The sequence below is a fragment of the Sceloporus occidentalis genome, unplaced genomic scaffold, assembly GCF_023333645.1.
Source record: "Sceloporus occidentalis isolate IW3139 unplaced genomic scaffold, rSceOcc1.0.p SCAF_44, whole genome shotgun sequence".
Classification (NCBI taxonomy): Eukaryota; Metazoa; Chordata; class Lepidosauria; order Squamata; family Phrynosomatidae; genus Sceloporus; species Sceloporus occidentalis.
The window spans coordinates 3,459,431-3,603,609 of record NW_028317024.1 but is presented as its reverse complement, the minus strand read 5'-3'; the positions used below and the strand labels follow the sequence as shown (position 1 = coordinate 3,603,609).

The window sequence follows — 144,179 nt, the reverse complement described above, 5'->3', positions numbered from 1 at the left end:
TCTCTGGCAGCTGATTTTTCCATCACCCAGTTTAAAAACATCGGCAGGTTACTAATGGTACATGGACGGAACAGTTATAAAAGATCGGCAGCACTCGGTCAGTTTGTCATCCACAGGGGCCTTATTATTTCTACTATGCAGGTAATGTCATGTACACAAATAACAATAATAATACACGCTGCTCAAGAGCATAACACGTCTGTTAATTAGATGCTGTCAGTAGTATAGAAAACTGCTCTGTAGGGACTTAACAAGCAGTTACGACAGAAGAGAATGTTATTAAACAGGAAAAAATAGTGTGATTAATGAAAAAGCGCCAAATACCCTTTCATTTGATATCATTTTTTTTATAGCCTTAATGTTCCATGCTATATGGCACGGTTGATGGTTTATTATGCCCAAGGTCTCAGGAAGAATTTTAAACCAGAATAAGTATGAAGGGAGATATTAACAAAAAATTAACATCTTATTCCCAGATGAGGGGCGTTATTCTCTGCTACCACCGAACATATTTTACTCTCACTAACCTGATAGGGTTCCTCCTGCCACATACACCAAGTGGCAGATTGTTATTCTTGCCCTTCCTCCTGTATCATATGCTCGGTGCTAATCAGATTACAGATGCTGCTCGCATCGGCAACAATACCCATTCGTTATAGTGACAACATGCTTGCAGTGCAAAGAAACCTTGTTCTTTAACATAAATTAATGACATCAGCCAAAATTTTATAAAAGCTGTTCTAGGCTAAAGCAATATGACATACTATGTATATTTTGTGATTTTTTTTTTACGAGTAAAAGAATTCTGCTCAAGTGCATGATCAGGTTTTGTTAGCGGCTGCCATGTTGACATATCCACCTGCGCTGTGATGATGTGGTTGGATCTGTTACTGCAAATGTCCAGATTTTATGTGAATGTTCCGATCCATTACAGTCTGTTACCTTCATGTATATCGTCGGTTTTAATGTTGTTGGTAATTTTGTGTTCTCCTCTTCTTTTTTTTTGATAGCGCTTTGACATGTGTTGCCTCTCTATAAATAAAATAGAATTTATTGCTCGTAAGACTCGTAACATAATTATAAATATTTCATATTGTGTAAAATATTGTTTATTTGGTGATCCGTGACCTACCATTGATGATGTGAAAAGTATTTATTTGTCATTTCTTTTCTCTTTTTTAAGGCTGTTTTCTCCTCAGTCTTCTATTTTGCATCTGTTCCTTTGTACCAGGGATTCCTAATGGTAGGGTAAGTTAAAACTAGTATTTAGTTGTTGACAACTTGGTAACAAAACTATTTTTGTTTGATTACATCAGGGCCAAGATCAGTCGGTTGCCTTTTAATTATGTCTAAAGGAAAATGTTATAATTAGTTTTCCCCCATATTATTCACGCACTAATAGTTAACATGGCAAAGGGAGGGGGGGTAAATAAATAAATAAATGTCCTTCTAAAAAACAGATATTTTCAGGCAAATGAAAGTAATTGACACTGGAGGGGTTCCATTCAGCTGTGTTATCCACGCCAGGTACATGGTTGTTTTCTCATAGACAATAATGATGAAGCGGCCAAGTAAGACATGTGAAGTTGATGGAAGGGCCGTGAAATAACAATCTAGTGTACATGTTTGTGCCGTAATTGCATCTCATCAAGATTGTTGGAGAAATGCAGTAATTCATAAATTGTAACCTACCCCTTGCCATTCCGCTACAGCCTTCTCAGCAGGGCCTCTCTGTCATGACACTTGTATTCCTGCGGTGGCTTAAATTCTTAGCGCTAGCCGGTGATCGTCAATGTTAAGGGGCTGAGAGGACTGCCGTCTGAATTTATCCATCTCTTGTATCTGGCTTAGGCATTGCCAACCAAAGTATGGTTGCTACATGTCCCCAAAAGGTCATCTTATACTAATATTCTCGTGTCCTTTGTTCCCATCAGCTCTGCAATTAGTCATTTAAATCTTCGGTGATAAAAGTGGTTTAGCTATGTAGCTGTAGAGTCTGATTTAATTGAATAAGCAGGTGGTCTTCTGGTTTTTCACCATTTAAATTACACGTATGTTCCCTGTTAGATCATTTCATTTTCTTTTGTATTTTTTTTTGTAACTTACTACATGTTTATATTCTCTTTGTTCCTTTTTTAAAGGCTGCTATAAAGACCTAAGCAGCTGAAATTTGTTGCCAAACCCTTGAATCTTAGCTTGAATTCTCCCAACCACAGACAAAGCCGCCAGAATTATCCTTTATAAAAAAAAATGCAGTATATCATTCTTAAAAATTGCATTTGAAATGCAATATTTTGTTTTCCGACTTTACAAGGATTTTTTCCCCTCTAACTACAGTTTGGTTGTTTCCTTTGCTTTATTGTTTTTGTGTCTCAGTACATATTGTTAAATGATTAAATAATATTTCTTTTGAAGGTATGCCACCATTTACACAATGTTTCCAGTGTTCTCCTTAGTGCTAGATCAAGATGTGAAGCCGGAGACTGCACTCCTCTACCCAGAGCTGTATAAAGACCTTACAAAGGTAACTTGTAGTAGACAATCAGTGTCTTTCCCTTACTTAAAGTATACATCTCCAAACTACTAGCCTTTTGTGGAAACTTGGCCTTGTAGAATTGAAAATAAGAGTGAATATGAGTTTGCTGTTGACCCTCAGAGTAATTGGCACACATACATGAGAATTTACTGCCAACATATCAAAGCTAAGAGGTGCCCTTGAAATACACCCCATTATTAATAGGTTTATAGCTGTGTTGCCATCATTCCTTGGAAAGCCGTACTAGCCATGTAAGTGGTTTAATAAGGTTATATTAGCCATGGTCATAAGTTATTTTTTGGTAAACTGCTGGCTGGATGCCAACTCTAAGCAGTAATGATTTCTTATTGAACCATTTTAGAACTATTTCTTTCCATGTTATTTAATTGAAAAGTGACTGACAGAGCTGTGTATACATAATTATCCAAATAGGGATCTGTGCTGAAGAGAAAAGATTTGTGATTTTTCCAGCTGTCAAATGCCAGAAATAGTTCTAAGAAACAGATAGACCTGCATGAAAGCAATGCACGTATAATGGCAGAGAAAGAACATAGAACTTTCTAAAGGTGACATTGTGTTTACCAACTACAATGGCAAGAGAAAGTAAATGAACCCTTTGGCATGACCTGTTTTTTTATTTTGTGCATCAATTTGTAAAATGTGATCTGATCAACATATAAGTCACTAGGATCCACAAACAATGATAATAGTTCATGTCTTCATTGAACTCATTAAACACTTCGATTTTATGACTTGCAGCACTAATCTCAAACAAGTGCTTCTGTTAGCTGTGGATCAGACCTGCACAACATTCCAGAGAATTTTAGACCGTTCCTTATTGAAGCTCAGTCATATTCCTAGGATGTCTGGTGTGAATGGCTCTCTTACGGTCATTCCACAGCATCTGTAATGGGTTACGTTCTGTTCTCTGACAGTTCCACTCCAAAAGGCAGATTTTCTCTTTTTAAAGTCATTCTGTAGTACATTTACTTCAATATTTACGGTTATTGTCCTGCTACATCACCCAAATTTTAATGAGCGTAAGCTGGTGAGCAGCTATCATGACATTGTCCTGTATGATACCTTTATACATGCGGATGATGGCAAGCTGTCTAGGCCTTACGGCAGCAACACAGTCCTAAATCATGATGCTCTTTCAACCATACTTCACCATTGGGATGATGTTTTCAAGTGGTACCCTTTTTACGCCATCCATAGTACTGCCTTGTTTCATCATTTCACAAAACATTTTCTCATTAGCGTTGTGGTAAGCATCAGGCAAACAGCCATGTTAAATTGGAGAGCAGCAGCTTCCCCCATGGACACTCCATGCCTGTTCAGTGTTTAGAGTATGGTAAACTCATGAAGAGAGATGTTAACCTGTTCCAAAGATTCCTTCAAGTATTTAGCTGTTCTTCTAGGATTCTTTTTTACCTCATTGAGCATTCTGCATTGTGCCCTTGGAGTCATTTTGGCTGGGCGCCCACTTCTACGGAATAGCCACAGTACTAAATCGTCTACATTTATAAACAGTTTATCTAGCTGTGGGCTGATAAATATGTATGAGGTTATTTTGTAACTCTTTCCAGCATTATGCAAATCAACAATTCTTGATTGCAGGTCTAATGAAAATTATTTTTTGTAAACAGTGGTTCAAATGCTTCTTGAGAATAGCAAATTCAAAATGTTTGTGTTTTTCTTTTTTGTCAAAGTAACGCTAGAACACACCTCCAATCCCGTTTCATTGACTGGACTCCAGGTTTGCTGACTCCTGACACCAATTAGCTTTTGTTGAAGTGATTAGCCTAGGGTTTCACATACCTTTTCCAATTCATACTGTGAATCTTTGAACAATATGTTCAATGTGGACAAGAACAATACAATAAATTGTTAAAACAGATTGTGTTTGTTATTGTAACGTAAAGATCATATTGTGTTTTAAGACAAATGTATACATGAATGCTGGTAATTCCAAAGGGTCCACTTACTTTTTCTTGCCACTGTACATAATAGTTTTTCAATATGTTTAGTTTAAAAGGAAGTAGCGGGGATTCTAAAGGTTTTTGCAAAGGTTGGCAAAACTAGCATTGCTGCAAATGGCAGTTTCCCGTTTTGTAGTTCTCCTCCTTCTCCACTCCCACTGAAATGCTGCCTGAACCAATCAACAACAATCAGCAACTTAACAATAGGACAGAGATAACTTTAAAGGGGAGTAGTAATCATGCAAAATCCAGAAAAGTTACTAAGATACTTTTTACTTGTGGTATATGCATTTGATAAATATGTTTCATATTTTATTCTGAGAACACCGTTACATTGCGTCTAAAAAATGTAAAATTTAAATTGAATAGCATCCAATCCTACATACTTACACTAAATTAATTGTAATCAAAGTGGTAAATATTTAAAGTAGAATGTTTCTTGTTTTTTCTCTACCATCTTACTTTCTGGTGAATAGAATTGTCTTTAATGTTAACTTTCTTTGTTCACAGGGAAGATCCTTGTCTTTTAAAACCTTCCTCATCTGGGTCTTAATCAGCATATACCAAGGTAGGGAGAGACAAACATAGCTAGACGAAAAGGATTTTTTCCTACAATTATTGTTTTTGTTCAAGGTTTGCTTCCGCCAGCTTAAACTTTTTATCAACAGTCATATATTGCTTTCTTTTTATCAGGTAAATCGATAGCCAGAGAGAACAGCCAGCCAATCTGCAAAGCATTGTGGGTGACTGGTGTTTGTATCGATGCATGTCACTTAAAATCAGTGCCGATTTTAATTAAAAATTTTCCTAATCCCGGAAAAATATTAACTTTTGCTTCTCGAATTGCATGCATTCTTTGTGTAGAAGTTTTCTGGTAAAACGCAGCGTTACCCATACACATTGCACATTAATTTCATGTGATATGTTTTGCAAAGGTCATGCCCGTGACCACCCAAAATCTAGGCAAACACACTCTAGCTGCTTTATATGTACTGGAGTTATTATATCGCATCTGTCCATAACATTGCATTTTATTATAATTTTTAAAGTTTTTTCGTGCCGAAATAAAGCATGCGTAACTTTTAGAGTATGCAATGCACAATGTATACCTAAAGAGCTCACACCCAATATAGCATTTTTCCTAGATGTAAATATATTTCCAAAAATTTCGTGTTTTAAGCTACATTATTTTCCCCAAGCAAAGTCCATCCAGACACCTCTTTGAAAACAATGCCAGGAAAATACAAATAGATGTAGGTGTATCTGCATTTAGTGCCCATAATCAATGTGAAAAATATCTACTATATCTGTGAAATAACTACTATTAATTATTACTAGGAATTAGAAAACATTATACCTGTATGTTTGGCCGACATGTGATTTTCACTATTAATAGGTAACATACGTATGACATTGGTTGTATGCCAGCTTGGCAGTTGGCATTAGGACACCTAGGTCAGTTACAGATGCTGTTAGTTGATTTGTGAGTTGCGAGGAGCTAAAACATTTCAATTCACCAGCTTCAATATGTAAAAGTGAAGTGTTCAAACTCTTTAAATATATGTTTAAAGAAGGGGCCAGCTGCTTAGTGGCATTATCAAACAAACTCTCACTGTTTAAACTATACCTTCTAGAGAGCCAGCGTGGTTCTTCTTGCAAAAGAAGATAGTAGGGGGTTGGCTTTTCTTTATATGTATAGTGCAATCAGGGGCGTACCTAGAATATTTGGCACCTGGGGCGGATCCTGTACATGGCACCCCCCCCACACACACAAACACTTTAAAACTGCATAGCTTCTATCGTTATATACTGGCGCAGACATTGAAGGTGGTACAGCATTACTGTTATCATTATATCTTGAGGCAGACATTGACGGTGGTACAGCATTACACCTATCACTATATACTGAGGCAGACATTGACGGTGGTACAGCGTAATCCCTATCACTATACATTGAGCCAGACACTGATAATAGTGCAGCATAACGCCTATCACTATATACTAACCCAAACATTGATGTGGTGTAGGCCTACTGCTTCATTGTCTGGCTTAGGGATGCACCGAAACGGAAATTCTGGACTGAAACCGAAAATCCAGCATTTACCTGTCCGAAACCAAATATGACCCCCCACCATAAAAAAAATCTCACACTTTTATTTAAAGTAAGTAACAGCAAAATAGGACAAAAAAAATCAATAACAATATTAATATATTATATATATATATATATATATATATATGATTAACAGCAATCACACTCCTATCATGCCCAGGCATACCCAGATTCCAGCATGTACTAGCTGACTTGGCATGATAGGAGTGTGATTGCTGTTAGCAATTATATATATATATATATATATATATATATATATATATATATATATATATATATATATATATATATATATTGTTGTTGTTGTGAACTCAGCACTGGAGGCATATAATCAGACATACAAATCCCGTATTTGCAGGTATACAATAATAATGTATGGAAACATAGCTAGAGATAAAACTACAGGCATAGATGATAGGTTGCACAACCCAAAGCCAGCTCTGGCGTCCACACTGCCCACATAGAACCTGACCAGCACCCAGATTACACACACAGTATTTTCCATCTTTGTCCCCAAACAGCCCAGCATGAGTCAACTTTGTCCCCAAACAGCCCGGCCTGTGCCATCTTTGTCCCCAAGGCTCAAACATCCTGCTCTACATCAATTATACATCTATCATACACACAAACACTTTAACAGTCACTCACTAATCCACACTTTCATTCACATAATTAATTCACACAATAAAATTATTCTCTCTCATTCACACAAATTTACACATTCATTAATGCATTCTCACCCCTCCCTCCCTCCTCACTATCTACCCCTTCCCCCCCTCCCTCCTCACTATCTCCCCCTTCCCCCCCTCCCTCCTCACTTACCCCCCTCCCCCTTCCTCACTATCTACCACTCCCTCCTCACTATCTACCCCCTCCCTCCCCCCCCCTCACTCCCCCCCTCCTCACTATCTACCCCCTCCCTCCCATCCTCCCTCCCCCCCTCCTATCTACCCCCTCCCTCCTCACTATCTAACCCCCTCCCTTTCTCCCTCCTCACTATCTACCCCCTCCCTTTCTCCCTCCTCACTATCTACCCCCTCCCTCCTCACTATCTACCCCCTCCCCCCCCCCACTATCTAACCTCCCCCCTTTGTAGTTAAAGGTTTTGGACTTACCATTCAGAAGTCCTGCAGTGGGAGCGCGACGCCTCCGTCTTCCTGCTCTGCCGCTGCTTCACTGCTGAGCGCCGAAATATGACGTCATATTTCGGCCCTCAGCATGACATGCCGGGACCGCTCGGCACCTCTCTCTCTCCTCCGTGTAAAAAAAAAAAAGTGACGAGGCTTCCGGGGATCCGGGACATGTGGTCACCCTATCCCTTGGCACCCCCCTGACGAGCGGCACCCGGGGTGGACCGCCCGCCCCCCCGCTAGGTACGCTACTGAGTGCAATCAGTGTGAAGAATCTAACAGCTCATCTACAAACCCGCATTGCTGCTAAGGAAGTATACATTGGAAGAAGACAGCACGGTGGCTGTGGGTGCAGGAGCAGCAGACCTAACAGTGCTGCTTCCCAGGAGGTGGTAGCGGTGGTATCCTCCAGTAATGTCAATATGCTGGGTTTTTCTGATATGTTTAGCAGATCAGAGATGTGATGTCTGCTTTAGATATTTGCTTGCATATCAGTGATTTGAACAAAGTGCCAGTTCTGACTGTCTTGTTTTGTTTGTCTTTCAGGTGGAATTCTGATGTATGGAGCATTGCTTCTCTTTGAATCTGAATTTGTTCATGTGGTGGCCATTTCTTTCACTGCCTTGATTTTAACAGAGCTATTAATGGTTGCCCTAACCATTAGGACTTGGCATTGGCTAATGGTTGTAGCTGAATTCTTCAGCCTTGGCTGCTACGTGGCATCTCTTGCTTTTCTTAATGAATATTTTGGTAAGTGAGATATGAAGTTATTTTTTCTGTCATACATCTCAACTACACATTTTAATTTATAATAATCTAATTCAGTAAGATGAGGAACAATAACACACACAAGCATGCTGTCAAATGCATTACGTTAATGGACAAAATTAGCTTTTCTTTCAAAAACAAGGACATTTCAAAGTCACTGTATAAATGTGTGTGTGTGTGTGTGTTTTGATATTGGGAACATTCTTGTGGCTAAACACAGGGTTTTGCTCAAACAGCTGCTTTACGTCTCCACCAGTCCAGTATCTATGTCTGCTGGTGTACTTGACTCCTGTTACTTAGTAAGCAGCAGGGGGATCCGGTATGTTTCCTTTCCCTGGATTGTATCCACTCTTCCTATTTCCACGTTCTCTATATGTCCTCTTCCTTAACTGTACTGTAACTTCTTTATGCTTCTGCTTGTTTGTCTTCCTGTCTCAGGTCTTGGTAGAGTATCATTGGGAGCTTTCTTAGGTAGGTCTAATCTAAGTGTTCATAATTTGTGCCTCTTTATTGTTCATGAAAATGCATCACATTAGCAGCCGGATCTTTGTATGTTTTATGGCCAATGGAAATGTCAGCAGGACGCAGATACCCTTTATCTTTATTGCATATTTATTTATTGCTGCCAATATATATTAATATGCCCCCTGCTGACAATATATATATATATATATATATATATAATAAATATTAGCCCCTGCTGCCGATATATCAATATTTGCCACTGTTGCCAATATATATTATTTGCCCCTGCTGCCAATATATATTACTTATTAGCTTATATTACTTATTAGCCCCTGCCGACAAGATATATATAAATATTAGACTCTATGGCCAATATATTTGAAATTGAAAAAAAATTGGACCCCAGGATAGCATTTCCTTGGGCCCCGCTCCACGCTCCCTAGCATGCGATCACTTCCTCCGCTACCACACAAAAAAAAAATTGCCACACTGACGGTAGATTAGGGGAAGATTGAGAGTCAGTGCAGTCCACCCACATTCAGACCCTACCATGACATTGAGAGGTCCTCTCCCCCATAATCATCCCCAGAGTCCCTTTGTCCTCTCATTCACTAAGCCATACCTCTATTTTACTTACTCACTGTAGTTCAGGTATAGATCAGATAAACAAAACATGTAAACAGCACTTGCATGTATAAATCAACTGAATAAGACATAAAAACAATGTATTTGCAGGTATACATAAATAATGTATGGAAACATAGCATTGCAGGTATAGATCATCTGGAAATCACATGTAAACTCAGCACTGAGTGTATAGATCAAATAAACACATGGAAACAGCATTGCAGTTATTGATCAACTTAATAAGACATATAAACCCTGTATGCACAGGTATACATAAATAATGTATATTACTAAATAACAGGCATAGATCACAGATCACCCCAAAGGCCAGCACTGGCATCCACTTTGCCAACATAGAACCTGACCAGCACCCAAATTACACACATATGACTTGCCATCTTTGTCCCCAAACAGCCGAGCATGAGTCAACTTTGTCCCCCAAGAGCCCGCCCTGTGCCATCTTTGTCCCATAAACACCCTGCTTGTGCCATCTTTGCACAAATCAATTATTTATCTTTGATACACACAAACACTTTTACAGTCACTCACTTTCACTAATTCACACTTTCATTCACACAATTCATCCACACATTAATTCATACTGTCACTCATTCACAATTCATACACACATTAATTCATGTATTCTCTCACTTATTCACACAATGCATCCACACATTCATTCATTCATTCTCACTCATTTTTAATATAGTTTAATATATATTAGTACCCTTCTTTTCTCACCATCTACCCCCTCTCCCCCCTTCTCACTATCTACCCCTCCCCCCTTTGTAGTTCACTTACCTTGCTGTCCTGCAGTTGGAGAACAAGGCCTCTGTCCCGCTGCTCTGCCGCGGTGCGTGCTGCTTCACTGCTGAGCGCCGGTATATGACGTCATATTCCGGCGCTCAGCATTAAATGCCGGCACTGAAGACATAGGCCTCGTGGAGCGAGGGGCGCCGATCGGTTGCTGAAAACCTATTCCTGGCAGCCCTCTCTCCTCTGTGTCAAACAGTGCTTCCTCACCGTGGCTGGACACAAAAAAAAAGACGGGTCTTCAATTGGGGGCCACACGGAGGGGCACAGCATGCAGCATGCTCTGCCTCCCCACCCCCACCCCGCTGACGCCACTGATTGAATTGTATGGAAGTGGGAATGGGTAAAAGCCGCTCCCCTGCCCTGGAGAAAAGAGCAAAGTGATCTGGGGAAGCAGGTATGCTCACGTCATATAGTTAGGATGTTGATATACATATTTCTATATTTAAAATATGAAGTGTGTTTACATATACATATTTACCGTATTTGCTCGATTATAAGACGAGGTTTTTTTCAGAGCAAATGCTCAAATCGGTCTGACAATGAGACGACTAAGATCTAGATCCCCCGCAGCTGCAGGGGACCTGGATCCTCCTGTCTCCCCCCCCCAACCTAACCCCCCCCCCACTTACCGGTGCTTCTGAGTCCCCGGTGTGTAGCCGGGGCAGCGTGTAGATGTCTACGCGATTCGCGCAGACAACTTACGCTGCAGCCGGAAGGAGGTGTGGCTAGCAGCGGGGGTTGTCTTCGTCCATCGCGCAGACCTTCCCTGGCTGTCAGAGAGAACTCTGATCTCTGACAGCCGGGGAAGGTCTGCGCAATGGACGCAGACAACCCCCGCTGCTAGCCACACCTCCTTCCGGCTGCAGCGAATCGCGTAGACATCTACACGCTGCGCTGCCCCGGCTGCATGACAGGGGAGTCAGAAGCGCTGGTAAGTTGGGGGGGAGCGGGGGAGTGTTAAATGGGGGGCATAAGGCATTTCTGGAGGCAGAGTGTTCTATGAAATGCCTTTTAACCCCCTTAATGCCACTCTGCCTCCAGAAATGCCTTTTTAACTCTCTATACGCCACTCTGCCTCCTGAAATGCCTTAAACCTCCCTATATGCCACTCTGCCCCATAATATGCCTTTTAACCCCTTAATGCCAGAGTGACATATAGGGGTATAAGGTATTTCTGGAGGCAGAGTGGCACATAGGGGGTCAAAAGGCATATCATGGGGCACAGTGGCATATAAGGTTAAAAGGCATATCATGGGGCACAGTGGCATATAGGGGGTATAAGGCATTTCTGGGGCAGATGTGCATAACTGGGGGGGCAGGTTGGAAAATAGAAGGAAATAAAACCAAAATATTTTTCTCAATCATAGCTTTTATTAAAAAAAAAATAGTTTACATGAATTAACATTTACTGGTAAAACTTTTTTCCTATAGGGTCGTCTTATATTCAGGCTTTTTCTTTTTTTCCTAAATTAATATTCAGATTTGGGGGTCGTCTTATAATTAGGGTCGTCTTATAATCGAGCAAATATGGTAAATGAATGTCGCGTTTTATTGTCTGCAGAGCTGACCTACTGAATATATTTTTTTGTTCCCATTAAACAGATGTTGCCTTTATTACAACTGTAGCCTTCCTGTGGAAAGTGTCAGCAATCACCGTTGTAAGCTGTCTTCCTCTTTATATCATTAAGTACTTGAAGCGCAAATTCTCACCTCCAAGTTACTCCAAGCTTACCTCTTAGACATAGCTTTATCCTATGGGTATTCCCGCCTGCTAGTCTAGCTGGGAAATAGCGTTAGCTCCCCTGCTGTGTTCTAGTGTACTGCAGCCTTACCAATAAGCTACTCACATGAAGGTCCACAGAGGAACAGGGACTCAAGACGAAAGGCTGTCTCTAAGAGGCTGGAAGAAGGGAACATTTTAAAACCGATAGAAGTCGGTTAAAATGAAAACAAGAATTTTAATTATCGTTTGGCTTGCTTTAATTAAATTGAGTTTTTAATGTGCCATTAGCAACTTTTTTTGAAGAAGAAGAAGAAGAAGAATATATTTTTTCCTCGTGTCCTGACCTGATGAAGGGAAATACCAACTAATATTAATGCCGACTTGCATACTTCAGCAAACACACTGAACATTTGTGTTTCCTATGTGCTGCTATTATTTTCTGCATCAAAGCATTGCTTAACATGCGTTTAGCTGTTAATACAGTACAGTGATACCATTATATTTAAATTTATGGTCCAATTAAAACAAACTCCTAAGTGAATTTTTATGGCATCAACAATTCCAATCCTCATACACCTCATATTACAGGTGTCCAAATTGGGACACCTTTGTTGGTGGTATGAGGAGGGGCCAGAGATGTGGCCACCCACCCACCTTGCAGCGGTCAACTTCAGAGTGTCGCAAGGACATGTGTGAGCTACAGTGGATGTCTATCTACCCTTCCTCTCCCTGCCGCCCCCCCCCCATTATCTACTCTTCCTCGCCCCCATTATCTACTCCTCCCCCCCCCCCCCAGTACTTACCTTTCAGCAGTCCTGCTCGGTCTCGGTGCCGGCTTGTAATGTTGAGCGCCGTAAATGATGTCGCTTCCGGCGCTCAGCATTACAAGCCGGCACCGAGACTGAGCTAGAGGGCTCGCAGAGGAGAGAGAGAGAGATGGGCACCGAGCGGGTACTGACAACTTGGTAAGTGAAAACCACTCGGCGCCCCTCTCTCTCTCTTCTCGGTTTAAAAAAAACAACAAAAAAAAGGGCTTGGAGCTGCAAAGTGCCGCCTGGAGCAGTTGCCCCACTCGGCTCCATTGTCGGGCCGGCCTTGAGGACAGTTCCTGAATACTGGGACTGTTGGGATGTATGCATGATACATTTTGAAACCAAACTGGGTAAACACTGCATTAAGGCTGCTAATGCCATGACAGTAGATACTAAAAAAGTGCTTTTGCTGCAGTGTTTGAAATGCTTCTCTATTCTGGCCATGTATATATAAACTCCCAGCAAATACAAGGTATAAATTTCTCAAAATGATCTCTCTTCATTGTTTAGCCCCACTATGTTTATTTGCCTTGTACTCTACATACTTTGGTTACTCAGGTAAAGTAAAAATCTATACTATGTAATATTTATTATTGTTTATGTTTAAATGATCCTTTCTTCCATTGTGTAACAGGTTTAATTTCTTACAATGTCCTTTTCTAATTTGTTTCCTATAACTTTGATTAGATTTTTTAATCCAGCAGGGTATCATACCACATTCAAAAAGGACTGTGGTACTTGCATACACAAAGCTCTTAAACGTTTATTTTTTACTTTATTAAACATATATGTATATTTGGCAATGTAAGCTGAAGCAGGTGTTCATTACAAGTACTCCAGTGTTACTTTGCTGTTTGCAGACTGAAAAGCGGAGATAATATACCCCTAAATAGCACTAATGCAGGTCGCAGAATGCTGCATAATTTGCAGAAAATGATTTGACTACTTGACTTGTTTAATTTAAATGTAAATATGCAAAAGTAAGCATTTATTAATCTGAAGCCTGTTAAGATGTACTTCCACTTGTTCGATATGCTTTTATTTCAGATACTGTATATCTTTGTTACAAAAGCAATAAAGTCTAATTTCTACAAAAAAAAAACTTGCATCCATTGAGTTGTTTGCGGTAAATGTGAAAAGAGTAGTTTCCAAATAGCCTATGCTCTGGTAAACCCTCGGAGATAGTTCATTGGCGGAATCAGGACACTATGGAACCGTGCATGTGTACCAGTACCATGTTGTAGAGGAGCTGGAGACAGACACAGATGGCGAGGCAGAGGTAGTGGTACTACCTGCAAGATGAAAAGGCACACGTTGGTACACACTACTACACAAACACACAAGACTAGCAACAAAACAGATGGTTATGGCCATGAGATATTACCACCACAACTAGCAAGGATGTTTTAAAACAAAAACTGGGATAATGAAATGAGGAAAAAAAAGGAGCTCACCCACGACAGGCTGAAGCTAAACTCAATAAACAGGGCAAATTATATACAGGTCATCCTGGTGCCATAAGGTTTGCCAAGCTGCTTTCTGGACAGGTTGCATCTGGGGTGTGGTTATGGGTGTGGGTAACTACTGAAATGTTTGGATTAGGAGAGTAGAGAAATAAATCAAAAAAGGGAGGGAGATGAGAGTGAGGAGAGTTGTGAAGGCAAGGAAAAGGAAGATTAGAGAAAAGATACAGAAGACGGGAGAAAAATATAAAGTGAAGAAAGAGATACAAGGGAGAAAGGAGGGAAGAGAGATGGGAGAGGAAATAGGAGGAAAATGAGAGAAGAAAAGGAAGGAAATCCCTTTACTAGCTCACAGAATCTGCCCTGACATGACCTTTGGTCATCTCCACAGTTTACAAATGTCCAGCACATGCGCACCCCAATACTGTAGCTCAACCTACGTCCACGTGTCAGCAGAAGCATGCACGGCATTTCAACTCTTTCCCCCACCGACGCTGGACAAAATTATTTATTAATAATTTGCACTTAAAAAGTTTAAGGAGAGAAGAAAAGCTGGATATGTGTGCACTGGCGTAACTGCAGGGGTCACAGCTGCGGCGAGGCCTGTGCCTCTAGGGGCCCGGTGTGATCCCCGTGACCCCTTCTTACTGTCTTCCCGTACCGGTTCAAAATAGTTTAGAAAGTGCCCTTTCAACCTGGACTGCACCGATCCAGGTCGGAAGGGCTCTTTCTAAACTATTTTGAACCGGCACGGGAAGACAGGAACGTATAAGTGGTCATGTGACCCCGCAATGAAACCAAGGCTGTTCACACAGTGCACAAGCAGCCAGAGGGAAAGCTGCAGGATCAGTGAAAGGTAAGCAGGGATGGGAGGTGGGATATATGTATTTGTATATATGTATATGTGTGTGTATATAATATATATATATATACACACACACACACTGGCACACCTTGCTAGTTCCGGGTACCCCCTTTTGTCCTCAGAACTGCATCTATTAGGGGCCCAAAGTGTGCCAAGAAAATGTCCCCCACACCTTTACACCACCACCAGCAGCCTGAACTGTTGATACAAGGCAGGATGGATCCATGCTTTCATGTTGTTTACACCAAAGTCTTACCCTGCCCTCTGAATGTCGCAGCTGGAATTGAGACTCATCAGACCAGGCAATGTTCTTCCAGTCTTCCATTGTCCAATTTTGGTGAGCCTGTGCAAATTGTAGCCTCAGCTTCCTGTTCTTAGCTGATAGGAGTGGTACCCGGTGTGGTCTGCTGCTGCTATAGCCCATCTGCTTCAAGGTTCGGCATGTTGTGCGTTCAAAGATGGTATTCTGCATACCTTGGTTGTAACAAGTGGTTATTTGAGTTAGTTGCCTTTCTGTCATCTCAAACCAGTCTGCCAATTCTCCTCTGACATCAACAACGCATTTTCGTCCATACTATTGCCACTCACTGGATATTTTCTCTTTTTCAGACCATTCTCTGTAAACCCTAGAGATGGTTGTGCTTGAAAATCCCAGTAGGTCAGCAGTTTTTTAAATACTCAGACCAGCCTATTTGCCACCAACAACCATGCCGTGTTCAAAGTCACTTAAATCCCCTTTCTTCCCCATTCGGATGGTTTAAACTTCAGCACGTTGTCTTGACTACGTCTACATGCCTAAAGTTGCTGCCATGAGATTGGTTGATTAGCTATTTTTGTAATATTTTGTACAAAACTAAACGTGCTGTTTGCTTTATTTCTGTGGAAAATAAAATAGAAAGAGAATGTCCAGCTATATGGTGGAAATGATGCACTTAGGGTTAGAGTGGTCTAGAAGAATCACTGCACATGGTGGCCCTGTAAAATCATGGTGTAATACATTTGGCGACAATTATATCCAAAACACTTTATGCATTATAGTCTTAACTGTGTGTTTATATTATATACATATCTATATATATATATATATATATATATATATATATATATATATATATATAATGTGTGTGTGTTTTACATGCTTATATTTGCTGCTTCAAATGCTGTGGTGGTGTCACCATGTAAGCTCTTGTCTTTTTTGCCCTCTAATAGGACCCACTGTTACTACAGACAGGTTTTCATTCTGGTATTAATGTAATTTGTTTAGTTAGTGTACACTTTTTCCAGTTTCTCAACAACGTTCACCGTAGTACTGCATTGTACACACTAGATGGCGACATCCTCTTAAGAAAGACTTATAGAATACGTAGCCATCTTATTTGTTATGAATTACTGTTTTGGTGTTTTTTAGACTGAGATCACACAAATATTTTTGTGTGATCTCATTGTGGGCATTGTGCAAAAGTGCATTTTTTTCAATGCATAAAATCCGAGAACTAAAAAAAATTTAGTATTATTGTCGTACATCAGCAAAATACAGTTTTTAAGGAATATATAATATGTATTATTATGAAATATTGCTTCTTTTAAAAAGTAAAAAAAATACATTATTAAATTGGAAGCCTAGAAAATTCTGTGATTTATGTATTTTAGTGTTACAAAGTAATAGTGTAAATTCAATAATACTTGTTTTACTTTGGTCCCATGTGTTTACTTCCTATCCCTGCTGTGCTTCAAATGTTTACAACCATCTCCCCTCTTGGTGTCCAGAATAGAAAGCCTATTCCTGGGACTCAAATCTAGCGATAACTGGAGCATTCTTACACTTTATTGATTACTTAGGACTTTTAATTATTAACAGGGTCTGCATTTCATTACTTATTCTTCTGAGACGCAGGTCCCCTTTTTCCTACTATGAAAATGTCTATTCTTTAACCCATGTTTGTTTCCCTTCATTTAATACTTCTTGAAACTCTGTTCATTGTGTTTGAAATGAGCAATGCAAGAGACAAAAAAAATATTTTTCTGAGATTTTATTTCTGGTACCATATCCTTCTCATTCCCAGTCTCATGAGCTTGTGCAAGGACTTGCCTCAGAGTGTATCTGATCGCAGACCTCCTGTTATCAAGGTCTCCTCTTCCGCACGGCTTAATCTGACGGTATCAGGGCTTCTGTATAATTGTCACAGGATTTTGGCTACTGCTAAATTGTATACCAATGGACATCTACTTATCCACCCTGTCACACATACATAAGGTTTGTATGGTTTTGTTGGGTTCAAAAATGGTTGTGAGAAGAGACGAATGTCACAGTGAGTCTGGATCACGTCCGTTTATACACCTTCCTCTTCAGTCTTGTTTTTGGATGGATGAGGTTTTGATAATACTGGGTTATGTTATAAACTCATTCAACTCTTTGCAGTATTGTACACATTTGTTTGCAAAACACTGGAACTAGAACATAGGAGTTTTTCATAATGCCACTAAGATGTCATACATCATGGTATAATACAAAGTACAATATTAACCCCTTAATGACAAAGCCAGTACATGTACGGGCTCAAAATGCATTGTTTTCAATGGGTTTAGGGACTGTTCATTGTCCTTAAGGGGATAATTACAAATGTGTAAAGGAAGTTATTAAATGTGAGTCATTTTCCAAAAAAACAAATGTATAAAATGACAGGAATAATAAAAATGTCTCTTTCCACACACTTTTTAAATACATTGCGTTAATCACATTATGTGGTTGGGTGACACCATTCTGAACTCAAAGAATTATCTAATGTTTTCTGTCTCACCCTTTAAGGAGAAACATGCTCACCACCTGTTAAGAGTCAGTATATGCAGCTCTTACATTATATGTTTTATGGCAGGTGCAATGTTATTTTGAGTAAATATTTTTACTTTTGAAACTCTACAATGAGGATTACAGCAGCAGTAGCAAAGTCTTACAGGGAAACAATGGGATTTGGGTGAGAGGCAAACCATCATTCAACCATGCAATGTGTGCGTGGCCAAATCTGCCATGACGGAGGCTGAATTTACGTAACTTGTTCTAAAGGCCAATGTGATCCTCTTTCGTAGTTTAGAATTTAGTTAAATATGTATACTATATGTATTACATACACATGTGCGTTTGTGAAGAGAGAGAGATATGTCATTATTGGAGAAGCAATTTTTCTCTAACCAATAAACACAGGCTAGGTGACAACTATGATGGGCCCTCAGCAGGGAGGATGGCAGCCTCAAAGGTAGGTTGCAAGGGTTGGGTTCAGGGCTGCACACGTCCAGGCCATGGGCAGTAACCAACATCAGTTAATATTTTCTCACACTTTATGACCTTAACAGGTTCCCAGCGATTTGCGGGTAAGTACACAGAGCACAAGAAAGAGGATCCTGTAAGGTAGGTCTGGAGGTTCCCACCAGGGCCAGGTCTTGGCCAGCACACCACTTGAATACATCACTGCCTAACATGAAAGTATGCTTTTGGCCTTTTGAAAGGTTGGGAGATATGCCAATGAGCTCCCCATATATTGGAACAGAATTACACCATACAAGTTTATATATATACAGAAACACAATTTCCTGTTTCAACCAGGGTGCAGCCCAACACTTTCATATGTATTGCTGAAATTGGAAACACACAAATAACAAACCATACTTACCTTAGAGAGCAGCAGTCAATGAGTGGCAGGAAAGCATTTCTGTTGAAATTAATGGGAGTGCTTTTCATGCATGCACTTGGGGTCTGAACCCTCAGCATTCGCCAAGCCAGCACTGCAAGTGACTGGAGGTAAGCATATCATGTGCAGGGAGACACACTATATGTAAGTGGACTCCCCTCCTAATTACTTAGTTTAGGTGCTTCAGCCACAGCAATTGCTAACAGGTGTATAAAATCAAGCACATAGACAAACATTGGCAGAAGAAGGGGTCGTAGTGAAGAGCTCTGTAACATGGCACTGTCATAGTCAAGTCAGTGGCAAACATGGCCTATTTTTGACATGGCTTTGTTGCTTACCAAGAAGCTGAAGCACTGGGCCGCTGATGCAATTTAAAACCCTCTCTGGCCACCATTAATGAGACACTTTTATGTTCACCTGAATTTATTTTGCATATTTCCAGGTTCTGACCAAACCTCAGGGTAACGCACCTGACTTGGCACCCAAGTGCCTCATTAATGGTGTCCAGAGAAGGCTTTAAATTGTTTGAGTCTCTTTTGGGTTAAAATGAAGTGCAGTCCCACTGATTCAGCTCTGTGGTATAAAAATTAGATAGGACTCTCCAAACTTTGGGTACTTAGTACATTACATTACATTTATAAAGCGCCGGCCGATTCCGCAGCGCTGTTACATTCATTAGAACATTTTATAAACACATAACACATACAATAACAAACTGGTGCAAAGGAGAAGAGGGCCCTGCTCTTGCGAGCTTACAATCTAGTCGGTGGTTGACCGGAGTGAGACAATACGAGAGGACAGCTTGGATGGGGATGAGTTGATCTGCTTCTGATGTGTTGAAGCCGTTTGTTCCGATGGCTGTGATTAGGATGATGGTTGGGAGCACTGTAATGGAATGTTGTACGCTTCCCTGAGCAAGTGGGTTTTCAGAGAGGTTTTGAAAGTCGCGTACGAGGCAGAAAGTCTGACGGAACGGGGAAGGGAATTCCACAGGAGGGGAGCGGCGCGGGTGAAATCCTGAATACGGGAGCGGGAAGAGGTAACAACAGTAGAAGAAAGCCGCAGGTCGTGAGAGGAGGGCAGAGGGCGAGCAGGGGTGTATTTGGATAGGAGGATAGAGATGTAAGGGGGTGCCGAGTTGTTGAGGACTCTATAGGTCAGGGTTAGAAGTTTAAACGTGATTCTGAAGGGTGTGGGGAGCCAGTGAAGTGATTGGCATAGTGGAGCAGCGGATGAGGAGCGGCGGCAGAGAAAGATGAATCTAGCTGCAGTGTTGAGGATAGATTGAAGCGGTGAAAGGCGGAAGAGGGGGAGACCGGTTAGTAGGCAGTTGTAATAATCCAGGCGGGATATCACAAGGGAGTGTATTAGTAACTTTTGTGGTATCTTGTGTAAGGAAAGGGAGGATTCGGAAGATGTTTTTTAGGTGGAGGCAGCAGGATTTGGTGAGGGACTGGATGTGATGGATGAAGGAGAGAGCAGAGTCGAGGTTGAAACCAAGGCAGCGAACCTGGTCTGTTGGATGGATAGTGGATTTATCAACAGTAATAGAGATGTCAGGAAAAGTGGACATAGTAGATGGCGGGATTACCATGAGTTCGGTTTTAGAGATGTGGAGCTTTAGGTAAGGGGATGCCATCCATGATGCAATTCCTGATAGACAGTCAGTGAAGCGAGAAGAGAGGGGAAAGGTCAGGAGCAGAAATATAGAGTAGGGTGTCATCTGCATATAGGTGGTACTGGAAACCAAAGGAAGAAATAAGTTTTCTGAGGGAAGAAGTGTAGATGGAGAATAGCAGAGGCCCAAGAACCGAGCCTTGAGGAACACCAGTAGATAGTGGTAGGGAAGAGGAGCAAGTTCCAGTAAATGTAGTAGTGGCAGACCAAGTAATATATGGCCGTATAGTGTGAATAAATCCCCAGTATTTCTGCCTTAGTTAGGTGCGTTTAAATAGGATTTGCTGGGTATGTGTGCTGATTTCTTGCTTTGTTGTGTACTTTCTTATTTATTGTCTGGTTTACTCAAAGCACCTTGAAAGCATTGTACATAGGCAAACATGGAAAGTTACATATTGATCAAGACACACACAATGAAGAGCAGAATGATATGTCTGGGGTTAAGTGAACTTAAAGCTGTGTCTACTTTCAGTCTCTTTCTGCCCTTTCCCTATAATACAAATGGACTTGTAAATCTGAAAAATATATGCATATAGTCTAGAAAAAAAATTGTATCAAACCTTGAATGTTTCAAGAAAATTGATAAGCACTTGGGGGAGCCAGTCAAAACAGCCAAGGAATCAAGAACTGATGTAAGGGCTGCATGGAATGGTCATTCAATATGTAGCCTCCTTGGAGTGTAGCCGGTGAGTTTAATGTGTCAGGGTACATAGAGCTTGCTGTGTATTGTCCTTAACAGCCCATGAGTTAGCATTAACAGGTCTACTTAAGTGCATGGGAATTAATTAAGATATAGATATAATTATAGGTTCAGGATAGGTTGTTCCCATTTAGATAGCAACACATGATTTGGCATTAATGAAGGGGGTAGTTGACTGGATGTGGGATATAATTAAAATACACAGTGCCCAAGGTTTAGTTCAGAGACAGAGAAGGGGCCTGTGAGTAGGAATTATCGGAATTATCAGCTTCACTGACTTCAGATCTCTTTGGATGCATGTGCCACAAATATTCGCTTCCCTCTCCCCTTTTTATGTCATCTCAGGTCAAGCTATTCAGCGCTGGCGGGTGGTCTTTGCCAGCTGACATTGGACTGGCATCTAGCTGTATGAGGCTAATTCGGGTGGTACTAGCACAAGTAGCTAAGTGTAGAACTCGGTGCGGGCTAGGTCCCTTGTGAGGGGCAAGCATTGTGCCCACCATGTAAGAGATGTAACGCTGGTGCTATGTCTGTGCCAGCTCCCTCAGGAACCCCATCCGGTACTCAAGATCACATCAGTTAGCAAGTTTAAGCTAACAACTGTGAACAGTTTGCTTCATATATTTTATTTCAGTGTGTTTGCCTTCAAATAAATAAGTGGTTTTTCCCTCAGAAATCTCATGGTGCTGCCACAACCACAAGGGATTCTGGGTAGGCGCATGCAAATAAGGTCAACAATCTAAATAAATGTTGAACAGGGCTGGACGATTCTGGCATAATAAAGCAGATTCCAAAAACAGAAAATGGTGATTGTTTGGTTCCCTCATACAGTAACAGTTTTGCAAAAGGCAAACTAATGCATATGTCAAGGTCATAACGTTATTTCTCAACTTGTTCCACACATCGCATCTTTTTGGGTCCAGAAATGTTGCACAATTCATGTTGGGTTGAGTAGGGTGAACAGTAGTCAGGCCTTTCATCCCAGTAACTTTTAGACACATTGATACCCCACAATAAAGTTGTCTTCAACAGTACTTTAAAAAGGAGTATGCTACTTATATTAGGAGCAGTTAATAAAACATTTTGTTGGCCTTAAACACAACAATGATACATTACAAACTGTGATCATTAGATGTACCCTTTAAAATCTGCAAGGACCTCTTATTTACTAGACCACGACAACAAAACTTCAATGGAAGATGCTCAATAAACTTGGTATTTCCATATATTGCTGGCACATCATTTTATCACATAACTAGAATTCATGACTGGGTTAGTTTGATGTGTTTTGATACCAAATTGCACTAGAGGGCACTATAGATCAACAAATGATCAGTTTAGCTTCCGTTTCCTTTAGCTCTTTTTAGCTACTCTCCCTTTTAGTTTTATTTGACTGCATGAGCAGAAGAGAAGAAAGCAGTGCAACTTATACCAATCTGACTTATGTGCTATACAATTACCCAAGCTAAAACAATTAACGTGTGGCAAGCTTGTCGCTGCTACTTTTAAGCAACATTATAAAATCTGTCACATGAACAGAGGATGAGATGTTTAAGATCCTGAAAGTTTCCTGAAGACGCCACATCTTTGTCTTTTTATGGCCAGAAAGGGTATCACCTTCTACAAAAGACTCCCTCTTCTTTGGACTGAAACGGCTACATCTGTTTTCCTTATAATGGTAGTGACCCTTAATTCTAAGCTCAAAGTAGTCTTGGGACAGTTCTACCCTTTACCTATTCACCAGCCCTTTCCTTATCCCAAACTACTTCTTGGTCATAAAATAAAATGTTATCTCATATATCAACTTTACCTTCTTGACATAACATCATTGACTTACCATCTAATTCCTAAGAATAACACCCTACAAACACCTTCAAACCTTACCATCAAGGTTGGGTTGGTAGGTAGAGAGGGTAATGGATTACATTTTAGAAGTTTTGTCTAGTCACCTTTCTGATGCTGACTGTCTGATCTAGCCTGACTGTGTGCGTTGATTCTGATCCTTTACATTTACAACTGTATCATTTACTGGCCAATTAATTTTGGGCAAATCTGACACAGAGATACAAAATGTTGTGCCCAAGATCACACACAGAGCTGGCCTCGGGTTTGTGGCAAAACCAGTATGAGAAGCCTTTTGCATAAGATGCACTAATGTTGGATGAGAAGACCTGGCTTGTAATTAGACTTGGGCGCCAGCCAACTCTTTCTTAGTTTAGGGGTTAATATGGGGTTAACACTGTACGCACTACGCAGCAGCTTTGGCGCCAGGATTTCAAAGGTCCGTACGAGCAGCTCTATTGGTCACTGGCAGGTGCCTCCTCTGCCATCAACCAATGAAGTGAACCTGCACTTCATTGGTTGATGGCAGAACAGCCCCCTGCTGGCGACCAATAGAGTCGCTTGTACAGACTTAAAATCCTGGTACTGAAACTCGGCCAGGGGTTAGCCGGCGCTGTCCTCCTCTAGCATCAACGAGTTGTCGGGGTAGATAAGGTAGGCTAGATGGGGAAGGGACCAGGGAGATTAGTAAACGAAGACGAACACGAAGATTCTTCGTGTTGTGTGTCTTCGTCTTTGTATATGATTTGCAGCCATGTTAATTTCTTCGGTATTCGGGCTGAACAACGAAAACACACCCTTCATATTCCCGAATACGAATGCACAAGTCTACTTGTAATCAGTGTTCCAATTCATCCCGAATGTGCAGGGCATTCGAGTTCCTCCGTACCAAATTAATAAAACCATGTCTTCATGGACTCCCTGGCGTGTAGCCGTTGCAGCCGGAAGGAGGTGCGGTTAGCAACAGGGGTTGTCTGCGTCCATCGTGCATAAACCCTCCGGCTGTCAGAGAGAATTCCCCGCACCGGTGCGTGAAACTCTGATCTCTGACAGCTGGGGAAGGTCTGCTAACCACACCTCCTTCCGGGTGCAGCGGAAGTTGTCTACGCAAATCGTGTAGACGTCTACCTGCTGCCTGGACAACACACCAGGGACTCAGAAGCACCGGGAAGTGGGGGGGCATAAGACAGGAGGATGCAGGTCCTCCGCAGCGCTGCGGGGGATCTGGATCTTAGTCTCATAGTCAGACCTGTTTGAGGTCTGATTATAAGACGACCCTGATTATAAGACGAGGGGTATTTTTCAGAGCATTTGCAATCACAATTCACTAATCACAATTTGTAAATTTAAGTAAAAAAATTACAGCCTCTGCTAGGGATCTAGCATATTTCTTGATAGTGTCTTCATGTCTCAAATGTATGAATCTCTCATTCATTTGGCATGCAAAGAGTTAAAGGGTGTCAGTTATATATTAAGAACTCTCTGTTGTCTGGAATAAACTTACTCTGCTCAAGAAATTTTAGCTCTGTCCTGGATCCGGCCTCAGTTTGACATCAGTGATGTTGTCACCACAGCTGCAAACAGCTAGGTCACAATAGGTCTCAATGCCGTTAATGTAAACACTGCAGGGATTTTCATCGTATACACACAACGCCATTTCTGGATGACTTGTTTAGTTTGCCGTAACCTAGTCATCGAAGACAGAAATCTTAATGAAGGATATGTATGCTAAAGTAAGCCTCTTTTTCTTTTCTGCTAGCCATGCTTAAATGGTTTGAATAAAAAAGTTTTTTTTAGCTTGGACTGTACCTTTTAACCCCTTCAGTGCAACTATGTGAAATTCTCCATGGACTCACTGAATTTCCATGGTGGCCTTTTTATTGGACTTTATGTAAAACATAATAAAATGCTTCTTTCAGAAAGAATATTTTTTTGATATAGTACAGGCAATATTCTGCTTGTACATATAGGTATGTGAGCGACAAGTTGTGCAAAAGCCAAGCTGGATGTTCCGGAAACAGGCAGATACAAGAAGTCCAAAAAAACAGATTATGGCTTTAAGCCGGCTCAGCTAAAGCTCCTACTTCTCATCTTCAAGCCAAGGTGAGAAGTACCTGATTTAAGCCAATATCAGATCATGTCCATATATACGAATATATGAAGACCTAACTAAATTTGTCTGTTTTTTTATCAATTACTAGAGATTGTATGGAAGAGTTTTGGTTTGTATAGAGCCCATGCAACCAACAGAGCACCTTTAAAATCAGAGACAGAAAACAGATTCCTGATGAAAATAAGAAATGAGCAATTCTTGTACAAGCATTCTAGCTTGGAATCATCATTTAGAACATTATTGAAAGCTCTTCAATAACCTCTCACATGAAGATATGTTTTTGTTTTACTTGGGAGCCTAGTGTAATAATCTGGGACAGTTCCACCCTGCCCTGGCTTTATATTTGCGGAGATTTGTCCCCAAAAGAAGACCAATAGTATTTAATGATGGAACCAAGCAATGTGTCCGTACAACATGCACAAATCTTATAAATGTTTTCTGGAATTCAAGAACAAATGCATTTCTTCTCTGTGGAATGTGCACCAGAACCATGATACTGTTTTAAGGAGCTATAGCATTCTGATTGCATAAGGGTCAATGGCAAGCTTTAGAAATTAAATATTTTACTGCTGAACTTGTTCATTTCACGTATCTTGTCGCTAGGTTTCTTCTGTATAGATTGGACTCGTAGCTGCAGTTCAGCAGGGAACATCTGTTGGCCTTCCGGGAGTTTAAAATCATCTACCAAAGCAGACATACATGTGTTTGGTTTTAAAGATGTCCTCCTGTATTTCCTGTTCTAGCAGCATCTTCACAAACCACCTGGAAGAGGCCATAGGAAATGGGCAGGAACATGGCTACTTGAGGCCCAGACAGTTCTTCCTGCTGTTTTGTATCCGCTCAGACATATTAACCCTTTCATTCTTGTGGAAGTCTGCAATAAGCTACTCACCAAATTAATAATAAAATAGTTAAAAGTAAATAAATTAACATGTACTACAAAGGCACCCACCACAAGTGTATTGGAATACTATGGAACAGACGGTTAGTATAAGAGGCAGGCTGGATTATGCTGGCCACGACTGAATGACAACAGTGTTTATGGCTCATCTAGAATAAACTTGTTCAAGAATAATGAGTCTGGGAGGAGGCTCCTAACCTACTGTGTAGTGTTGATTGACTGTAAATTTCTTTATAACCCACCTGTATTGTCCTGTGGGATATACTAACATAAGTATATGCTACAAGGTTACAGAAACCAGCACACACCCAATGCTTACATGTGCTGCCGGCACCTAAGCACATTTCTAGCTGATCAACTACACCTGACAAGTGACTTTTGGTAGATTCATCACATATTATGAATCTACTACATTTATATAACAACCAACATTTTTAAACCATAAGGGTTCATTGATCTCTTTTATGTTCTAACCTGAGGGACCAATGATGGGTTTACACTAGCTAATCAGCAGATTTTCCTAAAACTCAAAAGAAGAAATGATCTAACCCCTGCTTATGAGCAGCAACGAGTGTATGGAACCAGCAGATTTGTATAGCTCAAAGGCAATGTGTTGGCACTGCTTCATGCGGCAGCTGATCTATAGACATCATGCATTCAAATTACCAGATCCCTGCTTACATGAAGCAGTTTGATATCGCGACAATACAAACGTCCCTGTCAAAAGTCGCTATAAATAGACACACATTCGGAGTAATCAGAGTAGTAACTTACACAAGTGAGTGAACTAGAGGTACAAAAACTGTGTAGTATGAATGGCTAGATTGTGTTTCTTTAGTATAATTATTATATATAAAACTTTCATGTGTCTCCCACTCATGATACATGGCCTTCATGTGCAACCTTTGTATTTGTACAACTACGTAATGTACATTTGAGTGGAATGAGCTTTTAAAGAAAATAATATTTGTTTTTTCTTACTTTATTTGATTTAGCATATTTAGCAATAATAATAAGGGAAAATATTTTATTTTCGCACAGGTCTCCTTAGACCCTCTGGCAAATGCATCTTCTGGAAGGCAAGGAGCTCAGGGCAGGGAAAAGTGCCAAATGTATAGAGAGGATTCTACCGAATCCCTTTATGCCCTTAAAAGTAAACATTTATTATGATTTAAGACGACACTCCGCTATAATATGAATTAAAAACCATATGATAGCTAGAATGTCCCTTTAAACTTGGACGCTGCAGGTGTTTAATCTCACTGTAAACAGGTGCAGGGAAGAGTTTTACCCCTGATCTGCCAATGTCTAAATTACTTAAACTGATTCTTCTGTGTAACACCCAATCACCAGGACTACCAGAGCCTGTGTAGCTGTTTATTCTGGCAACCCCCAAATTCATAAATTATTCAGAGCAGAAAGTAATGTGAAGATAGATCTAATATAAAAAAAAATACATTATTTTATTTTATTTTATTTTTTTTTTTTAAAGTGTATAGAATACTTAAGAAAACAGTATACTTTAAAGGGGCTGTTCCACCTACTTTGTTGGACATAATACTTTTGTAACTAAATGTGTCATTAGAAACATAATTTTTCATCTTATACAAAGGCATGAACTAAAAAGCTTCTTTAAAAGTTTCCTTATTGTCTTTGTGTGATTTAAATTTCAGAGAAAAAAAAGGACGATGACAGGTCTGCTAAAGGCTTATTTGCTTAGCATGCTAGAGTGCAATTAATATTTTGTCTGGGGAACAGCACCTTTAATGGAGCTGCGCACTCGTGAAAATAGAGTGTCGTAGTCTGAAAGTAATGCTTGTTGCTCTGGTTCGTGACACATGGCTTATGACAAACTGTGTGCACATTATATTTTGTTATTCCCCATCCAGCTGTTCCTCTTTTTAGAATGCTGGAACACTGGGGGTTTTGTAATCTGCATTTTTCTCCCAGTATGTACATTAAGGCAAACTTCATTACAAGTAATCCCCCTCATGGTGCAGAATAGTATAATACACTTGTTTAGCATTCCTGAAAAGTAATAGTTAATATGTCAACACAATAAACCGTGTCGTATATCATTAATGGTTTTTTTCTCTCTTCATTTTAAGGCGCTATTCTGCACAGACAAAGAATAGCTGAGTGTTCTATATAGTAAAGGGGCGGCCATATTTTCTTCCTTTTTTATTTGAAAGTATAAAGCAATCAGCTGTGTATATACATGTTACAGACATGCAGAACCAAGTCTGAAGTAGCCATCAGGGAAATCCATGGACAAGTGCCATTTGGTACCTCTCACTTACCTTTATTGCCACTCGTATAGCAGATGATGGCTTTATTTAGGCCATATTTTAATCCCCCGTCTTCCCCTGTGCACAGGCGATTATATTAATTTTATGTCCCTTTTTTCTTAGTTTAGCCTTTGTTCCACCATTTTTTTCTGCAAATGGCTAGACTTTAACACTTAATAAAATTAATACAACTTACCATTGGTTATTATGCCCAAATTCCTGATGCAGACTATGTCAGAACCAGTATTGAATTAGTGGAATATGTTAATCTCTGATAAAAGAATCTAGCCCAGCATCTCTGTTGGTCCTGGCTGGCATTTGCCATCATCTGGAGAAGTTCACCTTCATCTTCCCATAGGTCTGGTAGCTCCTATCTGTGACCAGTTTAGTCATATCTGGACAGATCAGTGTTCTTCTGCCTTAGTCCTGAGCAGGTCTTTTCTGAAATGTAGATTTCATGTAGGAATTTACTTCAGTTATTTTTAAGTTTGTTATTGAACTATATAGGCAATGCTTCCTTCACGTCACAAGATTTCAGAAAGCCACAATGCTAGCGATTTTCTGTGTTGGTTGTAAGTTGGTGAGCTAAGAATCCATTACTGTACATCTCTCCCCAGGTTTCCATCACAAGGAACTTGCGGCTAGCATTCTGATTCTTACCATTGAGCGGTTTGTGGAAAATATTGCTGTTTTAACTTCCAGTAGACATAAATGCATAGATCACAGAAATAGCCAGGCATATGAGAAGGGATATTTTTTTATGAATAACTAAAATGATGAGTATAGATGAGCTAGTCATCCGCACGATGGTGAAAATGACTATGAAAGCCACAAAATCTTTATAGGCTTGGCCTCCTTTAAAAATACATAGTGCAAAAGCAATTATTCATTTATTTGGTTCTTAATAGATAGAAAGGTTCGATATAATGCATAAATGCTTATTTTTCTTTCTTTTTTTTTTTCATTGTAGATTCTGTGACAATGAGTATAAACTTTTACCCATATAGAAGATTTACATTTAAATCCTGATCCCTGAATGTATGGAAGATATTTCTATGGTAAACAGTGAAGAAACATATCAACCTTACTATGATGGCAGCTGATCTTTTGTTAGATCAACTTGTCAGAATGGAGGAACAATTGCATGTAACCTAAGGATCAAGCACTGTGATATAACAAAACACAGGGCAAAGCATCCTAAAATTAAATAAATACATAAATATAATATATTGTGACGGAAAGACTGGTACAGTAGTGGATGGGGAGTATATACAACCTACTTTGGCTAATTTTGTTTGCCCTTAAACGTAAAATTGAAGCCCCAGGGAAAGATAAGCACAATAAATAATGAGAAATGAGTGGGAGGCTTATAAATTGTGTTATGGGTCCCTGGGGTGGAGTATCCAGAAGAGCAGGGTGGGCTGGTGCCCGACCAGGATTTACGGGTGACCAGCTACAGCTCACCTGATCTAATTCGGAGGTTTTAAAAAGACCAGCTGCTGGGCAAAAACCTTGCTGGATTTATTTCGTTTGGTTGGAGTGTTTTGTTGGGAGGTGGGGAAGCCAGCTCAACCTAGAGAGAGTAAAGCCTGTGTTTAGTTAGTGCTCAGAAGAGCAAGGATTTATTTTGTTAAAATTGTAGTTTGGTTTTGCTGCTGATTTTAAGAAAATACATACTTCAATTTTAGCTGGATCTGGAATTGGCTTTTATATTATAAGACTAGTGGTTCTGAAATACCTACTGATACTGTTGTTCCATTGGCAGATCAGGTCCAGTAGTGTGTGACTGCCACACATATGTAATTTGTCGACCACCGGCCCAAAAAGGGGCCACCTACTTATCCCCAGTCCAGTAAGTTTAGATTGTGGGTCTATGGCATGGCATATAAACCCTATTGTGATGGGATGCCCTGTACATACAATAAATAATTGCAAACATCATCTGTGTTGGCAAAATACAGGACCAATCCCAAATCAATATCAGCGCTCCACAGTCCTCAGAGTCTCTAATATTTAGGAAATATGGTTAAACCTGTAGCGGGGGGGAAATCAATAGAAACTGACCCCCTGTACCTACACACAGAAGTCTTCACAAGGCCAGGGTCCGCAGTTGGTAGGGAGGAGGCTGGCTCTCAGGCCGCCCCAGTGGCCCCAGTGATGGAGGGTTCTGTCATATTGGATGTTCTACCCTGCAATACTGTTATCTACCTGACCTTTATGTGCAACTTACCTGTGTGTACAGCTATATACTGCCATATACTGTATATTTCATAACTTGTATTGTTTTTTTGACATTTGTTGGGAAATAATATGGAAAAAAAACTATTTGTTTTTTTTGCATTTGTATGATTATATGATGTGGAACGTGGTTTGCCTTAAACTATACATTTATGGCTAGCTTATCTAGCCCTAAAAATAATCTAGGTTTCCCTACGAATAGCATATCTCTCAACAGTCCCACTTGTTTTCAGACAGATCATACTTTAAGGCACCATCCCGCTGTCCCAGGTAGCTGCCCCCCCATCCTACTTTTGCAGGCAGTAGGGAGCGTTTTGGGAGCGGAAATAAAATTGAGCAAGGAGTGGGCATGGCCAAACACTGCTCTCCTGCAGTGGAGAAAGAGCAGGGTGACCCAGATGCTTGGGCTTCCCAGATATGGTACTACATAAGCTGTTTGTAAGATTATCAGCTAAATGTACACCAATATATATAGTCGACTTGCTCATTAGTTTTTGGATGAATGTTGCCATTTTGTCCATTAGTCTGAATACCAAACAAATGCAACATGAAAGAAATGAAAAACAGATGTGTGTAATAGGAAAATCTTCGTTAATTCGGCCCGCCATCGCGGCCACCATTTTAACTACACTAAGAGGAGAATTTCGCCATTTTGCCTGCATCCTAAGAGGAGGGACTTTGAGACATTGAGTGAACTGATCTTGGTTTGTCCAATCAGCTCACGCTTGTCACATCATGCTGAGGGCTTGTCCAATGGCTGTGCTGAAAAGAGCAAAAAAAAAAAGCAGACAGGTAATGAAAAGAGCCTATATAAGAGCAGAGCAGGCAGGGGATCCATTCATTTCACTGCGACTGCTTTATGTGACACTGCTGTGCTGCATCTGAACATTTTATTGAGTGAGATTCCTCGGTGTGAGACTCTGTGAAACTCCACCTGCCATTTCTCACAGTGTTTAAGACTTAAGATTTAATTAAGATCATTTAACCAGTCCACTACTATCCACTATTGAACTACTTCTAAGCGTTTATATCTTTTTTCCATGCCAACCGGATGAATGAAAACATTGAACGAAGACAGAAGCAGATGAATTTCAACGAATATGAAGATACTTTTCCCACTAAAACAAATACGAAAACGAGCATGAACTTTGCACCGGCGCCCAAGTCTAATATGAAAGTAAAGTTAAAGTTTTGATTCATACATGCTAATAAAATAAACAGTATGATTAAACCTTTGTAGTTTGTATGGCCAAGGTTTGGGTGGTGAAATGCAGTTAAGGGTGTTAATCCAGCACGTCATAGTTGTACTTTCAACATCATCTTTCCGAAACAATGCCCTAGTTTCCATTAATTTGAAAAAAAATGGCATGACATTAATAGTGATGGGACATGAGAAAACGGCATGTGTTTAAAGCGATAACTATCGGAAAAATCCCTCTATGGCAGGTATATGGGAATAGAGTAGTGTTGCAATTGTTAGATCAACTTGTCAGAATAGTAGCTATTCAGACATCATGCAGCTATCACGGAATAGTATTGTGAAGTGTTAGAAATAGCTACTATAAAATTGAAATATGCATGTCCCCTTCTAGTCCTAAGCGAGCCCTTTGTGTCTGTGCAGGCAGAGATTTCCCCCTCCTCTCATTTGCTATATATTATGACCTGGAACTTATTTTTACTGCTGTTCTGTGTGTTTCTTTCCTCCTTTACTTCACCTCTCAACAACCTTTCTACCAGTGTTTTTTGCTTCACCTGGTTCCCAAGAGGTTTAGGATGAGGTTAAGTAATTGCATTCCTACCTTAGCAATATATTGAAGACAACCATTTAGCTCGAGATGCAATGCTGGGACAATCCCCAAATTTGTATCAGCTTTGTGTAATTAGCCTGTCTCTTCCTTGCATGGTGTTTTAATTATGTGTGGGTGGAAGCAGAGCATTGATGGTGTAGTTCAGGCAGGGGTGAGACAGTTCTTACCCTGCAGGCTGTCTATACTCTGGCTTCAAGGTGACCCTACTGTATGACCTATTTAAAGAGCTATTCCTCAATCTGGGAATGATGTCATATTGAGCAGAGTAAAAATCTTAATTTAACTTTTTTTACAGTTTCTATTTTGTTTTCACAAAGCCTAAAGTGCTTTACATCTTTAATAATAATAATAATAGTAACAACACATAAAGTTATCATTATTATAAAGCGGTTTGCAAGCAGATGGATTTTTATTTGTTTTGTAGCTTCATTTTAGGTTGAGTACACCCTTTTTTGAGGATGTAGACTGTACCAGGATTGTAGGCATGTGAGTGAGATCTGTAAATAATTAAATGCAGCGCTGGGCAATGATGACCTGCAGAGCAATGCTAACTGGTGATCAGCTGAAGATTCAGCATCAGGGCCTCTGGGATGAGGCAGATGAATAGAACTTCAGCTGTGGGCAGGCAGAGTTCATGCAGAGTCAAATGTAATCTGAGGTCAGCGCTGGCAGTAGACAAACAGAAGGTGGCATCATCGTTTGCAACACACAATATGTAGTTGTTGGAGCAATGACACCTTCATGGAGTTTTGAGTACCTATCTTGACCACATTTCTGGAGCCCTGCAAAATAGATTCCTGCAAAAATAATGACTCATGGAAGATTGTTACATAAAATGTAATATAAATGTCATATTATGCCCTGGGCCTCCTGTCATTGTGCTATTGGTGTGTCATGGGCAATCAATAACTCTTTTAAAGAAGGAATCCTTCTATGAAAGTTTGCAAAACAAAATGGAAGAACACACAAGCCAAATAAAAAGTCTCAGTTTCTAGTTCATGGCCAATTAATTAATATGTATAATACAGACACTTTAGATGGCATAATGTAGGTAGGCACACCAGATCAACGATCCCTGCCATAGTCCCATCATGTAGATTGAGTGCTAGAAATTATCTGGTATTTTTCAGTTGCTTTAACAATTTCAATGCAGAATTTTGTTGGACAAATGTCGAGAGTAGGCTAATACCTAGTTTTTCTAAAATGAAATCCAGCTTTGTTTACAGCATCTGAATTTCCCTACGCCTAAAGTGCCTTAACTTTCAGGCAGTATCCAGTACAGCTTTTTTTGGACTTGCCAGGATTTGTGATCAGGATGGTGGAAGAGGTAAGAGATTGGGAGAAAGGGGTGTAAGGGCAGTGTATGTGTTTGTAAGCTTGTGAGTGTGTATGGGCCGGTGTGTGGAAGAGCAGTATAGGTATTTGTTAGCTGGTGTGTAAGGGCAGTGTATGTGTATATATATATATATATATATATATATATATATATATATATATATATATATGTTTAAGGGCAGTGTTTATGTATATGTGTGTGTAAGGGCAGTGTATGTGTATATGTGGGTGTGTAAGGGCAGTGTATGTGTATATGTGTGTGTAAAGGCAGTGTATGTGTATATGTGTGTTTAGGGTTGGTGTGTATAAAGGCAGTGTATGTGTATATGTGTGTTTATGGGCAGGCAGTGTGTAAGGGTCCTGGGAGGGAGGCTAACATTAGCCTTTTTTTATTCAAAAAAATCTCTTTTGCTGTGGACTACTCTTCCAGCCAGCAATATTGTGGACACCTGGCTGGCTGAGAATCATGGGAATTTTAGTTCACAGGCAGCATCTGCAGCTTTACTGTTACTGCACTTCCCATGACGCTCAGCCAGCATTATGGAAGTAGTATGTCTGGCTCAGCCTCATGGGAATTCAATTCAATGTGTTGGTTATTTTTAATATGCATGACTGTGCTGACAAAAACAAAGCGTGTTTTAAGTGGCGATGAAAGCGCGACATTGCAATTGCTTGTATCTGTGAGTTCTGCGAGATTTTTTTTTAAAAAGTGTCCCTTTTCCACATTTTGAAATGTTGGGAGGTATGCATACCTGAGATTTGTTAGCCCTCCCTTACCAAGCATCACTGCCCGTATTAAAATTGGTCTAGAATTGATACATCTGCTCCATTAATGACGTATGCTTTTATGGATGAGCGCTGCACCCAACCTATGGAATACAAGGTCATCTTTAAAGGGGAGCTCCTACTATATGTATTACTAATATCAGACTGGGTAATAAAACATTGTGCTGTTTTCATGTTTAAAGCAGTTTTAGTTTTTTTTGCCTAATGTAATGTTTTCAGGCAGCGGCATATCAGCCATTTGTATGTGTTCTGGCTCTATTTTCTTAACCCAATCTACTAGACAAACACCCTGACATCTTATCATACTGTCTGTAGCAAGTAATACAATGGCCACTGATAATCACCCAGCTGGACATTCCAACTAATGAAGGTCTATGGAGGAAGCGACTACTTGGCATTGCCATAAAGAGTCAGCTCAGTGTGGTGTTTAAGCAGGAAGAGTCACCCAAAATATCACCAATGACAACAATGGCAGCTTCGAGTCTGCAGATAAAGGACGTCTAGTGCAACAAAATGAGATAAGGACACTTTTATGTCAGTATTCTCACAATAAGGATGCAGTATATGTCTGCTGAATATATGGGGAGAATAATGTAGGGATGATCACGATGATCAGAGTTTCAAAATATTTCTATTGGTATGGCAGAAAAACCAACAAGTTAACTCTCCAGATATTGCTGGGATACAACTCCTGTCATTCTCAGCCAGTTCTTAGACTGATTGTGTGAGAAGTTGTAGTTCAGCATGACCGTTGTACTATACATCTGATTAATGCTGTGTCATTTTTTTCAGGTAGTAGATCTGTTTCCTTATCTGTTCACCTGGTTAGGACTTCATTAAGTGATGCGTGAAAGATGCGCAGACAGACTGATGAAATTCCCTGCAATCATGATAATGCTTTGCAATTTATTTCCTGTTATCCAGCTTAACCCTTGATGCTCCATCTTCTGCTATTATTTAAAGAGGCAGTATTTATGCACACAGGTGAGCAGCGTTCAGATTTGAACCAGCACCTAGGCAGCTTTTGCAGAAAATTTCCTAGTTGTAAATTTAGTACATTTATTTCAAACCACATTGGCACTTTAATGTTGATTCTCAATTGTCATAGGTAAGAAATCATCTTATTTTTATTAATGACATATGGGTTCAGAAGTATATTCTCAACATTACCTTAGAAAGTATTTTTATAAAAATCACAGTACAACTCTAAACAGACAGAGATCCCTTTCTAAGAAATGCTTTCTATGATTTATGTAATTGCTGGGTGACGTTCAGAAACCATTTCTTATAGGAAGTATTGAGTGAAAATCAACAACAGAATATGCTCTTCTCAGACAATGTAGAAAATGTATGATTTTTATAAGATTTGATTTTCGCCATAAGGTTAGCATACAGCCCTTCATTGCTGACTGTGGGTGCAATAGAAAGATGAGTTCTTGTAGTTATACAATTAAGATGCAACCAGAATATTTTTTTAAATATATGTATTTATTTATTATACACTGAGCTGTCATCTAGAAAGGATATTGAAGGACATTGATCTCCCTTTTTTCCAGTCCAATGCAATGTACACTGCGAGGGCTGCTCTGGTCATCATATATTGACAAACGGTTTACGGTTATCCAATAAGGTATCTGCAACTACAATTCCCATCACCCAGGAAAGTGGGAATAACATTTTATCGGTATCTTAAAACAAGAAAACACGCAAACAGCAAGCATAGCCTAAGAACTATTTTTAATTTTCAGGAACTTGGGTTCCCCTGGTTCTATACCATAAGATTAACAAAAAACAGATGTGATGTCATTATTCACAAATGGAATAAGATCTCAACCAGGGAGTTACGGGTCTCTAAGCCTGACACTGATATGGAGGAAGCTACTTGAAAGGTTGCCAAGGGACAGTATTCAGGAATACATTTCAGACAAGAACATTATTAATGGCAGTTAACATGGTTTATGTAGGATACGTCATGTCAAACTAAACTACTTGATTTCAATTAGAAGGTTTGCTGGAATCTACCCAAGGGAAAAGTAGAGCTTGTAGAGATTTTTTTTAAGTTTATAAAAAAAAAACAACATAATTTGCAATTTGTTATTGACAAGACATAATAAATTCCTCCTTTTGTAGACCATTTTACTCATGTCTGCTAAAATTCTTATTTTTTTAGAGAGATGAACTGAATGCCACACTATGTTTACAAGAAGACGTAATTACAGTTCATCCAGGGGTTTATTAATAAATGGGGTTTTTTTTAAAAAAAAACCTCCTTACTTAGCTTCCTTGCCCAAAAGTTTGCAAAATCTCAAGAACAGAAAATGCTGCTGTTTAGTAGATTGTACGTTTACAGGGGAAATTTGTCATTTTAGTCTTCTTAAATCTTTTTTTACTACTTTTGTAGTATAATTGCATTACATTTATTTCTATAGCTCCAGCAGATTCCATAGCGCTTTAAATCAGAGTAGGTTGAATAAAAACGGGTACAACAGGAGACGAGGACCCTGCTCTTGTGAGCTTACAATCTAATCATCATATAATGAAAAAAATAAGTTATAGAGGTTGTAAAAGTAAGGAAAATGAGAAGATGTGTGAAAGATGACTCAAAATGTTCACAACATTTACCCCCCACAGCCAGTCAGAAATGCTTTTACGCACAGCAATGACTTGGGAGAATAATATAGGATTCCTTATATTTTAGTCATGGAGAGATTGAATTTTTCTGAGAAACAGTAATTTTTTTTCCTGAAATGCTTCTGGTCTAAAAAGAATCTATCCCAAAATGTGATAGAAATGAGAAATGTCCGTATTTTTTTGGGGGGGGGTTAGGGTTCGGCTACTGATTAATCAGCATTGAGCAGAAGATCTGCAATTAGCATGTGTTCGCATGCGCCTCCCCGGCTTGGGTCAGCTCACTTCATTTTCAAGTTCAACAGGCATGCCTCCAAGTAAAGTCGTGTGTTCTTGGGTTTCTTCAGCAACAAACACCTTTTTGGAAGTGAGCTGGACAGGATAATTGTATAAAACGTGTAAGTGAGATTGAGGGCTGTATGACCTTTATGGGGGCTTTGTTCTAAAGCAAATAAAGTATCAAAGGTTGCCGGTACCTGCCAGACGTTGCAGACTTGGCTTCCATCATCTGCTCTAGGAAACGCTACTATATATATATATATATATATATATATATATGTATATATAAGCGAGTTCAACCTTTTTAGGTTCTCTCAATAGATAATAATATACACAAAAAGGTGAATGTGATGTTGAATTACTCAACGCCTATATCTTTCACCAGCAGCACTAAATATCTGTTTCACCTCAAGCACACAACTGATATATACAAAAGAAAAAAGTGATATGGTGCACTTTAGTTATATCTCTGATAAGGTTGTATATGTTTGATTTATCAGAGATATTTTAATAGTGATAATAATAATATATTTGCTCCTCGACTGCATTTAAGAATTCTTTGTTATGTTCAGACTATATCTTTGTAAACACTAAGGGGAAAAAACCCAAAAGGTACAGTCACCTTACTTTTCTTAAACTTCTTAAAGATTTATTTGTGATCACCATTTTCATATTTTAGTTGGTATTTTAATTAAAAGAAAAAGCGTTGTTATGATAGCTATTAGGTCTCTCGTGGGTGCAGTCTGCTAACAAGGCAAGATGGCATTACTCATAAGACTTGTGGTCTTCTGATTTTATTTACATGACTTCAGCCTGGAGATGCCACATCTATTATAAACCTAAAAATGGCTAACATCTGTCTCGGGTTAAATTTCCCTTTTAAAATTCCCCTGCAGATGTCCTAAAAAACATAACAGACTTTGCCACATAAAACTCCGCTGCCTGATAAAAATATTAGATGTGGTTTTAGATGATACCAGATGGGCATTTGATTTTTTTTAAACTCACCTTTAAATTTGTGTTAATGCTTTATACCAACCTTAAATTAGCACCTGGTGTGACTCTTTCATGCATGATTTTCTACGATCATACACACCTGCGTGTGCGGAATGTGATAGACCCCTTTATGAAATGATCCAAGTTTTGCCAAAGGCGATTCCTTTCACTTCCCTTGAAGAAAGCAATGGAACAGGCTTTAGTCAACATGCCAAACTCTAATCCAGTGCTACAGTATAACAAAATCGTTATTTTAGACTACGGTCTGATAATATATAAAAACAGTAATCTATAAATAGATTTGTTTTTAGTGCTAAGATCCATTTAACTTTGTTAGTCATCGTCCATCCTTAAAATAAAATCAGAGGAGTTGTGGCTCTTGGTAGCAGTTGTAAACAAACTCAGGGAGAGAGAGGAAAAGTAGAAGGGAAAAAAATCACATGAGATCCAGCAAGGAATTCAGCTGTCAAAGAGGGGGAGGGAGAAAAGATATGCTTGGTTACTGAGACAGAGACAAAAAGCACAAGGCAGAGGGCAGAGGAACATCTGGAGAGTAAGGTTTTTTACAAAGAAGACACGGAGTTGGTAGTCTGACAGAGGTTCCTATCATGGGCTACTGTGTCAGCAACACAGCCAATGCACTAGCCAAGCGAAAAACAAGAAGAAACGTAAAATATACAGAGGTCCTTGTTGGTTGGGAGATATTTAATTTTACGTCTCTAGGGGAGATTTGTTAAGATGTGAAAAATTGGAAGGATTTCACATCAGTATTGGATCTCTGGAGCAGATCCATCAGCTTGACAAAGAGTCTCCACTGATTAACAGAAGGGTGTTCACAGAGGAGGAAGCTCTCCAACATATGAACACTTCAGTAGTCTCTCTTGAGTTTTCTGTACTTTAATGAGGACACATGGGGACATATTTATCAAGGCAAAAGTAGAGCAATCTGTTGCAAGAAGCTCCATCTTATGTATAGGTTTGTCTCTGTCAGTTTCAATATGTCATACACAATGCAATATGTAATGTCATGCATGATGTGTTGGCATGACATTAAATAATATTAATAAGTGGTATACCTGGCATCTGTGAAACATATATATTGATTGTTGAAATGTAACAAGCATTTGTCCAGTTTTGACTTGAAAAATATGGACCCAATAATGTCACCTTATTATTAGAATTTAGAATTTAAAAGAAATCATATTTTAAAACCAATTAAAGGACACAATGCGTTTTATGTTTTAAGATATTGTTATAAAGTTTCTCCAGGCAGGCACCAAGTTCTTTCTTGGTTTGCATTTTTCTCAGCGTGTATCTTACAATCTAAATTCCCAAATGGGCTTGCAATGGTTGAACTATTGCAAGCCCATTTTTTTAGAAGCCATGCATACAGTGAAGGTGAGTTATACATGTACACATTGTTTTCTTTGCTCTCACAATCTTCTCATAATTTGACTGTGAAGGATGAAAAATCCAAAGTATCATATCTCCCAAGTGTCCTGTTTTAAGAAGTCTAAATAAATGAAGCCTGCACTTTAGCAGCACAGACCTCAATCACTGCTCCCATGTCGCCATCTTGCTTAGTATTGAGCTCCATTATGATGTGTTTCTGCATTAATACACCAGAAGTAATTGGACGTGTAACATAGGTGGATGGTTCTGCAAAGAAGGTCTCCAACTTTGGGGAACTAAAAAGTTGGGTATGCGGTAATTGTATGATGACACCACAATGTTTTGATATACTAAACATACTTTTTGTAGTGCATTTAATGTAAAATCACAAGCAAAGTTTTGTTACCTAAAGGTTTAACACTTCTGAATGAAATAGTATATAATATCATGGAGTAGTTAGTTACATGTTGGAAGGAAGGGAAGGAAGGGAGGAATGGTGATGTCTTAACTATGAGGACAGCACTGGGAAACACCAGAGGGAGCTCTACTTAGTCCTGGCATGGAAATTCTGTGTACCATCACACCTATGCTCCCAATTTTTTTCATGTGGCAATCCATACATACAGCTACCAAGAAAAGAATAAAATGCTACTTGGAAATATACACCCCTTTTCTTGTTCCCTATAATTACCTCTACAGTCAATGTAATAGTTTACAGAAACGATGTTATAACTTTAGAAGAGTGATCTCTAGTATGGTTTAACACTATGATAACCATTCATTCATCTACCACCTTCTCAGTAAAGTCAAACTTCCTTACATTAGATCTAGACATCTGACCTTCTAGTTTAGATTATAACCATATGTTGGAACTCTCCAGATTTCACCTGGAGACTCCGGGTAAAGCGCCACTTCTTCAGGTCTCAACAGGCCAACTCTGGGTCTTGGGAGCGGCATTGCGGCACTCCCCACTTCCTGCCCACTTGCCCTACAACAATGTCAACGGGACAGCCCATTGACATCAGCAAAACTGACCTCTATGTTATTTTCTGTATTTAAATGTTTCTATTACATCCACTCTCTCTTTTCTCCTTCAAGGTACACATAGCATGCTTAGCAACAGGTGGAGTTTATGGTTTTTTTTTACCCAGGACGCATCAACCAACACCTTCGGGTATAATTATTTGTAGCAAATAAACATGAAGGTTATTAATTTATAGACCTATGCATTATTTGGTCTCATTTAATGCATGTAAGATGAATACTTCCATCTTGTTTCCTAAAGACTGAAAAATACAGATTACTTAGTAAAATTAATCAAAAAAAGAATGGTATTGCTGCATCTTACAGTGCCATATCTGAGGTGATTGTCTCTTTAGCATTTCTGTTACATTCCTAAATAGGATAACCAATGACAAGGACTCAGTTGCAAGCTTTATGGAATCTCAGGGCGAGGGATTTACGAGCCAGCCTTGCTAGTCTTCACAACATAACTGTCACATCCCAGTCAACTCAATAGATTATAAACAGTTTGAAACAATTAGGGTTATGTAGTGTTTCTTGGGCAACATTTGAAAATATGCTTTATCACAATGTCAACCATAGGAATTGTCCAATCAACAGGAATATTCTTCAAAATCACTTTTTTCTACTTTACCTTCATATTGTTATACATTACTTTTAAAAGTATAATTTCTGTGTAATAACTGACTACCAACATACTATATGTATGTGAGGTCAAATGTATCATAGAATGATTTTTAACAGGTCAACTCAAACATCTTCATAACAGTTAACTTGTGCGGTCTTCTTGTGATGGAAAATATGTTATTGAGTGTATTTTTTCTTAGAAACTGGATTCTTAATTGTGATGGCAACCAGGGTTCAAAGGGTTAACATGTAAATGTGGTTGCTGGCGATCCCTCTTCCAGGGCTCCGGAGGAGCTCTGCTGATGTCTGCCTCTGTAACATAAAAGTAATAGTAGACTTTTAAGATGTAGTTTATTTCACCTAAAATATCTGAATTTGGACAGATTAAAACACCCAATGAACAGAGGCTTTTTATACAAGGAGGTTAAGCAGTTTGGGGCCCTGGTCTACTTACACAAAAAAGGCCTCACTATCCTTTACTAATTTTCAATGCCAACACAAAAAATACACCATTTTGCTAAATTCTTCCATTACCTAAGCCCTGTCCACTACACATTTATAATCCATTTTTAACTCAAAAAGATGCACTGCACATGTGCAGCCAATGAAGTGCCAATTTGTTGTAAAATTGGACAGGACTGTTGGTAAATGGCACTTAATTTCTGGTCAGGACTGTCCTATTCATATCAGGATAATTGGCAAAAAAAATGTAATGTAGGGCACAACAAAATTCTAGGCACGTAAACTCCTTTAAACTGACTTATAGATGTTATAATCCATTGCTCTTCAAGTTACTTTCTTGTTGGTTTAAGGATGAGGTCCTTTCACTAGTAGGGAAGAACTTCCTGCACAACCTGAGAAAGGGACTGCTTCAAAGGTAAGTAATGAGGCTGAACAGCCAATCAGAGTCCACTTGGTGACCTAAGGCCCTCCCACTCCTGCCTGGGTGAAGATGGATTAATCAGGTAATAAACATACTTCTTGAAGATGTACGGAATTATTTGTAACAAATTTTGTTAAATTTGTTCATTCAAACGTCTGAAAACAAGAAAAAAAAAAGAAAATGAAGGAGAAGGCACAGAAGTTTTATTTGAAATTCATTGTTTTTTCAATCACTCTACCTCAGATCTCTCCAAAAACTAGTTCCGTGTCTCTGTCTTCTTCTCATCTTCTCCGTCTCCTTCTCCTCAGGTCTGCTCCTCCATCTCCTTCTCTGATGCTCTGCATTATTCTCTGCTCTTTCAATTAGTTCGGTACCAAGGCAGAACTTAAGCGCATATTATGGGAACAACCTCTTCCCCTTTATAGGAGGAATAAGGGAGAGGTGGTCCCCTTGGTGTGTACAGAGGTTCCATCCTGTTGGTGGAACGCCAGTCCAAACACTCCCAAACCATCAAGGGAGTACTGCAAAGAGCCAGATACAATGAAGTGGCACAATCCAACTCTTTAACAACATTGAACATGAGATTTCCATACACTATACATATGAATAAATCTCTAAACAAGCACAAGCATTCAAGGTAAGACCAGGGGCACTTTTAGAGCCAAGCAACTATTTCCCAATATTGAGCAAAAAAAACCAAAACATTAAGATTCTTCTTTTAATAATATTTTAAAATGTACCCTTATAGAGTGCTTTATGACCTTTCAAAGAGTGTTTGTTACAAAACTGCAAACTGAATATCGGGCCACAAAATTCTGGTGCGCATGACGGCAAGAATGGTAAAAAATGGGGGAAATAATAATGTTTTACTGCAAGCAGTGGTCCACCAGTTAGAGCCCAGGGTTTATTAAGCAGTATTATTTTATGAAAACACTTAGGCAGCAAAACACATCTTAACATGATAGGACAGTAATGTGCTTATGGGTTATTTTATATGACACATGACTGCCAAGCTGCCAAATATTATTGCGGCAAATGTGAAAGTAATATGCTGGGGAATGTCTGGATTAAAAAAGAAAAAATAGATGGAAAACCCACACATGAGGAAAAAAGACACCGAAAAGTAATGACGGGGATTATTTAAAAGGAGAAAGTATGGGAGAACAGAGAGGAGAAGGCACAGAACAAAGCTTACGGACTGAGAAGAAAACTCCCTACAACTTGGATCTGTGCCATGGTGCTCCAGGCAACGGCATTAAACAGGAGGAAACAGACTGGGGATTCCGTCATTTCAATGGAGAGAGAAGGGAAGGCACTGGAAGCAGACAGGAAAGAAAGTCAGAAGGCAAAAAAACCCTTTCCCTTGACATTGCCTAATCAAATGAAAACAAGTGGGGTTAGGTATAGTATAGAATAATGACAGACTACACATATTTTTGGGCACTCTCAGAGATTGACAGTGTTGAGTTATTCTGTCTGGGCACAGTGTCACTGCTGTTCAAACACAGGATATAGAAGAGTGTATCTGACAGGTCAAATTTCCTGGTTAGTTATTTGATCTGTTTAACAAACATCCAGTTTGAATAATTTGTAGAAAAATATTATTTAAAAAAAAATCATTAACACATTAATTAATGGTAAAAGACAAAATGATCTATAAGCAATATACGATTTTATTTTTTAATAAAGGATCTTGCAGTTGATATTTTTTTTCCACAAGATTTTGAATTTGTTTCTTTACATTTTAATCTGGTCAAACCGGTCAAATATTTGCAATTTATCCTGCATCCTGTCCTAAATGAATGATTTACTGTGTTCATAATTTCTGCATGAAGATTTTGATATCTCAATAAAGTTAAAGAAATGCATGTATCCAGTTATTAAAATATTTCAGGTAGCTTTGTTATTTTAATGAAAACTTGTCAAGGTATCTAATATCCCCAAAACACAACCTTCCTTTGAATGATCTGAAAATATGTTTTAAATAGAAGAAATTAGGTAAATATATTGAGATAACAATATTAAAGTAAATGTCAGGACTCGGGTGATCAGGTCAGGTAGGAGCCCATGCGCAGGGGATACTTGGGGTTCAGTATGTAACCCACGGTGCATGATTATGCAAACAAAGACACCACAAACAGAAATCCAGGTAATGCAGTGTATTTCATGTATATAACAGGGCCAGCAAATAAGGGTAATATAGTCTAAGCAAGTAACCGGACGTATGGCAAAATAAAATACAGGTAATAAGTCTTTTGGCAGGGAGCCCGCTTGGAAGGGCGCGACAGACAGAGAGCCCACTTGGAAGGGCACGACAGACAGAGAGCCCACTTGGAAGGGCACGACAGACAGAGAGCCCGCTTGGAAGGGCACGACAGACAGAGAGCCCGCTTGGAAGGGCACGACAGACAGAGAGCCCGCTTGGAAGGGCACGACAGACAGAGAGCCCGCTTGGAAGGGCACGACAGACAGAGAGCCCGCTTGGAAGGGTACAAAAGGCACACAGCCCGCTTGGAAGGGTACAAAAGGCACACAGCCCGCTTGGAAGGACACAAAGCAGGGAGTCCACTTGGAAGGACACAAAGCAGGGAGTCCACTTGATCAGGACACAAAGCAGGGAACCAGGAACAGTACAGGTGCAGAGCCACAGCAGGAAGGTCCATAGACTTCAATACAAAGGCCCTCACTGAAAGGCAGGGCAGGTTCATAAAGGCAGGGCAATCCAGGTAACAAGGCCCAGCTGGATGTAGACTAGGGCTCAACCCAGGTAACAAGGCACACCTGAGTTCTGAGTGCTCCAGAGGGTGGAGGGTGGCCACTAGTGGTTGCAGATGTAAACACCACAGGTATAAAAAAGCCATGGTTCAGGTAGCGAAAAATTGGTTCCTGACAGTAAAATAGAAAAATGTCTTATTAGAAATCATTCTACAGCCTTCTAATATTATGGATGTTAAAATATGTATTATTATGATTATGCTTTATCAGATATCTCTTTCCTCACTATCCCCTACCCCACTTTCTCCCCATCTCTTTTTTTGCAAACAAGTACAATAATATATAACTTAAAAACTGGTAAAAATAATGTACATTTAATACATTAAATATAGGAAAAAACAGCTAATCTTTGTAACATAAAAATTGGATACTAGGCAAGCATTTCCTTGGGCCCCCCTTCTACGCTCCCTAGCATGCAATCAATCTCGCACAAAAAAAAAGTCAGGGCAGTCCTTCCTCGTTCTGACCCTGACCGTGACTTTGAGAGGTCTTCTACCCCATAATCATCCCCAGAGTCTCTTGTCCTCTCATTTGCTAAGCCACACCTCTCTTTTACTTACTCCCTGTAGTTCAGGTATAGATCAAATAAACAACACATGTAAACAGCACTTGCACTTGTATAGATCAACTGAATAAGACATACAAACCCTATATTTGCAGGTATACATAAATAACGTATGGAAACATAGCATAGCAGGTATAGATCAACAGAATAACACACAAACCCAGCTTTGCAGTTATAGATCAATTGGAATTCACATAAAAACACGCCATTAAAGGTATATTTAAAACCCCCTAAATTACAGGCATAGATCACAGGTTGCACACCCCAAAGCCAGCCCTGGCACCCACATTGCCCACATAGAACCTGACCAGCACGCAGCTAACACACATAAGATTTGCCATCTTTGTCCCCAAATAGCCCAGCACAAGTCAACTTTGTCCCCAATTAGCCCAGCCTGTGCTATCTTTGTCCCATATACACCCTGCCTGTGGCATCTTGGTCCCCAAGGCTCAAACCTCCTGCTAGTGCCATCTTTGCCCTTCCACAATTCTACATCTATGATACACACAAACACTTTTACAGTCACTCATTAATTCACACTTTCATTCAGACAATTCATCCACACATTAATTCATGCTCTCCCTCATTCAGACAATTCATCCACATATTAACTCATGCTCTCCCTCATTCAGACAACTCATCCACATATTAACTTATGCTCTCCCTCATTCAGACAAGTCACCCACATATTAACTTATGCTCTCCCACATTCAGACAATTCATCCACATATTAACTCATGCTCTCCTTCATTCAGACAATTCATCCACATATTAACTCATGCTCTCCCTCATTCAGACAATGTGTATCGCACATGGCGCCTCCATGTTTTTGTCCCATGTAACTTTTTTTGTATTGAATAAACAGTTTTGAAAAGAAAGGGAAAAAAAATGTTCTTTCATCCAAATCCGAAAGGCAACAAAAACATTATACAAATGTTACAAAATAAGTAATATGTATCTGAGTTAGAACAAGTTTGTATAATATTAAATAATATAACATGTCCAATTATAGCAAAATACAAGTCAATGTCCAAGCATTGGTTAATGAATGTTGTCTTTGAAGCGCAATACACATTTCACTGTCCATTTAATCACCTTTTAACTCTTTGAATGTCTACATAGTACTGTAGTTTGGGGTAGCCGTATTAGTCTAGTGTATAAGAATGCAAAAAAACAGAATGTTGCAGAATCTTGTAATACCTTTTTTATTTTGAGAAATGCTTTTGACTTGATAAAGGGAGGACTCCCGAAAGCTCGTCTATTATTTTAAATACTGTTAGTCCAATAAAAAAGGTATTACAAGATTCTGCAACATTCTGTTTTTTTGAATGTCTACATAGAAGTAGTTAGAACAAAAACTGCCTGTAGTCTTGCAAATGCAAAGGGCTAATCTACACACAAGCATTATTATGGGGTATTCTGCATAACTATATGAATCCCAGAGAAAAACATATGTTATTTGCTGGAAGAGCCCTCACTTGTTTTTGAATTACTACACTATGTAGTTCAATGTGCCTATGTAATAACCAGGGCCGGCCCGACAATGGAGCCGAGTGGGGCAACCGCTCCAGGCGGCACTTTTGAAGGGGCGGCACTTTGCCGTCCCAAGCCCTTTTTTTTTTTAAAAGCGAAAGAGAGAGAAAGGGGCGCCGAGTGGTTTTCGCTTACCAAGCTGTCAGTACCCGCTCGGCGGCCCTCTCTCTCCTCTGCGGTGAGTCTTCCTGTTCGGTTTCGGTGCCGGCTTGTAATGCTGAGTGCCGGAAGATTTCCGGCGCTCAGCATTACAAGCCGGCACCGAGACCGAACAGGGAGACTCGCCGCAGGACAGCTGAAAGGTAAGTACAAGGGGGGGGGCGGCAGGGACGGAGGGAGAGGAAGGGTAGATAATGGGGGGGGCGGCAGGGACGGAGGGAGAGGAAGGGTAGATAAGGGGGGGGGGCGGCATTTTGCCTTGGGCCGGCCCTGGTAATAACAAAAGTGTTGTGTTATGTACAATATTCGAGAGCCGAACCCTGCATGAGGCAGACAGGTGTAGATGCACCTGGATGTAGATGGCTTTAGGCTTCTTCCTAGGCGCCATCTACAGGAACAGGACTCACTGACTGAGGAAATGGCAGACAGCAGCAGACGGACTGAGGAACTGGCCGACGGCAAAACTAGAACTTTGTAGGTAGTGCTGTAGGAAGAGGATATTTCACTACAGAAAAATACTACAATGGATACTATAGATTGGATCTCCAAAGAAAAAATATCCCATGTAAATTTCCTACATATCCAATGTAGAGTTCCACAGGGAACTACATGAACACTGTAATAGCAGTATTCTAAATAGTGAGCTAATTGGATTTCTTATAATTATACATTTCATTGTGTGCACTGGAGATTGGGTCTCTCTAACAGATTTTCAGGAACAGTAAACTATAGTCCAGTAAGATGACACAAAGCCCACTTTAGCACTAAAAATGTGGTATTGTTTTAGCTAAAACTACTCCATCATGTAGCAGAATCCATGTAGCAGAATTGTGATAGTCAACAGCAAAAATAATTAACAAAGGCAGTTTGTGGTGACAACAACATTAACACATGTTAAAATATACTGGTACAGAAGGAGAAAAGGGCCCTGCTCTTTGGTAGTTAAGAGGAAAGAGAGGAATCAGATGATTGTAACAAGGGCAGTATGTAGATCTTGCAGCTGGGTGAATGGCTTTTTAGGATGCTTGTTCAGGGTATTAGAAGAAAGTTGTATGGTTGAATGGGTTGTTTAGTGAGCATTTCAAATTAAAAAGAGAGAAACTCTGATAGAACGAGGTAGGGGTAACAGAGAAGTGATACAGCATTTGTGAAACCCTAAATACACTAGTGGGTGGAGATATGGTGGGGTGCAGTGTTGTTAAGACATTGTACTTGATCATACTTTTGTATTCATTCTGCACAGATATTTTTTGCTGTAGATATTGACCCAGTGTACTTGGTACGGCCAATAAAATTTGCTGTAGATTGTCAGCGTATATCTCCGTTTCTTTTCTGGCCTTGACAGCAATGGGGAGTCCCACAGTCACTGAGTTTCAAACCCAATTTCTAGTCAACACAGCCTTCAGAATGTGCTGTAGCCTGACATAGTGCCAGAATATGACATCATATGTGAGCACTCATTAGATAGAACAGCAGCCATGGGGAGAGGGCCCCGGGTAAGGCCTAGCCCTAGGGCAAGACCCAACCTAAATACACAAAATGTAGTCACATTTATCTTAGCTGAACATTGATGTTTAGCAAAAATGTAATTGGCTGCCACTACTCCCATTAGGTGTTTTGTAGAACACAAATGGGAGTAGATGAGTAATCTCCTGTTGACTTCAATGGGAGTTCTGCAAAACATGTACAGGAAGTGAATGCATGCACCTATTTGCATAAAGAAAAATGCCTTGAAGTTCATACAAAATCACTACAATATGTATTAAAATAAAAAAAACACCACCATTTTGGGTAAAGATTGTATCTTTAAACTTTTTAGATAAACCATGTGGTAGCGGGCTGTGCATGTGACTCTGGGTTGTTTCCTAGGAGCAATATAATTTCCTGTTGCCACCAGCTGATTGTGAGCTTTCAGTTATATACTCCCTTTCTCTGATGGTGGACAGTAGGGCACAGATCTCCATGACAAATCTCCCTGATGTGTGATGTGTAGGGATATGGTACCATATCCAAGGACAGTGTCACCATTAATACAAATGGAGATGAGAATGAGCTTTTGCATGTGGATCCCGCAATCCCTACAGTGAAAAAAGGCATGCAAATGCATCATCTTCAACTTCCAGACTTTTATATGTACCCTACAAACTAACCACCCACCCTCATTTCTCACCCTTTACATCCTTCACATATTTAAGCACCAATAAGAGAGCCCCATTGCTTGTTTGTTTTGGGGCAAAGTACCAGTTGGAATTAGTCTTGACTCTTGATGGTTGTCCCTGTTTAATTAAATAACTTGCTATTTCTATCACCGTCTCCTTTAGGCCTGGCCAACTGGTGTGAATATGGTTTTGCACTCATACTACACCAACATATTATGACTAGTTCAACCTACCATTTTTCAATGAATCCTGGAGTAACCTGGCAACATTCCGCAAAGAAGACAAGCCGGGCCACACAAGCTACTTATGAAGCTGCCACTACCACAACTGACTATGCACTATCCGGGCTTGTCAAATACATAGTCCCCTAGATGAACTCCACAGAAACAAAATAAAGGGAGCCAGAACTAATGCAGTTGGGGTAAATTTTGACTAAAGCCCTTTTTACCCCTGAATCATGGTGGCTAAACGTGGATTTGGAAATAAAACACACAAAGAAGTTTCAGGTAGTGGACCACAACCTTCATATCAGAGCAGCCCAGGAGGGGCTTCCTTACCAGCTCTTTTTTTTACTGTTTTCTGTACACAATACATACTTTAAGATAATTTGTATAACGTGTGTTTAAATAGGAAACAATTTTAGTGTAACAGGGTACCGTCAAATTGGAAATACAGTAAACAAAATAGAAATAATAATGCGTGTGATAATGCGGTTGCTATACGCGTGTTCTAATATTATATTATAGGTATAATATTACGAACACCAGCACCTTCTATTGCAACAGAGCAGGGTAGTAATCTAGCCTAGATGAGGCTGTGGAATAAAACACATGATAGTACAAGAGGAGGATAAAATTTAGTGCACTCTGTGGAACATTTTTGAATAATGATTGTATAGAGAAATTGGCTTTGAAAGAAGAATCGGTAACTGCCTCTGAATCCCCAGAAGTACCAGATATTTTGCTTTTATTGGGTTTATTTAAAACCGCATGCTAGTGTTGTGTAATGGATTTATGTATTTTTTAGACACCAGACCTTTAAACTGCCCTAGAACTCACATTCCTTCTGTCTAAAATATGTACCTACAGCCTGCCAAGGGCGACTCCGAAAGTGGGAGCAAGCAACTGAATTTAGGATTGAATTTACTGGAAAGATAACAAGAAGGTTTTAGGGAAATAATGCTACTTGTTTGTCTTCATTTGTTTCGGTGAGACAGGGAGGCCTATTTACTAAAAGGGGGAGTTGCAGTTTAAACCCTTCATTATATACTTTAAGAACCAACAGTGGGTGATAAGCCAGATTTAACTATCCATTATGTAGAGTCCTTTAAGTTCTGCATGCAGAAGTGTACTGAGGTTGGCTCTTCATATTACATAGTGAAGTAAATTTAGCGAATAAATCTCAAGGGCACAGCAGGAAAATTGGTATTTTATATGTTTGAGGTATAAACTTCTATGGCAACAAAGATTTATCACACATTATTTTCTTGATGCACCCTAAGAAATCTTAGACACTTGGGAATGTTTGATTAGCACTGGAATTCTACTGTGGGTTATAAACTGAGAATTGTGTGATTGCAGTGACAGAAGGGCAAATGATATTTCTGTTTTAATGCTCTGTTCTGCACTGGTTTAGGAGACACATTTAGTCGTTCATGGACCACAGTACACAGTAGTTACCTGGTTGACAAATTCTTAAGCCATGGAAGCTGGGCCACTTCTATATACCCTGTAGACTTATTTGCAAACAGAGCCAAGATTGCTGGATAGTGTTTATTTTGGCCAAATAAGACTTAAGAAGTAATTTTTATTCCTTAATATTTATCTGAAGGGCAGACTGGCCCAGGAGGACAACTGCTCCCTAGGCCGGTAGCTTTAGGAAAAGACAAAAGGCAAGGTAAGGGTGTGATTGATAGAGAGTATTTTTGAGTGTGTTTGTGTGAGGGAATGTATAAGTGTGTTAGTGTGTATGGTAATATGAGTGTGTGTTAGTGTGTGTGTTAATGAGAGTATGTATATGCAAATGTCTGTGGAAGTGTGTATGTTATGGGGGGGTTAAGGGGCTGGGAGCCACTCAGATGTACCTGACAGAAGGTACCACCAGATCTGTCCATAACAAAAAACGGTGCCAAGAAACCAGGACATGTGGGAGCCATCAACGATGCAAGTAAAAATTTTATCCTAAAGACCAAATTGAGGCTTCAATAGGGGGGGATATCTTTACTTCATAATTGTAACTCAGCTTTTTGACGTAAGACCAATACTTGTGACAATGGCTGATTTCACACTGGACAGGTTAGGTTTTCTGCCTGGGGCACCATGTTCTTAGCAGCACAGCAAGAGGGAAAGTGGTTTGATTAGACTTAACCTCTGCTTTCAAAGTTACACGCACTTTCACAAAACCCCGTTCACTTCTTTTTCCAATTTATGTTTTTTTATTAGTTTTAGCCTGTTATCTGGGGTGCAAAACTGGTTGTGAATGTCCTTCACATTCCAAATCACCAAAAACTGTTTACACCACAATTACTACTAATGTTATTTAGTAGACTCCTTAGAATATAGTGTAAAATAGTAAAAGAGTGTCGTAGCTTGAAATATACTGTATACAAATGAAAATATAACAGAATAGCTGATTGGTAATCTTGAACCCAAATTTTCTGTGTTTATATGTATTTGTTTCTTGTAATAGTCAACCCTAAACACAGACCGATTTTTATTTCTTTCTTATGTTTACCGCTTGATAAATGTTTAGTGCTTTATAATAAATAAATAAAGAATGGTTTATGTCTTGGCATGCCAAAAAAGAGGAAATTCTAAACATGATGGATGAGAGGATGTCCAATGCTTTGTAGCTTAAAGCATTTAAATATATTAACATACCCTGTCCCATACTAACTAGAACAAATTTGGGTTAATATTCTAGAAAAAAAAAAAAAAAAAAGTAAAAGAGAAAAAACACAATGGAATGGGGTTTCCTGTAAAGTTCATAAAGTGCAAATAATTTCACGACCACAGGCAGACACTTCAGTTCACTGGGGATTCTATCGGGAACCAGGATTTTTCTCTTTTACTTAAGGTATTAACCCATTTTCTGCCATCTGCCTCCTATATAAACACAGCTATATGTATAATACTGTTCGTTGCATTTCGGAAGTTTATTTCAGAGTGACTGTAATGACCATAGTAAGTGTCAATAGTGAGATATTTATGAAATGCAAACAAATAATAACCATTATCGTTCTCTGAAACAAAGCCACAGAATCTGTAAGTAATTTAGCAGAATGGGATTTTCCTTTCTGTTGCCTGCCAGTTTTTCATCTTATCCAAATTTCCACCGCGGGGGAAGCCTATGACTTACATAATGACTTTAACATTCAAGTTTTATTTATATATATATATATATAAAAAATTTTTTCCATTAAAAGTGCCTAGCTTCCTAGCGTAGTTATTTAATATTAAGGAATTGACATTAATAGGGTTAACTTTGCAAAGCGGCTGAAACTACAAGTCTAAAAGCTGTAAGAACTTTTCAATGTCATATAATACTAATAATAATACTAATAATAATAATATCAAGCGATACTTGATTGGTTATGGTGCCTGACTCATTTACAGATACCATTCCAATGTTTCAATGTTCAATTATAAGTCTTCCCTTGGTTGGGACAGATCATTGGAGGTGTTGACTTGTCAGAAGACAACCAGAACAGACAGTTTTAACCATTGCTAGTCAGTTAGCCAATGAGTCTGTCCAAGGGCACCAGTGCTGTCTGCTGATGAGGTCCTTTAAGTTCCCAAATCAATGCGTAGATGTTCCAACCTCAGTTGAGAGGAGACCTCCTCCCTCAGTCATTACCCCCCCCTTCTGGCCGCAGACACACCCCCAGCACTAAGTCTTATGCAGTCGCTCATAGACAGAAGAGGAGCTGTCTCTAGGACGTCACTTTGCCTATAGGGTGGAGGGGGGAGGTGCACCAGAGGGGAGGAGAAGGAGGGAGAGAGGAAGGTGGTGTAAGTGTGTGTGTGTGTGTAGGGGGTGTTTTCCAGCTTTAAAAAGGCAGCAGGCACATAGCAGGTCTGCGTCAGAGAGAGACTTTGAGACTTTACCAACTCCCAGCTTAGCACAAGCAGCTAGAGAGAGAGGAGAGAATAAGTCACACACACTTCCTAAACTTCTCACTCCTTCACTCCACATGTTAAGTGCATGCAGCTCCTCCACACACACATGTGCCAATGCAAAGAGCAGCTAATGTCACCTGCTTGTAAAAGTGCATTGCATAGGGCTACGTCCAGCACAAAGTCACAGGCTAGCTACTAGGAAGGACATTTATCTCTGTGTTATCCAGAGACATAGGATTTGATGGTTGCTGTAGTAGTGTGCTGGTACTGAGAGTGTAGTAGTGTGATATAGCACAGCACACTGTTACAGGCAGCCTGCCCAGTTAGACAGTCACAGCACACAGCAGTCTCCTGACTCCTCATCAGGTGGAAAAAGACTCAGTCCCGGGGTAATCAGATCCAGCGCAGAAGAGTGGATGCCACGCACTAGTGTAGCAGCCAGCTCTCCGTCCACTCTGCCCCACGGTCCGCTGCTTCCAGCCTGCATCAGAGACACTGTGGATTTCCAGCCTTTCTTCCCGTTCATCATGAAGTCAGCAGAGGAAGGTACAGTCTTTCAGGAGCCCACTTGTTGGACCCCAACCCCATCTTCCCCGTGTGTGTGTGTGTGTGTGTGTGTGTGTGTGTGTGTGTGTGTGTGTGTGTGTGCGTGCAGCTGTCGGTATATGTGGCTTCTAGATATGTCACGTTATTTGTGTGGATATGACAATATCTGCGTGGATCTAGCACAATGTGCACGGTTTTGTGTGTCACGAGAATATGACAGTCTTTATCTTGATGTGCAACCCAGTTAGTGTGTCTATTTTTTAAGTGGACGTGTGGATCTGTCAGTCTGTGAGTGTGAATGTTAGACATGTCGAATTGCTGATCTGTCAAAGAAGTAGCGGTCAGGAAAACTGACCCCCACTACCAACTCTTCTAACTTTTACACGTCTTGAAAACGAAGAATACTGAAACTAATGTAACTGGAAAAGTGGCATCATGGCAATAAGAGAACCCTGTGATTGTTGATATATACATTTAGTGGTTGGTATCGCATGTCGCATGTCCACGCTTGGTGCCATCCCTGGTTGATCGTAGACATTCTGTTATACTATACCTACTGGCATTACACGGTCCTTACCGTTACTTCACATGGATCATTAACTCCTAAATGGTGGATGGAGTTTGAGTTGTGACACATCTGGCTTAGGTTAAAATGTCATATATGATTAATAAAAAGTAATTAGGTTTCTTTGACTTAGATAATAACAGTGGAATAATCCCTTTAAATATTCAGTTGACAGCTTTCAGTGATGTCTCTCTTGTTTTCTTTGGGATGGCTCTGTTAGCCTTCAGTTGGTATATATGGCTGCTTTTGATTATTTTATGGGTGTGAGTTAAATAGCCCTCAGGGCTGAACAGGTGTAATGCACAGGACATCGGATTTAATATACTGTTCTCCGGATCGTTTGCTTCCTCGATTAGAATCTTTTGTTGCAGCCATAGTTGTGTGGAGAATAAATACAAGTGACAATGTGACACTATCACAATCAGAGGTAATCTCATAATGTGTGTTACGGTAGTCACACAATGGAAGGGATTCCCAGCCATCAGGATGAGCTGGGATCTCTCCTGGTATTCCCCCATCCAGCTGTCATTGTATCTGGGACTTCTCCTGTAGGTGTCTCCTCATCTTCACGTAGCTTCATCTTGGAAGCAGATGTGTTCATGGCTGGTAGTGATTCACTGGGCTGATCTGTCTGTAAAGCTAATTTAAGTGTCTAGCCAGGAGACCTTTACTTCTGCGATCTAATAAATGCCAGGGTGCCAGGGGCGAGACACTAATCCGGCATGTCTTCCTGGCTGCCCCTTAATGTTGGGTGATTTACTAAGAAGTCTGATGGCTGGTTCTGGTTAGCACAGAGCTTGTCTTTGTGCTCTCATACTGGACAGTTACAGTGAGCAGTAGACTAAATTATGATGAAACCCAAACTAGTAGTGTTTAGGCACACCCATAATTAAAACCATTCGCAGAACTTTAAAGCTTTCAAATCCCAAATAGATTGGAGAATTTGTGGTCAATTACTGAATGCCATAGTTTTCAGGTCAGATTCTTAGCTTCCTTTTCAATTTCAGAAAAAAAGTCTGAAACCGATTATTTGGGACTGTACACGTGTCGGAAAAAGCACCATTTACTCTTTAATTCAAAGATTCTATATGGTGATATTCACTAATGTTTATTGCCAGGTGAAATACTTGGCAAGGACAACATCATTTTGGTGAGTTCCATTTGATGACAATGTTCCTGCCAAAGGTGCAGAAAAATATGTTGCATCTACTTTGTTCTGGCAATTAACTTATTAAAAGCACTATAAGACTTAAAATATTTATTGCGTGGTTTGATATCATATCTATAAAATACATTTCTTTTTTTATCAGATGTTTATGTGACCTGGAGTTCCTTTTTAGTTTGTTCTGATGTAAGAAGGGAATAAAGCAAGTTTTAAAGTAGATTTAGTATCATTTTAAAACTTTTGAAATTAAAGTGAAAAATCATGATCTATTTAAGACCCCCACATTAGCACCACATCAGTCAATTCGAAATGGTGATTCCTTTATGCTTTATGGTTCTATTCTTCTGGGTTTAGTAATTGTCATATTATTGTTCTAGAAGACCATAAGGTCTGATGAAGTAACCTTCCCGAATTGAATAGGGTTTCTTGGCAGCAGGCTTATTACCCTAAAGCCATGTGCTGTGGGTCCTATAAAATACTGTGCTAGTTTATCCCTTAAACCACAAGGGTTATCAATTATTTTAAATCCCATCACACCCCTAAATCCATATGTATGTATTGTCATGTACCTTCAATTAAAAAAAAATATATATTTTTTTTAAATTATATATAGCATATATATATTATACACAGGATACACTCATAGATAGATAAATGTATCTGTCTATTCATCTATATATATATAGAGAGAGAGATGTATCTATTCATATGTGTGTGTGTGTGTATATATATATATATATACGCACATATACATAGCGATAGATGTGTATATATATATATATATATATTTGTTATTAATATTATTAATAATATTAGTATTATTAAGGCTGCATGTATATATGCATCTTAAAAATATTTCCAGATTGTTAACCTTGTGTTAGTCTTCTTCCAGCATTTAAGGGGTTAACTTTTTACTATTAGGATGCTTCTGTTTGCCGAGTGTTTGTATAGTGCCTGCGTTGTTAATAGGACACACTTAATATATAGTGCCAAAGCAGCAGGCAGCGTGAATGAAAGCTTGCATTATTTGCTGTATAACATAGTGTCAGTATGTGTGTGTGTGCTTCTGCGGTTAATCGTGTTTAGTATGCCAGTATATACCGGGATCTGCGGAGACGTTTAATAAAATGAGTGCACGTTCACATTTTACAAGAAGTTTACAAGGAGGACGGTTAGAACTTAGAAGATCTAATCTGATCTACAAGACATATTTGGTATGAATCTATCTCAAGGCCATAAATACAGTCTGTCAGTGTGTGCTCCTAAAGCAGATTTTCAATAAATATAAGGATGTGTCAGTAACATTTCAATGTAAACAAACACACAAGTAATACATATTTTATTCTATATATTCTGAGCGAATCCTATAGCAGTCGTGTTGAAATGAAAGTTGTTAAGGTGTAGCTGCTTACATATAACTATATGAGTAATAAGGTAACAATGTTCTGCTAAAACATACATGTAGCAGACAATGTGTCCTATTAATCGTATGTAATCGATAATTAAAATCCTTTATATCACAAATACTTATGTTAGTATGTGTGAATTATTTTACCCCCCAGACAGAGATTATTTCTTCAATAAAAAAGGATGGAGAATTAAATTATCTAATCAGTTAAAAATCAATTATATATTAAGTAGGATTTTTTAAGGAGTTTTTTGATGCTAGAATGGGATCCCCTAGGCTAGAGATCAGCATAAAAGAGCACAACGTATATAGCATTATATAATATTCTTGGAATATATATATAAATATATATAAATATATATATATATATTCCAAGAATATTATATAATGCTATATACGTTGTGCTCTTTTATGCGGATCTCTAGCCTAGGGGATCTACTATATTTTTTTATCTACATATATGTGTGTGTACATTTATTGTGTAAATTTTTGTAAAGGGAATAGCAAAAAAGCAGTATAACAGGTTTATGTGCAAGCAACAACAAAAAAGAATATATATATATATACATATATAGCATATAGTACACACATACACTCAACCTTAGAATATTTTGTATGCAAATATTTAGCGGTTTATAATCTAGTTTTATTTCTTCCTATAATGCTGCTGTTTCCATTTTCAAATTATAAGGCGATCTAAAATACCCCGCACCATGTCACATGAATGCTCTGTAGGGAATCCAAACAGCCCCCCATACACCGAGCCTAAGGCATGCAGCTCCATGTAAATGACCCTACACATTCCTCCATGTCCTGCCCATGTATGTACACATCTCCCTGGGCTGGTAAGCCTGTCTCAGGCTCATTCCTAATACCTTAATATAAGCAAAAGTGCAAGAAGGCAGCGTTTGGGATGAAATCATTATCTTGACACGAGTTAAACCGGGGGCTCCATAATCCGGTGGGGGAGATAACGATGTATACGCTGTACGGTTAACTAATTAGGTGACAGTGTATATAAAGCAGCCGAGTCAGAGGGCTTAAGGCGTCTTTAGGTCTCTGCTGTCCTATTGTAAAAAAAAAATAATTAACCGCTTACATGCCAAATGTCAATTTAGGTTTAAATAGGGGGCAATTAATTATTGCCGGTTTATGTTATAGAGGCAGTGACACGGTTATTCGGACATCGCAGTAAAAGTGTCCATTTTATTAATGACTTATTTTAAGGATTTGGTGCCAATTCGGTGTATCTGTAGCTGCAGTGATCGGATACCGGTGATGTCCAGGTTGGCAGATGCCATGTGGCTCTCAGGGACTGTGCCAATAGTTTATTAGCGCTAGTGGGTGCTGCAGCTAAACACACCATGCGCTGTGAGGACCAAACGCAGGCATCCATAGTTGGCTGCTAAATAAGCACAGATCGCTAGCTCATCGAATCATATAACAGTGTAATATATATATAGTACAAAGTAATAGTATATAGGGGTCATCCAATACATTTCCATACCACTTTATTGGATTTGCCAGGTGAAGGTTAAGTGACATGGGGGAGGGGGGCTGGCAGGGTAATATGAGCCTTTTTCGCACTGACTGGCTAATGGGGCCTTTTGGCACCTTGATAAGACAATTAGCACGTGTTTGTAAACCCCAGGGGTGCTATAAGATAACTGACATTCCAGTTGGTGTGGACCGGGATTCCAGTGGCTGGATGAGCATACTGAGAGTTGTAGCCACAATGCATGCTGATGAGGCCCGGGTGCGTGTGGTGGAGGGAAGTATAAAAAAGCCAAGCCTTGGTCATACAAATAGAACACGCTGCCCACAGCCCGCGGGTTTATTTACCACACAGAAAGCGTGTGTTTATACAAACACGGACACGAGCGGTGGCCGAGATACACCCGCCTGGCGCCGCATGCCGTAATAATGCCAGCCTGGCAGGTAGAAGAAGACGGGGCTGAGAGTAAAGGCTACGCTCGCTTGGTGTGAGACGGAGCAGCTTGTGAGAGTGATAAGATAAAGCGAGGGGGCAGTCCAAGAGCGGTACACCGGGGAGGGAAGAGACAGTCCGAGAGCGGCACACCGGGGAGGGAAGAGACAGTCCGAGAGCGGCACACCGGGGAGGGAAGAGACAGTCCGAGAGCGGCACACGGGGGCTGGCAGGCAGAGCTCCCGGAGAGACACACACAGAGGGAGGTGAGCGGGACCGCTGCCTCTGCCACTCACTCGCACAGGAGGAGCTTTGGAGGAAGCCTCAGTATAGACAAAAACGACGAGGAGGAGGGACCCGAGGCAGCCTCAGCAACAGGTCCCCGGGCGGCGAGGAGGAGCCGGGGGACAGCACTGAGTGGCAGCTCCAGCCAGCCGTAGCCCGCGCAGCTCCTGCACCCGGGCAGATATGAGCGCCCCCGGGGAGGAAGCGGAGCTCGACTTCGACTATCTCTTCGAGTATGAGTACAACAAGAACGCTGACCCGAGCGGGGACAAAGGTTTGTGCAGACATTCACACCCCGGCCGGGGTCACACGTACCGTGTCTACACTGTGCGTCTAATTATAGGAACAGTTCGCCCCGGCACCGCTGGCTTTAGGTTACCAGCGCTCGGGCTGCCTCCAGCGTGCACTTGCTTTTCTTATCTGCAGAGATCACAACAACCGCGTCTAGATTTACTCCGCGAGGAACTGCTGACACCGTGTAGTATTCACAAAGTTACTGTTTATAGTGTGATTAACCCTTTGAAGACCATAAAGTTTCGCAGCAGCTCCCTGGCGCACGTAGGGTTAAGCGGTGTCCTTCTAGATCACCATATGTTTTGGGTACTGAAGGATCGCTGCGAAAGAGGGGCAGGAGCTCTGGGGTCAGGAGTGAGAATTCGGCCCCGGAGGGGTCACTTCAGACCCTAATTGCCTTTAGTAGAATGTTACATGACTTTGTCCATGATAGCCACGTAGTGCCAACCAGGGCAGGACATGTAACATGTTAACAGTGTGTGGGGGCATCACTCCAATTCATAATCTACCCAGATGAGGTTTGGCAGTATGTATTATATTAAGTTTAATTCAACAGGTGATGTGACCTTTGTTGCAAAGTTCATATATATCACTTTGGAGGCAATCAGACATGCACAATATCCTCTAGAGGCCTTAGTGGCCACCAAAAAATGCTTCTTGATCCGATGTTGTTGCCATAATGAATTGTGGACTCAGGGACTCCCTAGGGGTTCTTGGTGAGCTAGTTAAAGGGCCATTTTATCTCCCCTCCCCCACACATCTCCTATTTAAAAGTCTTTATTTCTCATGGCTGGGATCAGACCAATTTTTTTAGTTCTCCTGCCTAATCCTCACCCTATGCTTTTCCATCCCTTTTCTACATTTCTGCTCTGGACCAACTAGATGTCCTCGCCTTATAATGTATACATTGCATAAATAGGCACTATTTGATGATCCCCGAAGCTTTACAGGCCTAAGATCTAAATATAATGGATATTTATGTCTAACAGTGCTGACAATGTTTCTGGCAAAGCACAAACATGGTGCTGAATAGGTTGTAGTTGTAAATTCTCTGCCTCTAGGCAGTGAATGAAAGTGAATTGTTTACGGTTATAACACCCATAACCCAGCAGTTAAAAGGTTAAGTTATTTTTAGACTAAAAATACAAATACAGTATGATAGTTTCTAAGCAAGCTGTTACTTGCATAACAATATAATTGGCTTTATGTTAATATTACCCCGGTATTTTCATAGACTATAGTAAAATCACTTTTGTTATTGCCCCTCTCTAATTTCTTCCATTTGAGTCTTTGAGATCTAATAAAGATCAACACTGTTTATAAAGATTTTAACAATTTTACTAACATTCAGTATTTTGTAAAAAAAATATATAGGGCAGAAAATAAGTGTAAATTTCTTGACATTATATATTATATACCTTGGCACGTACTATGTTTTTATTGTATTTTTTTTGTCCTATGAATTGGCTTCACCCTTCTCTATTGGGAGACTGTCTGCTGAATCCGTTTGTTCTCCTTTTCAGTTTGTTCAACTGCACATAATGACTGTGCTTGTCCGTTGATGATTATGAGTTTGTTTTACATGTGCTCTATAAATAAACATTGATGGTGCAGGTGGCAGAGAGAGTACATGGCGAATATTAGTGTAGAGACAATAAGAGACAAGAGTTCAGACGGACACACGGACATAGTTACTGAAATACATATCACAGGCAACCGAACTCTTTAGTATTTTGTATAAATTAATGGTTTCAAACATGGACCATGCTTCAGTTTTTCTCAAGCTTCTAATATATATATATATATATATATATATATATATATATATATATATATATATTATGATGTCATAGAATCATAGAATCTGACAGCAGAAAAGAACAGTTCTGAGCATCTACTTTGCTTACTTTTTCTTGCTGTAAAAACCTTAAAACTTATTTGGATTTATATCCAAGATATATCTACCCAATGGATCTCTATGCACAAAGAGCTCTCCAGGGTGAGAAATTGGGTCCATGGAATATCATAGTGATCAGTAGGATTGCTCACAATAAGCAGACTCTGTAAACTTGGTTTATTTAGGACCATATAAGCATAAAACAAAATTATTATTTGATTTTTTTTAATAAATCCTACTCATTAATGTCCGGTTGAAGAATTTCTCTGTACTTGCCTGAACGCATCATGGCTCATTCTGTAAACATTCTTTGATGGAAAAGCAGGGTGAAACAGAACGGAAGATTATACAAAAAAGATAAACTGTCAGTGAGTTATGCGTTCCATAATAAATAGTTTGCAGTATAAATGTTGATGTTTTTCTAGAGGGCAAGATGGGGAAACTGATTTGTACTTATTTGTAAACTGAATTGTAGCAAATATTTACAGTTATTTATACGTTGATGAGAACCAGCTTTTTACATTGGTGGGTATAGACCAAGTATCCATTACTGCGCATGAGAAACAAATCTATCCCTGCCAGGCTGCAAAGGCCCTCTAATGCATTATTAATATGACAATAATATGGTTTCTTAGCTTTGTAGTTAGAAGCTTTAGTTGTGAAAACTTACAGGAAAGTTGTGTTTTGGGGGCTCTATTACTGGGCCAATTGGCTGGACTTGCCTACTGAACTGCAAGCCCTACCTTGAAAAGGTATACATGCTCTCTTAGTTTTGATGATGATATCTCTTACTCAGTTTAGTTTGTGATTTTTTTGCTCCAGACCATATATAAGACAGGAGTCAAGGTACTTTTGTAATATTTCACAAAAGTTGTGGAAAAAATAAAACCTTTAACGCTGGGATGATGGCAAATGGAAGCTTTCAGGACATTCACGTTCCTTCCTAGGTATAGATGTACACATAGAACATTGGTGACAAATTTCTCAAAACAAGCATATAAGTACTAAAAACATGTACTACCAAGTTTTAAGATCAGTTTTGTAAGCAATAGTGTAACAAATACTGATCTATCGAAGGCTCTCAGGAAAAAAGTATGGGTAATCTGTAGTTTTTTCTGGTAATCTAGCAATAGATTATAACTCACATGGATTATATTCATATGGGTTTCTTTTTTATTTAATAATCCATTATTATCTTAATCAATGAATTGCATAATAAAAGTTATTTTACCCCATAGAGAATCTTACTGCGGGGTATTACAAGCTGTGTACATGGGATTTTACATAAATAAGCAATACGACCCATACACACAGATGAATATCTGCAGCAGCAGAGAAAGGAAAGCAAAGCATACCCAATATGGCCAAACTGTCCTTTGGATGTATTTCCTGAAGACCACCATGAAAAGTTCCTCCTCCGTTATCTGCTAATCAGCATTTGAATCATCTCTGTGATTCTGCAGCAGATAAATGGATGCTGATTTAAGTCACCAAATGGCGTGTGGTTTAGTAGTTGTTCCACAGTGGGATGCTGCCATCTGCCATTAACACCCCTGGCAAGCCGAGGACCGCATGTACTGAATGGAAGGAACTCCTGGCATACAAGTCTTGAAATGGATTTATACAGAGTTAGAAGTCTAATTATAGTCTATTTACTGGGCATTGAAATTGCAGGCCCTGTCCTTTTGTTATGCATGGATGAGAAGACAGAAATATTGCGCAAAGCCATGCTTCGTCAGTTTGTTTTTAAGTGCTTTTAATGTCACATCAGTGTATGTTATAAAAAAAATAAGAGACCATATGATGTCACCGGGAAAGAAAACAATGTTAGATGTTCGCTTACCACACAACATGATCCTCACAGCAGCCTGTAACATGAGAAGTTTTTAAAGGAAGCACACAGGCTGCTGCCGCCGCGTAACACTGAGCAGAAATACTGCTTACAGTCACCCTGCTGTCCATGGATTGCTGCAAATGACTTAAATCGGGTTTGGAAGTAATGCAACAATCACATTGCCGTTTGTGAAACAAGAATAAAACTCTTCGTTAGAATGTGGTGTATGAATTAACAATTCGGTGGACCGTCTATTTATTTATTAATAGCATCGTCATATTCTGTAGCACTGTACAATGGGATGCTTTAAAGTATAAAGGAAAGGAAACGCTCGTGTCATTTTATGTGACTGTTTCTTAATCCTGAGTACTGCCATCTCCGGGGCACCGCTGTGGTGTACAGAGAGTTTCTGTGCGAAACCCAGATGTCTCGTTTCGTTTGATTGCTGGGAAGCCCATTTGGCAAGCCAGCATCCACAGCAGAAGTCAGTCCTGAGCTCTGCCTCTGGTGGACAATGCTTTAGGAGCGTGAGAATATGGCCATGCATGCGCTGACACCGTTGGAGAATGTTTTGGGAGTGTGAAACCGTCTTGAGTGGAGGCTCTCTATGCATGCGCAGAAATACTTGGCTAATTGCCAGGAGCAGGTCAACAGTCACCAGGAAAGTAAGGGGAAAAGGAGGGGATCATTGGTGCAAAGGAGCCAAATAATTCTGGGAAACAGCTTCAGCTCTGGCATAATTTATTACAATTTATTTTTTTAAAAGGTGCTAATTTCTAATGCGTAGTGGAATATTCTTTAATTCAGAATTGTTCGTTACAAACGTGGGCCTCTGTGTCCTGGAACTAGTCAGGCTTGCACTTATAATTACTATAGCTAATGGTCATATTGATTGCCAAGCTACGGTCACAGCCTCAGTAAGGCTTATGTGGCCTCTATTTACCTCTATAGATTAACTAGCATATATTCCCTTAAGGCTGTTCGTACATGGCACTAGCATCGTAAATATGATGCCTGCAGAAGACCATAGAAAATACACCTTTGGTCTATACCTTTCAAGCCCAAATCTCCATTCTTGTGTTATTATAACACATGTTTCATTATTTTCAGCTTGTAACATTTTATCCATTTCTATTTGTGAGTAACTTTGGACATAACACCCAAAGCGCGACAAATTGCCAGATGGTGATTCACAGTTAACTAAATTATTTAGGTGGCTGACTAATTCCGAGCCCTCTGCTTTGCAACGATTATTACTTTTGTGTGTTGATTGCTAAAGAGCAGCGGTTCTGCTGGAGTCTGTATTTGATGAGAGGCAGCAGCATCAGAATATTCATCTTTAATGCTAAGTGTAGTTATTATTTCTTTTTTTCACATCACTGCGGACCGCTACATAGTTATAGACATCTTATAGTGTTCTAGTATCCATCTGCTATCCCTGCCGTCAAAGAAAACCAAAGGGCTTGCCTAGAAATTGTCAAAATAAGTGGAATTGGCCATCATATTGTTTTGCAGGGAAACTGCTAAAATATTTGCACTATTCACAAATCTGTATGTAATGATATTGGTAAATATGAGTTTTCAATGGCTATTTGAAATATCATGTACGTTTCTCTAGTAGCCTAGGGAAAGCAGTTTTCCTGAGCAGGTGGCTGTTGTAAAGCAAAAAAAAATACAAAACGACAGGTGCAAAGAAAAATTGCTTTCCCTTACTTGAGGATAAATGCAAATGAAATCTAAGATGTACCTAAAATATATAAGTTCTTTAACTAATGGACATGTATCCCTTTCTTTCCAAAAAGCTATAGTTTATCTGGTAATAACAAACTGATGATATACTGATTACTATATGTTTCTACACCCCTAATTGTATTGTTTTATTTGATCTCTGGGATAAAATATTGTTGCATATCATCAGCATTCTATTTAACTAATATAAGCACCTGTTGTCATCACTTTTTTTCAGAGCACTATAACTATGCATCTTCCAATTTAAGTGCCAGTCTGTCACTGGGTATGATGAATTCTTCATTATCAACCCCATGCCATGGCCTTCAATCATCAAACCCCGTCATTTCCATTATTCCATCTACAAGTCATCCATCTGGATATGGAGGAAACCTTGAAAGCGAGGCTTCTGGATATTACCTGTCTCCCAACATAAGACCCAACGGAGCTCCTACATTAGAAAGCCCCAGAATTGAGATCACATCATGTTTAGGAATGCACAGCAACAATAATCAGTTTTTTCATGAAGGAGATATTGAAGAAGCCATCCCAAACACTAAGCGTGCTCATTCCACTGCTACCTTGAACTTGCCAAACGTTGAAACCTACCGTGACCCTTCATGCTTGAGTCCTGCCAGCAGTTTGTCTTCCAGAAGCTGTAATTCTGAAGCTTCATCATTTGAATCAAATTATTCTTATCCATATACTTCCCCACAGACGTCACCATGGCAGTCACCGTGTGTCTCTCCCAAAACCACTGATCCAGAAGAAGGGTACCAGAGGAGCATGGTGGCTTGTACTTTGTTAGGCTCACCTAGGCATTCTCCATCTACATCTCCGAGGACAAGTATTTCAGATGAAAACTGGTTAACTGCTCCAAACTCCCGTCCTACTTCTCCATGCAACAAAAGAAAATACAGCCTTAATGGTAGGCAGACCTCCTACTCACCACACCATTCACCAACCCCATCTCCTCACAATTCCCCAAGAGTTAGTATAACAGATGAGACGTGGCTGGGAAATACTCACCAATATACCAGTTCTGCCATAGTTGCAGCAATTAATGCTCTTACCACTGACCCAATAGACATGAATGATGGCATTCCAATTAAATCCAGAAAAACTGCAATAGATCACTCACCATCTATGTCTCTTAAAACTGAGCCAGCTTGTGATGACCATGGTACAATGTCACCAGGTACTGATTTATCACCTGAAGAGTATTCTGGATTCCATCATATCAGGAAAGGAAACTTTTGTGATCAATATTTATCAGTTCCGCAGCACCCTTATCAGTGGGCCAAACCAAAGAATGTGTCTCCCACTTCATATATGAGGTAAGACCATAACATCTCAACTATCATTTACTTTCTCATGTTCTTATGGGGTATTAAGTTTGAATAGAGTTGTCTATCTTGGGTCTATTTGCAGATTCTTTAACATTTGAAGTCGGCAGCTGTCAGGGCTGAATACAGATTAAAGCTAAATTACACCAAACATTAGGTGTTTTAGTTTAGGAAAAGTTTGGGTGTACGGAACAACTGTTTCCTCTTTCTACAGATTTGCTTGCAACTAAGTGAATATTTGACCCACATAGCTGGCAGCTAAATTTCAGAGCATGCTGGACAGACTGCTGTATAGCTAGATGAATTTAGAACAGGAGTGGAGCTATCCAGATGTTCTGATTCTACAACGTAATGCATCTAAGGCAGTCAAGGACTCAAGTGCAGCCGCCATTATCTGTTTGCCACTACTTCAGAATAAACACCATATTTATAGATATTTGTAAACAGACATTTACTGAACAGATGTGAAAGCCAAAATAGTAGAATTAAATTTGCAGCCCATAACAACTACAAATAACAATAACTTTGCAACAGTGGTCATAGATATTGACAAAGTAGGAGGTATTTACAAGAGCATGCAGATCAGCAGTAGCTGTCTACATGCCAGGCTCCACATTCCACTCCTTGGATTTACAGTATCTATTTAGTGCCTGCATGTGTTACTCATCCCTTTCACATTCTTAAGAAAAGTTTTTTCAGGGCACCTAGGCCTTACTCGCACCCACTGCCAATCTACTTAGAGCCATGAGAAATAATGTAGAATTTACAGATCAGACAGGCATTTTTACAAATATAGGAAAAAAACAGCAAAAAAGATCGAGATAAGATTCCTCAAAAAATGTAGGAGCCACGGATACAAGGTATAGTATATGTGTATTGTATGTAAAAGTCTCTCATTCATGCACACTTGTTACCACAATGTTTTAACAATTGCTAAATGTACGCTACAAATTACAAACCAGTTAAAAAAAATTTTTTCCCCAAGAGCAGATTTATTGTAAGGTTTATCTTTTTGTTATTTTGTTGTAAAGACTTTAAACGTATTCAGTCCCTGGTCTTGTCTTATATTCATGAAAGCCATATGCCTATCCCATTCCTTTACCAGTTAGGTCACCATTTATTTGAATATATTATCAGTTATAAGCTCAGAATGTTATAATAATCAATACAGAATACAGGTATGTGCTTAGAAAGGTTTAACTAGAGTCGGTGGGTTTTTATGTGCTTTTAGTAGCACTTTGCAATCTTCCTGCTCTGAAACTTGTTAATATACAAATATTTATATAGACTTTTATAACCCCTTCTCAGATCTTTTGATATCTGAATCTTTTATAGTCCATGTTACAAGGGCAGCCATTGTGCAGCAAGCAAGATGTGTGACAAATATAATATTCTAAGCACTTGAGACAGGCATTGTATGTGTGAATATATATTGTGAAAACTTAACACTTTAAGGGTTTTGTTGCTGCAGATCATGGAAATTCATGGTTTGCGAAGTACAATGAGATAAAGGCACAAAGTTCTAGAGTCAGAATGAAGGCATCTATATTGAAAATCTGCTTATACATGATATCTTTAACGGGTTGTTAACTATAATGGCTTGGTGTGAATTGGCAGGTAAATTCATTACTAATTTTGTCGAGCTAGGTTTATTTCATGGGTACTGCTGGGTGCTGACTCAGTATCCCCTGCTGTATGGCATGCATATTCAGCATTAAGCAGCGTTAAATATTTACATTAGTCTAACTGATAGGACTACATTCCACATCTGGGCTTCAGTGACTCAGTCCAGAAAGAATTTAAAGATATTGCATGTGGATATATGTACAAAATAATTCTATTACATATTTCCATCATACATTCATCATGCGTTTATCGTAGGTACATTATAGGGGAAGGTATTGGTGCTTGTGGCACACTGGTGTACTGTCGCTGTGCCTTTATTTAGTAACTTTAGGGCTTTTATTGACTATACATTAAAATTTAGGTAAGTTGCTCTACTGGGATCAAACTTATGTCCTTATAATGTAATACATGTATCAATTACATTTCACTTATAATGCTACCCTGATTTACCTCCTCTACCAAAAGGAAGGTTTATCTAATGTTTGGAGACTATAATTATATAAAATGCCCATTGGAGGTAGCATTTTTGGGTGGGAATAGCTAAATCGTAAAATTTTTAAATACAGCACGGTTTATTCAGAGTTTAAATATATTAGAAAACAATCTTAGAAAATAATCTCAGGAGTTCTTGCCATGATTCACATTCTTGTTTTGAAACACTAGTCACAAGTCGTGACTAGCTGGTGAGAGGGAGAATAGTCTGTGTCCATGAAGTACTAAAGTTACCAAGTGATGTACTTTACTAGAATATATGTTAACATGTTTAGTAAATATTACATTTTTTTTTTAAATTATTCCAAATGCAATCTAACACATTCTATAGATTACAACAATAAAATAACCTGGTTGCCTTTAGAAATGAGCCTAGCAAGTGAACGTTTAATCACATAAAACAACTTGTCAACATTAAAATTTGACATGATTGACATTTTGTTTCTGGGAAGGGATTGGACATTAAAATGTACAAGAAATGTAGTTTCTGACACACTTTTGTAGGTATCATTATGCTGTGCAAATAAATGATGAAATATAACAGTTGAAAGGAGCACTGACTTGTTTCTTTCTACCCCTTTAATATGTATTATTAAAAAAAAAAATCAGGATAAAATCATATAGCACTTCACCAAAACAGAGCTGGAGATGACTGGCATTAAGTAAATCACTTTCAAGGAGATGTGGCCCTAGAAGTGGATCCATGAAAAAAATATTTTAGGTTACTTGCATTACCTTGGTGTAAGATTTTCATCCCGTAACTACCTTAAAGGGCTAGTGCATGTTTTTAGGATCTCTTAAAATAGTTTCTCTTAAAAGAGGTGGATCACTCTATGACCTAATTTTAGATCTGTGTTAAGTAAAGAGCCAAGTGTACCCTTTTAGAAAATATATCCTTCTGATATATCCTTGATTATAGAGTTAAGAAACTCTGTGCTGGACCATCATGTCTGTATTGTTGTGTCAGCATGATCTCATCATCGGAATACTTGAAAGAAGGCACCTGCGTTGCCGGAGGCTATTTCACAGTATATGCTCTGGGTTTCATGGTATACAGAAATTGTACACAATGTAGGTGACACGTGTTAATATTAGAGGAATATTTTATATTTCTGTTTTCTATTTCTAGTTACCAAATTAAATTGTCTTAGTTCCTTGTCCAGTATTTCTTTAAACAGCCATATGAAAGTATATATTTGTTTAAGGAAATAAAACATGTATACTAGAAAAAAAAAACAGAATAGTACAACAAATCCAGATGTGCTATAAGGCACAATACACTTGAATACTTAAAACGTGGTTTACATAGAAAATTAACTTTTTGGTGACTTTTTTAAAGAAATCATTTTAATTTTTTTAAAGAGAGCCTAATCATACAAACTTCACTGGAATACATAGCCCTACACACTATAGCAAATAATTTAATTTAACCCTAGATTATTTTTTTTACTCCCCACCGTTAATCAACTTGAAATATTTAGTTTTCCCAGAAATTCAGATTTTCATGTTGGCTGGATCTGTCTTCGATAGGAACTAAAAAGCTGGATGTCCGGTTGGGTTATTGGAACCTTCTTCACTGCTGGGATGTTTACTATGAGATATGGAAATATGAGAATACGGGAATGATAGTGAACCAAAACCAAAGGAGAAGAGATAGGTTAAAGAAATGGCACAAAAAAAACAAAGGGATCGATCCAGCATTTGAAAAAAAAAAAAACTTCCAGCTTTATTTTACTTAATGATTAAAAAGCATAGTTCACACCTGTGCATCCAGTACACAGGAAACCCCAAATCTGACGCGTTTCAAGCGGTACCCCGCTCTTTATCACAGATAACTCACCACTGAATTTGTTTCCCTTAAGTAAGGCAACACATGTACTATGTGTATGTGTAGAATGACAGAGGAGGTACAGTGCCCATACATGCAAGCTACATGGCCAAAATCAACAAAGGGATCACAAAGATAGACACAGTTTATCAAAACTGTCATATGCCAAAACTCTATTATTGATGTTTGGTAATGATCCACCAAGTTTATCTGCATTAATGTTTTTTTGGGATGTCACTGATGTCTCAGAAACATCATAGCATGGCTAGACAACATTTGAATGCTAGTCTTTTAGAAAACAAACCTCATGTTTGTCATACCAGGGCAACTTACAGTCCTTGATAATAAAAGAGGCATTGTTGTACAGTGCTAAAGCACCACAATATATCACGTCCCCTTTAAGTGGTGGGTCTGTCTTTGTGAAAGTGATTCAGCTCATGCACTATTAAGACCATACGGCCAGGAAAGTCATTACAAGAATCATATAAACATGTACTTGTGGTTTCCAGTCCTGGGATTGAAGGTCAGGAAATTACAACTTATGTTTCACTCTCTCTCTTATGAATAGCTGCTCGTGAAACTTGGCCTTTATCGATGAATCAGTATGTTGGCGACAGTTTCTTTTACTGGGTTTAAATGTAGTGACAATGAAGGGAGTTTACGTTAGTGTTACCCCCTGTAACCCTTTGCCATAGGTTAAACATAACACAGTGACCCATGAAGTATTAGAGTCTTTCTATAAAGTTACTCCAAAAAATTAACAATTCTCCAGTATGTTTTTTTTTTCCGTCCTGTTCATTCCCATTGGCTTTAGACACTGAAGCATCATTGTCTTTTGCTGTAGTTGTCACCTTTAATTGTGGATAGCTATGAAAACACAGTGCAGGTTTTCCTGCACTGTCAGCCATGACAGTCTCTGTCCACACGTATCCACAAACCCCTGCTTGACATAATAGGTTCACTTAACACATAGGTTTATTCAGCAAGAAGGGATTCTTGGTAATGGGTGGCAATAAAGCCATCAACACCACTACTGGAATTGTATTATTATTATTATTAATTGTTTTATAGAGCATCATCATATTCCACAGCACTGGAAACATAACAATTTGACTTACAGAAACAACAGGCAAGGAGGGCCCTGCTAAGTCTAGAGTATTAATATATGTCATGTGTAAATAGAGCATGGGGTGTGTTTAAAGTATTACTCCTAGGACTAGTTTGTATCCACTTTACCTAGAGCTATAGATTATTGTGATGATTAGATATCACTTGACAGACAGGATGTTTTAGCTCTTTTACATATTTGTTATCCCGGAAAACTCTAGCAGCGATGGGGTGTAGTAGAATTGGCCGTTACAAAGATCTATATTGTACAGTTTTCCACTGTTTTGTTCGCAATATGTTTCCTGATCCCGTTCAATATGTTTCCATTTGACCCCCCCTAATTTTTGCTTTGGGACCTGAAATGTTTTTTCTGCAGAGAAATTTAGACAAATTTGTTAATCAGGTTCTTTAACCAAACTTCCTTCCACACTGAGAGTCTATCAACACAAATGTTTGCAACATTTTTATTAACAAGTGAGAAACGTCAGCGGGGTCAAAATCTATGCAATGGAAAAAAAATTCATTTTTTGTTTCAAATAAAGGCTATGAACCTATTTCCTTTGCTTACATTTTAATGTCCTTTGATTTACAAAAAATGCAGTTGGCTTTTGTATATATCTTATATATCAGTGCGCACAGGTAGATAAAAAGTTAGACTTAATTATTTGACTGTAATTTCAACCTTTTTGGGATTTTTTACATTCTAAATTATAATTATTTTAAATTAAAAAAGAACACGAAGAAATGCAGTGATATTTGTTGGCTTTATGTAATTATAAGAGAATAATAATAATAATAATAATATTAGCAACAATAAAAATAATAATTTACCCTTATTACCTGTCACATGATTTTGTATAATTTTATTCGAAATTAAAATAGTTTAATATTTTTTCTGTTTCATATATTCATCCATTGAGTAATATCTTCTGTCTTTGGGGTTTACCCTACCTTGTGTGAAATATTTGACAAAATCATGACCTTTTTGACCTATACATTTGATAATGTCTCATCTTAATATCACGGCATGATTTTGACCTCTTGACATCTCTTGTTTAGCTTTAGTGGGAGTAAAGATTTGGGTGCTACTTCAGAGACAGGCGTTCTGCAGCTGAAAGGGCCTATTTCGATTCCCGCAGTCTTACATACCCTAAAGTACGAGCAAATTCTATGTTGGGATATAATTATAAACATTCTGTCCCTGTGATCCCAAAAGTCATCTGACCATTGGAACGCTAGCTAACTCACAGTCAAGTTACAAGTACTGCGTGCAAAGAATAATCTGCCGTAACTGTTAGAATCTGACTAACTCTCAGCATTTAGAAATATCACGCTGAGTGATTCACGGTGACCAACAAGTTCCCATCATACCTCTGCTCCAGTTCAGCTGCTGTTTTTCATCCTATAATTAACATTTCTCATGTTCTGTTTCAGGCTTTTAACTTCAGAAATATGATAAAACTGGGCCATTTAAAGAAACGCAACACACTTTTTCTCACAGTAGAGGAGATCTCCTTCAGTTAGGACAACTAAGAATGTGAGAGACCATTGGCCTACCTAGATATGTTTATTATTAATGCCTATAGCTTTTTTATTGTACTCAGGTTTTTGTAGTTATTTGGTTTAAAATTGACTATTTTACCTTATGGAAGCTGAAATCGGGGGGGGGGCAAAAGAGGGCAGAATCATATTAAATAATCTTCTTTTCAACTGTAAAATTAAGTTTTTGGAAAGCAGATCCATTGTGTCATCTGTGCTCAGTACTCAAACAGCCCCGGTATATTTATCATTCTTAACCTCTGAATAGAACATTGAACTTATTACGTTATAGTTCCTTGTCCTACTACTTGAAGGCTTCCATCTGATGACCTGCTTTCTGAAAAATGGATGTATCCGGTGCAGACTAAACTCAGAGAGCATTGTTGTTTTATACACACATTGTTATAAATGTTCTGAACGTTTTGCACACACACACACAGTTGAACTTGGAGGTGAGTTATGCTTTTTTTCTGAGACACTGCATTTATCAAACATTCTCATAAATGAAAGGAGCAAAAATTGTTCTGGAAACAGTGTACCTATGGCTATGATATCATACATTTCTTGAATGAAATGAGAAATTTCATACCACTGTGAGTAATACTGGGAGCCTCAATTGTTGAGTCATCTCCAATGGCTATGGAGGGCCTGTGGGAAGTGCGTACAGTGTGTGGCCTTCATTACGCAGACACATTCAGATATATTTTTATATAGCAGAGACAGTTGCTTCCCAGATGTTAGAAATGGAAGAGGAAGCATTTCCCTCACTGTTATATCCTCTCACAAGTGTGATTATTATAACTATGGACTCATTTGAAATTGCCTGTAAGCGTAACAATGTTATTGTGAACAAAAACTGTAGCGTTCCTTACAGTCAACATGAATGGAAACCCCAACGTTTAAAAAGGACTTTTAACCGTTTTTTTTTACATTAGGCTAAGTAAAAATAGAACTAGCTAAAGCCCGGGGAATGATCCTACCAGTGTTACCATTTGTTACCATCTGACTTAGGACATCAGCAGGTATATGTTCACATGAGCAGATTCTGCCACACATTATACTTAATTGCAAAAAGCGTTACCAATTTTACATGAGATTATTATCAACTTTAACTCCATTTTCTCCAAGCAACATGAGTATTTAGATCTGCGTTTACCACATTTAAAACAGGCATGCATGTTCATTCAAGAAGAAATAATACCCATTATTTATTCTGAGTTATTGCATCCGGAAAGTGATGCGCTGCCTTGTGTCTAGGGTTTGGTAATTTACTCTCTTTTGAGTTTAGCAGCATTTTAAGACTTGGGCCAAGAAACCATGCTAGCAAGAAGGGACACTGTTGGTTTAATGACTTAGACTAGGAAATGTACTTTGGTCCTACAGCACACTTTGTTTTAACCAATTAACAACACATTTTAGAAGTTTGGTGATTTAATACATATTTTTTATGCATTTTCAATGCAGATGTCTCTGCTTAAACAGTAGTCCCTTAAGTCTTCTCCCAGCCCTTAAGCTCTTCTTCCAGCCCTTAAACTCTTCTCCCAGCCCTCAAATCAAGCTGTCAGGGATGTGTGCAATAGAAAATAGCAGAGCAGTTCCTTTCGGGTGAATATCTGTGTTTGTGTGACTATCGTTACACTGCTTGCTTCCTAGTTACCTCTGTCCCTTGTGAGGTAGGTTGTCATGCATCAGAGTGACAGTTTCTGCCTCCTGACAGCTAATCCACTAAGGAATTCAAGGATTCAAGTGGCATAGATCAAAATAAGTGACCCAATGGCCAATATCAGGCAGAGACTTTGGGAAATATAATTCAATCAAGATACTGCTATTTCGAGAAAAGTGCTCCTTATACTACTGTAGTACTGAAACAGGGATAGAATGTCTTGTAACGAGAAAGAGAGAGAAAGATAAAAGCAAAATGTGACTTTTTTTTAAATTAATATAAGCAAAAACTGATAAATCCACATTGTTAACAATTAATTAAATCACTTTGCATGAATCCTCTACAGACCTCGCTCAGATCTTGCTATGTCCTGAGTGACAGATTGACAAAGCTCAACCCAACCATTTATACAGTAAGCATGAAAACTATACTATGTAGGCAAAATATTAAGTGTATATCATCTTTATATTCTTTTCTTACATTGTGTTTCTGGGAACTAGTTAGTAGAGTAAACTAGACTGCAAGATACACCCAGTATTAAAATAATAATTTTATATCTGTAACACTTTAACAAAAGTTTTAGATTGCTCTCTAAACCCAGCTCCTCCGTTTAAAGGTTTGTTTGTTGTGCCAAAGTATACAGCCAATAGCATTTTTGTTTCCATATCAAATTAATTGAACAAGTTACTATTTCTGTTTTGCTTGGAAAAAAATCATTTGATTGCGGTTTGTTATTCAGAAAGGATATGTAGCTTTCATCTGAAGTTACATTCATTTTCTTGTAAATGTCATGGGATCCCTTATATATGAGAAATATTCTGTTACATGTCTGAAATAGAATCAAAATCGTCATGTAGCTTTATATGAGGTTGATTTAATAAAGTACTCTTGTGAGTATTTGAATTTGCGTTCTTGTAAATAAATAAATTAGGGCTGAAACAACGAATCGATAAAATCGATAATAATCGATAACAGAAATCGTTGTCGACGATTTCCGTTATCGATTAATTGAGTGATCGATTCGTTGTTGGCTCCTTTTACTTACCTCCGCGAGCGTTCCCTGCTTCCGCTACACGCTCTGCACTGCGTGACGGATGTGACGCGTTCCGGAGGTAAGTATTCTTCATGTCTGTGCGAATCGCTCTGTGCGAGTGGCTCCGTTCGCACAGAGCGGTTCGCTCTGTGCGAGTGGCTCCGTTCGCACAGAGCGATTCGCGGGGGTGGGGTTTCAGGGGATGCAGGGCAGAGTGGGGGTGGGGGGGCAGGCCAGGGTAGGAGACTGAGTGCAGGGCAGAGTGGGGGTGGGGGTGCAGGGCAGGGTGTGAGTGTGGGGGCAGGGCAGGAGACTGGGTGCAGGGCAGAGTGGGGGTGGGGGTGCAGGGCAGAGTGGGAGACTGGGTGCAGGGCAGAGTGGGGGTGTGGATGCAGGGCAGGGTGTGAGTGTGGGTGCAGGGCAGAGTGGGTGCAGGGTGTGAGTGTGGGGGCAGGGTGTGAGTGTGGGGGCAGGGCTGGGTGCAGGGCAGAGTTGGAGACTGGGTGCAGGGGCACAGTGCAAAGTGCTGGGTGCAAAGTGCCAGGGCTGGGTGCAAAGTGCCAGGGCTGGGTGCAAAGTTCTGGGTGCAAAGTGCCAGGGCTGGGTGCAAAGTGCTGGGTGCAAAGTGCCAGGGCTGGGGCAAAGTGCTGAGTGCTGGGTGCAAAGTGCCAGGGCTGGGTGCAAAGTGCCGGGTGCAAAGTGCTGGGTGCAAAGTGCCAGGGGTGGGGCAAAGTGCTGAGTGCAAAGTGCCAGGGCTGGGTGCAAAGTGCCGGGTGCAAAGTGCCGGGTGCAAAGTGCCAGGGGTGGGGCAAAGTGCTGGGTGCAAAGTGCCAGGGCTGGGTGCAAAGTGCTGGGTGCAAAGTACCAGGGCTGGGGCAAAGTTTCTTGAACAGTAATAGTCCACCTCTTTTCAGAATGTTTGGGGTTATTTTGTTTCATAAATATTGTGTTTGGGTTTTTGTACTTTGAAAATATTGTTTTTTTATTACATCATAACAAAATAAGAATGTTAATGTAAATTTTAAGTTGTTTTTTAACATCCAGTTCATTAAATTATTTTAAATAAACTAAAAATTTGCATATTGTTTTTTTTATTCGATTAATCGATTAATCGAAAAAATAATCGGCCAACTAATCGATTATTAAAATAATCGTTAGTTGCAGCCCTAAAATAAATCACGTAGCGGAGGCAGAAACTGCAGATCTGCCGATGCCCCCTCTGTGGTCCGACTATTCTTGCCAATTGTAAAGGACCTCTCAGCCATCATTTGCATTTAAGGAAATATGATTGCTGGAGTATCCCTTTACCAAACCCAGACATTGTAATTGGTTAATTGTTAAATCCAATACATAATGTACGGTAACTTAACATACAATCATTTGGGGAAAAATTAGTGTAATCCTTTATTAATGGTGTCTTAAAGAAATATTATAGTAGACCTGGTAACTGACCTGTTCTTTATAGGTATGTAAACCTTTACATTTGTTGTGCTTTTTAAAGTTTTAAAGGGCCGATATCCCTCCAGGGATTTTAAATTCCTCTAAATAACACGCACTTAAACAGTTAACTCTGTCATCACTGAGTAGTTCCATTAATCTGGCTTGCACTGTTGAGAGCTTCTGCTTTGTGAAGATCTAGATTGTTGCTCGTAGATCCAAGTGCTAGTAATTTATTTATATTTTCAGACTCCGGACAAGTAAAAGCAGCAGTATTTGTGGAAAGAAAAACAATGCACACAGAGTTTCCATCTAAGTAGGATGTTTGACAGCGAGCAAAGCAACAGCTAGTCTCGAGTTATTCATCTTCATAAAGCAGAAAGAGGTTTTTGGCTACTGCGTGAACTTTTAAATTACTTGTGTCATAGCACTGGATCAATTGATGACATTCCAAATGTAAGATAGTGAACGATGAACTGCTAATCACGGTCTCCAAAGTAATAGAGCAAAATTCCTGCGGTGTGGGATAATATACTTTGTATTAATATTTAATGGTTGTTAAATAGCTGTTCTTTTCCATTACAGCCCCTCTATGCCTGCTCTCGATTGGCATTTGCCGTCCCAGTCAGGACCTTACGAACTCCGGATTGATGTGCAGCCCAAATCACATCACAGAGCTCATTATGAGACGGAAGGAAGCCGAGGGGCAGTGAAGGCATCTACTGGAGGACATCCCATAGTGCAGGTATGCAAGTGATAGGACGCACTGTTTTTCCTGGCACACGATGAAATCACTTCATAACATTTACTAGTTAATGGCCGAGGGAGAGTACAGAAACGGACTTTCCCAGACGAGTCCACCCTCAGTGCTTGAAACATTTAAAAATGATGTGATCTCTGGACAAAAAAGCAATTGACCGGCAAGATTGTAGCATAAAACCACAGCGGTTTACCAGCAAATGGTCAATATATATGTCTTAATTGATTACGCAAAAACACTATAAGTTAGCATTTTTCTGCATTGATGTAGATATTCAGCTAACGCAATATGAAAATATGGAAAATGTATCAGTAGATGCTAGGTTTATATTGTACATTTCTTTGCAGTGGTCAACCATACATAATGAAATGTATATAAGAATTAAACTACTCAGCAAATAAAACAGTGTTATCTTGGCTGCTTTTTCGCCTTCATAAATTGCATCCCAAAAGTTGGGTAGCCAGAATGAATTCTGCAATTCAACAATCCGTGTTCCTTGCGTAATAAATGTAATGGATGACACTGTAAAGAATATAATAAAACACATATAAGGAATAAATTAAAAACACACACACGGCTTTATTTTTCACATGTTCTGATGCACGGAAGGAATCTAAGGAATGTTTTGTTAAGCAAAATAGTATATATTTGAACTGCAGGTAACTGTGTCAGCTTCTATAACGCACGTACTGTAACGAGATATAGTTAGTCAGAAGTAGCAGTAGTTGTTTTTAGTCAGACTCATCTGTTTGCTCAATCATTGCGGGTCTGGACACCAGCACTGGATTTTTGAAATTGGTAGATTTACAATTAAAACGTAGACACTACCATGCGGACCTTGCTTACACACTACACACACAGAACACAAAGACGCCACCACATATCTGTAGATTCTTATACATATACATACATACATACATACATGTATACACTTATACCTGGGAACTCCTGCATCCTACATTTTGTAAAAAAAAAACCCTATAGCAAGAGTAGTTAACAGGAACATGAACTTCAATTTCCATCCTGGCGAAAAGAATGCCACCTGTTTATGGAGCATATTATGAAACTGAAAGATATAGTAAGAATATGAATAAAAATGATAATAGGATCTAGGAAATTTGAAATGAGCTGAATATTGGTGTAGCTGTGAGTCAGGAAGGAAAGGGGAAGAGTAGAAACGAGAAAGAAAACATTTCAAATGAGTGCACGGAGTGTATTAATTATTTTCATTACCAGTTACCAATGAATTACGTCAGGATAATAGAAAAAATGGCAGCGCCGTACCAAATGCACCCCACCCATGTTTCCTGAGCATTCACGCCTGCACGTTGTAAGCGTGTCTATTAGCCATATGCTCCTATAATGTATGTGAGGTGCAAAAAAGAAAATAAGACATTAACACACATCTGTGAGCCAGGATGCAATTATTACACGTTAACGTAGCCAGGCACACGGCACAAAGCAGACATTTTATAGCTCAATCAGAAACGGCTGGCACTTTTTTTTTACCAGCCGTTCCACACAGGTTATTACGCTATTCACACGGCTACAAGTTGCCAAATAATACATTCGCACATATTCTGTGTTCAAAAAAAAAAAAGTAAATGATTTCATCAGATTGGAGCAATAAATTATAGCTTTGGGTCTGGGCCCATTGTCTTCCTTTCTTACACAGAGGCTTATTTTTTTACCAACACAACTAACCAGCTCATAGAGGCTCACTTTTTTGGTGTATACCTATATCCATGGGTTGGGTTGTATACTGAGCTCAAGCTGTTATATTAATGAGAACATATATACATTTCCATTGCCCACGTTCATCAATCTGCATAGACCTCAGATGTACGATGTCGCCTAAATCTTTGCTTGTGAGACAATAATAAGAATAATTTATTCTTAACCCCAAGTATATTCTGCCCTTGAGTGCATTGCATGTTCACTTTGACGCAGAACACTATGCATGAAACTGTATAAAAAGATTAAGTGTGTGACAATGGTCAAATATAACCAGCCCATACCCCCACTAAACAAATTAGTAAGTGAATCACGCATTCATTTAAATATTTGTTCTAAAATACTGCGTTGGAATTAGGTAACACAAGTAAACACGAGATATGAAAGGGAACAGGAAACAACTCGTGTGAACAGTCGACGACCGATTCCGTGTGTATCCGCGAATAGTGTGAACGAATTATTCAACGCTAAACACACTATACACACTGTGCAATCCTATGTAAATAGCACCTTGTAGACGTTTATGTAAACAGTGGTTCAGCAGGTCCGACGTAAACCTTCTAGTTGAAAGATGCCTGCCTCGTGAGATGATCAAAGAGCACTTTGAGCTGAATGGTCCGCTAATATGGTCTAGGTCCCCTAAGGCGTGAGTTCCTGACGCAGAGTTCAAAATGTATGTTGGGTACGAACGTCTAGTAAGCGTTAACGTGCACTTGAGTTAGGGCTTGCAAGTGCTAGGGTTTCCGTATGCGTCGCTGGTGACAAGTAGTACATTTGTAGGGGACAGTACATCAGATATCTAAGGACCTCGCAGATTAAACACACCTCCAGTGGATGTACAAATTGAGAGTCAATAGCGTATACACATGAGTATTTATTTACTGATACTCAACATGCTGGAGTAGGTGCCAGCTCTGTTTCCAATAAGTCTTTCATGAAATGATTGTTTAACCGCCATCACGCAGACAGGCACCCTTGCACATAATATTTTTTGAAGAGGTGTGAACTATTTTTGTGTGTGCGTGTAAAAAATCACTTACAATAAAGCGAAACGAACAAAGAACAGATGTCCAGCGCACAAAGGGCATGCCGTTTTTATCATTTAGCTGTGTTATTTTGGTTACAAATAAAAAGAATCCATATGAGAGGCGTTCAATAAGTGGACACAGCCGACCTCGTGGATTAACGCGCGATGACGTGTAGCAGCCAGGTTGCTGTATAGTTTGGCTCAGCCAACAACCAGACACACCATTATTTTTAGTTTACCTGCCAAGTGCTGGGTATACAACATGAGGCAAGTGATACATTTTTATATGTCTGACTAAAACAGAACATCTGGCTTCCATTCCCCTTTTGTAATATCTTGCCACAGGTGGCTGTGTGCTATCAATAAGATCAATTTGCCAGAAACGCGAGATTAATCACTATCAGGAATATGAGTAACGAGCAGGACACTGCCTTAAAAAATAGTAATAATTAATACCATGCGCTGCCTCTGCAGTCTCCTGCCGTTTGTTTCCATTTTTAATTCTTTAGATTTACGTATCCTCCTAGGCAACAAAATAGCGCCCATAAATTGTAATCCTCAATCAACATGTTTCATGCAAAACTAGTTGATGCAAAACTGTGCATTCACCTACTCCACCTACTCTACTACATTTAACACTTTTATACCTAAATGTAATATTAGAATGATCATTCCCAGTGTGGCTGAATGTTCAAAACCTCTCCAAAAGTAATCATGTATTTTTTTTAGGGAATGCTTAATTGTCATGTGACATATAAGCAGGCACTCATAGGTTATTATAGAAACCAAAGGAGAAGCCTTCTTAAAAGTTTATATGTTGTTTTCATATGTAAAATACCTTCAGACAAAATAAAATGAGGGATCGTTTTGTCTGCAACAGCACCTTTGATAAGCTTCTATTTTCATTTTTTATTCATTTTCCGGCTGATAACATGGTTGGTATCCATAAGTGACGATTAACAAGTAATGGTTACATGGTGGCAGAAAAAGAATGTTATTAAGTCTAATTCCGCTCGGAGGTTCAGTTGAGTGGTGTGTGCTCACTGTTAAGCTGTTTTTTGGCTGGCCTTGGTATTGTGCTACTTGTTTGGATGCATGAATGATATCATTAATAATCTGGCAGCTATGGTAGCTGCTTGTAGTTCGGGGAGAATCATCATTCAAGCTGTTATCTCTCGGGGCCTTAAAAAAAAAAGCGAGGGATATGGCACGGATAAATCATACCAGCAACATGTCATCTTGTTTTCATTCTTAAAAGCCTCCACACAGAAACGCGGCCAAGTAAGTGGCAGGTTCAAGCTGTTTGAGATGGGCACAAATTAGAAAAATAGATGCTTTGTACCGACAATAATCCGAATACGCCTCTGAATCTTTGTACTTGCGAGTAAATGGCTCCTCTTCTTGGGGACTTAATAAGAAGGGCTTCTTTGTGAAGGAATCATTAGCAGAACATGATTCCAATGCATACTTAAGTGAGTAAGCCAGTTAGGGAGGTCTGAACAGATCCGACAATAATTAGAACCTTTGTTCTGACAACGGATAATTATGGAGTTAGCAAAGATGCATTCGAAATGTCAGAGGTTTCGATGCTGGCAGGTAAAATATATACACACGGATATCTATGCCCTGTCTTGTTAAATTTCGGCCTACAACTATACTCTTTTGGAGGGCTATTTTATCTAAAGACGTTGCAACCGTGTACTAATTATGGAGCAACAAACAGAAAACGGTCCATTAGAAATTGACTCTTTAACTAAAAAATGGTAGTTGCCTAAGCTGTGGTTGTGAACAGGAAGGTGAATGGCTGCGGGAAGAGCACAGTTAACACATTTACACCTAGCGTAGAGAATTGTGTTACTTGACTGCTTTAGTAAAACTTTGTGGCAACATTCGCACATGTGTAGTATGTGGCTGTGCTGCATGCAGATAGGAAATTGCTGTAATTGAAGCTTTTCTGTGCCAGAAACTGTTGAGCAACACTTAGTAAAGGTTAACCATTTAAGTGTCACACAGGAATCAGTGGAATCAGTGTTTTGAAAGTATTTAACTAAATTGTCGAATATCCTGACTGCATAAGGATTTCCGCAGAAGTACAATGTGGTGTCAACACACTACTTTTTGCACTGAGAGGGTTAACTCATTTTTGGTGTATGGAGAGTTACCTGATTACATTGTAATGCATTCCTGTGTCGGAGGGTTAATAGAAAGAATATTAGCAGAACACTGTTAATTACAGAGCATACTCTTGATCACTGTTATAAATATCCACGTGTTACAGTTAATCTCGCTTGTAAGCGGTTGCTGCACAATACACTGCTTACCTTTCCGGCACTGAAACAGTTAAATTCTATATCATATTGTAATGGTATTTACGGCCAAGCTTTACAAATCCAAATACACAGTTTGAGCCGTTTTAAGCATATAATAGTGGCGTCTTCTGTCCCAACAGCACATAGAAAACCAAAAGCTATATAAATAAAAGATAATAATAATAATATATTAAATGTTAATGCATGAATATCCATTGGCTAATAGATCTGTTGCACTTCCAGGGCAGGTAAAGAAAAACCTGTTGTATTAAGCGCTACAGGGTCAATGTGAATTACCTCTAATAAGGACATCTGCAGAATTAGATGCTGTGTGGTTTTTTTTTCTTACTGTCGTGTTTAATAACGGCAGAAATACCTGTTCATCCTCACTTCCTTAAAAGGCTGGAGAACCCCATGTCAAAAGAGAAAAGGATTTTCCTTCAGGGAGAAAAAAGACAGAGCCAGTATAGAGAGGAAAAGCGTGTCTGCCGCATATAGCTGCCGGCTTTCCATACGAGCCATGTTATTCGAGTAACGGAAGAGAGGAACGATCCGTCTTGCACCTATAAAAAAAAAATCACCTGCAAATGGGATGTAGAGATAAAATCATTCAGTGGCACATGGCTCTGCATGCACTGTTGCTTTAAATTCATTATATATATATATATATATATATATATATATATATGAACCAAACATTTTACATTACAACCACTACAAACGGCAGCAGATTCTGCAGCACTAAGAGGGAAGAATACAAAATTACCAACAACATTTATAAAACGAACAATAACAAACGTGAAGTACAGAAATAGAAGAGCGCCTCGCTCTTGAAAACTTACAATATATTAGAGTATAATATCAATATATAATATAATATCAATTTCCCTACAAATGTTGCAAAAAACCATGCTAAAATAAATAGCAATATTAAAAGTAATAATATAAGAGAACAACTTATATAATATTATATAAAATAATATTATATAATAATTTCTTCTGATACTTGCATGCTATGGAACTTTTTTTGTCTAGGTGTATATATATATATATATAATGTATATATCTGCTTTATATATGTTTCATTGTTAAATGAATGTAAGTAAACAGTCTGACCATATGGGCAAATCAGGCAAATGCCGGTGCCCACTGTGTACCTTTTTTACCTCTCATGGGAGATCCCGCGTGTCGAATATACACAGTCACACCCAGCTGAAGAACATAGCGTGCAACTACTTATAAGGAACCGGCAACCACATTTTAGCAGCCACCGGCCTCAAGGGGCTATTATAATGCCCAGTCTGATCCTGAATATAGTTAATTGCTCTGGAGTTTATGTATAAAAATGAGTTCTTTTTTTAAAAGTGGTTTATCACCATAGGAAACAATCAGCAGGGCCATTAAAAAATTCTGGAAGTAACGCTGATGAGACAAAGGAGTTAGAGAGCGAATACTTAATTTTATCCCAAAAAGGCTGGAAGCATTTGGCTCCCTCTAAAGTTACAGACAGTCTGTCGGCCCTGAACCCGTATAATAGTTGATGTTTTAAAATGAAATCTCTCCCAAATGCCTCGGGTCACTGAAATAATGAGACATTTTTCTGACTTGCACCTTTTTTATTACACCAATATTGCCAGGCAGAACGATGGCCTAACAGTACACACCTGTCTGGATTTTGTGGGGTTTCTTTCTGGTGGCAGGAGGGGTGTAAGTCTTTCTTCCCGTTTTAAAATTACAGTTTTCGTTATAAAGGGTTTAATTTATTCCGAGCAGTTTAATATGTGCAATTTTCATGACTGACCCTTCTGTTCTCTTGCCAGCTACACGGGTACTTAGAAAGCGAGCCGCTTACCATCCAGCTGTTCATTGGGACAGCAGACGATCGCCTGCTGCGGCCCCATGCCTTTTACCAGGTCCATCGCATCACCGGCAAGACGGTTTCCACCACAAGCCATGAAACAATCATCTCCAACACCAAAGTCTTGGAAATTCCACTCCTGCCTGAGAACAATATGAAAGCCATGTAAGCCCCCAGCCACCTGCTTGCCAGGCACACGCCCTTAGTCTTTACCCCCTTAGGGATTTCAATATGTGCTAATTTTGTTACATAAATCCTATAAATAATCCAGCTTTTCTCAATCAAGGCAGCAAAGCTCTTTTGAAGTACCTCTCCCCAGTTTACCACCTTAATAAACCTCCAGAATGTTTCTGAGCACCGATTGCCTTTGGTTCTCGTGTTTCAGCTTGTGTGCCTGTTGCTTTTTTTAAAACGTGTCTCAGTTACAGAGCTGTAAATATCTTCCACTTCAGCCCCAGCGTTCACTTTATGGCGGGACACTTCTTGGATCTTGTATTCTGAAGTGCAGTGCTTTTTCAAGCATCAAGGATTAAACTCCACAAGAGAAAAAAATATATAGCAGTGCAGTAAATATCCATTCTTTGTCATTAACTGGTTAAATTTGCACTTTGTGATTTCATCGTTTTAAAGAGTATTACAGATCGCAGGTGCATTTTGTGCTGGAATAAGTAACGCACTCATAAATATTACCAACATTTCAAAAAGAACCGTGCTTAATATCTGGAACTTTACCTCCATCCAGAACCAAGGCAAGAACCATGAACTGGTTAACAAGAATAAAAAAGCCATGAAAAGTGTAATTGTTGGCTCATCACCTCCATCATTACTATGTACAGTTCTATTTAGAGATGCACAAAAACTGTATTTAAGAATAGGTATGTGATTATATGCAAACGATGGGCAAAGGTTAGATCTATATAGTCCACAAGTATAAGGATAACTGAAATGTCCTCCTAGTCTGGCATTTTCACTGTTATCATTCCATAGTTCTAGTTCCAAACCCACTGGAATAAACAAGCTCTACTTCAGTGATATCCAATATTACCATGGGGTGAGACAAATATTTTAGGCTTGAATGATGTTGGAATGATGTCATATGATACAATCTGCGGTGGTTTTACACTGGCTGAAGGCCACGCAGGAAGCCTTAAAGGCTACATCCAGCCTATGGGCTGGCAGCTGAAATGTTGAATGTTAATTTACGATGAACGTGGACACATATAGAATGGGATTGTATTATTGAGCTGAAAAGAATGTATCACCTTTTCTTTTCCAGAATTGATTGTGCCGGTATATTAAAGCTTCGTAATTCTGACATCGAACTGCGAAAAGGAGAGACCGATATTGGAAGAAAGAATACAAGAGTGCGCCTGGTATTCCGTGTACACATTCCACAAGCCAACGGCAGAACTCTAACCCTACAAGTGGCTTCAAATCCCATTGAATGTTGTGAGTTATTTTTACATTTCTTATCCCCTAAAAAGCAAAACGTTATACCTTGCAGGTGAAACGTGTAGAGCTAAGATTATATAAATACCTGAATTATTGTGGATAATAAATCACATTTGTTGGATAAGTGTATCTGCATGCATACATACAACCAAAGCAATAAGTGATACAAGCCTAAAAGAATATTGTGTCCAAATATTTATATTCAAACAAGTATTGTGTGACGTGTAAAAATACATATTTTCATATTTAATATTTCAACTGATTTGACTGTTTCTGTGTGAGCTTCAAAAGGTATGTTGCACCCCAATAATCACCTTACCCTTAACTAATTTGCATTTAGTTTAAGGTTTTCATGGTGTTCTGGAGATCTAATCGTTGCCTATGTATACAGTCCATTATTTAATGCTTTAATATAGCGTGTAATATTTTTTTACAGCCCAGAGGTCAGCCCAAGAATTACCTTTGGTGGAAAAACAGAGCATAGACAGCTTCCCAGTGATTGGCGGTAAAAAAATGATTTTGACGGGACATAACTTCCATCAAGATTCTAAAGTGATTTTTGTAGAAAAAGCACCAGGTATGCATTATAATGACAATTTTGAGATACGAATAAGTCATCACTTGTACATTGCACACCTTGTTTCCCTGTAGGCCTATTACACCTGACATATTCAGCTATATATATATCAAAAGGCACTTTATCTGACCTTTGGTAGATGAGGGACAAATCTTTTTTTTTTTTTAATTAAGAAATATGAATCGAACGTCTCACAAGTAACTTCCATACAAAAAACTGTGATGAGTTATTAGCAGTGGCTACCAAGCCTTTGATAGTAATAATCCACATTCACATAGTACATTGTATAGTGGAGGCTGGACTGGTTGCTTAAAAAAGAGACGGTAAATAAGTAGAAGAGTTAAAGGGTTATCATTTGAAAATACTAATACACGATGCGCCTAGCTTTACTATTAGGCTCAATGCAAATACGTATTATATCCTTTGATATATATATATATATATATATATGCCTCTGATTTACATTTACCGACCTCTGGATCTCAGTTTTAAGTTACAGCTGAACCGCACCATTCACATTCAATAGAATTGTTATTTTATCTTGGTCTTCACGTTTACATTATCTGGAGCACTTTGCTGCGATTAACTGATTTGTGTAAACATATACTTTGAGTAATTGTATTGTGCGCCAATTAAGAAAACCCACTCCGAAAAAAGCCTCCCATTCAACCCCCTCAATAGGCGTTAAAAGCAAAGAAAAAGGACTCAAGGTGAGCCCTTCTTTAATCATCCCCTCGTGTCTTTTTAACCCATGGTTTGTTGGGTGGGTTTTTGCATCATATTGCCCATGATGTTATTGAAAAGAAAATAATTAGTTGCTATTCTACGTTCTGAAAGGGTTACACCTCCTTCGTAAATATCCTGGACTTAGCTTTTAATGGCAATTAATGTGAGACAAAATACTTGCGTATCCAATGGTGATGCATCATTCTAAAGCAATGCTTGTTTTAATTGTATTTTGCGCACGGCCACTTAAATGTAATTGAAATTAAAAAAAAATAATAATAATAGTAATTTTAGTTAATTAGCCAGCTGCAGTATCTCTGGCACCAGGTGCTTTCTTCTTACCTTCAAGAGTACAAACAAGGGAAGCAGGTAGCAGGCACCCTGCATATTGCTGCTGGGGGGTCTCCTATTCATTTGACGACTAAGGAGATTTGTTCTTTGAAAATTAAAATTAACTTAAAAGTTAATAACATTCCTAGTGGGTTTCGGCTAATAGAATTAGAGAAGGTTAGTCATTATTATAAATACCTTAGTAAAATCATGCAAAATAATGAATGCTTCCTTAGAAAAAAAAATAAATCATACTAGGTGGATTCAAAAGGTTCCTCACTTGCTATTTTGCAATTCCATAAAAATCAGCATTTTAATGGGTAATTATAATCTGTAGTAAGCAACATTGAAAGGCGAGCAGTAGGGGTGCAATTACCTAAAATAAGCTGCAAAGAAAGGGCAGTTGAAGTGATCATGGAATGGTCACCTCCGTCCTTGTTTAACAGTTTTATTCCCAGAGGTTTAACTCTCTACATGCTAGAAGGAGTTCTCCATCATGCTATATGTGTGGCTCTTTCCCTTTTGGCTCTCAGAGGGTTAAAACACCTCAGCGTTTCAAACATACATAACATCCTGTAGATTAGGTCCTGGAGGATTGTACTTACAGACACCTTGGAGGTTTGAGGCTGTTTACAGCACATGGAAGCCTTGCCGTGACAGATGCTTCTGTACGCAGCATAAAATGTGGTGCTAAGTACTCGCTATGTACTGGTCCTAGTTAAAGGGAACTGAACCTCTGATACATGTGTTGCACATATGCCATAGCTTATAGGCCAACCAGATGCGTAAGAAAAATGTATGATGCATCCGGGCTGTAATAAAATCATTACACCTCTGCACATTACAGTATATTTATAAGTGCCCCCACCCTCCGTAAACCCTACTTTGGACAACCTCTATGAGAAACAGATCTAACAGCAACAACAAGCACTGACTATTGTGTAGTTTATGACTATATGGACCAAGGGAGATGTGTAATTGCCCAGATTTCAGTGACTTACCGATAGCTCCCAAATGCCCGTGCATCCTATATTGCTTTCGGTGAATGTATACTTTCCAAAAAAAAAAATGAACCTGACTCCTAAAAATTTCTGTCTGGCTCCATATTATTTCTCCAGCCCACTAGACGTTACATACCATCAGAACACATTTCCTACTATGCAGCACTATATGCGTGCAGTGAGTCATATACAGATCAAATTTTTCTTCTGAGTAACATATATTACAAGTTTGCGACGTGTCTCATGTCTGTGGCTGGGAGCTGTGGAGTCTTCAGAGCTGCTGATCAATACAGAACTATGTTGATGTAAGGACTGTATGCTGGCTCGCCTCCTGCCATGTAAACACCGGCTAGAACGTAATTGTCTTACCCGGAGTTATGATTAAATAATAGGCTAATGCTATTGGGTAGAAAAGGTGTTGAAGGTGCTGGTGGCCTGTTACACGCCCGTCTGACATTTCTCCTGTCTGTTGCAAGAGTAGCTCTCAGCTGAAGTCTCCTGAGGCATGGTATTATCCTGTGCTGGTGAATAGCGGGTCTCTGTACTAACAATGACTCATTCCAAGGGAATCCCAAAAGAACAATCGTGTCAGAGCTTGAACTTCAATACTGGATAGCTGCCTTTTCTAATTAACCCCGTGCTTCCTTGCAATCTGTATTATTGTCATAAGACCATCAGACTCCAGACTGTAATACTGGATAAAAAAATATACTGGTAGTTTGGGTTATCTTGATCATTCATGGTAGGCCTTTTCATGGATTTTGCCAATTAAATCTCCAGGGCAATTTGAATACACAGGAAAGCAATCAGGAAGGACTGTAAGGAGGAAGGCTTAAAAAAACAGAGTGGCCTGAAATCGATGGAGGCACTACACTATAAAAAAGGATTAAGCAGCCACTTAGGGTCTCCACATGGTAAGGGGGCTTCATCGGAACCTCTGATGTTAATGTATGTTTAGAGGCACAATTGTTCAGTCTTTGGCTAGGGGAGTGGTGTTCGGTTGTGCCCACTCCTTGCCCCGGGTTCAACCTACTACCGGCCCACTACGGCCTACGTCCCATCCACTAATGGCTAACTGGGCACAGAGCCACCACTAATGAAGCCCCTACCTCAAAAGAAGGAAACCCTGGGTGGCCCCCTGCTTGAAATGAAAAACAAAACAAATATGAGTTTAATGAAATAAGAGTAACAACTAGTTGAATTAATGAAGGTCATGAAGAAGGGAAAGTGGAAGAATTATTGTTTTTGCCCATTTGAAAAATAATTAAATGCGTGATCATTGAATTACCGTATTGGCTCGGATATAGGCCGCACTTTTTCCCCCCACTTTAAGTCTTTAAAGTGGGGGTGCGGCCTATATTCAGGGTCTAGCGCCCGACGCCCGGGACATGCAGTCCCGGGCGCCGGGCAGGCAGCGGGGTTAGGATACAGATCCCCCGCAGCGGTGCAGGGGACCTGCATCCTACTCCCCGATACGCTCAGACAGCCTCCCCTGCCAGCACTTCCCACGGGGGGGGTGCCGGCACGGGAGGTTGTCTAAGCGCATCGTGCGGTTGTCTAACCGCACGATGCGTTTTACCTCTGGCCCCCCGCCTGACTTACCGGAGCAGACTCCCGGGTGTCTTGCGGGGCCGGCGGGGGACATCTACGCAATACGCGTATACAACTTCCGGTGCCGGCACATCCGGCACCGGAAGTTGTATACGCGTATTGCGTAGATGTCCCCCGCCGGCCTCGCAAGACACCCGGGAGTCAGCTCCGGTAAGTCGGGGGGCAGAGGAGGACAGTGGCAGCATATCTCGGGGAGGGAGGGAGGACAGTGACAGCATATCTCGGGGGGGGGGCAGAGTGGCAGCATGTTTTTTTGGTGCTTTTTTAAAGAAAAAATTCAAAGTATGTAACATCTCCCTATTAACCACTTCCATTCCAGCCACATATGTCAGAGAAAACAAAAACAGTTCCCATTTACCCAGGCAAATGGGACGGGGCGCACTTTGTATTTGTTAGATTTAGATGGGTTCATTAAGCGTGTTTTTCAGAGACAGAAAATAGATAACAATTAAAGAGTATTTATTGCAAACCTAATGTCACTATAGGGATACAAAAACCTGCTTCTTTTATCTAGCAAATTAACTTGTGGGTTCTGTAGAACCTTATTCCAGGAGGATCTTGTTGGCTATATGTCTAATAAGCCATTTTCTATATCACAGAACCACTTTTGTTACAAGATAGATCTGTATGCAGGTGCCATATACTGCATTTCCAATGGCATTTGCTTTAACAATGAAGGGTTTGCAAGCTTAAAATAAAAATCCCCATAAATACGTGGAAATAGCTCCTGAATCCAAAGAATTTTAGTCAACATTTTACAGCATTAAGCTCTACCCATGTTTTCCAGTGTCAATTATCCAAGTTAAATAAGCTTCAGGGAACCACAGCCCCCAGCCACCAGTAACAACTGAAAGCCAGCTACGCATTAGGGCTTCGTTCAGACAATCTCACACCACTGTTGCGTCCCTAGTTACACTTTCCATTTCCTGGTTCCTTTTTCTGTGTAAAGAAAGTCCTTCTTTCATGTATTTTCAGCCTTTTCCCTATTTAACTTTCACAGTTTTCGCTCATTGATAAAAACACTGGTCCTTTACCGAGTACATTTTTTAACATAAGCTTGATGGGGGAATTCAGAAGACATCATTGCACGCGTCGTGGAATGTCGCTTCTAATGTGATTTATTTAAATGCGGTAAATTAATCCGTTGCACTAGATCCACTGTACACCTTTTTTCTTCAATATAGACTAAGCAGTTGCAACCAAGATTTAATTTGCAGAAAAACAATGTCATTGAAATAAACAGGATCACTTTTTGTTCATAAACACAGGGGTCTCAATACACCTCCCACCTTAGCATTTGTAAGTCATGTGCAAGGAGATTTGTTTGGCCAAACACATCTCTTGCACAGCAACTTGGGGGGTGGTCGTTGGGGTAAGAAAAGGGGCAAATGCATATTGAGGGGTTCCATATAATCCCCCCATACATTTGCTGGTGGACACCGTGGAAATGTAGTGGGACCTCTAAGCTATCATATGCATTAAAGTGGTGACTGAAGTGTCCCTTTAATGAACTATGGATGAACAGAAACATCATCTTTTTTTCACGTTAAAATGATGTTCATCTGTTAATGCAATTAAGGATTTATGAAATATAATCCGCATGCACTAGTAGATGTTATAAAAAGTAGTATTTATTCCTTTGTTTATGAATTTTATATTATATATAAAATGGTTATATACTGTTTAGCTTTAATATGAATGGTGGTTAATCAGTGGCCAGTAGTAATGTACAGAACAGAGAATTTGTGGTATAATTGTTCTCTTATTTGCTTAGGTTTTAATGCCTTAACAGCTTGTACGTTTATGGATGTGTATTTCTGACCGCCTAATAAGATTGCATGATTTATATCAGTGTGATCTCCAAGCAAAAAAAAAAAAAGAATTGAATGGCTCCAAAATAAATGTATTTTTAAAGTGCTACTTTTGAATTGGAATATTTCATTGAGTTGATTAGTGGCAAAGAGGTGTACCAACAAGAGTACTTATAATATTAATCTGTGAGCGATTGTTCCATGCATAACTGTGGTTGACTAGGTTCCTCTTATACTTGCTTGTAATGATTATTTGAATTGGAGCACAGATGCAATCGAAGGCTTAAGATTTCAAGTGGTGTTTTGACGACGTGTGACGTGAAGGCTGATGGAGCTGAATCTTGGCCAAGCTCCATCTGGTAATAGATATAACATTCTTAGAGGTCTTTCCATGCTATTCTCATTGCCAATAGCAGTCATAGTTAAAAGGCCAGTGGACAGGAAAGTGTCACATTTCTACTCGTAATCAAAATATAATTCATGTGCAAAAAATATACATAAACATCAGCAATGATTCAATGAAGCTGTTTTCTCTCTTAAGCACAGTTTTAAATCCAAAGCAAATATAGCAAATTGCCATACATCATGTTTCCTAGCCAAGGAAAGGGGATCGTTGGTTGGGATATACAAGTAAAAATTACAGCTAAGACTAAATGGGATATTAGATACAAACAGTATCGCCAATCGCCAAGTCTAAAAAAGAAAAAAAAATATGCACAGACATTCTCAGAATTAAGGTAAAGCAATATATGCAACACTGGCAACCAGCAGCTAGCTCCCATCATGTACAGGTACACCCTTTTTCTTTTACATTTTGGCAATGGAACATGGACGTTGTAGTCCTACAACAGCTGCAGAGCTACATTGAAAGGGACAGGAACCAAGGACTGATTAAGGTCTGAATCTCTACATAAGGGAAACCGGGCAGACTAGATGGGCCAAGTGGTTCTCACTAAGTCTCTGTGTTTGGCTACCTCTTCCCTACATAATGTGTGGGCAATCATTTATGCAGAGGGAATACTTTGCATTTTCAGTATATTTTACCAATTGTTCTGTAGTCTGCACACTTCAACTGTTGATGGTACTCGAGGACATACTCTGGAACACTGGCTAATTAGACTTCATCAATGTTTTACCTAGGTAGAATCAAATTTTACGCTCTTCTGTACTTCATAATAATTTTTTGAACAAGAGAACAAACTGATATATTACCAAGAAAAGTATCATGTGCATCATTTTTTTTTTTACATGAAAATTGTACGTTATGGTTCATAATCATATTGATCACACCTATGTCTCTTTGGCTTCCTGTTTTCAATCTCTTACTTCCTCTTATGGTTGCTAGTAGCACGCATATTGAAAGACATTCTTGTGGAACATTGCTTTTGCTGAAAGCTGTTTTTTATTGTCTTATATCAAAAGCTGTGTCAATTCCACATCTCCTTCAGATCCTCTAGGTCTTTTGTCAAACAGATTAGTTCTGTTATTACATCCATGATATGACTGTATTATTATTATGATGAGCATTATTATTATACCCCTGTGCATCTACATAATGAACTACAATGGCATTTAGGAACCAGGCATGCATTTTTTTCATAGCCAGGTTGACTTGTTTTTAAGAGTCAGAAAGTAGGATATTAATATATATCACACAAATACTGTATATGCAGCAATATTTTAAAGACAGAGAGCAAAATGGCTCTTGGAAGGTGTCTAGGCTTGGGGAGAGGCATTGAATGGGATGGGAAGGCACAATGGAGAAGAATAACAAAAAAGGTGGGGAGACTTTTTTTTTAGAATGAAGGAAGAGAGAAAGATTGGCAGATGATAGAACGCAGTATCAGAGAAGAGCACGAGTAAAGAGATGGGAAGTGAGAGAAGAGATTATCTCTTGCATTGGAGAAGTTTAGGCAGAAGGAACCAACAGAGGGTAGAGTAGATTAGGACTCAGAACAGAAGGGCAAGGTGATAGAGCAATAGTGCGTCCAATGTTATGGACAACAAATGATATTATAGGACATTGATGATAATATTAATATTGTTAAAACAACAATGACATATTTATTTCATTGTTCTTTTATAATAAACCTATATATGTTTAATTGGTAATCAACATGAATAAAGTAAATTGTTAGTCTAGACTCATTTTATATTTTAGATTCATTTTTCTTAACTAGGGCACTAATGATTAGGAAAAACAGGATGTAGATTTGTCATAAACCACGTCCTTTTGAAATGACAACTTATCACAGTCATTCAAAATATCAGTGGCCATATCTGGGTTAGCTTCATTTAAGCAACCAGGTCAGCACTGGTTCAGGACAGGCTAAAGTTGTACCAGGGCAAAAATAGCAAGCACTACATTTATGTGGCTGTGCTATATTTGGATCGACGTTTATTGTTGCTGGAGCAAAAACAAACCGATCTGTGAATGCAGAGGCAGTAAGAAAGTGACAACGACACAAGTGACTACTGAGTTTCATTCTCGGGAAGTTTCCGAGCCTGTGGGTACGCTACTTAACACACAGCATTCTCAATAAATACAATTTCTTTAATTTGTTACTAAATATAGCATTCCCTTTATGGCACAAAGCAGTATTAATAACCGATAAGTCTTCATATGATTTATGGTTTGAATTTGTTTTTTCTGATGCTGGTAATGGAAAGTAGAAGATAGATTAGATTTTTTTTTTTCTTGTTTTTATACGCAGGTCCCAATTAAAAAATATAAAAACTTTCCAGACAATTCTGTTCTAAATTGAGAATGTGTATTATAAAAGAGCATATATTATATGCAGGATTTGATTAGGAAAGGACAAATTCCCATAATTCAAATTAATGATTAGATTGATAAGATAGATGGATATATATACCTAGATATAAATATAAGTATATTGATCTGTCAAATCCATTACATTTAAAGGCATGTATTTGGGAGTTCATGGGTGCAAGAATGCTGTAAATATTTATAGTTCTATAGTAGTCTTATTGCTTTGTTTTGTCTTTGGGGACATTTGCCACCAAAGTGTCCCCATAAATTGAAAATGCTGCAGAAAACACCATGTTTGTATTCACCTGCAAAAGCTATACAGGATAAAGTTTTTCATCATTAGCGAGAGGAAATAGAATGAGGGCAATAGCAATGCATGCCTCCATTTAGATTAACTTATAAACCGTGGAGTAAAATGATACAGTGGAAATGCACAGTGCACGCAGTCTTTAATTAAATTATCCCCGTAGAATCAAGTGTAGGAGATCACATGGAGCAGAACACGTAAGACCTACAATGTAAAAAATCAAGGACAGGATTACAATTGCTTATATTCAGCAGCAAAGTCCTGACACGAGTAACGCTTGACATGCGACCGTTCCAGCTGTGTTATGTCTGCAAGTCAAATTATTTGCATTTGAAATTGTATAAATTCTACTTGTTTAGCGTCTTGGGTTTTTGCCCAGTGATTTGGTTGAGATTTTCAGGGTGGGATAAAGGTAGGGTTTCTAAAAATAATTCCTTTTTTAAATACTATTTTAATATATTGAATGTCATTTTTTTTGTTTTTTGTTTTGAGGTATATTTTTATTGATGATCATGTAAGTAAGCAGGCGGATTTTCATAAAATATAGGTAAAGCAAAAATAAAAACCTAATAAATATTTTTCAAATGTATTGGACTAAAATGTCAAAGCCATGCTTGACACAATGATGATTGTATAAGGGGTAAATGTTTTGGTTTAATCCAATCAAACATATGGACCTTGGTTGATGTGTAATATATTTTGTACCTCATTCTGTTATCGTCTCTTTTATCCCTAACCTAACCTTTTTCTGCTGATGTTATATGGCTTCATCTTCTTCTACATGCTCCATTGAGTCATAGTCCTTTTGGATACATTACCCATTTTTCTCCCCCAAAATCTTATCCCTTCCACAAAAGTTGTCCTCTCCATTCTCCTGGTATCTACTTGAACATGTTTGCATTAGATTTTTTTTTTCATCCAAATGCACCACTGTCAATTATTAAGGCTGTTCTAATTTTAAAGGATGATTGGCAGTTCTAGCCCTCATGGGCCACTACTGCAAACACTGGTACTATGTTATATACATACATTTAGTATATGTTGTTACCTAGATTGTTACATATACAAATATCCAGAATATTAAGCAAACTGTACATATCTGCCCCCCCCCCCCCGATCTCTTCCACTAGATAAGCAAGATCAGCAGCACAGCAAAGCATCTGGTGGTCATCAAACTTCTTCCACTCCTCACTGCCAACTTCCAACCCCAAAATAGTGTGGCAGCTAGCAACGGTTTGTTGTTAATTGATTATGGGAAGTTGGCATCTCTCCGGTTACTAAACGAACATATAAAAATACATTTAAAGCGCATATGTCAGTTTTTGCTCATCAGATTATTATATATATATATATTTCTTTATATGTTCTCTACTTACAGTTTTTTTTCAAATTGTAGGATCATTTCTACTTTTACCATGGCTATTTGCAGTAGGGGTACATAATCCTGAATATGTTGTTTTGCCATTCACAAATTGTATTCAATAGGGCTGGAAAATCGAATACCCATGATCCTTAAAGATATTAAAATCATATGAGAAACACCTTAATATTGTAAAAAAAAAAAAGTTTTCTGTAATTGTGTTATTTTTTGTGCTGCAGAAATCAAGTGAAAATGAGCAAAAAATACAGTCACTGTTTTTGCAAGAAGTCCAATAGCAAAGTATATAATCCTCCCCCATAGAGCAGATGTGGCAGGCTTACAATGGAAACTTCTGTGGCTTGTATGTCCTCAGGCATAGCCTAACGAGAGAGGCTGTCCTGTTGAGTTTGTGGGCTGCAAAATATACGTAGGCATTAGAATAAAAAGCCTGTACTGTTCTGCAGGGTCATTTTCATAAATGGGCCCCCACAAATTGCTCTATTCCCCTTTTTTTTGGCGTATGTGTGCAATTCTGCAAAACATGTTTACTGTAAGGGGCTGACGTAGCGGTCTTAGGTTTCCCTCCTGGACTTGCTCCCAGCTCATGGGCGTTGAGATTTCCCTGTTGGTTCTCTAGACGTAATATGAGGAATTGTCTACTTTTTTCCCCTCTACGTCTGTATCATAACAGCTCCCGCTCTTTATGTTTTTCTTAAATAAAATGTCACTACTTCTTAATGAGTAGACTATTCCTTTTACAACTGAAAAGGTCTGGACATTCTCAGTAGAATTCCTGCAGAAACTAAAACTATTTCTCTTATTAGCTTCCAGCAGACGGCCAAAAGACTAAACAGAGTTCAGGTTTTATTTTTGTATAACATTGTGCATTTTAAGATATAAACTAATTTTTGTTTCAAATTTGCCCTTTTCAGAATAATAATGAAAAATAATTCAGTGGCTCTTAGGAGTTTTGCCAAGAAATATTACTTGCACAGTGTATACGTATTTAAAGTGTAATTTAGTGAACTTAAATTTTAGGGGGAAAAACCCATAAGGCTGATCCTTTTAAAATTTGAGTTTTGACTTTAACACAAGCAAGTTGCTTAAATACTAACTTGTTGTAGAATCTACATTCAATTAGTACTATTTTATTAAATCAGATTACATGTAAAATATGATATTTTTTACATAAAACAAAGAGAAAAAACAAAACAAGAACATACCTTTATAACAAGCTAGCAAAGCCATCATAGCATCCAAAATCTGACATTAGGCTGGATTTGGTGCCACAGATAAAGTATTTCAATAGCAATTCTTGAATAGATTATAATTAATCTATAATTAATTAAGAAAAAATATATAGCGAAAGTGATACATTTTAAGTTAGTAAATCAATCAGGACCAATGTTTCTATGGACCATTGTTACTTATTTACTTATAATCAATTTATCTCTGGTGTTCAATTTAGCTCATATGATCTACAGACATGGTGCATTTTATGTGAATAAGAAATTAAAGGCATAATGATGTCTCTTAGCATTTTGATTAAAGTAATAATAAAGTGCTTGGTGCTTAACCAAAATAATTCCAAAGATGAGCAGGTGAACTGATATGATGTGTGTAAGGGATACTATTGTTAAACTTTGACCTTGAGAGATCTCACCCTCAACTGATTAAAAGTTGGTTAAGAGTTGTCAATGCTAGTCTACAAATAATGTCTTTTCTAAGCATACCCTACCATGCTCATCACACACATTACCCAGTCAACACCACACCAGCTGTTAACCTGTATTAAGATAGAAGGGCCTGATATTGGAGTCACAATTGGGAGAACTGCATATAAGATCACCATGTGTGGAATGCCAGCTCAGACTGTAACCAGTAAGCATTTGCAGCATAGTTTTCTGAAAGGAGGGTGATCAGTGATGCTGGATCACTCTCCTTTCAGTACCTGGAAAGCTTGTGTTTAGTGAGTCATGTAGACACACAGATGCTACCACTGGATGGGAGAAAAAGTGATCAGATAAGTTGTTTAAGATACTTTTTGGGCATTCAGTGGTGTGTGTGACTAAGAATGGCATCTGTGTGGCTAAGAGTTGTCTGTTTATGTTGGTGTGGTTGAGAGTGGTCGGCATTGTTTAAGCAGTCTGATATACATGTATGTTTACACAAGAATGATATACCATTTCATTAAATCTTATATAATATAGAAATATACTTTTATTAATAAGTTATGGTGGGTAAAATGTGCATAATACTCCTGCTGGACCGTTTATCCTCTTTAATTCTTGGTAAGATTTTGTTCTGTTCCCTGTAGTTCAAGTTCATCCATACTGATTATCCGGTTGCTACTCTCATGCAAACTTGTCAAGGTACTTGATAAACAACAACTTGTATATTAAATAAACAGTTGCCAGCTCAAGTTCAACTCAGGCCAACTCGGCTCAACTTGAGTTCCATTTGACAGCAAATATTCAAGAGTCACGTTAAGTAGTTTCAAATTAGTTTCTTCTAAGACTCGCCGAAGACAACTCCAGATTTACAAGAAAGATGAACTTGGGGCAGTTCAAATAGATATTTTTTCTGAACTGTATGATGTGTGATTAACGCATGTTTTCTGCAAGCTTTTCCATGTAACTTGTACCATGCATGCCCCACTGTATCTGAAGGTCAATGGATACAACAGATAAGAAATGTTATATAATGACTCTACTGCAGTCACATTTGAGTAATGAGATGGTGGCGGTGGTAAGCTTTAGCATTGAACACATGGTGACAGATGAGAAGACCATAGATGCAAAAGCTTGTCTGCATAACTGTTTTTTTTAAAGCTCTTTCAAATGAAGATAAGCTAATTTAACATAACAATTGTTATTGTCCATTTAATAATAATCTTGGAAGAGGGACTACTAATTCAGTGCTCTTTCATGTCAGCGTAGGGTTAAGCAGCATTGGAGTATAAATAGTCAGTTTCTGCCTGGCACTTACTTTAATAAAAAGCACCATATATCTCAGACAGAAAGAATAAAACCAGTTTTGCCAATGATTAAAAAAAATAACATCTGGTATATAAATCTGTGCAGTGATCCCCAGAAGCCCTTAAACTTTCATTTTGTTTAGTTCTGGCAGACCTAATATAAACTACTGCTAGAAGGATCTGAATACTGGCATTGCATATACTTTTTTCCTCCAACCACTGCAAAATCTATTCAACCTTTTTTTTATATATTTTTTTTTTATAGCTTTGAGCTTTGGGAACATAGGAGTGTAAAACTGAAAAGAAGAAACACAGCACTTCATTACAGAAGGGCAGGTCTCTTTACATGAGAGCTCCAAAGTCATTTGCCTGAGAATGCAAACGAGCCTGATATTTCTGAACTAACACAAATATCTGAATTCTGTTTAAAACAGTTTTTTTTTTTTACACAAAGAGACTTCTGTACACAAAATATGATTATTTCAGACGTTTGCAATAAATCAGGTCACTCTGCATGTGAATAGTCTGTATGTATGGGGCGTGAGAGTCAGTACAGAACAAAAAGGGCTTTCAGTAAGAGCTTTCCGAAAGACTGTTTTTTTTTTTTTAAAGCATGCAAAAGGCTGTGCGGTCAAGTTCAAAATAACTAATATTTGCATTGCATTGCCTGCATGCTGACATACATACCCTGAAAGGGTTGCAATGGATTACTGACGTCCACAGGTGGTATCTGGTATCCTGAGATCTGGAGATCTGGCTGAACCAAGGGTTGTTTAGTGGAGACTGGGGATGATGGCTATATGACAAGAACAATATTCACATATGGCAGATAAGAGGTTAAGTGCAGTGTTTTCTCAGCCATATAGATTCAGATTACATTACACATAGTTTGCCATTGAAAAAGTACTTTTTAGATCATGCCACCTCTACTAACAATACAAATAGTTTGTGAATATTTTTTGTCTTGGGGCAATTAGTGTACTCTGGAGTGGCTTTTAATAACATTTAATCATGCATGTGATAGGCATATGGTAATCCTGAATCTAAGATGAGATCAAGGACATTCCTTATATGAAATTCATGAGTTTCTGTGTAATCTTTAATCATGACAATATTGCAAACTCTGGTAGAAGTTTTGTTTTGGATTCGATATTCGTCACTAGCCAATATTTTATACTGTTCATTGCTCTGAGGTTTTAAAATAATGCCCCCAGATCCCTTAAACCAGTGGTGTTGGGACTTAGTAGCCACAGACCTGAAAGAGGTTTAGTTTAATTGGCCTGTAATACCCAACAGATAACAATGGGTACCGTTGTGCAATGCGCAATAAGTGATCAGGAAAACATGATTTTTTGCTGCCACCAAGACATATCCACGCAATGAGGGAGGGTGACTCTCGTTTGGGCAAGCTGATTAAACAAAAGAGAGTTGTTCAAGTTAAATATAATTAGTGCTGGGTGAATGTAATAGGTGGGTGCATCCCAGGCATTATGAACGCCATTTAGTGTGTACGGGAAAAGCACTAGACAGTGCAGATAGTTATATCTACCTGTACGCAGGTATGGATATCTCTGTGGGGTATTTGCTTTAGGCATTATTTTGAATTATTAATAAAACTTTTGGTTAATGGTCTCCAACAGCCTTTCATGACCAACACACATGATAGACAAAGTTTCCAAGCTTTGTAATGGCCACTTGACTTTAATACTCCTCATGTGTTATTAACTTCCAAAAGGATTGCCATTGATGCTCTGTCCTTTTGTGGACCCATTACGTGGACCCATTACCTTCTCTAGCATTTCATTCCCTTCTAAATCGAATGTACTTTTTATATAGGGTAGGAAATGTGGCCACTGCTGTCCAGTGACTAACCATCACTTTTTCTTTAGTTGATAACGTCATGAGCTTCATCACCAGAAGACTCAGATTGATAGTGGTGTGTACCACTGACTTCAGGTGTTTCTGCTTCTGAGTTAGGATGCCTAATTTGGTTGCTAAATTATATTTCAGTGATTGGAACCCATGGTGCTGCCAATAATTTGTCTAAATTTTTAGTTTGTTAAATTGAAAACATATGTTATATAATATCAGCAGAGTTCTTATTGAGCACCCACTTTTCTCAGCTTGATCATACTCCAGTAAAGGGCGCTTATTCCAGAAAGCCATCCATCTGTGTAAGATAAATAGGAACTGGCTGTAGGTTCTACTGTGCTGAAAAAAATAAAATAAAAATAAAATATATATATATACTGTATATATCTATAGATAGATAGATAGATGAATCAGTGAAATCTTCACTGAAATATTTTCTGACATAAATAGAAGTTCCAGGTTTCATTTTGTACTTCTTAACAATTTTATCCTATTAATGTAATATTACATCACGCTATGAGATTTGTTCCAACTAAGGAATGTTCTAAACGCTAAAATAAGTGGTTTCTTTAGTATGATTTTTTTCCACATTAACCGCATATTCACATATTAACTATGAAGGGGTAATCTATCTCTGTTTCTGCAGAATCAGGCATGTATGTGCACTGTGCAAAATACCGTACTTCATGTAGTCTTATATCTGACGATGTCTGTTGTCCTGCAAACTACCTGGTGTTCATTCACCTAACCCAGGGTTTGACGTAAGTTTACAGTGTACAGATGGAACCTTGCTGTTCATTCACGCATCTTGTCCTTGCAGAGTGTTTGTGCATGAATCAATCAGTAGAACCCCATTGTTCTGCTGCTTCTCAAATTACTCACATTGGACAGTTCAGCCAGCTGGCATTCAGTTGCCATTTTGGATACCTGAACTGAATTCTGCTGACACCCACGTGGCAAAGTGATACTGCTGTGGGTGCATTTAGAACACACTACTGTAGTTGTCTGTATGTGCGCTCTGATTTGGCCAGGGAGTGCTGGTGACCAAACCGCCGTTTAAGTAAAAGAGCAGTATTTATGAGTGAAAATCTGCTTGTTTCACTGAAGAAGAACGTCGATGGCGAGAAGAACTTTTATCTCCTTGTGTTGCAAGTCTTTAGTAGAAGGAGAAGACTGCATCTGGCTCCATTGGCCCAATGCTGAGGACGTTATTTAATTAGAGCCTGCAACCGACTTATTTACAAATTAAAACACTACCACTGTTCACATACTTGTGTATGTTTTATTTCTAGATGGTCACCACGTATGGGAAATGGAAGCAAAAACTGACAAAGACATGTATAAGCCTGTAAGTACAAACAATTTCAGGCATCATCAATATTATTATTTTAATACTTGGTCCAAAGGACAGGTAGATAGCCAAATGTAGCTTTGTGCCTTACTTGTATAGTATTGTCATTTTTACCATTCCTTGGTATTTAACCCCTTAACGACAAAGCCCGTACATGTACGGGCTCAAAATGCATTGTTTTCAATGGGTTTAGGGACCGCCCATTGTCCTTAAGGGGTTAATTACCTTATAAATGTCAGATCTCCCCTGTTGGTAAAAAAAAATATTGTTTTTAAATTCCCTGCATACAATTGGTATTTGTGGGCATGCTGTGTTTCTTTAAAAGCCATATATCTCCCGTGGCTTATAAAATGCATTAATGACTGCGGTCTTCCTTTTATCAAGTCTGCAAATTATACATATGCATACAACATAATTCGCATGCAAATTCTTCCCTATAATTGACTTTATTGAACCATATGTTATATTTCCATTTAAATTGGAACTTATAAAATAATGTCATAATAATGTTTTGGGAGCCATAGCTGCTCAGCTCGAATGGGAAGCACCAATTTATTAGGCTACTAGGCATATTAATCATTTATAATCATTTATATTGACGGTTCTACGTGTGAAGAACCATTTAAACCAACACTTATGGTTTTGCGTGTGTTTAAACGACAGAATTCACTAGTTGTGGAGATCCCGCCCTTTCGCAACCAGAGAATATCCAGCCCTGTGCAAGTCAATTTTTATGTCTGTAACGGCAAGAGGAAAAGAAGCCAGTACCAGATTTTCACCTATCTGCCAGCCAATGGTAACACACTGACTCATGAAAATATTTCTTATGTCTCTGGAGTTTTGTGTTTCAATTGAGATCCTGTTAAACTTTACCATAAAAATGGGAAAGTCATAAAATAAGGGTTTTTTTGTGTGTATCTTGTATTATTCTTACTGATGTGAAAAGCACACTGCCCTACCTTTCCCTTTTCAAACATCCTGTTTAGTTGCCAGAAGCTCAGAGATATGCTTTATACGCTGAAGCCTTTTTACTGTCCTTGATGGCATGGCCTGCTAGCTAATTGAAGGACTTGTGCGACCTATAGTATTTCAGCTGACAGCATTCACTTTATAGAAGACAAATGTAGATTTAGAGAAGTGATTGGCTTTTCATTTTATTGTGATAAGAAGAGCTTTATGGAGATTTTAGCATTTAATCTGATTAACAAAATAATTCCTTTAAGGATAGATTTAAGCATCCTGGGTGGGCCACCAAAATTGGGTGGGGATAGGAAGAATAGACTCACCCCCATTTTTGGCACAGCTCTCTACAAACCTAGTAGAACCGTGACAATGGTTGTTGATCGGGGTGCGGCCGAAGAGGGAATAGGCGTACAGAGACTCTTCTCCCCTGCCAGGGCTAGAGGTCCAGCTATCTCTAACTAGAAGAAATCTATTTGTTTTCACACTAAGAGACGTGGATTTAATAGAATTTCATTTCACCAAGCCCAGCCCTGCAGGATTTGTTCATTAAAGTCTTTGTTCTGTCAAATCTGATGTAAAGGCTGCACTGTTATTGATGGAAAGAATTGTATACCACGTAACCAAATATTGTTTGACATGATAAATGCTGTTTTAGTATGTTTCAGGTCAGTCTTTGCAAGAGGATGACCTAAGTAAATTATTAAAAGCATTATATATATATATATATATAATATGTATACTACAGGGCTGTGTAAAGATTAATGCCCACTTTGAGGCATGTTTTTTTTTTTTTGTTAAACGCCAACCCCCCAAAAAGGGCTTGGCCACACCTGATTGAAATTTGATGTATATAGGTATGTCTCACTTATACAGACAAATACAGGAAAATTATACAAAAAAGAATATTTAAACACCCCTCAAGTTTTGAAATCATGTTTTTATTTTAAGCTTCGACCAAATAATCTGATGCAATTTGTGTAAGATAATGTGGATTTTTATATGTGAAATAAAATCATTTTTTGCCAAATATTTACAGTGCACTGGTTGCTAATCGCATGTAGTCATTTACAAAAGTAACATTTATTTGTCTCTTTCTGTGTATGGGTAATGTGGCTTCTTGTAAAAGCCAGAAGATGTGAAGATATATGATGTTTTATGGTCACAGAGCACTGAGTCCCATGCACAGTGACACTGATGTACAATAGAACCTTAGTCAACCAATCACTGAGCAGAAGTGCAGCTCAAATTCTGGGCCCTATTCATCAATGTATGGGTGGGATGTATATTTATTTGAACACCTGTTAGCTTGTTAATAAGCCCCTGATGCAACAAGCACACTGTCCATTTCTTAACACTACCCTGGCATCTTAATAGGGCAGTTTCCCAGGTGTCCTCCTCATCAGCCACCAAAGTGTAGTGGAGGTCTGTGCATCTGCCATCACAAACCTTCCTGCTAATGCTTCCTCATTCATGGCCTGCTGGAGCACAGTGCTGAGATTTAACATTGTTGACCAATGCACAGACCATGAAAGGAGGAAGTGTTAGTGGAGAGATCTGTGCCAACTTCCACCATCCTTTCACTTAGATATGATTGGGCTCGTGGTGGGCATGCTTGCCCTGGGCCCCATTAGATATGAGGACAGCCCTGAACTTACCAAACTGCTCCATTTCTTGTATCATACACCACTCTTGTTGATGTTAAATGTTCTCTTTATCTGTCCCCTCCAGATATATCACTTGCAGTATGGTTTTTTGAAGTCCCAGTCAATGTAGGCTCCCAGGTGAAAACAAATAGCCAGATATAGTAAAACATGCAGCACTGTTAAATTATTTTGGTTTTAGTGCTTTAATAATCTGCTTGACCTTGTTAGTTAATTTATTGTGTAAATGATTGTGCTTCAATCACACAATTCTAAACTTTGACACACAAATAATTGCATGTGGCTGGGGCTAATTGGTTTCCTATTACTGTAGGACCCTGACACTGACAAGCATTTGGTGGGCCAACACTTTGCCCAGAGTTGGGAGGACACAATAAACTATCATGGTGTAACTTTTTTGATGGTACCTGAATTTGGTCAGCAAAGCTTAGGAGAAATGCATTTTCAAATGTTTGAGTAATTGGGTTAATATACTTGAAAACATCTGACTATAACAGTTTAGAGAGTATAGAGAATGATAAACACTTAAAGTCACTAAACGCATTTATTTCTCGCCCTTCTGGTGCTCAGAAGGCTGAATAGTCCAAAACCAAGAGCTTTTAAATAGAATGGAATAGGAGACTTTCTTTCTGAGTTGTTCCAGAAAATAAAAAAAAATAAGACATTGCTTTTGATTAATATTAGATTTCTTATTCAAATCTCTGCATGTAACATCAGTCCTGTAACACAGCATCAAAATAAATATACCCCGTGTCCACTTAAGCCCTGTTAGTAGCCTGGGCAAATGGCCCTGTGCCCATTTAAATAAACAAGCATCGTTAAGCAGCTGTGGTCATCATGATTAGTCACAGTGGCTCAATACCAATTAAATGTATCTTTACCATTAATACCATGTATTAAAATAACCTCTCATCCAACACACACATACCCACACATATAAAGTACTGACCTTGAAAATCTGATAATCTCAGGCACCGGTGCCAGGTTAAGGACTAATGCTCTGCCAGCTAACATGACGAGTAAATATAATTCCGTGCAACAGGAGCCATTCATAAGTATAGGCCTCTTTGTTTTCCTAACTTGTTATGTGTCCTGTCCGTCTTTCCATGTTCTGGAACTATTTGATGTTTTTTCTTAAAAAGACAAAATATAGAACATTACAGTTGTTTTCTAATTTATTAATCAGAATGAAAAATTGTGCCCCCCCCCCCCCACACCAATGTCCTTCTAGGAGCTCAGAATATATGCTGGGTATGGGTGTATCACAGTGTTCTACAGCCCTAAAAGTCACAATAATGAATATTGAAACAGTGGAAAACGTAATTATTAAGTGTTTTTAAAAGAAATTATTATAAATAGGTCCTTCTAAAGCCCTGTCACCTGGTCATGACTCTAAACACAACCCTGAAACAGAAATGGCAATTGAAATGTTGGGAAGTGTTCAGATGTGTCTAGTTTTATTTTACTTGTAGCAGGTTGGCAAGTATGTCTGAAAAGTCCATAGGCATAGCTCTACGGAATTTGATGGCGCTATATAAAACAAAAAATAATAATAATACTGAGAATCACCCCCAGTGATAAACACCAACCACTTTGGGCAGTTGAATCTAGACAGAAAGTGCTAGATTCTTTTTAAAGATCTATAAATCTATAAAATTAACACTGAGCAATTAAATCTACATAACAATGCTTATTCACAGACTAGCATGCAGTGATTTGAAGCAAAGCAACCACTACATCTCCCATAAGATCAAAGAAAACATTCAAAGTAAGCTCAATAATTGATGAACCAGCCTTAGATTTCAAAGTGAAGTCGTGTAACTATAATGTCCAGAGATCTTCAGAGTTACAGTTGTTTGTACTTTATTCTATCACCTTTGTAGAGATTGATAAATAAGTCTTATATTTTGATAAGGTAATTATTCAGGATTGGTAGATTATAAATGTAATTAATGGTGATGTATGGATAGATGCAGGTGTAGGGTGGTAAATTGTATTGGCACAATGTAAGTGGTATTCAGTACGTTCGGGTGTGTTTCAGCTTTGTACAGGGCTTAAGCATTTCTAGACAACTTTTTTGTGGTCTGAAATGTATATGTTAACAAGTGCACTGCACTGAATCACTTTGTAGCGAATGCTTTATATTGCTTTCAGTGTTTTATTTATTTATTGCTGTCACAATCTAAAATCTGCTTCCGCAAAGCTGAGTTTAGACAGGGAGTCGAATCACAAACCACGCATTTTCCACTGTTACACCAATTAAGGTTTAAACCGGTCACTGAGCCCAAGTGTCTGGTTCTAACTAATACAAGTTAGTTGGAAGAAGAAACTAGTACAGTACCCACACGAAAAGAGATAGAAACTTACCAGACAACATGTAGAGTTGTTTTTTTAACTTAAAAAATGTAGCTCCCCAAAACTTATGCTGTAGAGTAATACTCTTCAATTTCCATAAATAAAGTTTTAAATCTGCTCAGATAGTTACCATATGCTTATCAAGTAAACTGTGTGTAATAATTCTAAGGTTTCAAATAATGGTACACAATTATTAAAAGCTAGCAAAGTTTGCAACCTCCAGGAAGACTGTTCCAGCCCTGTGACATCATACTTGCTAATGTTAAAGACCCTTTTCATTACCACTAAATATTTTAACACCTGACTGTGAATGAGATCACCAAAAGGGACCTGGGGAGCATGCGAATGGTTTTATGATAAACAATAAGGAGTAGCGTGACAGAATACAGGCCCGGTCATAAACTACAGTCCACTGGTCTCTGATTTTACTCTGTAATTAACTATATCGTTATCTCTTCCATCCTTACCATGAGATTAATGTGTTAAATTTTCTTGGAATAAAGACTGAGCAACTACTGGTTTTTAGCTATAGTAGTTTATGCTTTGAGTTGAAATTGTATTTATTGGTATCAAGAAGCGTATCCCAAAGTGGGTGTTCTTATAAAAATACATTTCATTACTTATCATTTTTTATCATTATTTATTTATATAGATCCTACACATTTGGTAGCTTTTTTCGGTACAATGATGTTATATATTAACCCCTTGGCTGCTAAGCCATTTCCCACCCTGGTGCTAAGCTGGTTTTCGGCATTTTGGTGCATCTCACGTTTAAACGCGTTTATAAGTAAATTTCTTAGGAATAAACTATACAAACCATATATTGTTTTTTTCAGCACACCCAGCAGATTCCAAATATACCATTTTTATATGTGTATGTCTCATAAGGTTTGCAAAATATAGCCAAAAACGGGAAAAAAGTGTAATTTTTCACTTCCGACTCAATAAAAACTAGTTTGTAATTTTATTTTTCTAAACTCTAATATCAAAAGCTGTGCTGCTAAATATTTGTAGTAGGTAACCGGTCTAAAATAAACAGAAATTGAGAACAGTAGACTGTGTTTTTCTAATATTTTATTGCTAAAAGTTAAATTTATTAGACTATCACAACGACATCTTTACATTTAATGCATGGCTGCCGTCAACTAAACAGCTCTAGCTGCCTGGGATGTTAAAATATGCCAACAAAACTATATATTTTTAGAAACTACACCCCCAGCTGCAGCAAATGAGGTCTTATTTGTATTTGTATCACAAATCTGACGTGCACAACAAATAAATGAATATCACACTTATAAAAATAAAAAAAAAATTAAGTTAAAAGCGCCAAGTTCACTCCAGTCCTGTGCTACGAATACATGCAGCCCCTCATTTGATGCGCCAAGGGGTGTAGTTTCTGAAAATGTATACTTTATGTACCATAATTTAACTTTCCAGCTGTCTAGAGCTGTCTAATTGCAAGCATCACCCCTAAATGCTTTAAGACAATTTTTGACAAGATTCTCTAATCTGCCATATCTGAAGTTAAAGTGGTCTAGACATCTGGGAAGTTAAATTAGGGTACATAAAGTACACATTTCAAGAAACTACACCCCTTGGCACTTCAAATGAGGGGCTACATGTATTTCTAGGACAAAAGTTGAGTGCACAAATAATGATGGAATATGTCGCTTTGGCTTGAAAATATGTTTTTTCTATCCATAGCGACATGTTCATTTGTGTCTTGCACACTCCAGGTTTGTACTAGAAACACATGCAGGCCCTCATTTGATGCACCAAGGGGTGTAGTTTTTGCAAATATGTACTTTTTGTGCCATAATTTAACTTCCTACGTGAGCAGTAATGCCACGTCAAGGCTTCAACCCTAATTACTGACCATTCACACGCCTTTCACATCTCCATTCACTTGCAGAAGCACACACCATACTTTCCATACATTCACTCACAGACGCACACACACCATTCTTTCCCCTTACAATCCCAAAGAAATGATGGTAAAGGGAGAAAAAAAAATCACTTTTACAGCAAAAATAAGTTTTGCAGTAAAAATGCAAGGCGCTCCAGGGATGATATGGTTACTCACGTACCGCACAGGCTAAATGGCTGATTTTAATAATATTTGCAGTTCATCAGGATTTCAAAAATTGTCTCCCTCTACCATTGGCTAAATTTAACCCCATGATCAAAGGGATCATAGGATAAAAAATTAGTATCGCCCATTTTTAAAAAGGGAATGTGACTTTTCATAGCTATATGATCGCTGTGGTAACATTGGCCACCACAGTGATTATTTAGCTAGAATACTTTTTTTTTTTTTTTTAAAGTTAAACTACTTTATGTTTAGATAATTTAATTTTGGGGTCTCTAGGCAATTTTGATCTTTATTTATCTGCCTTTAGAGACCCCCAAATAATTTTTTTTACTTTTTTTGTACATTTTTATTTTTTTTACTTAATATTTTTTATTCTTTTTTCACAAGCATTATACCATTGGAAAGGTGAGGCGATTACCTTTCCAATGGTATATGTTGGGGGTCTGTAGCTGCTTAGATGCCTGAGATACAGTGCGCGGTGACGTCATCACGTCATTGCGCGTGCCGTCACCGGCCGGATCGGGTGGTCCCGGTGATGCCCTTCAGTGTGAGGGGCAGATCGCCGGGGTAGGGGGTGATGGGGGTCCACAGACCTCCATAAAGGTAGGAGAGTGCTAGCGACGGCATGGTGCCGTCGTTAGCACCTGACTGGGACTGCTAGCGACGGCACCATGCCGTCGTTAGCAGTCAAGGGGTTAAATTACATATGTGAACAGAAACAGAATATGTGGAGGGCTTTTATATTTTATTTTTTATGTATTTCCAGTTAGAGAATTTAGAGAAAGGTACAATTTAAGTAAATATGGTAAGATTAAGTCATTTTTTTTTTTGCTTGTACACCTGCAAGACATGGCTCTGCAGTTTAAGGTTATACATACTGATGTATCATAGGTCAAAGGAGCGGTATATTCGACAGTAAATTTTCAGTATGTTTCAGGGTTTTTTTTAATAAAATACATATGATGGTATAAACCCAGTACTACTTTTTTTGGGTGTAGTTTTAAAGACTGAAGCAGCCCTGGATTCATGTATAAGCAAAAGTGTAATTTATTGTGTGTTTTCGAAAACAGACTCCACAATGTTTCAGTAGCTTTGTGGTATATATTACTTGTCGGTGCTTATTTATATTTAAAAAGTGAATGCACCTTGTTACTGAAAATGGATAGCAATACTAAACGCAGGTCGTTGTCTTCACACTGCCTACTCGACTTCCTTCCTGAGACCTAAATTTGTTTCTTGAGTGTTCAGCAAAAAATTAAAAAAACAAGCACCCTTTCAAGAATAAAGCTAGCCAGTGAGGACACAGTAACCTACTTTCACCTTCTTTGCCTGGGCAGGTCAATTTATGTCTGTCGTGGGCTAAATAAGATATAAAAAGGCAGTGTTGCCTATTTGAAACTCGTCCAGTAGCTATAACCATTTATTTTAACGCAAGGTCAAGCGATTGCACAATTTATAAACGGAGGTATATCCATTTCCTTTTGCTCCACATTTGGCCGTGATATAAACAAAGCTAACTATCTGTTGATGGACCTCTTTTCTAGGCACTTGAAAGTTTGCTTGGTTACATAGTTACATAGGTACATAGTTCATAAGGTTGAAAAAAGACCTAAGTCCATCAAGTTCAACCGTTCTACCTAACCTTCCTATTCTTGATCCAAAAGATGGCATAAAAAAACCCCCTAATTAAGCTACTTCTAATTCTGCCATCAGGGGAAAAAAATTCCTTCTTGATGCCATGAGGCAATCGGATTTCTCCTTGGATCAAGAAGCTCTAAAATATTAATGTTATTCTATTTATATCCCTAATTGGCGTTATCATAGTTTTCCTTAATCCTAGTCTATAGCATACAGAAACGTCAGAATATGTGTTTATAACTGAAATTATGGAAACAAGTTACATTCTTCTTCTTCCATAGTTAATTATATTGGTATCTATCATTAGGTTCCAAAGTCACCTAGAAAGTCTCCCTGGCCATGCCTCAAGTATTGTCAGTGTTAAAATCCAGAACCATGGGAAATAACCAATGAGATACCTAGAGGCAGTAAATATCTTAAAAAAATCATTTTTAAAACAAAGCTACACACATAGGTATATATACACACAGATGTATTATGGTCTAGGCCGCTTACGCCTAGGCCTCGTACGCCAGGTCTATGGGACAGCAGTCTTAATGCCACAAAACTGGAAGGAAGTATCTTGGGCAATACCACTTATCTCAATGGGCTGGTTACAAGATAGATCTGATCAGATCTCCCCAACCGGATGATGACTGAAATGTCCTTTTTTCTGCCTTTCTTATAATATAAAGTTGCTATACTCTTATACAGATGATCCACTGTTAAGCAGCCAGCAACAGTATAAATAATAATTGAGTTGGTCTAGGAAGCAAGGTGATTCAAAACTACTTGCCCTATTTGTTTTTTGGCATTGAACTGGAGGGATGGAAGAACTGGGTGCAATAGTTTGCTTAGGCTTATTGCCATACTTGATTGTTATAAATAAGTTTAGGTGGGCAGGATCTATTATAAGTATCGGGGGGGTGCCATTACAGAGCTTTCATAGACTTGGCAGAGGGCAGGCTTTTCTGTTTGAGACATCTTTTGGCTTCTTTTGAGATCCACAAAGAATTTCATACTTCTGGAACACATAGCGAGGCAATATCACTACACTTGGTGTGGATGCATTAATTAAATGTTGCAATTTGGACTACCGGTATATTCTAGAGACTACGTCTTCTAATTCATTTAGCATGAGCTTAGCAAACTTTTCTACGGTCTCTACACAAAACAAGTGTATTTCTACGAAAATCTTTCAAATGCAAACAGTATAAAAAAATAGCTATTTCTATGATCCTTTAATGTTTTTTAGATAATAAACAGCTCTTCCAATGACATTCCTTTAGTGATTGAGTGAGAGTGATGGAGTTCTCCACTCCTCCGTGATTCCATGAATAAATAAGATGCTTTGCACCACTCCTTGTAAATTCCAAGTTTTTTTCATCCCATACGCACAGAATTATACAGGTGGCATTATATGCATCTTTATACTGTTTGCGTAAAAGTTATTTTGCGAGGCATCTTATTATTTATGGCCTCATTTTATAAGGCTTAAGGCTTTACAAACATTTGTCACTGGGGCACTTAATTTGAATTATTATCTAAGAGAAAGAATGCAGGATTATTCCAAAATGATTTTCCTGACTTTAACAGGCAACCCTTAACATTACATGCAAATTCAGATTCTAGAGGTTCTTATGAAACAGTGTAGGACAAGGTATTAATTAATCATTCATTTCACATAGTTATTACACTTGATAGGAAAGTTGCAATAGTTTAAGGGCATTCATCGAGATAAGAGAACATAATAAATCACCTTCAAAAACTGTGTTAAAACCATTTGCATATACTTATTGGGTCCTTACCAAGAAGATAGAAGAAAAAAAACCAAAAACATTTTTCACCAACCAAGCATTTCTGTTAATTTGTCCAACCAAGAAACCTAATATCAACTTAATTTAACATGCGCCCCTGATAGCCTGCAACATCAAACTAGCATTTACTTAAGGGCACCTTGTGAACTTCTAAAATACAGTATGGGTAAGGTAACCCTTGGAACCTCTAACGTACAATATAGGTAAGGTGATCCTGTGAACTTCTTAAAGTACAATATGCCTAAGTTAAACATAAGAAATAATGACTAAGATAGGCTAGATAGAAACTTACATTGTCGGTCTATGGGTAGTACTAAAGTAAGATAGACACTCATGATTACAATAGATTTCAAAGAACTTTGGCATATGGTTGATGGTGGTAAATGGCAGAGTGTGAACCCTTGGTGGGAATAATTTTCTTATTCTAGTGACCATCCTACTGGAGAGTGGTTAATGGGGAGACCAGATTTTCCAAGAGGCAGCAAAAGCACACTTCAGCAATATATATTATATAGATTAAATTCCCTTAAACTCTCTCCACAGGACATATGTGGCATACATAAAACTAAGGAACAGTGGTATAATATAAATGAAAAAAAAAAATATTTGGCAAATTATCTTATATTTAATTGGAGCCCTGACTCCCAATGCTTATTTTAATTTGTTTTGGTATTTTAGTAATAACAGAAATAAAGTAGAATGTATTGTTTTCAGCAATATTGGGTTAGTTTCAAGTAACTTAGTATAGTTAAACCTTTAAGTACGATAATATGAGAATGAAATATTTGCTAAGGCTGACAATGTGCTAAAGCAATGTTCTGAATCATGCACATAGATGACTTTTACTTGTGCCTAATGGACTTTTTTAACCTGGACTTCTGCACTTGAATTAATTAATAATAATGCATACACTAACCAATTGTTTAATCAACTCAAAAGCTGTGTTTCAAGCTTAAATGACAATAATAGGATAAGAAACGAAAACACAAAGTTAATGATTTATAAAAAAAATCAGATATGGTCAATTATTTTAAGTAAATATTTAAATAAGAATAAACTACAAAATGCTTGTGATTGCCTGGGGTGTGTATTACAGTGTACCTTTCATGGGAAAATTGCTTTAAGGCACTTTATGGGGAATTTGTAATCTATGTATTATTCTAGTGAAACTGCTACCAGATTTATAGTATCAGATATATTCCCGGACAAACGCCTCTATTGCAAGTGATGTCATATCATGACATTATATATTAACCTTATGCTGTCGACACAACATTGAAAAAAAATGTTGAGTGATGAAGGATGAGTTTAAATGCAATGCATGCTACATGTATGATGTCATTACTTCATGTTCAGCAGATGATTTAGATTAGTACCAGTCACCTCGTTTCCTGAGGACTCTTAAAATCTGGCCTGATTGAGGGAGGATTTTTCCTTATACACCTGCAGTTGTATTTAATTACCACCAGTCAGCTGTATTAGCAAAAGCCAATAAGAATAACACATTTTGAAATTTTTTAATCCAAGAACTAAGGAAAAAGTATAAAGTTGAGCTACGCACACCATGTTGTCTAGGGCTGATACAGAAATATCATTTTTTTCCTGTATGTTACCTAATAATGTAAGCTAAGTACATTGATGTTACTTAAAGCAGAAAAGCAGGGCAATTTAGATATCATTTTGCATGTATGTTCCTTGCTGGTCTTCATAGTGGGAGTTACATGGATTAAATCCAGTGTTGGCCACAGTTGAGTGTCACCTTTTCCAGTTGGACTTCAGAAACTAAGGGACAGTACTAGCCTGAGCTGGTGTTGGAAGTGCTGTACAGGAAGCCAAAGTGTTGTTGCAAATACTGGCATATTTTTCTAATTTTTTCCCCACAATAAGTCGATTGTGTAAGAACGTTTGATGCTATTTGCGGCATAAATATGCATTCGATTGCATCACACCCTGTATCGTGAGTGATGCACTTGGTGCCATGGTCCAATTTCTAAGAGGCTTCTAGGCTTGGGAGAACTAGCTTCACAAAGAGCAGAGGATCATGGTAGTACTTGCATGACACCTAAACATACATTACAAAGTTACTGTTTAAAAGACTATGAGAACCATAGGACAATAACAAAAGGATATGAAAATATGGCGGGATACTCCCTTCAATATCCTACCAGTACAATAGATTTGAAAGGACAAAATGTTATTCTTATTTTGATTGAAAGATTTCCATTTAGGTTGTATATAAATATTAGTAGGTTATTACACAATGTTTAAGACCACTTTCCACTTAATACATTTTTATTCTGTAGACCACTTTTTTAAATGTTTCATTTAGATCTTAGAGCGGGAATGAGCACCTTAGCTTAGGTATCTGAAGCTGTATTATGAAAAATGTAGTCACCTAATTGCTCACCTTGTCAAATTCTCAAATTATCCAACTAATACCTTCAATTTGCCACTCCCGTCACAGTGATTACTACACCACCTTAACCATTTCTAAATTGCTTGCGCATTCAGCCACATGCATTCACCGAGATGAATTTAGCCATTCATTGACATTCTGGTAGGGACTCCAACGCTGTGCTTCACAAGGATAAAATTGCAAAAGGAGAATACAAAAGTCAGTTCTCTGAGGCAAATCTACATCATGCACAAGAAAGGCATCACAGGTCTGAAGTATGTTAACTATGGAGTAGAAATGAGGAGTGTGTGAAAGAGAACATATATGACTATTGTACAAAAGTTATGCTAGTGTTAGCGTGTACTCTATTGTGAATAGCCACATATCACCGAGAAGCATTAGGTTTATGAAACCTGTGGGCATTTTGGATGTAAAAAAACAGGGTGCTGTAAGCGTAACAACTTTGTAATCCTTTTTCCCCTAAAATAAATTGATCAAATTCTTTGTTGAGCCATTATTGGACATGTTAATTTGCATGGGCTTTGGCTCATTAGCAAATACAGAGCAACATAACCAGACTTCTGTGGTTTTGGAAACTGCATATTGATGTTTTGGCCTGCATATATTTATTTATTGTTTTGTGGGTTATATGTGAGATGTTCAAACACATTAACCTTCTCACTGTTTAATTGGAAAGCATAACATATTCCTCTTTGTATTTTGGTCTAAAAAAAGCTTTGGTACTTAATTAATTATACATGACATTGTATAATAGTTGCCTAGTGCAGGTAATTTTAGTAACTTGAGACCTGTCGCTACACGTTTGTTCCTCGACGCAGACAAGGATGACAGTTTGGAACGAACACCATGTCACTGCTTTTTATAGGTGACCGGTGCTACCCTGTACAATGGATATTTTATAAAGGGAAAGTATGTTCTTTAAGTACACATCGCTGAAGGAAATTGTGATGTACAGTCAAAAGGCTTCTGGGTGCTCATGAGTCTTACTTGACATATACTGTAGGACGTTTCAGAAGCATCCTCAGAATACATACCTTGTCCGAGCTAACCTGCAACTATTCCATCTCAGAACTAAGCTGAATTACCCCATGAATCAGCATTAAGAAAACACGCACCGAATACTCCCATAAAGACCAGAAAGTAATTAAGTGAAATTATGGCATTTAGCACAATTCCAGTATGATGTTGAGCAGACGGCTGGTTACCTATTTATCTCCCACTCGTAGCGTTTCCCATAAATCACTTACTTCCTGACACTTTAGCGTACCTTATTTGGGATGTGAGGAGAGTTTAATAGGCCATTTTACCTCAGAAAGGTTTTAACATGGCCCCGTTTAAAATCCCATGCTGCGTGATGTATTAACGGCAAAGGGCTTTAAAAACCAAATAAAAACCTACCTGATGTAATAGAGCTGAGAAGCTATTAATATTTTAAGCTGGCAGCAATAAACAGGTAACACCTGCAGCACTTTCTTTACCGAACTGCAATAACTTTTATGTTTCTGTGTTTCAGTAAACTTCCACATTAACCTAAAATGTTGATTCCTTGAAGTCATGGGCAGGGAGAGCTTTCTGAATAGGTTCTTTGTACATTGACATTTCAGGCCCACACCCTCATTTGTTGGCTGTCCCAGCTGAGAATTTGAGTCTGACTAACGGTCCTACCATTTATTGAATTTATTTTATATAAATGAATGAGAATTCAGGTGCCTTACTGTGCGTTGGCTCGCGCTTGTTCGAGAAGTCGAAAACATCTTCTGGCAATCATGCTTTTTTAGGGGATAGGCAGTAGCATTTAAAGGAACAGTTATTTTAGGTCTTTTTTGCATTTATTAATGTAAGTTCTCGAACACCCATTAGCATTAAACACAGCCCTAGAGATAACCCATCCACAGTTCATCATAGTAAAAAGTTTCATTTTTCTCAAAAAATGTTATTATTATTAAGGTCCTTATGCTGTAAGCTAAACAAAAGTCCAACATTGCTTTCTCTGATTAACTTGACATTCTTCACAGGATACACTTCTGGAGAACCAAGAGATCTTAAAGCAGACTTAATTTAAAATCAATATGTGGTCTCTTGCGAGCACATATTATTAATCAAAAATGACAGAAATTGGGACACCTAATAGGATGACGTCTGCATTTTGAATTGTAATTTAATTGAAAATATATATGAAATACAATAGCAGGATATAGATGTGGTTATCAGACTCTTGTGCTAAACAAATAATTTTGGGGCCGGTAATCCATAATATTTTATGTAATGTAAGTGATATAAGTAGTACGCAAATGGAGATGTTTATATCTGAGCACCACAGGAGCCATGAGTTGCAGGGTAAATCATGATCTTTATAACAGATGTAAAAAACACATGGATTGATTTCCATGCATTTCCATTATATTTATTTCCATTGTGTTTATCACTATATCACATATAAGCATTCAGTTGAACTTTTGCTGCTTTTTTGATGTCGAGGAACAATATGTTTCAAGATGGATATTCTACCAACCTCTACTAAACATAGCTTACTTTAGCACCAGATACATCCAGTTATTTTGGTAGGGATTAAGTGTTTTTGTAATAGTAGAATATTCTTAGAATATTTATTCATCAGCAAATAGGGTCGAATAGCGTTTGTTCTAGCACTTCATGCCACTTGGGGTGCGCATATTATTCTTGTATAGGATCTGCTGTTATTTAATAGCTGGATCTAACTTGCCCTTGATGATGTGTCACGTTAAACCGTAATCTGTACTTTGCAATAAAAGGTTAAACAGCAGAATAGGGATAATTCATGGCACTTTCATGCAATCATCATGAGTACCTTGCATATTCACATGAAAACCAGATATACTGTACCCTTATTGAAAACCTCACTTGTAGTTCAATGTATTAGCCTATACTAAGCATTGCTCTAAATGACAGGATTTGCCTTTATATAATGAATAGAGTAAAATTTATTAAATCAGCAAGTAAACATGTATTGCTTTTAAATCTTAGGACTTTGGAACTTATGGTATCTGCTGGGAGATCTTGTGTTCTGGAAACCTTTGGAAACAACCAGGAACAATTATATATACAGTTTATGACTAGGCTAGATTCTCTGACAGCATAGATTCCAATGGAAGACAATGGCATGAAAAGCAGATAGACCAGTATTAGCCCAGATTCGATAACAGATAACAGATTCAATAACATCTCAGGCTTGTGATAGATTTAGATCTGAATCCAACTCAATATGTGTTGCACCAGGGCACAGAATTAAGTGAAGGTTGAGAGCAAAATTTTGTAGATTTGTAGCTTTGCGAAACACTGATTACTCTGTCTTTTCCTCCACATCTGCCAAGCCAAGGTCAGGTTTAAGAAAGGACCAATGTTTACATTTACACTTTTACACACCATGAAACATGACATCAACATTATATAACCCTTGCATATTATTTCCCAAGAGGCTAACGAATGTTGAACTTGGGTGCAGCAGACCATATTTACTTAAAACCGGGACATCCACAGAGCTCTATAGAAAATACCAAGACTGTTGGCACCTTACCAAGTATCCTGGCCCGGAGGTTTCCTCCTTCCTCGGGATTAGCCCTGCCCTCTGCAAGGTTACCCCCCCTGGCCATACCAGGCCAAGGAGATGTGACTAACCGTTCGTAGGGCAGTGCTTATCCTGAGTGAGCTGTGAAAGATATGGAGACTTGGTTGGGAGTAGCCGCCAAGCCACAGAAACCAAAGAAAGGTGTAATTCACTGCAATACCCGTCTACTGGAACATTCCCAGTTATGTGTATTCTTCAGCATAAGATATCCATATTGACAGTTTACATGTGAAAATAAATGTAAAACATATATTATTTCATAATAATGACTGTATTAAGTGTAACAATGTTTTCAAACACTATCAGTTTCCCAATAATGAAGGACAGTGTTTGTTTAAAACATTAAGACATCTGCAATATAGAATAACTAAGTTTTCTCCATAGAAAGGTTGCCTTTTTTATTTCTACTACTCGAAAAATGAAGATTGGAATGTTACAAAATTTTATGTTACTCCTGCTTCAGTCTAGTACTGACATTATGTAGTAAAACTGGTAACTGGACCATTGTGTATGAATTGAATAATGAACTATGTGGTCTCTGATATATTACATGTATATTGTAGACAGGATTCTACATAGACTCGTAATTACTGGTATCTTAGATGATCTAAAGCAGACTGAATCACGACATAATTTAAAAATGCCTAATCCTGATTAACTAAAGTACTTAGCTAAATGTAATTGAAGTGGATGTGGTGAAACTGTGATGGTTTTTTAATGCAGTTCTGCTCAATTATGTATACATGTAACTAGTTACCAGTGTCTTTCATTAATACTTCCTTTCAGTTCTTGGTGAAATATCAGAAAGGTTGATGGCTTTAATGTCCTCTATCTCTAGAGGTTAGATATGATATAATATGAATAATTGAAGGCACTGAGGGTAAAAAGAAACCCACTTTTTGATCAGTGTAAAATGTCAGAAATGTGAATTCTCTTATAATCAAAAATGAGATTATTATTATTGGAAAGTCCATAATATCGCTTCACTGCAAAGTGATGTTGGATGGCATAGTGTTAAATTCTAGATCACCATAAAACATGTTTAACATTTTATTTATTTGTTCTATATAACCCTAGACGTTCTATCTAAAAAAAAAAAAATCAAAACAAATTATTTCACGTATGCTTTGCTTCATTCACTGTGGCCCAGTCTGGTCTTGTGCGGTGACATCATAATCTCAAGGGGGTAAAGTTTATAGGTTTCTCACTTGCTAGGACTGGTGAAGCATTTTTTACAACTTTTTTCATCTTTAAATGCTGACAAATTAAAGGTAAGGAGAAATAGTTCTATTCTTTGCATTTGTCTCTTTTGGTTTTTCCAATGCTCGTTTTTTATTACAATCATACTATTTCCAACACAGATCAGGGAATGTTCCAAATTATACATGCAATAGTTAAGTAGAGAAAGGCTGAGTGCCAGATGGGTTTAAGGCATATGACATCATATGGCAATATGTCCTGTGTCTGGCCTCACCACCATCTACCAACAGATAAAATCTTAAAGGCTCAAAATGGCAGGACACATACATACACTACCACTTAATTTGCTTAAGTTGTGTTGGTTGGTTGTTGTTTCCACCCACCCATCTGTTCATTTGATTTATTCATTCTTTTTGGCATCCTGCAACCACTTACCCCTAATTACGCCTAAAGAAGTTACCACTCCTTTTGTCCAAATTTACCATATTTTGTTTGGATTCCAAGCTCACAAGTGGGACCCTTTAAACACCAACTTTTTTTGCCAGGAACTTTGTATGAGTCCCATAAGGCTGGATGACAGCCTCATGGGCAAGGTCATCAGCTGTATTTGCATGTGTAATTGTATCTGTATGTATTTGTTAAACACCCCATCTTTGCTATACAGTGCTGCATAATGTGTTAGTGCTTAATAAATAAAGGATAATAATAAAAAATAATAAGTTAACAAGCTAAACTCATCATTCTAAATATGGTTCTATTTTCATTTTGTGTAAAGTGTTATAATGCAAAGCAGATCAACTATTTGTATATGTATGTGCATATGTATTATTATTGACTTTTTAATGTATCTCTTAATATGGATTAATAAATTGTTGCCAATATTTCACTTATTAGAGCAGTTCTGCGTTTTTCCATCCTATTGTTATCGTACCAGTCTTTAGTTAAATTTGCTAGATTAGAAAGCAGAGGCATTGGTCCGACCAGAAGGAATATGGGGTTTAACCAAATGATAGTTTTAACAAAATTGTTGCAACTATTATACAGTCTGTGTACGCACCAGAGAAAATAAAAAGGAATAACCCTCAAAATACACTATGCAATATGGTGATCACTTTAGCCGTTCCATATATACCATGTAGGCTATCCACCCTGCTTATTGTAGCCTCATCTTTCAGGGGTTTATTCATTAAAGGGAGTGTTTGCAGAAGAGCTGGAGTTTAATCTCTTTTGCATTATGAAGATCCAACCACACTGAGTATCTGCTCCAAGAATAGCTTGGATAACTCTGTGCAAAGCATTATTTTAACAACCAATGAAGGTTGGCTCTTTATAATAAGATAACCCTTCATAATGCATAGGGACATGAAACTACAGCTCTTCTGCATACTCTATAACCAGACCCAATGCGTCAAACCCCAACTTCCTCTGTTGAAAAATCTGGCAAGGAAATACCACAACTGCGGCAATTTTATATAACACAAACATATGGAACTAAGGCACTGGAATAATCCATATTATATTTAGAGGAATGGAGATTTTTTCTTCTGACTCTGTTTTTTTCTGGGTGCAGGGGTTAGTCAAATGTCTACATTGGTCCTTCCTTCAATCAATCACTGTCATGCCAATGATTACCATAGAACAACATAGCCTAAAACATTGGGACAGTTCCTGTAACACCGTGACTCTAACTCACATTATGTAATCTGATAAATGGGTAATGGCTTGCACAGCATTTCCATTTAGTCCCTTTCACTTCTTCCCCCTATGTAAATGTATATGACCTCTAAGTGGAACGTCTCTTTTAACAGGGTAACCTTTGCCTAGTAATACTCTTTTAACACAGTGTCTCAACTCTGCCCTTTCACCCTCGCCTGACCTTCCTTGTCTTTCTTGCGCCCACAATCACAGAGGTGTAGAAATGTTGGAGAGATCAATGTAACTAGAACTGACATCCCTTAACCAACAAGCTATTCCTTGAACTCGGAATTGGGTTTCATTTGTTTTGCTATCATTACAAAATTGTTGGTACCATTCCCTTATATATCATTACAAAGTATTTTTTCAGTTCTTTACTTTCCAAGCCAAGAGTGTACTCCATTTCGACACTTGCCAGGCATACAGCTCCGAATAGCCAAAAGAACGGATGCAAATTAATATTGTGCCGTTTTTGAATTTATTTTCAGTATTAACATATTCATCCTTCCTTCGACTAATTTAGCAATATTTTTTTTTAATATGTTATATAGAAATTAACACATTGCACAGTTTTAATTTATAGTAGCAGCAGTGATTGAAATCAAGATTAGAGCCTTAACTGAGTATATCGTTTTATGTGGAGGGTGTAATTTACTTATTCCATAACATCTAACATTAAAAACAAACCTTTCCTTATAGGTAACTTTTCGACTTATTTTCTGGGTCATTCGATGGATTATTTAATCAGTGGTAACATTTCATCTCGCAGCCTCTCAGTAGTGAGGAAGGGGCCAGAGTAAGGGAACAAATTTGTAAACTGGAACATGTTTAATTTCAGCACTGACACTAGACATGACCTTTTGCATTCACATATCATATCTTGTTATGGACACACTGTAGCCCCCAGTAGCTGGAAAACTCATCAGCTGAACCCATTCACCAGCATGGGATGCTATATCATTTATAATTATCCCGGTTGCTCATGACATCATAAACCACAACTGTATTTACATGTGTGTGTGTGTGTGTGTGTATATTTATGTCTTGATTGAGTTGAATCTGTTTAGTCTGACTACAGTTTTACCAAATGTGCATGCATTTATCAAATAGACCATCAGTAGCAGAAGGAAAGGCAATAGTATATCCAAGTTAAATTTTTTGCTTTGATTATTGCAAATCCATGGAGCCCTTGGGTCCAAAGCTTCTTCAGCAACATGGTTATTTGCAAATAGATTTTTATAGCACATTAGAGCTGGAGCAGATTCCAAAGAAAATAGTTCTTCTGAATATTAGAAGCAGCTGTAACTTTCTTATGCCTGATGACTCATAGGTTTTTTTATTGGGTGGGAGAATGAGGCAAAAGACACACAGAGCCTTATTCAAGACGTTGTTTGTTTTGCAAGGGGTATCCTAGCCACAAGCCAACTTGATCTTACCAAAATGCAACTTGTGTTTATTTAATTTTTTTCTTCTCTTCTAACAGTTCCAATTATAAAAACAGAGCCTGCTGATGACTATGAGTCAGCTCAAACCTGTGGCCCAATGAACCAAGGATTAACTCAACTCTCAAAGCCATACTACAGCCAACAGATCATGATGCCCCCTGATCCTGGTTCGTGCCTTGTTCCTGGCTTCACATCCTGTCAGCAAAGAAACACTGTGATGTCATCATCTCCAAACTCAAGCCCCAAGCTTCATGACCTTTCAACTTCTGCATACAACAAATGCTCTGGTCACACTCAGCTGGGAATTCAGCAGCCCCTTGGAGGTGTTCCCACCATACAGGAAGTGCCACGGTCTATAGTTGTGCACCCAAGTTCACCTGACCAATCCTCCCACATCATGCTGCAGCAGCAGGTGAGTCTCCATCAGAGCAGTAGCTGTCCCCTTGGTTATCAACAAACAGTCTATCCCAACAGTCCCTCTTCTCCAGTTCCATCTATTACCCAAGAGCCATCCTATTTGCAGCCGTGCAGTCCAACCCACTCATCAGTAATGGGCCAACCGCAGCACCAACAGCAGAAGGTTCAGAGAAATGAGTCTCCAACCAATCAACCACTGTCACTGCCAGAGTTGCATGAGGACAGTAATCATAATTTGGCCCCTATTCCTGTAACGATCAAGCGTGAACCCGAGGAATTGGATCAGTTGTACTTGGATGATGGTAAGTGTTCCACAGCTGTTGAGGCATTCATTCCACTATATTTGCTGTATCAGTAAGTTCTTTATTAACCAGATGCTTTCAGGAGCACTCATAAATTAACAGCACAGGGAGACGGTGCCGAAATATGTCCATTTAGAATTAATAAAAGTAAGAAGGGGGAATTGAAACTGTTCCCAATGTAGCATTTCTCATACTGTGTATATTAAGCATTAAGTGCCATTCGTAACCACAGAGGTAGCTTAACCACCAATTGCTACACAGAAGTAATTGCAACCATATGCTGTTAGCTCATGCAGGTGATCTGATAACGTCTGTGTAGAAGGACAATAGTTTAATTCTCCGGTACGGTGAGTTCTGCTGGAGCAGTCTAGCAAAACAAAACAAAAAAAAATGTGAAATGATGGCATTACAGTATTCATAATTTTTCTTTGTCTGTAGTCATGAATCCATACAAAACCAATGTATTTTGTCATTATTTTTTTCAGAAAATCCAGATTTTTCTTGTCCTATTTAAAATACAAGGGTGACAAACATATTTGAAAAAATATCCTGAATTTGTTTTCCTATTTAAAAGCTATGCTCATTTGGTCAAACAATAGCGCTAGTTCAATTGTCTGCTCTTAAAGACCAAAGAAGGTTAACATCCATAACAATAGAACAGAGGTGAAAATTTGTTTTGAGGGAGTAACGATCAGCTTCCTCGTGTCTTTCAACAGATCATTGTAAAAATGGCAACTATGCAAGAGACACACAAACTTCTGATTTGGATATAAACGAACAAAAACAATCATATAGCATTTGATATAGCCCACATATATGGAGGCATATTTTATAATCCAGAGAAGAAAACGAGTTCCCTACGTCCAAATTGTACTCCACGCTCTAGTTTAGTGCAGGACTCTATAACTGGCAGTGTTTGCTCCCCTAAAAGAGTTTGTACAGCTTCTGGAGTTTCATGCCTTCCGTTATTAACATAGTGTCATTTTTTCATGGATTCATGGAGCTGGATAAGCCCTATCATGGTATTATGTAAAGAGGAAATGTTAAAACGACTTAAAAAAGTAGTAATAATTAGTCGAGTGGCACATGGAACTATATATATATATATATATATATATATATATATATATATATATGTATGTATACACACACACTTGGTCAGCCTCACTTGTACAGCAATTAATGGGGTCCAGGTAGAACTCTATGCCCACCAAACCACCTCTCCTCCAACAGCACCCCTTGACAACCAACCCATCGATCTTACAACTATAAATGATTTGATAACATTTTATTTGCGGCTGCTTGTAGGGCTGATGGGCCTATTAAGGAGACATGGGCATCCAGCTCCATCAGCCTCTATTCTCATCCAACCTGGCTTTGTTAAGGTTTAACCATTATGAGTCCGGTGAATTCCTCGATCGATATAGCTTATAACCTAAAAACACTAAGCAACACCGAACACTGATATTTTACAGAAGTGACTAAAATATTTTATGGAAAAAAATTTTTGTTATTTATTTTTTTGGGTGGGAAGTATATTTAAAATATCCATGAAAACTTGACTTTGTGCCTTTCAGTAGCTACATCAAAACCCACATAAAACCCTATTTCATGCAAATGAAAATTGTCAATTCTGTACTGAACACAGTTTGCTTCAAAAAGATTTATTAGGATGTTTTGAAAGGTTAATATGAAATGTGATTATGTGACCTCACGGCACTGTGATTTAACTCTCATTATTTTGAGTATCCCCAAAGTGCTCTGAACTTTTGCATTACCGTGATACACAAGCAGTTTTTTGTTTTAACGGGATTATAATTTACTGTTGCATGTTACAGACTATATGAAAACAGATATGCTCTGGACTTGTCTGCTTTAACTAATTGGTGCCAAGCCACATCTGAATGTGATTGTCTTTCAGGGAAAATATAAAATAAAACAGGGTTCATTGTGTCTTTCATAAGACATTGTTAAGCATACATTTAAACCAGCACGATTCTGGCTGATTTAAAAAAAAAAATGATTAGCTCTGTGTCTGAGTAACAAGGGAAGCTTTTTACTATCCAGACAAAAACACATTTCCTTATTACTTCAGCTGCAAAGTTCAATAAAAAAAAGTCAGACTCATTCTAATTCTTTATTCCAACTTGGAATATGATTTTGTAGCTCTTGCTAATGAATTTTGCTAATATATAACAGCTTGTAGCTAAGCGCTGTGGGCTGGATGTAGAAACTAGTGCGTGAATAAGGGATGTTAGTTCATTGCAGGTTCTTCTGTGTCATGTGAATGAGCATTCTTTTAACCTCCAAAAGTTATATTAATATTTAACTTTGGTACATTTCCCGTGACCTGACCTGCTAGTAACGATTCTGCATGCTAATAACGTAAAAATAATTGGGTTGCACGCTTTGGTTTTTGAAATGATTTAATTTCACCTCGTTTTAAACACCTCTTGCCGTGTATTTCCATGGAGCAACTCAAAATCGTAGCATCGCCATGCATCAAATAAAACAATTGCTCTATGATTGAAAATCGCATGTCATTCACCATAGGTTTACTTGCTTGCTCTTATTTCTATCCTCTGTAGGGGATAGGATCGAGTTATTTCTCTTTATTACTTTAATTAGAATATCTTTAATTTAAATTCTTTTTTTTGTGACTTTGTGGGCTATTGATAGCTATTAAGTTGGCAGAGTAAAGCATTTTATTTGCTCAATTTAATTTCAAAACCAATACATTTTATGTTTCTATACTCTTCACTGTGATATTTAGGGCTATAGAACCTTGTGATGTACTCATACCCTGGAAATATTATGAGATATGAACTGAGGGCAGGAAGAAAGAGAGAGAGATGGATTTGGGTTAGAAAAAGCAACTGTCCTCAAATACAGGCGCTCGGAGGGGAAGCTGCTTGTCTACTAAGTCTGTCAATATATGATGGTTAGTTAGTGGGAAACTTATTGCAAACTGCCAGATTGCATTGACTACTGATCTGGCTTTGTTAATCAGTTTGTCTTACATGAACATGCCTGTATCCCCTCTTTAAAAAGTGACTTTTTCCTCTTTTTACAACTAATAATCATAGGAAATAAATGCAACACACACTCTACCGTTATATTTTATGCATTGAACCTATATGACCTACACATTCTTTCATATCCTAGGATCTTGATAAATGTAGCTGTTTTGGAGCAGGAGATAATAGTGTGTCTGGGGCTCTCCGAGTGAAGGAGGTCAAGAAGTGTGTACGTGTAAACAGTAGCTCATCTTTCATATGCCCATGGGATGGTTCAATCATTAGACTGGTGAGATTGTACAGACTGAAGCTCAGCGGGGTGATGCGAGAGATTGTGTGCATTCAATCTGAGAGCTTTATAGCTATTTGATGTGAGTAGCCGAGCCTAGAAGAAATATGTCATTGTAGACAAACAGGAGCTTTTTGTAACTTCATACCAGGTAAGAGATGACAGCCAGTCATTAGCTTGAACCAGGACAGGAGGAATGTCAGGTACGTCTGGCTTGTGTTAATCATAAAAGGTCACAGAAAATTCAAAGTGAATGCTCAAATAATTAGGACCGTCTGCATCACCTAAACGTCCATGAACTTACATTTCTCCTGGGGTTGTACTTTTTCTTCAGAGAAGTCAAGAAACAGAAGCGTATTTGCTGTACATATTGTATTACGTGCTGGTCGTTAATAGGTCTTGCCCTTTCTCTTGCTTAGCTGAATATTTAGACGTTCCTTGTAATATTACAATGGGCTTGAGTGGCGTCCCTCATCATCAGATTCATGCACTTTCTATACCCTCCTTTCTTTGTCATGGCCTACACTCCAATGATTAATTCATTCTGTAGTAAAGTTTGTACCCTTATATCTATTGTAATGCAGTGTAGGTTGGTGATACAGCAAATATAGGCCCATATAGTGCAGGGACCTCCTAGGTCTTAAAGCACATGTTGTGAATCGCAGACAACTAATCCTGCCGACTAGGCCATTTTGTTTTAATTGCAGCAGAACTAATCGTGCCTCTAAGATAATATTATTTTAAAAAGTGTATTGGTCAAATATATGAATAACAAAATACGCAGACAGATGTAACATAGAGTGATATATTTTACCTTAAATATTAAAGCAATATATCTAGAAAAGGTAATTACAGTTTACCCAGACACAATAAATACGAAGACATACATTAGAAATCCAACCTACTCAGGACCTTAACAGACATACAGTTGCCATAAATGCACCTTTGGGTCCCAGGAGACTCTGCAGCCATCTTGGCCCTTGGCATCTGCAAGAAGTCTGGATCTTTTTTATAGACTCGTGGAGTATTCCTGACTAAATCAGATAACAGCTTGGAAATGCCCCTACTGACCATGAGGTAGACTTTTGTAGTTCTTCTTTGACCACGTGACCTGCTATTATTGCCAATCAGGTATGGTCAGCCATTATTACCAAGTAACTAACTGCATCATCAGTACGCATCATCCTCGGTACAAGCTTTATTATGGCATTGTCTGTATGATATGGATCATCTTAAAAAAAAACCAAAACATATCCATTACAGTGCATACAGGGCTTTTTGGTGCACAAGAGCGGCTGTACACTTTATCAGCACTATTACAGCTTTGCAATGAAAATAGGCCAATCCCAGTAATGCACAATAGTCTCAGTTCCTATTGAGTTCAAGGGGAATGCCACCAAGCACGCACAGGAAGTGTACTTAAATACCCTCCTTCTTTCATCAGAGGCAGCCGGGGGGAGGGGGGAATGAGACTTGTTTTCTGACTCCAATAACTAAAAAATGCCGACACCAATCTACATGCAATAAAAAATACTGGAGTTTATGCAACATGGACTTCTGTAGCATTTAACATGAAAAAATATGACATAAAAAAGCAAGTATACTGCAAGTGTGTCAGCATGCTGCATTTAGTGCACTCTTATATATTTTGGTATAACATTCAGTAAAAGGTGCATCGGCATTTGTACTTGTTGTTTATTAATCTACAAAAAACACCACCTAAAACAAAAACCCACCCCAATCTCCCCATGTCACCAACAGCTACAGTTTGACACAAAAACTGGGAGTGTTGGGAGGTATGAATCAGTCATATTTAATGTTGTTTCATTATACGTTACAGGGGTCCTAAAATATACAACCCCAGAAGACACTCAGAGATCTAAACATATGGCAAGAGGATAACAGAATGTAATTATTTCCTGGTAACTTCTGTGCCAACGCTCATAAGAAGACATTTTTTAAATTAGTTCCTTTAAGTTACAGCCAACGAATGTCTGTCAAGGAGTGATAGGAGTTGTGATCGAACTGAAATGATGTAGATTGCTCCGGCTTTAGGTAGACGTTGATGGAAATGCCGGAAGACCAAGAAGCGTGACATCATAGAAATGTCAGTACGTGTTGCAGCATGACAACGGTTGATTTCTAAATGGGGAATATGATGTTCTGAGTAATACACAAAAGACTTAAATACCTTTTGTGTAAAGTGAGGATCCTTTTGTATGCTGTGCTTAGGCATCACAATTACTAGGTTCAGCTTTGGGCTGACACAAATATGTCTTTTGAAAGGCCATCCACGCTGGGTTTACAGTAGTCAATATCTCATTAAAACAACATGCCGTTAGCATGCAAAATTACGTGTCCCCTTCAGTCTGGATACCGAACCTTCCACTTCCTTTTAATACCAAGTCTTTGGGGGTGAAAAAGAGGTTTCTTCATGGAAAGTTTTACTAATCTGGCTCCATGCCCAATTCCCGGGCCCTCCGCATTTTTAATGATGATTGAAAGAGTACATGCTGTGATAAAACATGCTGAGTCGTTAACATTCGAGATGCAGTTTTAGATTTGATGGCTTGAAAAAATAAATAATAAACAGCAAGAATAATTCATTAGGGTCAGATCTTTAATGGGTTTAAAGGCAGGGAGTATTAAAAGAAATCAGACCGCCAAGATATCATGATTGCCTCTCCCCGTTTAACCTGTGGCCCTCATGCTCCACAGCTCTCCAGAGGCTCGCAAAAGAGATTGGCCTGTGCAACTTAATCGACAGGGGCAGGTGGCCATGTGAGATCACACATCTGCAGGCGGATAACTTGCTCTGAATACGACATGCCAATGAGCCTCACTTGTGCTTAAAGCCCTTAAAAAAATCACAGATTGTAGAACGCCAAAATTTAGATTTACGGTAAATTGTATTTAACATTTTGAGTACAAGGTAAGCTAGTCAATCCATTCAAAGATGCGCTTTTGAAGAATGCATTTTAATCCTGTAGTTTTGATATTCTTTTAAGAGAAGGGTGTCAATTTACTATGGTGCCATTCTTTCCCAATAAAGAGGAAATGTTCACAAAATCCATATTAGTATCCAGCACTGGAAACCATCTACTCATTGTGTTAGTATTATTTATTTTTAATATTTTGTTTATAAATTGTTCGAATTTAGATTTCCCAGCTATCGCACCTGCCATAAATGTCTTTAATTTGGCTTAATTTTATGTGATCCCTATGTGAAGATTCCATTGGAATCCTACTATACACCTAAGAAGGAAGTTGTAACATTTCATGTGATCAACCTCCAACTTCAAAATAACTGAGCTAATTATTAATTGATACTATTTATATAAGATGAAAAGAAAAACAACATGTTAAATATATTGTGTATAGTATTTTAAATGCTGGGATTCTTTGAGGTGGTCTATTTACTGGCTCATATAGCATTAAGGAGAAAAAAAAAACACATGCTCAGACAGTTTGATGCTCCAAGCAGGTTCACCAAATGTAAATGCACTTAAATGCAGTAAAGTAAAAACAAATTAATTAAATAAAATTCTGATAAATCCATCTTTCCACTGGAATGCCAAAAAGGGTAATTTAAAGGTCACACTTGGCTATCATATGCATTAAAGTCACCATTTATATTCAATGTATGTCCTTCAAATGTGTCTTGTAGGTAGACAACCTAGTGGGTTATATGTCACAAGACACCACACATCATTTGAGTAAGCCAAACAATACTATTTCCAAGAAGGTGTCTTTAACAATTCATCTTGTATATACTTTTTGAAATGTTTCCATCTGTAGCTAAAGTGAAGGTGATGCCCTCAGTAACATGTTATCTACTGTTTTTTTTAATATATTTAGATACGTTTAGCAAATATGGGAAATGAAATCACGAGGTCCTGCTGAGCACAACATCACATCATCTGCAAGGCATTGGCTTTGTAATGTCTGGAAATGAGCACAACCCTTACAACATCTCAATAAATAAAGAATTATATTTGGCAATGTGGCAGCAAAAAGACAAATCTGATATTGCGTAACAAAACAAAACCTCATGTAATAGACACTTTTCTGATTTCTTCATAACTGTCTAGGACTAGCGTAGGGCAGAGACATACCTCTCAGCAGTCATGGCTTTCACAGGACAGTCCCAATCACTTTCCTGCATAGCTGCTCCATTGTCCCACTTTTGCAGGTAGACCGGATCATTGGCTATTTAGGGGATTTTTAGATCTAACCTGACTGGCACAAGGAGTGGTAAAATCATTTTAAGTCTGTGCAGCTCCCATATGGCCACCTTGCAATGTTCTGCATCTGAGCTTTGCGAAGTGGCTGTATTGACTGAGGCACCGTCATGCTGGAATAGAAAAGGGCCCTTCCTGTTCCCACAAAGTTCGAAGCATTTTCCTGCACGAGGCCTAGCCCAAACCCTGATTTCAATAATTATGAGGTGTGTCAACACTTTTATCCATATAGTGGTGTACAAAGCAAGATCCATGGTTGGATGAGTAGGTTGGATTTGTTGTGGAAGAACTTGAGTGGCCGCACAGAGCCCTGATCTCAACCCCATCGAACACCTTTGTGATGAACTGGAATGGAGATTGCGAGCCAGGCATTCTTGTCCAACATCAGTGCCTGACCTCACAAATGCTCTACTGGATGAATGGACAAAAAATGTCAACAGAAACACTCCAAAATCTTGTGGAAAGCCTTTGAAGAGGAAACTGCTATAGCTGCAAAAGGGGAACCAATTTCATATTAATGTCTATGTCAGGTGTCCCTATACTTTTGTCCATATAGTGTATGGGTAAATGGTCTGTCCAGAGGCCATATTTTTTTATCTCTGCGCTGTCAAGAGATTAGATTAGAGATTTATGCTAAAATCATTAAGGTAAAATAGCATTTCATCAATACATCTGGAAGCACAATGCATAGGTTGAAATTCACTACACTGTGATGCCGTGTCATTTTTTAGTGACAAGTGCAACTGTGTCCTACCAGTTATTGGTGGATTAAAGTTGCCATCATCAACAGGTATCTAACAACAGCCGTCCAGCTTCCGTTAAAACAGCACAGCATGTCCTAAAATATTTAATCCTTTATTATTTCCAGGCTGCACTACAGAATAAAATAAAATTGGTTAAATTTGGCATGCCGAGCCTGACCCAGGTCAGTGCACCCAGATGTTCACATCACGGCTGCCTTCCTTCCTGCTGAGTTGTTAGGGTTTATTCACTAAATGGAGAGCTGACAAGAGAGGTTACAGGGGAATTGTGAATCAGCTTCTTCACCTTTGAAAGCTTTGCACTGCTGTTTAAAATGTGTGAGAGTGAATTAGATTTGGGGGGGTTCGATTTTTTTATATATTTAACAAAATATTCTGGTGCAAAGAAAAAGCCCCCAGCAAGCACATCTATACCCACAAAGCAGAGAAAAATTCAAGCAGAACCCAAACAGGTTTTTTTTAATGGAAAATCCGTACACTTTTTCAGTTAATGTTTTACTTTTGGTACAGCTGTCAAGCTGGTCCTAATAAAGTGACATTAATAATTTTACATATGTGGTAAGACACATTTCACAACTGCTCTATGTTTACCGAAGGGCCGCGTTAAGTATCTCCAGGAGAATTAACAGCGGCCTAGGACTGGGGTGAAAATGTTTTTTTGTAACATGCCTGAAAAATATGTTTCTTTTATCTTGTACCATGGGATTTTCTCTAATCTGGACTTGATATGAAATACAATAGGACCTGTACGCAGAAAGTCTCATTATCCTTGCATGCATTTTAAGCTATCATTCTCACGTCTCTATCGCTGTAGATTGTTTTGTTGTTTGCAGACATCATGGGGGCATTGGAGTCATCGCTTCAGTTGTGAAGATCTGATGTTGTGCCCGCGTTATCGCCCCCTTTAAAGTGTCCTATTCTGCTTTCCCGAACGCATTTGTAGTTTTCCACCTCATTTGTAAAAAAAAGTCATTACCCTGGGACTCCTCTCTATCAGAGCCATACAGCTGCTGTTTTTTTAGATATGGCAGGAAGTAGGCACCGGAAAATGGTGAGTGGATAGAAAAATAAATAAATAAATAACAGAAATAATAAAAAAAAAAAAAGTAGAACGTTTCTCCTGATCTACCAAAGCTCTGGTTCCAATCAAAGCCACTTGCTAAAGGAAAGGGGGGGGGGGGTCTTGTAGACATATCTGTCTGGCGTGGGGATGTCAGGATGGAGCATTAAGCCATCACCTTCTGTATGGTACTCCGGAGTTATATGATATGTCTCGGTAAAGCTCAGAGTGCTTGGCTCACTGAAAAAGTTCCACTTCACTTGCACTACAGAGGTGGAACTGACACGTGTGCAGTGGGGAAACTTGCGCTTGTTCAGCCTTTTAGCCAGCTGAGAAAACCCCTTTGTATAATGCATGTTGGAATCCAAAGCACTTAGAGTGATTTTTTTTAATTATTAGTGTTATACATATTTGAGCTGCAGTTTTTTTGGTTTTATTATTCTTTTTAATTCTTGGAGACTAAGACAAGCTAATACTGCCAAATTATGTTCAATTCCGCAAGCAGATTTATAAGGGACAGTGATCGCAATACAGAGGCTAGGTTACGTAATGGCATAGTTTTGTATTTACAATTTGCAATAGTTTGATGTTGTAATATTGTACTCTAATTTACGTGTTCTGGGGAGGTGTAGGAGCAGATGCACGCGCAAAACTACAAACATGTATAAATAAATGTAAATACACACATATATACTCTATAGTGCAGATGTGGATCTAGAGCCTGGCCTCCGCTGGGGCCCTCACAGTAACACTTACACACACATCTAGATACTCACAGTAACTCACACATCCAGACACACAACACTAACACATAGTAATGCCAACCCCCGACACTCATACTAACACACATATTCAAACACTAACACAACCGGACATTCACACTAACACAACCAGACACACTAACACATACGCACAGAGACACTCACAACCAGACACTCAACACACATGTACTCACACACACCCAAACATACATACTAACGTACTCTGACGCTTATACTAACACACACATCCAGTGACGCACACTAACACCACTAGACATTCAACACTAACACAACCATACACTCACATTAACGTACCCAGACATTCACACTAACACATACATCCAGATGCTAACACAACTAGACACACTAACACACACGCAACTTACCTTACTTCAGCTTGTCCCCGTCTCTTCTTGAAACTAGAAATATTGGGAGGTATGTGTTGGACTTGGCCTCGCAGCCTCCCGGATCCGTGCATGCTAGAGTGTAAAGAAGTGCTCTCTTAATCTGTCAATTCGAGTTTTGTCATTTCCCTTGAATATATCTATTGTAAGAAGCACTGCATCAATTGTTGGTGCTATACAAACAAAAGATAATTTTATATATATATATATTAGTATAGACTTTGGTTTAAAGATCCACCTGGGTATGAATCTACTCTCCCGAGACCGTGTTCAGAGTTACTTTAAATGATACATATATATATATATTATACGTCACTTTGCTATTTTCATGGAACATAATGGCAAAAGGGTTTTCTAATAATCAAGTAGCCTGTGACTCTGTGTTCATGTGTGTGTATATATATATATAAACAGTGTGTGTGTATATATATATATATATATATATATATATACAGTGTATATATATATATGTATACAGTGTATATATATATATATATATACACTGTATACATATATATATATATATATATATATATATATGTATGTATATACACATACACACAAACACAGATGTAATTGTCTTCTCAGTAAACTGTTCTGTGTACGCATGAATATGATTCACTCCATCCGTATAGTAAAAGAAACACTCCCAGAAGCCTTTTGCACTATAGTGATCTAGTTAACATCTGTAACTGTTTAAGAGAGAGAAATTACATTTTAAGATGTTTTCATTTTAATTACGGTCTCCAGATGAGATTTGTCAGAGCTGGTGAATGTATCCTATAGCGACAGATGTCAATAGCAAGCGTTCCTTACAGCCTTCTGGGATGGGGGAAGCCGTACTGTTTGCCTCTTTTAAATGGGTTCGTTGCTTTATAGCATCAGGCTCTCAACTACCTTTATATCCAACATATCCCCCTCTGTCTATATAGTTTTTTAATCAACAGTAGTTATTGCCAGCAAAGTGCATACTACCGTATATCATTCCGGTTTAAAAACCCAAACTTTCAAACAAATTAATCTCATGTTGACATAGCAATAAAATTCAGAATAGGAGCAGAGCGTAAGGGTTTCAATTATCTTTAAGGAGCTGAGATAGTTCCTTAGGAACCCCAGACTCCCAGCACAGAAAAAGTTATTTCCTTTTGGCTGAAGACGGAAAATAAAAAAAGGCTTGGTTGTATTAAATGATGTGTCAGATGGAGAACTAAAATCAACTGGGAGGAAACGGTGTCTCCCAGTCCTTTTTTTTACGTGTCCAGAAAGCACAGTGTAGTCATTAACCTTTTTATTGCTGGATGAATCTGAAGATCCTGCATGTTATTACAAAATACAGTGTGTGATTATTCTTATTAAAAATGAAGAATTGTGTGCATTATATAAAATGTTTATGTATAAAAATGCGACACCCTGTCTTCCCTTCCCTCTTTATGGACACATGATAGTATGAAAACCAGTTCATCTGCCTAAATCATGGACAATTCCACCAATCTACTTATAAAGTTATACTTTCCTAATCCTAAATATAAACTTGTTTAAATATATATTTAAGATAACATAAGATATTAAAGATAATGTAAGAGATTAAATATATATACTGTATAATATCATCTACCAACTTTTAAAATTCTTTGCAGTTCTAAACATCATGTATATAGGGCAACGGATAAATACTTAAAGTTAAGTACGACAGTCAGTTTCCAAAGAAGCAACTCAGAGTCATCTTTGGTTAAAAAACAAAACAAAACCACGTTAGGAGTTGGCACCAAATTGTATGGGAATATTACTTTCCATTTTTAAAAATGTTTTCACTGTTCCTGATTTTGTCTTGTGTTTGAGGTCTTTCTCATACATTGTCTCAAAAACTATCTAATCTGAAACTAGTGGGCAGAGGATTAGAAGTAATGTAAGGGAGTTTCATTTTACTGAGACTGTGATGGATAAATGAAACAGCCTTCAAGCAGGAGCATTAGTGATGAATACCGTGAGGAAATTTAAACATGTATGTAATTGGCACATGGCTATCCTGAATCTAAGAGACGACAAAATAATGATTAAGGTCTGCATCTTACATCAGCAAAATGGGCAGACTAGATGGGCCAAATGGTCCTTATCTGCTTTCAAATTCTATCCGTCTGTGTTTTTGTACTATATGGCTATTATATATATCCCTGGTTCATCTGAGTGCATAGGTCACAATATACAATACCGATGCATTGTGATGTTTAGGAGGTCATCCAATCCTCTCGTAGTTTGAAATGAGATAAGGCTGCTCCTCTTGATGAATTCAGAAGATAGAAAAGAGCAAATTCGATCACAATATCACAATAATATGTCTCAACAAAATATAGAATTTTATTCAAAAAGCTCTGAAAGACTTTGTTTCAAAGCTCTATAGATGACAACACATTTCTTTTGTCGATAAAATGTTTAGTGTGGGGGAGGTAGGAAACGACACATGACCAATCTGAACATATCACCACAGGGTGTCTGTGGGTGATCAAAGCATTATAATACAGAACAATTTTGTCCCTGGGTACCGCCGATTTAACGCGTCTTCAATAAGCTGGTAGATGTTGCTAAGGAGATCCCTTGCCTTGGTCCCAGGTGTCACCATAGATTCCTGCATGAGTGCATCAGAAATAGAAAAAGTTGTCCTACTGCATTGACCAAGCACTGGCCAGCAGATACACGGCATAGTCCACATGTACACCTTCTCTAGAGGGTTTTTGTCGGTTTACACTTTGTTTAAATTAACTAATAATAATAGCTTTTAGAATAAATACATAAAAAATATGGGTTATTTTTTCAGGTGAAAGATAATATTGGGGTATTTATTTGGAACATTTCAGTAAGAAGGGTGATAATCAGTGTTCCATCTAATTTTTCTTAGTTGGCGTGCGCAGAAAATGTCTCTTGTGCAAAAATTTTCACAGAGCAAAAATGTTGTGCGCACAATATCCGCACCGCATAAAGTTTCAAAAAAATTATTATTTTTTTCTTTTTTGGGGAAAAACTCTCTAAAAAAGCCATGTGCAAGCGCACAGTTTAGAGGGAAAACTGGTGATAATTACTGTCTTAGACTTACCATCTGTTCTCTCGTCTACAGACCTCTAATTACCCAACTTTCCATTTTCCAGCCTCATATTACAGTTCAATATACATTCCTGATCCACAATATAATACCTACTTTTTGTATTGTATACATTTATTTGTATCGTTAGGAACTTTTTAATAGGGCCTATATACGCACTATTTTCTTTAAAGTTTAATTTTGGATTACCTGTTCTACACCTGGTACAGTAAGAACTCATGTGGAACAACATGAAACTTTCCCTTTCTTCTAGTCTATACATGTAACCACTGAAACTATGTGTATAGAAAGGATACACTGCCATAAAGGAGCAGTCCCCTATAGATTGTTTTGATATCATCTATTCTCTTTTGAAGCTCCAGATCCTCAAACAACGACGTTGTTAATAGATTTGTTTTCAGTATAGTATAAAAAAAACCATATTTTGTGTGCTACAGCAATGTGCTTTAAAAGCATTACAGAAATAAAAAGTGCCAGTGGAAGACCAATATAGCTTAAGTGTGCCAGTAATGTTTTCTCATAATAATGCCGGTGCCAGACAGATTTCTACGTTTTGGGGGCATTTTGTGGGGTGACTGTTAATCCATCAGGCAGCTGCCTGACTTGTCCAGTACTACCAACGCCCCTGCCTACAACCTCATCCTCTACTACAAAGTTTAGGATGTTCAATAATAATAATAGAAATCTGGGAATTCACAGGACCCCAGTCTTGGGCTGTTTTTTGGATTTTTGTAGAAGTTTCGCTGCTTTTTTTTAAGCTGATCCTTATCATTGGCATATCTGCCCCAATGAATGCAGACATGCACACCTATATATAACTATAGTTTAAAGAGTCTAAGAAGCAAAATCAGAACCAAATGTACTCCGTGTTGTCTTTGCCCTTTGAGAGAGTCAGTGGTAAAATGTCATCATAGCAAGAGGATCAATAGTTACATAAATTAGATTTACGAAAAGAAATTAGTAGCAAGATATAAATAGAAGCTGCAAATATGTGTTGTCGGATTAGTTTATTGGAGAGTTGTGCAACTTGCACGCCTCTGCCGGGGGCCGTCCACAAAGCCAAACCAGGCAGCTGCTTTGAGACACAAGCTGCAGGAGCACTTAGCAGTGCCAAGCACACATTTTATTTAAAGGCGCCCAATTTAAACAGTTGTCTGGGACAGAAAAGCCCCTGACCCTAACCATTGTTGGATACAGGGTGTCTGAGGCTGATTAGAGTGGTAGGTGCCGACCCTGCTTGTGACTAACAATTGTAGCTGAGCATTATCTGTTTACCTTCACGTCTATGTCAATCTGTCAACGGTTGCCAACAATTTGCCAGCTTCTTCACAGAGAATACCAGCGAGATTAGACCCTTAATAGTCACAGAAAAGTCAGTGCACTGTTGTTCATTAGCTGAGAATCCCATGCTTTTGCTACAGATGTCTCCCAGCTGCTCAAATACATCTGACCTACTACTGCAAATTTAACTTGTGACCTCTCATAGTTGAAAAAAAAATGGGGAAAGCGGTTATGAAACGTTGGATAAGAATGTTATGGTCTTGCCTTGTCACGATGGGTGATGCGTATTTTGTTACGAGACTTAACAGGGAGCTAGGCAACCTAGGCGACTGGAATTCTAGCAAAAACACCCAAAACTGACAGTGCAAGAGGACAATATATATATATATATATACACAGAATAATATTTAGGTATTTGTGGGACGCATACAGAAAGGAGGAATATATTGGACAGAGCCAGGTGGTGTTAGGGTGATCACATTTCATTTTTAGAGTTTTGTAACAAATTGATGATTTAATTGACACTGGCACATTGTTGATTGAAAAATGTATTCTGCCTCTATGCAGTTTTAACCAATTTTTAGGAATGATGTTGGCCCCGGCGAGTTCCTTGGTTCAAAGGAGTCTTGTTCAATTAACACTACAAGTTAAATAATATCTGCATTTCCACATAACTGAAGTTTAAACGAGTCTGTAGTAGGGTAATTTATCCTGGCATTCCCATGACTGTATTACTTGTTTTTATATAGACTCTCTCCTTAAAATGTATTGGTAATGTATTTCTAAAGAAAAGGAAACATACATGGTTCAACACCCATATACAACAAAAATGAGCTCCTATAAAAAAAAAGGGGCATTTGATTCAGAAATTGTCTGCCCATAATCAGGACACTTGGCCGATAAAGTGGCCAAACCATATTGGTCTTCATTCATGCGTGTATCTGTACACATTAAAACGACTTCCGATTTACATTCTCATTTAGTACTCTCTTATGACCATTTTCAATAATAGAGTAGAGTAATATTGCTTACAGTCAAATCAAATTAATTCATGAGCTTCCCAATTCAATTTAACTAATCTCCAGTATTTCATGATTATAAGTAACAGAATGACCTTTGTGTGGTCAAAGCAATATCCTTAGACATAATAAAGACTGACAAATACAGAATATTATTTTTGCCTAAAAAAAACCATTCAGGTAACATTGAATTCTGATGACTGGGTGAAGACATGAATATGTAAGAAGCAGAAGGGTGTTTTTTTTAAAGTGGCAACTTGTAAGAAACTTGAGGCAGCATTTTCCACTGCAATCATTCATGAGCCATAACATACAATTCATTCCCATGTGACTTAAAAAAAATGCTAGGCACAACATGGTACCTAGCCCTTGGCAAGTTAATGAAACATTGAGAGTAAACAGATTGCATGGTGCCAGATGTGCCAAATGAAGCACTTGTTGCATTGTAGGGTATAGTTTTCAAGTCTACAGCGCTGCTTATTTCTCATGTGTAACTAACAAACCTCTGTATGACAATCTTCATACATTCATTTGTTTACAAAGGGTTAAGCTGCACTGTTATTGAAGGACAGTCCTGACTTTCTAATCATTGGCAAAGATAAGCCTTAATAATGCATGTATGCTTCCATGTGTGTTTGTGTCACCGGGATCTATTCGTTTTTTTGGCTACTAACTCAAGTAGTGTACTTTGTTGTTGATTAAACTGTGATTTCAAAGTTCATCTTGTTGCATTAACTACACGGAACAAAAGTTCGACGTACTCGCATTAGCACCATAAATTAAGAAAGTTGCTGAAGCTCTTAAAAACTCATTGGGATCCCATAATCTTTCTTTCTAAAAGCTAGTCCGTCATACTGCATATTGCGGTGAGATATTTTTTTTCAACCACATATTAGTTAATTCAACCTAAGGGAGACTAAACCTATACTTGACTAAGCACATTCAGTAACTTATTATACTCTAAGATGGTTGCAGGCCTAACACAAACCTCTGGTCCTGGGGATCCCCCAAGGCTTCTTGGAGAAGAAGTGAGCACTAATGATGTCTGTATTTTTCTTTTCCATTACTGAGCATACCTAGTGTGTTTGTTAACATACCGCTGGCTCCATAATATTTAGATCCATTGACATCCAAACATGATACATACATGGGGAGGGGGGGGTGCCCTGATCACAGCTTGCAGGGGCCCCAGGATTCTGTGTTATGCCACTGCTCACAGCATTGATGAGTTGACCAAAGTTAGGTACCTGATGGGGCAACCAAGTTGGACTACCCATTAAGCAACACCCCAGAGGAGCTGTAGAGTGATTCAGCGGGGTTTGAATGTTAGTATGGCTAAGCTTGGTACTCCAAATCTTAATACATTCTCCCTAGAAAATGCTATGAAAAGCTGAAGAATGGACAACCAAATAATCTCTTTGGGACGCTTCCTATACTAAATTAATAAAAAGGTTGAATGGCAAAAGACAGTGTGAGTCTGAACAGTGCCATGTAACTTTACGCAGAATAATCATTCAAATCAATGTCTTTTCTAAATTTAGACATGTGGTTGCACATGCTTTAACTGTACTAAACTATGTTAATTTCCAGACACCTGCAACCAAATATAAACTGCTTGCACTAAGTTACTTAGCAATGGCCTTCGCTTTTACGTAACAGAAATGTTTTAATCTCGCCGTTACATTTTAACATGTGCAGAATTTTTAAAAAGTCACGTGTTATTTATTCTCCCCGAAGTCTGAGAATAAGCACAGGAAAAGCTGGAAACCATCAAAAGAGTGTAGTGGAGGCGTAAAAAGAAACAGCCAAGGTATTAATAGAAATGGAATATGTTCCCTCCCAGTCTTGTGTCGGATAGTGAATGTATAAGGTAAACACACCAGTCATGTGCCAGGAGACTATGAGGTTTTAAGCCATTTGTTATTAGGTTTTCCCTGTCAGTTTACTGTCTCCCACTCGTATGGCCCCTCGTCACGTTCCAGGGAGAATCCTTTTTTGGCTTCATTATATTTTTGCTTCTAGGAGTCCTTTGCATTATATTCATTTACACCCTGCCCAGAAACAGAATGGGTGCTGGAGGTAGGAAAATGTTTTTTGCCTAATTATTTGACAGTCACGTCTGACAATACTAGTCATCGTTGCCAAAACCACATGCAGAAGGGAGGGATCAGGTTTTATTATACCTCGCTACTTGTTGTCAGTTAACTTATCCACCTTTCCAAAAACAGCATTGCCGGCGGCGATAGATTATTGTAATTAGACAGATCCAAATCGTGCAAGCTGTAAATAAATCCAATGCACCTAAGGTAACGACAACAAAAAATAGAAGGTTGAACTCTTGCAAGAATGCGTTACACAATATTTTCCATGACTTCACAACTTTCTCATATTATTTTAGCTCACGTGTTGAAATGGTTTACCTCATCTTTAACCCTGTGAATGAAAGAAGAGTGATTAACACATTATCTTCTTATATGTTGCTCAGCCTTCTGGCAAAGGGTCTATTTAGTAATGTTCCATGTTCAGGTAGATATTATAATAGTAAAACTCTTTAATCATTGTGTTGTTAGGTGGCTTACAGAACACATTTCCATTAGATATTTAAAATAAGAGGAGAGCATTTTTTCCACTTTGTGGTATGGCAGGGAGACAAAGGGCACGGTTTATCCAATAATCAATATTTTTGTATTTATTTTATTCAATGCTCTTTTAATTAGAGAAGAACTGGCCGACAATGATTGCAGGGATGGGGCTGGTAAGGAGAGGCAGGTCAACTGCTCTCTAGACTGCTCTGAAGATTTGGGCCTTTATCAGTTGTATTATTTTACATTTCAAATTCTAAATATAGCTACCTGGGTGGGAATTACATCTTTCCCCACATCTCAATGAAGCAGGTGTCTGAGGACACCAAGCTGCTAAAATTGGTGCACCCGTTGCCGTACCAGATCTGCATTGGATGTTTTAAGTATCAAGAGCGATAACCAGGCATCTTGGAGAGCCCATACCTTCATGGGAGGTTAGTGGCATTTAGACCTGTCTACTCTGGTTTTGCACATTTATTTTATTTATTTATTTATATATTTTCTTTATATCCATTCAGGCAAAGCTATATCCCCACTATTGCCTGCCTCTACTGAACCCCCTCGGCCGCCCCACTGGCTTCAGGAACATCCACATGCATCTAGAAACAAAGGAGCACGTTTAGGTTCATATAATGTCAACTTACTTTGTAGCTTTTTTTTGTTTTACAAGCAATATTACAATTTTATTTCGAAGAGCCAACAACCTTTTACAACTTCAATTA

The 144,179-nt window shown here is 38.5% G+C and overlaps 2 protein-coding genes across 2 annotated transcripts in view; both read left to right on the top strand.

The window, feature by feature from the left end:
- The window catches only part of LOC149289602 (putative phospholipid-transporting ATPase IIB), a 124,370-nt gene extending 112,194 nt beyond the window's left edge, over window positions 1-12,176 (top strand). Inside the window, exons 23-29 of the mRNA XM_089490361.1 lie at window positions 1-141; window positions 1,184-1,248; window positions 2,416-2,524; window positions 5,029-5,086; window positions 8,308-8,511; window positions 8,968-9,000; window positions 12,040-12,176. The exon at window positions 1-141 is cut by the window's left edge and continues 15 nt beyond it. Of these exons, the coding sequence (XP_089346487.1) occupies window positions 1-141; window positions 1,184-1,248; window positions 2,416-2,524; window positions 5,029-5,086; window positions 8,308-8,511; window positions 8,968-9,000; window positions 12,040-12,176 (747 nt within the window). The remainder of the gene's footprint in view (window positions 142-1,183; window positions 1,249-2,415; window positions 2,525-5,028; window positions 5,087-8,307; window positions 8,512-8,967; window positions 9,001-12,039) is intronic.
- Window positions 12,177-59,887: 47,711 nt separating this feature from the next.
- Window positions 59,888-128,647, top strand: LOC149289601 (nuclear factor of activated T-cells, cytoplasmic 1-like). Its single transcript, XM_089490415.1, has 10 exons — window positions 59,888-59,978; window positions 65,696-66,794; window positions 78,114-78,273; window positions 85,179-85,381; window positions 86,493-86,665; window positions 87,105-87,245; window positions 103,306-103,361; window positions 104,028-104,160; window positions 124,268-124,948; window positions 128,589-128,647. The coding sequence occupies exons 1-10, from the start codon at window positions 59,888-59,890 to the stop codon at window positions 128,645-128,647; spliced, it is 2,796 nt and encodes a 931-aa protein (XP_089346541.1).
- The last annotated feature ends 15,532 nt before the right edge of the window (window positions 128,648-144,179 follow it).

Coding starts and splice junctions, on each gene's coding strand:
- LOC149289601 (XM_089490415.1), top strand. CDS start 59,888: ATGAGCGCCCCCGGGGAGGAAGCGGAGCTCGACTTCGACTATCTCTTC. Junction 78,274..85,178: donor GAGGACATCCCATAGTGCAG/GTATGCAAGTGA, acceptor TTCTCTTGCCAG/CTACACGGGTACTTAGAAAG. Junction 86,666..87,104: donor TTCAAATCCCATTGAATGTT/GTGAGTTATTTT, acceptor ATTTTTTTACAG/CCCAGAGGTCAGCCCAAGAA.